The sequence below is a fragment of the Clarias gariepinus genome, chromosome 1, assembly GCF_024256425.1.
Source record: "Clarias gariepinus isolate MV-2021 ecotype Netherlands chromosome 1, CGAR_prim_01v2, whole genome shotgun sequence".
Taxonomy (NCBI): domain Eukaryota; kingdom Metazoa; phylum Chordata; class Actinopteri; order Siluriformes; family Clariidae; genus Clarias; species Clarias gariepinus.
The window spans coordinates 29,947,268-30,090,040 of record NC_071100.1 but is presented as its reverse complement, the minus strand read 5'-3'; the positions used below and the strand labels follow the sequence as shown (position 1 = coordinate 30,090,040).

At 39.3% G+C, this 142,773-nt stretch overlaps 9 protein-coding genes across 14 annotated transcripts in view; 5 read left to right on the top strand and 4 right to left on the bottom strand.

Moving 5' to 3' along the window:
* The window catches only part of ttc5 (tetratricopeptide repeat domain 5), an 8,828-nt gene extending 938 nt beyond the window's left edge, over window positions 1-7,890 (bottom strand). Inside the window, exons 1-9 of the mRNA XM_053510627.1 lie at window positions 7,794-7,890; window positions 5,720-5,852; window positions 4,642-4,853; window positions 4,134-4,287; window positions 1,736-1,827; window positions 1,561-1,617; window positions 1,073-1,219; window positions 738-952; window positions 455-599 (exon numbers count right to left, since the gene is read on the bottom strand). Of these exons, the coding sequence (XP_053366602.1) occupies window positions 455-599; window positions 738-952; window positions 1,073-1,219; window positions 1,561-1,617; window positions 1,736-1,827; window positions 4,134-4,287; window positions 4,642-4,853; window positions 5,720-5,852; window positions 7,794-7,859 (1,221 nt within the window). The 5' untranslated portion in view covers window positions 7,860-7,890. The remainder of the gene's footprint in view (window positions 1-454; window positions 600-737; window positions 953-1,072; window positions 1,220-1,560; window positions 1,618-1,735; window positions 1,828-4,133; window positions 4,288-4,641; window positions 4,854-5,719; window positions 5,853-7,793) is intronic.
* Window positions 7,891-8,123: 233 nt separating this feature from the next.
* On the top strand, window positions 8,124-23,638 carry man2b2 (mannosidase, alpha, class 2B, member 2). Its single transcript, XM_053500329.1, has 19 exons — window positions 8,124-8,289; window positions 13,056-13,202; window positions 13,329-13,434; window positions 13,921-14,093; window positions 14,176-14,291; window positions 14,401-14,578; window positions 14,662-14,860; window positions 15,015-15,205; window positions 15,286-15,445; window positions 15,560-15,696; window positions 15,881-16,158; window positions 16,489-16,677; window positions 19,758-20,001; window positions 20,110-20,220; window positions 21,899-22,091; window positions 22,266-22,412; window positions 22,575-22,687; window positions 22,949-23,069; window positions 23,221-23,638. The coding sequence occupies exons 1-19, from the start codon at window positions 8,161-8,163 to the stop codon at window positions 23,310-23,312; spliced, it is 3,024 nt and encodes a 1,007-aa protein (XP_053356304.1). The 5' UTR covers window positions 8,124-8,160; the 3' UTR covers window positions 23,313-23,638.
* Window positions 23,639-28,411: 4,773 nt separating this feature from the next.
* Window positions 28,412-47,027, top strand: acox3 (acyl-CoA oxidase 3, pristanoyl). The gene is made up of 18 exons (XM_053499541.1): window positions 28,412-28,452; window positions 30,262-30,389; window positions 30,517-30,750; window positions 30,882-30,956; window positions 32,451-32,540; window positions 33,386-33,529; window positions 33,708-33,796; window positions 33,994-34,090; window positions 34,597-34,779; window positions 35,717-35,839; window positions 35,973-36,093; window positions 36,543-36,665; window positions 36,803-36,916; window positions 38,444-38,559; window positions 42,931-43,105; window positions 43,182-43,249; window positions 43,341-43,427; window positions 45,682-47,027. Exons 2-18 carry the CDS (start codon window positions 30,267-30,269, stop codon window positions 45,799-45,801), a joined length of 2,082 nt encoding a protein of 693 aa, XP_053355516.1. The 5' UTR covers window positions 28,412-28,452; window positions 30,262-30,266; the 3' UTR covers window positions 45,802-47,027.
* Window positions 47,028-49,967: 2,940 nt separating this feature from the next.
* htra3b (HtrA serine peptidase 3b) lies at window positions 49,968-60,125 on the bottom strand. Its single transcript, XM_053497764.1, has 9 exons — window positions 59,225-60,125; window positions 55,368-55,467; window positions 54,296-54,518; window positions 52,600-52,794; window positions 52,482-52,514; window positions 52,160-52,274; window positions 52,001-52,058; window positions 51,442-51,537; window positions 49,968-50,739 (listed from the first exon to the last, which is right to left on the bottom strand). Exons 1-9 carry the CDS (start codon window positions 59,754-59,756, stop codon window positions 50,571-50,573), a joined length of 1,521 nt encoding a protein of 506 aa, XP_053353739.1. The 5' UTR covers window positions 59,757-60,125; the 3' UTR covers window positions 49,968-50,570.
* A 1,679-nt stretch (window positions 60,126-61,804) lies between these two features.
* On the bottom strand, window positions 61,805-80,742 carry LOC128528017 (SH3 domain and tetratricopeptide repeat-containing protein 1). 2 transcript variants are annotated; one of them, XM_053500734.1, is made up of 18 exons: window positions 80,404-80,742; window positions 80,199-80,267; window positions 78,996-79,126; window positions 77,902-78,007; window positions 77,666-77,809; window positions 77,341-77,539; window positions 77,182-77,258; window positions 76,893-77,088; window positions 75,680-75,810; window positions 67,888-67,914; window positions 66,854-67,767; window positions 66,006-66,765; window positions 64,631-64,811; window positions 64,371-64,521; window positions 63,943-64,065; window positions 63,447-63,597; window positions 63,041-63,237; window positions 61,805-62,468 (listed from the first exon to the last, which is right to left on the bottom strand). In XM_053500734.1, exons 1-18 carry the CDS (start codon window positions 80,543-80,545, stop codon window positions 62,202-62,204), a joined length of 3,966 nt encoding a protein of 1,321 aa, XP_053356709.1. In that variant the 5' UTR covers window positions 80,546-80,742; the 3' UTR covers window positions 61,805-62,201. The 2 variants fall into 2 exon arrangements, with proteins under 2 accessions (XP_053356709.1, XP_053356718.1); XM_053500743.1 differs by lacking the exons at window positions 80,199-80,267; window positions 80,404-80,742 and having other exon boundaries at window positions 78,947-79,053.
* LOC128528028 (gametocyte-specific factor 1) lies at window positions 65,128-74,212 on the top strand. 4 transcript variants are annotated; one of them, XM_053500765.1, is made up of 8 exons: window positions 65,128-65,304; window positions 67,414-67,521; window positions 70,571-70,686; window positions 70,838-70,938; window positions 73,008-73,134; window positions 73,233-73,316; window positions 73,814-73,886; window positions 74,091-74,206. In XM_053500765.1, the coding sequence occupies exons 3-8, from the start codon at window positions 70,605-70,607 to the stop codon at window positions 74,167-74,169; spliced, it is 546 nt and encodes a 181-aa protein (XP_053356740.1). In that variant the 5' UTR covers window positions 65,128-65,304; window positions 67,414-67,521; window positions 70,571-70,604; the 3' UTR covers window positions 74,170-74,206. The 4 variants fall into 4 exon arrangements, with proteins under 4 accessions (XP_053356740.1, XP_053356756.1, XP_053356748.1 ...); XM_053500781.1 differs by lacking the exons at window positions 65,128-65,304; window positions 67,414-67,521 and adding an exon at window positions 69,596-69,828; XM_053500773.1 differs by lacking the exons at window positions 65,128-65,304; window positions 67,414-67,521 and adding an exon at window positions 69,850-69,952.
* Window positions 80,743-85,796: 5,054 nt separating the features above from the next.
* tdrd7b (tudor domain containing 7 b) lies at window positions 85,797-110,417 on the top strand. 2 transcript variants are annotated; one of them, XM_053495616.1, is made up of 17 exons: window positions 85,797-85,833; window positions 93,898-94,101; window positions 95,930-96,074; window positions 97,281-97,446; window positions 99,398-99,480; window positions 99,981-100,201; window positions 100,487-101,061; window positions 101,162-101,351; window positions 102,232-102,343; window positions 102,458-102,660; window positions 102,746-102,880; window positions 104,263-104,346; window positions 106,439-106,573; window positions 106,716-106,826; window positions 107,017-107,564; window positions 107,682-107,842; window positions 109,234-110,417. In XM_053495616.1, the coding sequence occupies exons 2-17, from the start codon at window positions 93,898-93,900 to the stop codon at window positions 109,452-109,454; spliced, it is 3,294 nt and encodes a 1,097-aa protein (XP_053351591.1). In that variant the 5' UTR covers window positions 85,797-85,833; the 3' UTR covers window positions 109,455-110,417. The 2 variants fall into 2 exon arrangements, with proteins under 2 accessions (XP_053351591.1, XP_053351592.1); XM_053495617.1 differs by lacking the exons at window positions 85,797-85,833; window positions 93,898-94,101; window positions 95,930-96,074 and adding an exon at window positions 96,704-96,973.
* Window positions 110,418-110,762: 345 nt separating this feature from the next.
* Window positions 110,763-120,228, bottom strand: plaa (phospholipase A2-activating protein). The gene is made up of 14 exons (XM_053495618.1): window positions 120,001-120,228; window positions 118,796-118,989; window positions 118,413-118,513; window positions 118,149-118,269; window positions 115,710-115,877; window positions 115,429-115,564; window positions 115,149-115,318; window positions 114,868-115,019; window positions 113,966-114,185; window positions 113,784-113,849; window positions 113,227-113,298; window positions 113,040-113,147; window positions 112,753-112,920; window positions 110,763-111,895 (listed from the first exon to the last, which is right to left on the bottom strand). Exons 1-14 carry the CDS (start codon window positions 120,147-120,149, stop codon window positions 111,324-111,326), a joined length of 2,397 nt encoding a protein of 798 aa, XP_053351593.1. The 5' UTR covers window positions 120,150-120,228; the 3' UTR covers window positions 110,763-111,323.
* A 943-nt stretch (window positions 120,229-121,171) lies between these two features.
* smim20 (small integral membrane protein 20) lies at window positions 121,172-122,069 on the top strand. Its single transcript, XM_053498777.1, has 3 exons — window positions 121,172-121,320; window positions 121,534-121,590; window positions 121,763-122,069. Exons 1-3 carry the CDS (start codon window positions 121,212-121,214, stop codon window positions 121,801-121,803), a joined length of 207 nt encoding a protein of 68 aa, XP_053354752.1. The 5' UTR covers window positions 121,172-121,211; the 3' UTR covers window positions 121,804-122,069.
* The last annotated feature ends 20,704 nt before the right edge of the window (window positions 122,070-142,773 follow it).

Here is a 142,773-nt window from a genome sequence, read left to right as displayed (position 1 = left end):
CCCTGCAATAGCTGAGCTGTGTTACTGAGAGATTTTGTGCATACCAAAGTTATGAGGGTTCTTTCAGGTTCAGCATCATCTGTTTGTTCTTTTAAGCTTGGTGAGTTTTGCCTTTTGTATTGTTTGTCCTGGGCCTCACTAAACAGACAATGTCTGCCATGTACATGTTTGTTGTGGATTCTGGTGAAGTCAGTGGCTTGGGTCAATTAAAGCCGGTTTTGCCAAAGGCTTTACTCTGCGCTTTAAGTTGCCTTTTCTTGTTGGTATTTACGTTAAGACAACAGCTTACAAATTCTTTCCAGTAGCTGCATGTTACTATGCCTAATTTAGTCAGTAGTTCTGTCAAACTTTGTGTATAATGGTGTTAGAAGATGATTTTTTTTTTATAATTACATATAGTGGCTGAACACTTGGTGCATCTGTTTCACACTCTGTACTAAACGAGTGTATGTACCTTATCATTGTGTGTTATGCTGTGTCGTTTCACTTGTGGTTCAGGAATAACGACCGTGTCTCCGATTAACACTCCCCAGCCGTCAGCTATGTTATAAACCATGACCACATAACACGATTCCTCGCTGTCCACCATCCCAAATGTACTAAAAGGAAAAAAAATACTATTAATACAGAATAACACAACACTCAATGCTGTATAAATAAATAAAATGCAAGGAGTGCAAAAGAATCTATATTTTTTCTGGAATACACCTTGAAAAGGTGTTTACTAATTCACTTACAAGGCCATGCGGCCCTCTGTAGCCAGACTGAAGACGACCTTTCCCATGGCAGCGACACCGGTATTATGGCCGTGTGTAAGAGCAGTAAAAGTGCGGAGCTCCAGGCTTCCAGTGCGGCCTGTCGGAGAGCGATACTGAGGCGAGGCACACGGACCCAAAGAAGACACGTTCAGGGAGGACAGCATGTTACGCAGGCGCCGTGCTTTTACTTTACCCTGAGGGACAGGGACAGAGGAAGAGATGATCACCTTACAGTAGTAACAAACTGGTCACTGCATCACCAATCAGTGCTTTTTAAAATCAGTATGATTTAAAAAAAAATCCACAAAACTCACCTTATTCTCCATTAGACTAGTTATTTGGTCTAGGTATTTCAGCAAAAGTTTTTCTCTTTCGATAGCTTCCTCCCAACTGGGGTCAAGAGCTGCAGCTCGGCTGTACCCAGCCAAAGCAGAACTAAACATTTCCTCATACTGGAACAGCTAAAGTAGCAAAATTCGTAAATAAAAGCTGAAGTTAGTAAGTCTGGAAGTTTTTCAAGATAACATTCAAGACAGAAATTACAATGAGTGAATTTCACACTGGCATGGGTGCATGTCTATATGCTGGAAAATTATAAAAGCTAAAATAAGAGCTTCTAAAAGATTTACAGTAACTCAAGAACATTCTTATTGAATAGTTTAAGGCAAATCAACCTAAATAGTGTCACTAAACCTCCGCCTTGTTGTGCAGGACAAAGGTACACTTAGTCAGTTGGAGTGCATCTAAATAAATGAACCATCAGTTTGAAAGAGCACAAAAACAAAAGGAACAAGAGAATTACCGTGGAACGATTGAAGTGCAGATCAGCATTTAAGGCAGACGCTTTGTCAATTTTCTCCTGAAGCAAATAGACAATACATTACAATTACAATACAATTAGCAAGATAATCAGTGAAAATATACAGAATACAATGGGCTCAGAATAATCTAGCCTCTGTGTCTGTGTGTGTACTCACAGCTTGCGAATAGGCACTAAGAGCTTGCTGAGACATCTGTGGATTTTGTCCACTGCTGAAGAACAAGGAGATGTATGCATTCCCCAAGATGTCTGCTCGGGAAATTATTTGTTTAATTCATTTCAATTTCACAGAAACAATTTGTCATTTTTAATCTTTTATAATACATTTAAACAATCCACACAGCATTATCTGACAATCACTGCATAAAAATCTAAAGGGTAAAACACACATACACAATACTGTGCAAAGGTCTTGGGCATGTGTAGAAAAATTATGTAACCAAAGACACAAAGAATGAGGTTTTTCTACATTTGATTTTTTAAAATATTTTTTAAAATAAAAAGCAGTAAAGTTAATAAAGTCGACTCTTGGTGTGACAAGACTATGCATCTTAAAAATGTCTCAATAGGCAAAAAATAAAGTTTGTGTCATTCTGATTGGTACATTTTTTCCTAACTGTCTTGGGGAATCAGTTCTTCTGGAGAACTAGAGCACTTGTGGCTCTTGTTGTAGGTAAATCCTGTCTATTTCATAACGTGTAATTTTCTTAACTGACATACAAACAACTTTTGGAAATTCCCTCCCTTTTTCTGACTCAACAATGCAGAGTTGCAAGTCCTAAACTGAAAATTAAGAAATTAAATACAATAGAATAAAATACTACAATAGTGTAGACACATAAATACAGACACAGACATATACATGGAAACAAAACGATAGACATACACAGAGAGAGTTAATATACAGTGGTGTGAAAAACTATTTGCCCCTTCCTGATTTCTTATTCTTTTGCATGTTTGTCACACTTAAATGTTTCTGCTCATCAAAAACTGTTAACTATTAGTCAAAGATAACATAATTGAACACAAAATGCAGTTTTTAAATAATGGTTTTTATTATTTAGGGAGAAAAAGAAATCCAAACCTACATGGCCCTGTGTGAAAAAGTGATTGCCCCCCTTGTTAAAAAATAACTTAACTGTGGTTTATCACACCTGAGTTCAATTTCTGTAGTCACCCCCAGGCCTGATTACTGCCACACCTGTTTCAATCAAGAAATCACTTAAAAAAGAGCTACCTGACACAGAGAAGTAGACTAAAAGCACCTCAAAAGCTAGACATCATGCCAAGATCCAAAGAAATTCAGGAACAAATGAGAACAAAAGTAATTGAGATCTATCAGTCTGGTAAAGGTTATAAAGCCATTTCTAAAGCTTTGGGACTCCAGCGAACCACAGTGAGAGCCATTATCCACAAATGGCAAAAACATGGAACAGTGGTAAACTTTCCCAGGAGTGGCCGGCTGACCAAAATTACCCCAAGAGCGCAGAGACAACTCATCCGAGAGGCCACAAAAGACCCCAGGACAACATCTAAAGAACTGCAGGTCTCACTTGCCTCAATTAAGGTCAGTGTTCACGACTCCACCGTAAGAAAGAGACTGGGCAAAATAGCCTGCATGGCAGATTTCCAAGGTGCAAACCACTTTTAAGCAAAAAGAACATTAAGGCTCGTCCCAATTTTGCTAAAAAACATCTCAATGATTGCCAAGACTTTGGGGAAAATACCTTGTGGACCGACGAGACAAAAGTTGAACTTTTTGGAAGGTGCGTGTCCCGTTACATCTGGCGTAAAAGTAACACAGCATTTCAGAAAAAGAACATCATACCAACAGTAAAATATGGTGGTGGTAGTGTGATGGTCTGGGGTTGTTTTGCTGCTTCAGGACCTGGAAGGCTTGCTGTGATAGATGGAACCATGAATTCTACTTTCTACCAAAAAATCCTGAAGGAGAATGTCTGGCCATCTGTTCGTCAACTCAAGCTGAAGCGATCTTGGGTGCTGCAGCAGGACAATGACCCAAAATACACCAGCAAATCCACCTCTGAATGGCTGAAGAAAAACAAAATGAAGACTTTGGAGTGGCCTAGTCAAAGTCCTGACCTGAATCCTCTTGAGTTGTTGTGGCATGACCTTAAAAAGGCGGTTCATGCTAGAAAACCCTCAAATAAAGCTGAATTACAACAATTCTGCAAAGATGAGTGGGCCAAAATTCCTCCAGAGCGCTGTAAAAGACTCGTTGCAAATTATCGCAAACGCTTGATTGCAGTTATTGCTGCTAAGGGTGGCCCAACCAGTTATTAGGTTCAGGGGGCAATTACTTTTTCACACAGGGCCATGTAGGTTTGGATTTTTTTTCTCCCTAAATAATAAAAACCATCATTTAAAAACTGCATTTTGTGTTAGATAACTTGTGTTATCTTTAACTAATAGTTAAATGTGTTTGATGATCAGAAACATTTTGTGTGACAAATATGCAAAAGAATAAGAAATCAGGAAGGGGGCAAATAGTTTTTCACACCACTGTATATATTTATAAAAAAAAAAAAACTTACACCAGGAAGTTCCATCTGTAACATCCAGCTGCACAGCTTGCCTGGCCAGATCCACACTCTCCATAATACGCTTGCCTTGCTCTTGAGCGCCCTCATCTGGAGGCAACTGCCTCAGCACCATAGAGAGGTTTCGCAAAGACACTTTATTTTTGCTCTAAAGAATAAACAGAATGCAACTGTTACACTCAATCATCACAGACAGATGCCCAAATTTTTACTTGTGTTATGTGAAATAACACAATTATTAGTTAATATAATTACAAATTTGCTTAATATATTTAATAAGTTAATAAGTATTCAAATGTTTTATCACATGTACCTTACAGCACAGTGAAATGATTTTTTTTTGCATATCCCAGTTAGAAAGCTGGGATCAGAGTGCAGGGTTAGCGCCCCTAGACCAGACAAGGTTAAGTGCCTTTCTCACTTCCGATCAGTAACCCAGTAACCCACAGCTTCACCCGACTGAACCACCACTGCCCTTGCCCTTGTATAACCTCATATGTACCTGTTGTAGCGCTCCAGTGAAACAGGTCTTTGCAGCAATCAGGTCTCCTTTTTTCCAGTACTGCTCCCCTAATGTATTCCATGCCTCCACCAGGCCTGGTTCCAGTTTTACTGCCCTCGAGAGGTTCTCTTCTGCTGTCTGACTGAACTGTGGAGCTATGTTCAGACATCGGCCTCGCAAAAGTAAAAACTGAGCACTGTTTCTGTAAAGATCTGCAAAGAAAAGCATAAAAACATGCATCTGAATTGTGATTTGTATTTTCGATTATTTCGAATTTATGGTTTATCTCGATGTTGAAAAATTGTAATCGATTTTACAGTTTTACTTTGATTTGTGTGCAGTTTGTGGCAACTGAAGGAAGCAGCATGACTAATTTATTCCAGCGCCTCAAACAGAACCACATTGTTAAATGGGAGGCTATGTTATGTTGTATTAATTATTGTTTTACTAAAATACCAAAGAAAACCTGTTAATCCAAATAAGCAGCTCATATGTTTAGTTATATTGTTTTTGCTCAAAAAATATTAAATACACAAACAATAATGAAAAAAAAAAGAACCCTATAGTCTTTTTTTTTTTTGTAGGACATATCACCCAGCTCTAATTACATAAAATATGAAAATATAAATGTGCATATTTTAAGATAAGATAATTCTTTATTAGTCCCAGAAGTGGGAAATTTGTTGAAATTTAATACAGTATATAATGCCATATTCTTATGTAAATCTTAAATCATACCCCCTCTATTTAAACTGACCCTATTTATGTATTTGGCCTATAAGACTAAATGAGGTGTGATGTATAAACAATATGATAACCTTGCTTATTAACTGTGTGATTTGTAAGCACGCTTTAAGGGTGTCTTGTCTTGTATTTATATAATCAAAAACTAAGCAGATAAAAATAACACAAAAAAATTATAAAGCATGACAAAAGGAAACTTGCCATGTGACAACAATTTAAAGGGAATAAATATTAAGGCAACATGTACTGTATAACATTATTTTACACAATAAGTCACTAATGGAATCTCATACCTCCAAAGCTAGGTTTATCTGTAGGTTTAAATTTAACTCACCTTCCTTCTCCTCCAGCTTCTTTAGTGTCTTGTTCATCTCCTGGGCAACATCATTTGGTTTTCTACTGGCTTCTTCTACACCATGAGTCTCAAAATAGTGATCCCTAAAGTGATAGAGTCCATCTACGAGTTCCTGGGAAACAACACAATAATATATTTGACAAAATGTAGCGTTTGTACATCCAGTATTTATATTCCAGATAAAACATAATATGACCTAATGGTGCAATTCCAGACAGATAGTGTACATGATCAAAAGTTTGTAGACACCTGAGCATTGCACTTATATGTGGTTCTTCATTTAAAATGTTTCCAAAGAATATTGTATAATAGGTTTTTGTATGCTGCAACATTAAGATTTTTGTTTACTGGAAATAAGGGGTGCAAACCTGTTCCAGCACCAACTGTGCACCCTGCAAGGTCTATACCGACATGGTGACTATTCTTCTTCTTACAGTAAATGTCCATAACGACATAGTCACTCTTTTTCTTCTTAATGTCCATAACGACATGGTCCCTCATCTTTTTCTAAATGTCCATAATGACATGGTCCCTCTTCTTCTTCATGTCCATAACGACATGGTCCCTCTTCTTCTTCATGTCCATAACAACATGGTCCCTCTTCTTCTTCTTAATGTCCTTAACAACATGGTCCCCCTTCTTCTTCCTAATATATATAAAAGGCATGGTCCCTCTTCTTCTTCTTAATGTCCTTAACAACATGGTCCCCCTTCTTCTTCCTAATATATATATAAAAGGCATGGTCCCTCTTCTTCTTCTTAATGTCCATACCGACATGGTCCCTCTTCTTCTTCTTAATATATATAAAAGGCATGGTTGCTCTTCTTCTTCTTAATATATAAAAGGCATGTTCCCTCTTCTTCTTCTTAATGTCCTTAAACACATGGTCCCTCTTCTTCTTTTTAAATGTCCACAACAACATGGTCCGTCTTCTTTTTAAACTCCACAACAACGTGATACTTGTTCTTCACAACAACATGGTTCTTCTTTTTCTTCTCAATGTCCACAACAACATGCTTCTTCTTCTTAATGTTCACAACAACAACATGGTTCTTCTTAATGTCCACAACAACATGGCTCTTCTTCTTCTTTTTAATGTCCATGACAACATGGTTCTTCTTCTTCTTTTTAATGTCCACAACAACATGGTTCTTTTTCTTCTTTTTAATGTCCGTGACAACATGGTTCTTCTTCATCTTTTTAATGTCCGTGACAACATGGTTCATCTTTTTAATGTCCACAACAACATGGTTCATCTTTTTAATGTCCACAACAACATGGTTCATCTTTTTAATGTCCACAACAACATGGTTCATCTTTTTAATGTCCACAACAACATGGTTCTTCTTCTTCTTTTTATGTCCACTACAACATGGTTCTTCTTCTTCTTTTTATGTCCACTACAACATGGTCCTCATTCTTCTTTTTTTAATGTCCACAACAACATGGTTCTTCTTCTGCTTAATGTCCACAATAATATGTTCTTGTGGCTGAAGAAGCACAAAACCCTTACATCTATGCATTCACATTTAGTACACATTCTTCACAGAGGAGAGGAGTGTATTATAACAGCAAATTGAAAGGGATGTTCAGATGAGGGTGTGATGACCAGAAATAAACACAATCTTCTCCGTTAACTGGGTGTGTTTAAAACACACACACATAAATACACACAAACTAAAGAAGCCATACATCTAAATGCTGCACACATACAGTAGGTGTAGAGCGTTGAGGTGATCTATCTACAGTACTCACTGAACCAGAGCTGACATGTTACCTTACTAGTTAATGCATTGCTGACTTGTTTGCAAACTTCATATAAATGCACAACACGCACATATGAAATAACAGTTTTTACATCCTGTATACAATAAGCAGTAGAGTTATATTCCTGTAGCTTATGTAGCCAGTAAGCCATGTTTTTGTTGTTAGAGACGGAATGCTAAGCAATTACACAACCACCTCAACTAGGAAATTAGCAATTTGTCTAGCACTCTTTTTCTAGATATAAACCAGGGCCACCTACTACAGCGTTAGGATATGAAATTCATACCTTTAATACTTGCAAGTCGTCTTTATCAGATGTTTTATGTTCTCCATCGTTATCAATGTCAGCCATCTTTAGACAGAAGCAAGCCGAACCACCAGACTGCGGTTACTCCCCCTGCTGGTCAGGAAGCCACAACGCACAACGACATTTTGTTCATACGTAAAATAATAATAATTATCGTCCTTTCTCTCTTTTAACAAATTACACGACTTGAAAGTTTTAACAAGTTTACCTCTAAAACAAGCTTTTACATTTATAGCGTATATATGTAAAATATAAAGTATTGTTAAGAATGACTCGGGGCGCGCATGCGCAGTAGCAGTCACATGCTTCCGTCATGAGACTGTTGTAGTGTAGTTTATCCGGAAAGATGAAGTTCTCACTGCTGTGTCTTGGGTTATTGTGTGTTTTTGTTTCTCTAAGTTATTCTAAAGAAACTATTCAGACATTCGTCATCCCTCACAGTCACATGGATGTCGGATGGGTGTACACAGTGCAGGTAAGCTAAACACACACACACACACACACACACTGGGGTAAGTTACTCCCCGCCCTGGACATGTCAGCGTTCGCCCTGAGAGAGTTATTAATTTTGAGTGTAAATAATGTCAAATGGCAACTAATGACAAATTTATCCAAATGTGTTTTTGTGTTCCTGGTGTTTACAGGAGGTTGGCATTCACTATTTTTGCATTAGCGCCACCTACTGGTCATTGTCTCCCTCATCGTCCTTTCACTTTATCCTCCTTTCCTAGTCTCTTTGCCCTTGACTTGTTCCCTCTTGTCTAAAATACTCATCACAGTCCACACACCCGTTCCAAATTCCCATTGCTCCTCTGCTGAAGGTTGGCATGAAGCTCTCTATCTTTCCTCATTTCCCCCAAGGATGATAACATTACCAGTCAAAACTTTGGACACAAAATTGGATTTCTGCACATTTGCACGGCTGTAGTTATGCTGCACATCTCTTGTTTCAAATTTAAAAGGACTAACTTACACTTTAAGACATGGATTTGAAATTTTTCCATTCTACCCTACTTTTCTTTTTATAGGTCGCATACATACACAGCCGTGTATGGTCAAGTATTTGACATATAAAATTAGAATTGTATTTATTTTTTACATTCTACACCATTGGTTCATGTGATCTCTGTTCAAGGCAAAAGAGCCAAAACAGTTGGTGATAAGCAAATAGCTTGCTTATACCTTACAAGCAACTTAAGTTCATGTTTAAGGTACTCTCAGACAAAATACATTTAATCCTAGTGGAAAACATGCCGCTGTTTTACTGCAATCAGATGACTAAACCAAACTAACTCTTTACAGCAGCTTGCATTCCAAGATAATGCCTAATAAACAACACTGTTTTTCTGCAACTTGTTGCTTGTGAACCTAAATAGCTTCAACTTAAAAACTAGATTTTTTTTTTTACAGTAGTAGAGTTTACAACTAATTTCAATGGACATGTTGGGGAAGGGAACAGAGGTGATGAAAATGTGATGGGCAGGTTTGGTCTTCAGGACAGGAATGTAGAAGGACAGATGGTGGTGGACTTTGCAAAGAGGATGGAAATGGCAGTAGTAAATACTTTCTTCCAGAAGAGGCAGGAACATAGGGTGACATATAAGAGTGGAGGCAGAAGCACTCAGGTCGACTACATCTTGTGTCGACGTTGTAACCTGAAAGAGATCAGTGACTGCAAAGTGTTGGTAGGGGAGAGTGTAGCCAGACAACACAGAATGGTTGTGTGTAAAATAACCCTGGTGGTGAGGAAGGCAAAGAGGACAAAGGCAGAGCAGAGGACAAAGTGGTGGAAGCTGAGAAAGGAAGAATGTTGTGAAGTCTTTAGGGAGGAGTTGAGACAGGCTATGGGTGGTCAGGAGGTGCTTTCAGTTGACTGGACAACTACAGCCAATGTGATCAGGGAGACAGGTAGGAGGGTACTTGGTGTATCATCAGGTAAGGGGAAAGTGGACAAGGAGACTTGGTGGTGGAATGAGGAAGTCCAGGAGTGTATACAGGGAAAGAGGCTAGCTAAGAAGAAGTGGGACAATGAGAGGACTGAAGAGAGTAGACAGGAGTACAGGGAGATGCAGAGTAAGGTGAAGGTAGAGGTGGCAAAGGCCAAACAAAGAGCATATGAGGACTTGTATGCTAGGCTAGACAGTAAGGAGGGAGAGGGGGATCTGTACAGGTTGGCAAGGCAGAGAGATAGAGATGGGAAGGATGTGCAGCAGGTTAGAGTGATTAAAGATAGAGATGGAAATGTACTAACAGATGCCAGGAGGGTGATGGGAAGATGGAAGGAGTACTTTAAGGAGTTGATGAATGAGGAAAATGAAAGAGAACAAAGAGTAGAAGAGGTGACTGTTGTGGAACAGGAAGTAGCAAATATTGGTAGAAGTGAGGTGAGAAGGGCGTTGAAGAGGATGAAGAGTGGAAAGGCTGTTGGTCCTGATGACATACCTGTGGAGGTATGGAAGTGCTTAGGAGAGGTGGCAGTAGAGTTTCTGACAAGTTTGTTTAACAAGATCTTGGAGAGTGAGAAGATTCCAGAGGAATGGAGGAGAAGTGTATTGGTGCCAATTTTTAAGAACAAGGGAGATGTGCAAAGCTGTGGCAATTATAGAGGTATAAAGCTAATGAGCCAGACAATGAAGCTGTGGGAAAGAGTAGTGGAAGCTAGGTTAAGGGCAGAGGTGAGCATTTGTGAGCAGCAATATGGTTTTATGCCTAGAAAGAGTACATCAGATGCAGTATTTGCTTTGAGGATGCTGGCGGAGAAGTACAGAGAAGGTAACAGGGAGTTGCATTGTGTCTTTTTAGATTTAGAGAAAGCGTATGACAGGGTGCCAAGAGAGGAGCTGTGGTATTGTATGAGGAAGTCTGGAGTGGCAGAGAAGTATGTTAGAGTGGTGCAGGACATGTATGAGAGCTGTAAGACAGTGGTAAGATGTGCTGTAGGTGTGACAGAAGAGTTTAAGGTGGAGGTGGGTCTGCATCAAGGATCGGCTCTAAGCCCCTTTTTGTTTGCTCTGGTGATGGACAGGATGACAGATAAGGTAAGACAGGAGTCCCCATGGACTATGATGTTTGCAGATGACATTGTGCTCTGTAGCGAGAGCAGGGAACAGGTGGAGGAAAATTTGGAGAGGTGGAGGTATGCTCTGGAAAGCAGAGGAATGAAGGTTAGCCGCAGCAAGACGGAATACATGTGTGTAAATGAGAGGGACCCAGGAGGATTGGTGAGGCTACAGGGAGCAGAGGTAAAGAAGGTGCAGGATTTTAAGTACTTGGGGTCAACGGTCCAGAGCAACGGAGAGTGTGGAAAGGAGGTGAAGAGGCGGGTACAGGCAGGTTGGAATGGGTGGAGAAAAGTGTCAGGTGTGTTGTGCGATAAAAGAGTATCAGCGAGAATGAAAGGAAAGGTGTACAGGACAGTGGTGAGACCAGCGATGCTCTACGGCTTAGAGACAGTGGCGCTGAAGAAAAGACAGGAGGCAGAGTTGGAGGTAGCAGAGCTGAAGATGTTGAGGTTCTCCTTGGGAGTGACAAGGATGGATAGGATTAAGAATGAGTTTATCAGAGGGACAACCCACGTTAGATGTTTTGGAGATAAAGTCAGAGAGGCCAGATTGAGGTGGTTTGGACATGTTCAGAGGAGAGATTGTGAATATATTGGTAGAAGGATGCTAAGGTTGGAACTGCCAGGCAGGAGGTCTAGAGGAAGACCAAAGAGGAGATTTATGGATGCAGTGAGAGAGGACATGAAGTTAGTTGGTGTGAGAGAAGAGGATGCAGAGGATAGGGTTAGATGGAGGCAGATGATTCGCTGTGGCGACCCCTGAAAGGGAACAGCCGAAAGACAAAGAAGAAGAAGAGTTTACAACTAATTCATTGACTGATTTTCATGCCTAAACAAACAAAATAAGCAAAAGGGTTTTTTTTTTTCATTTTGTTTTTTATGCCTAAATAATCTGACTAAACATTACACTGATTTTAAAGAAAAACACAAGACACTGCAATATAAAAATAATTTAGAAGTAAAAGTTAAATGATGTCCAGAGGGGCTGTTTACATGTTGCATCAAACAAATGAGTGGAAAACGCATGCCGTTATTTATAGTCAAGCCAGGGGAAAATAATGCAGTGTTTGGGTGAATCCCAATGTTCAAGCCAGAACACACCAGCAATTTTACCAGCTGATCCAGCAGGACAGAAAAAGGGAAGTTGATTGGTTGGTTCTTGTCAAAACATATTTTTTGTTTCTTTTTTTACGGTGATTGGCATTCAGTAAGCTGCATGACCGCCACCTATAGGGCTCACTTTGCCTCATCTTCTTAATCTATAAAAGCCAGTTTTCCAGTCCAGGCAAAGAAACCATCCCTGATCAGTGACACCCACCCAAGTTCTAGCAGACTTTTTCCATCTCGCTGCAACATATTTAAAATACCAAATCTGAGCAGGTAAAAGTCAAGATTTCTTAACAGCCCCAAGGACAGTCAAAATGCACAGAAGCATAATCTGAGAAATGGCACAGTCTGCATTCAATTAGCTATCTGAACCTTGTTGCAAAAAGGTATGATCACTAGACTGACACTGACCTTATTTTGGCACATTTGCACTTTGGATAGTGACATCCTTACAGCACGCGGGCGTGATGTCACATTGGATGTACAATACAGACCATAATTTGAACGGGCACCTGTTGATTATTCCTTAACCTCTGTGACGAACTCCGACCTTTGAACTCTGTAATTTTAAATACCATACGCTCGCCGACTCTAATCGCATGCCGACTTCAAAAAGGGAAACTATTACATTTAGCCTTAATCTCGGGACAGGATTGCCACAGTGATCTCAAAATCTTAAAAGAACAGTGTGGAATGTTTGGAAACAGTAAAATCTCACTGACTCCAATGAACAGCAGATCTATTATTTTTAGTTATTTACTTAATTATTTAGTTAGGGACCGCACACTAAGCATTGCTGCGCACAGGCAATTGATGCCGCGTACATGGGGCATATAGCACAAGGCTAATGTGCAGCCCCCGTCCCAAGTTAGGCTTTTACATCAAGACAAAACAAACATACTGTATATTGTACTTGCACTTAAAGATATATGTGTAAGTTGGTAAAAATTGTAAGTAATTTTAAAAATAAATCTGACTGGTTTCATTTATCTGTTTACAGTTAAAATAGGTGTCGAGAACCTCTGCTTTAGCATGTGATGATGATGATAACGATGATGTTGATGTTTCCATAGGAGAGTATGCATGCCTACGCATCGAACGTGTACACTACTGTTGTTGAGGAACTAACAAGGGATAAGAGTCGCAAGTTTATTGCAGTTGAGCAAGAATTCTTCCGACTTTGGTGGGATGGCACAGCATCTCAATGGCACAAGAAACAGGTGAGTAATAAACCTTCACTGCGATTACTCAGTAACAATGGCTGCTGCATTTCCTCTGATTTTTTTTCCTGAGCTTGTTAGCAAGGATGCATGCTGTCTGTTAATGGAGGCTTGTTTTCATGTCAGGTGAGACAGCTTTTGCAGGAAGGTCGTCTCGAGTTCATCATTGGAGGTCAGGTGATGCATGACGAGGCAGTGACGGATATTGACGATGCCATCCTTCAGCTCACAGGTTAGGCCATTATGTGCATGTTTTACTTTTTATTTATTCAAGCTAAAAACACGACTCTGATGTGCAACTTTCACATAAATGTGGTCAGTAACTCGAGATTCCTGATTTATATGTATAAGTTGATTCCATTCAACTACCAGCTCACAAATGATGTCAAGTAAATGTGATGATCTTGTACAACTGATAGTAAGGTTTTTCAGCTTAATTACAAATCAATTGATTATTAAGCCTTTGTCCCAACATAGGAAGGCCAGCTTGTATAATAAAGTTTTTATATATAGATAAATATAAATAATATAAATACATTTTTAACTCAATGTAAAATAAGATTATGCAGCTTATGCGTGTGTAACAATAGTATTTTAAGAGATCAGGTACATTTGTGGTAATTAGGCTTTTCATTAAACTCCCCCTGACATTAGGTAAATCCTTCCTTTTCTGATACACTTAAACACATACCTTCCATCGTTCCTCTCTTTGTTATAGAGGGACATGGGTTCTTATATGAAACATTTGGTGTCAGGCCTCGCTTCTCCTGGCATGTCGATCCCTTTGGCGCCTCTGCCAGCACTCCGGTCCTTTTTGCCCTGGCTGGATTTGACGCTCATCTGATCTCTCGTATTGACTACAACCTAAAAGACGACATGCAGAAGAGCAAGGTAGTCCTGCTTTCCTAAATATGTGTTTGAAAGTATGCTAACTGATAAATGATAAATATCATTTCTACACATATGTATACAGAGACTGCAATTTGTGTGGAGAGGGTCATTTTCACTTGGGGAGTCCCAGGAGATTTTCACACACACAATGGACCAGTACAGTTACTGCACACCATCATATCTCCCCTTCTCAAATAAGTAAGCCATTACATTATCTAAACATAATCTAATCTGTATTACCAACTACATATGTATAGTATACGGACACACCTAGTGACATCCTTTTAACATATTGTATTGTTAATAGGTCAGGGTTTTATTGGAATGGAGTTGCTTTATTTCCAGACCCACCTAAAGATGGCATATATCCCAACATGAGCCTACCAGTTACAAAGGACACTTTGGAGCCCTATGCCCAAACCATGGTGAACAACATTAAACAAAGAGCTGAGTGGTTCCAGACCAACCATGTTCTCTGGCCTTGGGTTAGTTTAGTTTTATACTGATACCATGTATACACACACACATTGCTGTTATTCATATCTGTTCATGTGTTAACATTTTTTAGGGATGTGACAAGCAGTTCTACAATGCCTCAGTGCAGTTCACAAATATGGACGTGCTAATGAATTATATCAACCAGCATAGCAAGGAGTTCGGCGTGACTGTTCAGTATGCCACACTTAAAGACTACTTCCAAGCTTTGTACCAATCAAATATGTCCTGGGCGGTGAGGGGAAGCCAAGACTTTCTCCCCTATTCCACTGGTAAGTTCATTATATTCTGAATTTGGCAACTAGTTGTGTTAGTCTTGCACTTCTACAGTCCGGCCATGGTGAAAGAACAGCTTCAACATGCAGGACTACAAACAGATATGTTTTTGTAATGGCCGCACCAATATATATAGTTTATTGCTTTCAGAACAATTTCAGGCATGGACAGGGTTCTATGCCTCAAGAAATGTCCTGAAAGGAGTTGCACGGAGAGCGAGTTCCCTTTCCAATGCTGCGGAGTCTTTGTTTGTGCGGTACCGGATCAAGTACCCAGATGGCCCTGTCCAGAAAGAGTGGGCCATGGACAAACTCAAAGCCATCAGATGGGCTGTCTCTGAGGTGTGTGTGAGAGTGTTCTGTGCAGTACTTTGCAGAAGTCTTAGCCATTATTCTTTCATTTTTTTTTTTTTTTTTAGTAGGTTCAGCATCATGATGGCATTACAGGAACAGAATCACCAAAAGTAGCTGATATGTACATGGATCACCTCCTGCAAGGTATGATGGGAGTGCAGGAACTCTTGGCAGCCTTGTTTCTTCTGCCTCAAAATCCTGGTAGTCCTATCGACTCATTTGGTCCAGGTGAGCACGTACTTCCAGTTCATTTATATATGCTCTATAATCACTGATCAGCACCTACTACTGATATACAGTATGAATTAGTTAATAATGCATAATCATTTGTATGTAATCCAGAGTTGTCAGAGGAGCTTGAGCAGCACATCATTGTGTACAACCCACTTGCATGGAACATTACAACATACATCAACATTTCTGTAAAATATCCAATGGCCCTTGTGTTTGATGATGACGGCAAGGCAGTTCCTGCTCAGGTACTGTAGCTCAATCAGGCTCTCACCTGTCTCATACCTGGGTTCTACATTCATCTTTTATAGAATTTGCCATCTGTTTTTTATTTTTTTAATGTGTCTTTTTTTATATCCATTTCTAATTAACAACTGGCTGTGTGGTGCTGTACGTAAGTGATTAGTAAACCTGTGCAACATACTCTTTCAGATCCAGCAGTCTGCAGAGACACCAGACGCCTATGACCTTTTCATTGTGGTGGAACTGGGTGGACTTCAGTATAGAAAGTACCTCATCCAGTTTCCACAGTCAAAGTGCATCACTGGTTCTACCTGTGGACTCACTCACGCAGCGCGGGTGGTGAAGTTTAAGAGACGCAATGTTAGTGAGTGGAAGAAAACAGGGAGAAAGCTCTTGCCTGTGCTGAACGACTGCTACACACTGCTGTTCGACCAGGAGACTAATCTCTTGCATAGTATAAAACTGAGGTCACCTCAAATTAATTCTTTTTTCTTCTACTTTATGTTATCAGAAGTGTTGAGTAGGACCTTTTTTTTTTTAAACAGAAATTCTACTTACCTGTCTTTTATGAGAAAGATATGTAACATTTCCAGTGGCACCCTTTAAGCATGAGATAATAAGAGTATGATGGTCATGCTCAGATCTAGTGAAGTGAAGTGAATTTACCTGTCTTTTGGGCATTGTTCTCTAGAACATTGTCTTAGTTAAAAGAGTCATATTTGAGCAAATAATAGGCGGAAAGGACATTTTATTTCCATAAAGTATTTAATTTATGGTTTCTGAATATTTTGTTCCAGGCATGAGACAATGACAGTTAAGGTACAGCAAGACTTTTGGGAATACAAGGCAAATGGAGATGTCCATGTCGGACCTATCTCCGATAACTATATCTTTACAGCTAACGATGCTGTTCCAGGATACAAATCTGTCTCGATGCGAATAATTCCAGGGAAAATCATTTCTGAAATCCGTCAGTTTTTCTACAGGTAAACAATTTAATTCAATTCAATTTTATGTATATAGCTCCTTTAACAATGGTCATTGTCTCAAAGCAGCTTCACAAAAATTTAAGAAATGTATTTAAAAAATAATAATACAAAAAAAAAATAATAATAAATTGTGTATGTGTGAGAAAAATGTGTCTAGATAATAATGAGATGAATGAATGAAATGTCTCTGATGAGCAAGCCAAGGGTGACGGCGACAGTGGCAAGGAAAAACTCCCTGAGATGGCAATAGGAAGAAACCTTGAGAGGAACCAGACTCAACAGGGAACCCATCCTCATCTGGGTGATAACAGATAGAGATGATATAACATCATGTGTGTTATGCAGCTGAAAGTACAATATAACAGAAATTCTTTAAATTAACATGAAGTCCAGTTCAGCATAGGGATGAGTCAGTAGGTGCAGAGGGCAGATGGGGTCTGGATCACTGGGAGCACAGGAGCAGGATGTGTAGCTCCAACCATAATAAGGCAGAATCCAGCTGGAGCTGGTCCTTCTCTGGATTCCTCAGGATCCTCGCAGGGTTGGCCTTTGTCTGCTGAAGCTGGTACAATCTCCTGATGCCTCGGGATGGGTAGAAAAGTACAGAACAGATGGAGAGAATTAGCGTAGTAGCCATTCAGGATAGATGTACTGAAGAACGAAGTTATGGGATGAGTTACGAGTATGCCAGATTAAAGAGATGCGTCTTGAGTCTACTTTTAAACTGGGAAACTGTGTCTGCTCCCCGAACACTGTCTGGAAGCCTATTCCAAAGCTTTGGAGCTAAATATGAAAAAGCCCTACCCCCTTTTGTAGATATTAAAATTCTGGGAATTACAAGAATTCCAGAGTTTTTGTGATCTTAAGGAGCGTGGTGGATTGTAGCGTATCAGAAGACTGGTTAGGTATGTGGAAGCTAAACCATTTAAAGCCTTGTATGTAAGTAATACTATTTTGTAATTAATTCTAAACTGAACAGGTAGCCAGTGCAGGGATGATAATATTGGGGTTATATGATAATATTTTCTGGATCTAGTGAGAAACCTGGCGGCTGCATTTTGGACTAACTGAAGCTTGTTTATTGAGGATGCCGGACAACTACCTAGTAATGCATTACAATAGTCCAGTCTGGAGGTCATGAATGCATGAACTAGCTTTTTTGCATTAGATACGGATAAGATGCTCCTAAGTTTGGCAATATTTATAAGATGGAAATGCTGTTTTTGTGATATTGGAAATATGATTTTCAAAGGACAAGTTACTGTCTAATATTACGCCCAGGTCTTTTACTGTTGAGCTAGTAGTAACAGCACATCCTTCTAAACGCAGGCTGAATTGTAAAAGTCGTTTGCAATCTTAACTAGTGCAGTTTCTGTACTATGATGGGGCCTGAAACCTGACTGAAATTCTTCAAGGATGTTGTTTTCCTGCAAGAATGTGCATATTTGAGCTGATACTACTTTTTCTAACATTTTGATATAAAGGGAAGGTTTGAAATCGGTCTATAATTTATTTCATTCGCGTCCAAATTAGATTTTTTAAGAAGCGGCTTAATAACTGCCAACTTGAAAGGTTTAGGGACGTGACCTAGATATAATGAGGAATTAATAATGTTTAAAAGTGGCTCTCCAACCGTATGCATCACTTCTTTTAAAAATCTGGTTGGGATTGGGTCTAACAGGCACGTTGTTGATTTAGCTGAGGTGATAAGTTTATACAGCTCTTCCTGTCCTATACCTGTAAAGCACTGAAAATCTAAATGTGAAGCTCTAGGCTGAACTAGATAGTGAGATGCTATTAGAGGTTGAACCTCCGTTATTTTCTTCCTGATGCTATCGATTTTTTTTCATTAAAGAAGTCCATAAAGTCTTCACTACTAAAATGTTGTGGCGTACTCTCTGCAGGCATCTTAGGTTTTGTTAGGCAAACCACTGTACTAAATAAGAATTTGGGATTGTTTTGGTTTCTTTTGGTCAGTTGGCTAAGATGCTCGGTCCTAGCAGTTTTTAGAGCCTGTCTATAGCTGCACATACTGTCTTTAAACGCAATTCGCAAAACTTCTATTTTAGTTTTTCTCCATTTTCGCTTGAGGTTACAGGTTGCTCTCTTAAGCAGGCGAGTATGACTATTGTACCAAGGTGCAAGTGTTTTATCTCTAACTTTTTTTAATCTGATGGGAGCAACAGTGTCTAATGTACTGGTAACAATAGTGGCCATGCTGCTAGTCACTTTATCTAGATCGTCTGCATTTAGGGGTATAATAAGTAATTGGGACAGATCCGGCAGATTACTTGTGAATCTGTCTTTAGTAGTTGGATTCATATTTCTAACAAATCGATAATGTGGGGAGACACAGCTAATCTGTTCTACGGGTAGAGTATATAGCAGGAGGTGATGATCTGTGATATCATCACTTTGAGGTAAAATCTCTATATTAGAGATATCTATACCATGAGATATAATTAAATCTAGCGTATGATTACAGCGGTGAGTTGCTCCATTTATATTTTGTTTAACCCCAAAGGAATTTAGTAAGTCCATAAATGCGAGGGCTAAAGCGTCGTTAGCATCATCTACATGAATGTTAAAGTCTCCTACTATCAACACTTTATCAGAGTTAACCAATAGGTCTGATAGCAGATGTCCAAATTCTTTAAGAAAATCGCCCTTTGGCCCGGGGGTCTGTACAGATATCAAATATCCTGACAGAGTAGACTCATTCAGACCAATATATTCATTTGGTTTAAGCCAGGTTTCGGTGAGGCAGAGTGCGTCAAGACAATAATCTAATATCATTTCATTAACAATAAGTGCTTTAGGCGCAAGCGATCTAATGTTGAGAAGTCCAAACTTTAGAGGTAGATTTCGATTAATTATTTGGCCTTTTTCTGGTTTAATGGTTACCAGTTTGTTTCGGCTGGATTTAACGAATAACAATAAAAAAAAGATCCTTATACAGTACATTCTTCGATAAACATATAGATGAGCCACACATATATTATTGTTGTACATTAAGGTGGAAGTAACTATTTTAACTATTTTTTTTAGGAAGATTCTAATGTAACATCTCTCTTCAGGGAGGAATCTGATAAGAACCACACTTGGTCAGTGATCACTCGGGTGCCGGTGGGTTTCAAAGACGACTTATTATGCCAGAGACTGGATCAGAGCTATGCAGTAGGCCCCCTACTGGTGAACAGAGAAGCTGTGCTCAGGACTATCACAAGTCTGAGTAACAACAGGACAATATATACTGACAATAATGGCTACCAGATGATGAAGAGGGACTACAAGAAGTATATTGAAAATACATTATCCCGAGTAAGAACAAAAAAAGACTCTTTTATTCCTTTTTTGAATTGATCATGCTAAATATATCTTGTATATTTACTTAGATATGCATGTTGATCCTTGTGTATATGTGTGCAGAACTATTACCCTATGGTTCGTGGAGCATACATCGAAGATAACGACAGCAGATTGGTGCTAATCAGCGAGAGGGCGCATGGGGTGGCTAGTCTCAGCCAAGGCCAGATAGAGGTACTAGTACTCTTTAACCACTGTTACATGAATTATTGTTCTTGGCATGTTAAAAGTTATCAGGATTGAGGCTGTTTTACTGTTTGAACTACAGTATAAATTGTATTGTATGTAAAGCAGAAAATAAATTGCCATGTGATGTAAACATTTTAAAGTAAACACTTTAATGAATTTTAGACACTCTGAACAGTCAGCTATACCATTAAAACATTACAATTGATTATCAATTATATACCAGTAAACCCGTGATAGAATCATGGCCACCCATGGCTCATTTATGCTCATGAGGAACAAAGCCCAGTCTGGACCGATTCCAGAGAAGATTCAATGTAGCACAGGTTGCCAAAAGAAAGGCACCAGAACACTCAGTGCACCACAGTGTGCCGCTCATGGAGTCCAGCATGTACTCACTGGGGCTCCAAACTCCCCAGATCCCAATCTAACTGAGAACATAGAGGACATGCCGGACAAACAAGTCCCATCCACAGTGGCTCCACCCCACAACCCACAACACTAAAAAGATCCGCTGCCTACTTCCCATTGAATTTTCCCAATGCCAGACACTATAGACACTCCAGAGGTCTTGTGGAGTCATTACGCGATGTTTTGTGTTGTAATGTACTGTTGATAAAGCATATCAACTAATGGTAAAATAACAATTTATTGTTGCTAATAACTACGTAATTTATAACCACTTTTTAGACTATCAAATTAGACTATCTTAAACTGTTTCTTAGTAGATTATGTAAATTAGACAGAATATTATAACTTGTCATAATTCAGTCCATGCAGACTCTATTGCTGCATTTTGTCAAGTTATGCAGAGAAAAAAAATCATCAGTTTACATGCTGAAAATAAGTCGATGCAGCTTCATGCATGTTCCTCTACAATGCTGTTACTTTTAAAATATAAAAGCAGGTGTGGGATGACATATTATGTGTGAAAGACACTAGTCATCCAAATGTAATGATCATGACTGGCCTAGTGGTGCCCTTTAATAAAATGAATAAATGTAATAATTATTCACTAGTTTTTCTATTAATGACAAAAAGACTCTTATTCTGTCAAGTAGGGCTGCTAGTTTATGGAAAAAAATCATGATCCCGATCACTTTTGAAACATCTTGCATTATTTAGCTTTAAATAAAACAATGTGGTGTTTTTTAATACCAGCCCCTGGGTGAGAGACGAAAGTGCACTGCTGTAAAGTAAAAGGATGTGATGAATTTCTAACAGATTTCTAAAGGAATTTTGAACTGATTTTAAAAGCAATGCTGCACAATAATAATTTAATGTCAACGATCTTGTTTTCATAAAGGTTGGAAGCCAAAATTGTAGTTGAAATAGACATTTGATGACTTCCCCAGCCATACTGTTAAGTATAAATTACTAGTAATGGGTTGAAGTCCCTTTTGCCTTTAGAACTTTATGGAATGGGTTCAACAGGGTGGAAGATTTTGGTCCATAATGTGTGAATCTCCCGTTCCATCACATTCCAAAGGTGCTCTATTAGATTGAGATCTGGTGACTGTGCCGACCATTTGGGTACAGAAAACTCATTGTTATGAGATGGTTTTTTGCTTTGTGACATGGCGCGCTATCCTGATAGAAGTATTTTTTAAAAGATGAGTACACTGTGGTCAAAATAAAGGGCTTTTTTTCTGTGGTGGTGCTGTAGGTTATGCTTCACAGGCGGCTTTGGAACAACCAGGAGTGGAATCTGGGATATAATCTGACCCTGAATGATTCCTCAGTGGTGCAGCCAGTTCTATGGATGATGGTCGGCTCTCCTGGTACAATGGCTTCTCTCTATCAGCGAGCAGCAGTACAACTACAGCATAGACCTGTGGTTTTGGCTATCGACAAACCAGGCGAGTTATAGCATGGAGTAAATACGATTTGAGCGCTGAAACAGTTGAAGGAATTGTCTTTGATAAAATAGTCTGAAATACCAACAAGAATTAGATCACATGGATTGAGGAAAAATTGAAGATCCCTCATCCACAGAGCACAGGATCATTAAAACCCTCTTTCCCCTTGAACAGAGAAACCATGGCATAAGAAAGAGCACTGGAATGGACCCAAAGTCCAGCCTGTAGTTTTACCTCAGAATCTCCACCTTCAGTATCTCAGTATTCCTGGTTGGAACTACAACCAAAAACACACCCAGCACCTTCAGGATCTCAACTCTGGTACAGTACACCGATACCTCCAGATTATATACACACAAAAAACTGATCATAATCTACAGCCTGTTTTAATAAAAGCCATTATTTTAATCCACTTTTTTGATTTTATGAAGCAGAATGGAAATTTCATGGTTGTCAAATTTTCATTTGTCATATTTATTGTAGGTAAAGAAAAAACTTCCAAATCAGACTTTGACTTGGTTCTTTTGAGGATTACTCATTTGTATGAGAAAGGAGAGGATCCTGTTCTGTCCAAACCTACCACCATCAACCTAAAGGTAAAACCATGACTGATTTATATGTTAGCGCATGACTGCAATGTTAGCGCAGAACGAATTGAACCAGATTATCTTTTAAAACGCACCGATCAATGGTTTAGACACAGTTCAGCTAACAGACATTAACAAACATTTTTTTTCTGTTTGCTTATGGAAAAAGCGAAAAAAAATTTCCAGGAACAACTACTGAAAAATGTAGCAACAAGAGCTACAGAAAAGCATCAGTTTGTCTATGAAATTAACTTTTTCTTTCTCATTTAGGAAGTTCTGCAGGGCATAGGGGAACTGAAGGAAATGCAGGAACGTTCCCTTACAGGAACCTGGGACATTGCAGACCTCCAGAGATGGCGCTGGGGGACGACTGAAAAGCCACATAACACAAGTATTACGGATTTTCCTTAGACCAGACTTTAAGTACACCATACATTAAGTCCTGCAAATTGTTCACATTCTATTGTGGATTTAATAATGAATGGGGAATATTTAATGTATGGAGTTCATAATGAGTTTGTGTATGTGTGTCTGTCTTCCAGAAAGTACCGGCTCTTTTAGGAGTGTGACCAAGGACTTCAGCGTGACCGTATCGCCAAAGGAGATCAGAACTTTCTTTCTTAACTTTAAATAGTTGTTAGACTTGTTTCATGACTCACTGGTAAGATGAGTTACATCAAAAAATGGTGTTTTTCATAAACCAACCTGTTCTTAAATCTTCTAATTTTCTGATTTTTTAACAGAAGTCAGAGTTAAATAAATTGGTCTTGTCCAAGATTTAAGAAGAGATTGTTTTTTTTGTTTTTTTCAAAAACACCTTTTCAATGTCTTCTGTGAAGACCATTATTACACTATTTCTGTATTGCTTTGTGATTTCTTGATGATTATTCTTTCTTATCTCCTCAAGGCAGGTTTCTATTAAAATATTGAAATTTCAATAAAGTGATTATAATTTTTGTATGAGGTAACTGTGTGTCAGTATTTAATTCCATTTCCAAAGATACTCAGGATACCAAGTAAAACAAAAATTCTTCTGCATTCCAGTGTAACCAGTTCCACAATAACGGCAGCACAGAAAATTTTAAGACACATATGACAAGCATACCATAACAAGCATAATTGTCACATGATCAGGTTTATTTGTGAATTCTATCTCGTTTAAAGTACATTCCCATTTTTTTGAAGCATGCAAATAATATTTCTATTTTGTGTATTACTCTGTGTTGTGTCTCACCTTTTTTCTTATAAGATGATAACTGAGCTATTATATTCTTTTTTTTATAAAAGCTTTATAAGGCATAGACAGACCTCACTTTAGATGAGCTCACAAAAATAGTTAACTACGAGTACTAAGTGTCTTTTTAACTACCTGAATTAATCATGATTTATATTAGGAATATGTGTTCATTAAGCATTTATTAACATGGTAGCAGTACATCTAAACAATTGGATTCATACTTTCACTTTCTAAATGATTTTATGAACCACTGAAAACCCTGATTTTTATGTAATTTAATATTTAGCTTAAAATTATTATTTGATCATTAAAAGAGTATCAAACTGCATTTATTAAATATATATTTTGTGATCAATAATAACGCGTTAATAACGACATTTATGAACTGGTTGCTTATGGCTATTAATGTAGAAGCAATGCTTTCAGAATGATGAATTAATTATTTTATTAGATCAAGTTCATTGCACATCACATATATGTATTGTGAAGTCATATCATTTACCACTGTAGCAGGCAAAGGGAAGCATGCTGTAACATGTGAAATCATTCGATTTCATCTTCAACAGTGGCTAGGTCAATGTAATTCTCCCTGCAGTATCTCTGTGCATCAGTCCAATTCATAGGGTTGTTTATAAAGTAATACTGCCGATCGAGGCAGGAGGAGAGCGTGACCAGGCCTGTAAGAGATGAATATATTAAACAAATTACATAAACAACAAACTAATTGAACATGCATCATGACTATAATAAATATTATTTTCCCCAGCAGTTTGTCAATTTAATTGCATAGTTACCTAAAACAATCATGAACGTAAGCATGGCTCTCATCTCAGCTTTAACCCAGTTGCTTCCAAGACTGATTGCGTGAATGTGATAACAATGTGAAAATCAGCGTGTGAGTGTTCCAATGTACTTTATGTACTTGTGCATTTGGTACACATACAATGTTTATCCAGTCTGTTCACATTTTTACTGTAGAGAAAGGTTAGAAGCAGCATATACATCGTTTCCTCATTTCTGTGAGAACACTATACTAATCTTATTTAATAATAACATGACACAGATTTGTTCCTGCTTTACTACATTCTTGACCCGCACTATGACTGGGAGGGGTTTGCATGCTTTATACTATAGCATGGGTGAAAGAGGTCTTTTGTTTCACTCTTCAAGATGTGTATCCTTGTATCCCCACCCCGGTGAAAACAATTCTACACAAGGCTAATTTAGAACGCTTTACAAAGGAACAGTAACGAAGGTAGCCTAGATGTATAAAATGTTTAAATAAGCAAAGTGTGCACATTTTAACAGATGGGTATTAACAACAGCTTTGCTATGGATAAACGAATAGCAGTGTTATAAAGTCAGTTCTGTGACTAACTAAATGCAATGTATGTGTTTTATTGGTCAACCTTCAAGCCAGTCACGCATATTTCCAGTTTCGCACATTCCAGTATACTCAAGCCTTTATTTGTCACATATACATTACATATACATTTGTCACATATACATGAGATTCTTTCTTCGCATATCCCAGCGTAACTGGGGTTGGAGCGCAGGGTCAGCCATGATGCAGTGCTCCTGGAGCAGACAGGGTTAAGGGCCTTGCTCAAGGGCCCAACATTAGCAACTTAGTGGAGCTGGGGCTCGATCTGCCGACCTTCTGAACAATAACCAAACTTATACCAAATATACCAAACCCAAATATGTATTCTACAAAACAGACAGTGCAGTGCACAAAATATGACTACGCTGGAGCGCTGTCCTTACACCTTCCCTTTAAATATGGTCAGGTAAACACTGGGATTCCTCTAGTGATTTGGAGAGAAAGTCTCATTTGAATAAAATCATGTAATCGAAATAACTGATGGAACAATACATCATATGGGAACAGACTCTGACGTATAAAACACCATGTAAAAAAATGATCGGCAGTTTTATAAATAGGTATTATGTGGCTAAGTTATTATGTAGAATGGATTAAATTTGTATGCCTGGGTACCACTGTACTTCTCTTTTGGTGGTTCAGGCTTATGGTGGCTTGGCTCTGGATCTGGCCTCTCGGAGGTGCCACATCTTAGCTGACTTTTTACATCTTATCTGTGGTTAGGGGTCAGTAAGTTAATCAAGGGCATACTGTATTACATTGATCTGCATAGCTTAACAGATGTGTTCTGGTTCAAGGCAGTTATTTCTGCTTTATTAGAACTGCTAATCCATATCTGTATCATTTATGTACAGTATGTAATTCTACTAAGAGTGAAAAATAGATTTAAAGCATAATGGCACCATCCAAAGCCTTGAGACAAGAACAATATTCTCGAATCCCCCAAAATTTTTAAAATCTTTTTACAAAGTTTTTGCCTTTTTGATACCCAGGTGATAGTGACAGCTAGATGGCGCTTGAGATTCAAACTCATGACCTTCTCATTAATAGCTCAGATCATTACCCAATGAGGAACTACTGAAAGATATGCACAGACCAAGGCCGCAGATCAAGGCCCTCCCCACCTCAAATGATTTTCGATCATTTCTTTAGGGGTTTTCAGCTTCAATTTTCAGTTTTTGTTTTCTTGCTGTTATTTATAGAACTACAAAGTGGGTTTCTATATTTAAATGGGAGAGTTTTAGCTTTTGTAATTTTACAGAGAAAACAGAGTGACTAAGATGGGAAGGATTCTACAGTCTTTCTCTGCCAATGCTATCCACAATGTGGAAACCACCTGGCAATCCAAATGGCATGGAATTAATGACAGTGCTCTAAGTGCATAAGGTGCATGGTTAAACACTCACCCTGGGTAATGGACGTCCAGTAGATGATTCTTTGCTGTATAAGTTGTGACGTGTACTGCTGGTCATCAAACAACATCATTACAGATATTTATCCAGAAGTCAGGGATAAGGGGACAGGCGAATCATTTTGTTACTGACACTATTATTGTAATTTCTGTATCTGATAAAGTTTTTTTTATTATCATCTATTCACAGTTAATTTTGAAAGGTGTTATATTAATCTTCTTTTAATGGTTGGTACTGGAGGAATTGTTTTCAGCACTTCATGATTAAATGTATTGACTGATATGATATACAGTTTGTGTATATTTGTTACAATGTACAGTATACTAGGTTTATCAATATAAAAAAATATCTAACTGTATGGGTTTTCAGCAGAATTAATCAGTCAACAACCATGTGCTCCCTTTTATCTTGATCACAGCCTTTAGTCTTTAAGGCAGAGAATGTACACAAATATGTTTACAGTTAAACCTTGGATTATGAGCATAATTCGTTCTGGAAGCATGCTTGTATATCAAAGCACTTGTAGATTGAAGTGAATTTCCCCCATAAGAAATAATGGAAACTCTATTGATTTGTTCCACAATAAAAAAAATTACCAAATGATTTAATAATTAATATTTATAATTGTGTTATTAACAATTAACACAAAATGTAAAGTAAAAATAAAACAAATTAACCTGCAATTTGCCTTTGAAAAGAGTCCCAACAGAGTGTTTTCATAGAGTTTGTTTAAAACAGATATGTAAAATGTCACGTAACTGTCAGTGGGGGTTCGCAGGTATGCAAATGAATGCCTGCTATGTGAAAGCACAGCAATACTACAATAATAAAAAGATACAGTATGATCATATTAACAATACAGGAGAATTTTTACAATGGCACTTGCCTGGAGTTGTATTCGTTATAACTGTAGCTGAAGTTTGTATAACTGGAGCTGTAGTTGGTATAACTGTAATGAGAAAACAGAAAATTATAACCTTAGACCAGTTTTTAAGTCTAACATTCACACACACTCCCCAGAGTTGAGAGTTCATATCAATGAGATGTTTTATTTAAACAAATATACATTATAGGGACAAAAGTATTTGGCAAAACCTGCAATGACATTGTATCCAAATACATACAATTTAATATAGAGAAGGTTAATATAATTTAATATGGAGAAGGTTAATATAATTTAATAAAGAGTTGGTCCCTCTTTTTCAGTTTCCACTCTTCTTGGAAGGCTGTCCACAAGATTTTGGAGTGTTTCTGTGGGAATTCTCAAACTATTTATAGAATTTTTTTCTTAAGAACTGTGATGGTGTTGATGTATTTAACTGTGTGTTCATTAACAGTTATAACTAATCCAAATATACAGGATGATCATAAAATAGTTTTCTGGTTTTAAACATATAACAATAAAAAATAAATAAATTGGTTTACTGCAAACTATATTTAAATTATCTTTTAATTAGACTAGATTATGCCATAACATATATGTTTCTGTTTGGCATAGTGTTTAGGATGTAATTTTATATAATCACAAGGTCTTTATACTCACTCTGTATAGACTGTATGGAATTATAATTGTTTCTAATAAAGTGGCCAGTGATTGCGCGATGTGTAACAGTCGGTCAGTCCTGGAGTGACGTGTTAGTGCGTTTTTCACGTGCTGCCAGCAGGGGGCGCGCTATGGAAGTACTGTGAACACGACTCACTTCTAAAGACGAGGAAGAAGAAGGAGGTTTCAGCGCGTCTGGTAGGAGGTGTACTTATTAAATATCGCTTCAGTAATTCAGACACGCAGATATTAATGTTAGCGTGATGTTTAGGGAAGTTTAAACGCTGTGCTGGTTTAAAGTGCTTCGTGTGTGTTACAGTGTGTGTTGTAAGTGTGTGCAAGTAACCTAGAGGAATGAGACAAGGGCAGTTCTGTAATAAAGCTTAAATTTAGATTAAAATATCAAAATGACTACGCTGACATTGTTGGGTGTTTATTTAGCATGTTGTTAATGAAACCGTGAAGGTGTAAGCTCTGTAAAAAGCTTTAAATAAATCAAACTTAAGTGAGAAGGGAAACTTGGTGAACTTTGCTACTTGACTCTTGTTCCACTTGGCAGTAAAAGTGCAGTGAAGTTAGGGTTATATTCCTGTTTTTCAATAACTCCTGAACACACAGATAATGGGGAAGACCTCTGTCTTTCAAGGGCATATGAAATGTTAACAACACATATTTTTGTTTGTTTTTGTTTTGTATGGAAACCTATCCTTAAAAGTATATTGTGATTATCTCCATAAATAATAAAAATATCTCCAAAAGAATATTGTGATCTGCATGAATAATAAAAATCTTAAAAGGGATATTTTTATTATGTAGATATCACAATATCTTAAAAAGAATTGTGATTATTTACATAAATAATAGAAAATTATCTTAAAAGAGATATTGTAATATCTGCATAAATAATAAAATATCATTTAAAAGGATGTTGTAATATATAAAACAACATAAAAAATCCTAAATATAATATTGTGACATCTGCATAAATAATAAAAAGGGATAATGGGAATGCCCCTAACTTACTGCATGTGGAAAAATCTGATGAATTGTGTCCTTGCTTTGAGGATCATTGCACAATCAATTGGTTTTACAGTAAATAAGAGCACCTTGTTAACTAGTGCTTACCGAATGTCCATTTATGTATTTATTCAATAATACCATGCTCTTTATTAGGTAAATATTTCCACATTAGGCGTCCTTGGTAGCTGCATTGGATGTTTAGATTACATTAATTTAACCCTGCTCAACCTTTGAGGAATTTGCATAGACAATTCCAGATTGAATTTATTACTGATATTTAAATCTGACTGCTTTTCATCACTTTGCTGACAAACACACTTATACACACTAATAGTGGAAAAAAATCTGAACTTGTGGTACTGTACAAAATCTTGAACCACCCCACTTTTCTTCATGCTAAATTAAATTCAGTAAGCTAGAAATTAAAACAAATGTTTTTTTTGCAACTGGCTGCAAAGTGCCTAAAGATCTAAAAATTGATTGTTAATGCAACAACCTCAGCAGCAATCTCATTTCCCCTCTCATCTGTTCCAGCAGCTCAGTAATCAGCATCCCCAGTATACCAATCACTGACCTGATCATCTGTTATTATCTGCATCTGCGCCTGTGTCTCACTGGTTCATGCCTTAAGTTAGATGTTTTTCTGCTTGAATGGTTCATAGGTCACTATGTGGCTTAACTAAAAAGTCCTAGAAAACTATACCTTAAGACTACATTAAAGATGCAAAAAAGTCTGGCTCTTTGGAAGCAAAATTAGGGGTGACTCATGTCTTTTGTCAATAATTGCCCCTAAAAATGATAAAATAAACTGTATTTACAGCAACATTCATACGAAGAACTGCAAATATTTACAGTATGTCAATTTAAAATTCAGTGTAGCGCTAAAACCTTAATTGTTAAATTTAACTTGTACCTCTCAGAAAATATTCTGGGTCATATTAAGTTACTCATGCTTGTATTGATTATTTATTTTATTTCTAAACCCAGAGAAAATGGTTTTGTCTCAAGAATTCCCAGAGCCCAATGGCCCTTTAGATATTTACAGAAAAAGAGCATCCTTCGACTGGAAGGAAATGCTGAGGTTCATGGAGGGTGAGGAAATAACTGCTTTTAAGGTAACAGGATAGATTTGCAAAAGTACACATATATATTACATCTACGTAATTTGTCTAATGTCATATTGTTATAGACTCCAATTCCTGAACTTTCTTTATCCCCACATGTCGCCATCTGCCTGCGCAGCAACACGTTTTCAACACGTTGGAGAATGACCCGCTCTTTGCCAGACAGCCAGGTGAGGATCTTTCCGTGGAACGAAAGAGAGAGCTCACTTTTCTCCGCGCCAAACAGCTGTTTAAGTACAACTTCCTGACACAGGATGAGATTATGCAGAATCCATGGAAGATCACGATCCTAAGCGACTGCCTGGGCAGTTATGACTGGTCTTTAGGTGCCAAATTCTTCCTCAACACGGGGGTGAGGTGTTTAAAAACTATTTCTGCTGATACCCCCCTCACATCTAAAACTGTATTCAATGTGCTTGAACATGATGTAACCCATATGTATGCACTATAATAAAGATTAATCAAATATATTGATTCCTCCAGATGTTTGCACGTACTGTGTCTAGCTCTGGATCCCCGAGGCACTTCAAATTTGTGCAGGATACGGAACATATGATGGTAAAAGTTATTTTCTTTCACTTGCTGTTAGTAGTAGTTTAGTGTATGGGTTTTAAATATTCAGTATCTACTGTCATAAATGTAGTCTTTCATACATAATGATTCTCCTATAAAATGATATAAATATCTTCTTTAAGTCCAGTTTCTATGTCTTATTGGGTCCTGTAGTGTTGGTATAGTTTTGCGATGTTTCTTAGATGGGTAGTGAATTAATCATACAAACAAACAAACCAAAAAAACACATTGTTAGTGTATTTGAAAGGTGAATAGTCTTCTGTTGGGGTATTGATGATGTGTTGTAGGATTTCAATAAGATTGAAATCTGGTTTAAGCCTTTAACGCAAGGCTTTCAGTGAACTCTGTCCTGTGCATGGAAGTAGTGTGCTCTTGGATGAGATCACTCCCATGCTAGAAATGTTTCATTATAGGGTAAAGGTGATCAGTGAGATTAACATTTGTAATGATTTGCAGAGCTTCTTCACTTTAGAGGTACAAGTGTATTCAAACAGTGGCAGTAAATTCCCTCCCTCAGGACACTAGTTTTCCCCTTTAATGTGTCACCATCAGTGTATCAGTTGCTATAATGTATTTAGAAAGAATTTAAGGATATTATATGGACTTCTCATGTTCACAAGCATTTCACTTCGTAACATACTGTGTATGGCTTAGTTTAAAACCCTATTTAAAAAAAGCTATGATCCCAACATTAAATTTGCCTTCAAACTTAAACATGCTTCGCTATTTAAGCTGAAATAGTCAATGTGGCATTACACATTTTTAATGAACTTTATCGGTACCTGTGATGAAACTTTTCCTGAATGAAGGTATAAAAATGTTTAAAGACATTTATTTATTTATGACTTCAAGCAGTAAGATAGTGACACTCTTACACTCTCACAGCAAAACATTTGAATGAACGGTTTAAAGATGGCTGTACATCCGTGAATGATGATCCCCCCCAAGGTGATTCGGAGCCCACGGCACTCGTTTCAGTAAACATTTAACGAAGGAAAGGCCTGATCTTTGAAAATCGACAGATAACGTGTTGCGAACTTGCCCATTGTGGCCAGGTTAGTATTATAGTCCTGACCTGACAAATTTTTTACCTTGATGTTTTCCAAGCACTATTGAAACGCCAGGATAAGTGCGTCGTTTTTCTGTGTTCTGTTATTCTACGCAATCAAAATTCCCGGTTTGACTTGAATGGCCCTCGTATATTTTGAAAGAAGCTGATTTTTAAAAAAGTAAATCAAAAGTTGTCTGCGGCTAAATCCCATCCTGTGTCCCATTTAACATTGACCTACTTTGGGATTATTTTATGCTCTGTTTAGGTGGGTTGTGGTGTTTAACTAAATGTATAAGAAAAGTTTTAATACTAACTGGTTCCTAGTTTATTAGAGCATGGTGAAATACAAAGGATGTTTCAGAATTGTGTGCATTTCTGTTTATAGTGCCATTTCCTTCTGTGTTTTGTTTCTGTTTCTGTTTATTTAGATATATGGCTGTTTTGCACTGACAGAACTGAGTCACGGCAGCAACACAAGGCTTATGAGAACAACAGCTACATACGACCCCAGCAGCCAGGTACACTCTCACAATACCATACTCTGGCATCAAATTAATATGTTTAAAATATATAAATCTTGCAAGTATATGTTAACACTTATAAAAGCATGCACTATAAAAATACATATAAGGTTCCCTATAAATACAAGTAAAAGTACATACTGAAGGTAGGTGCTGTGTACTCTTTTATTCATAACCCATATAAACGTACTGGCACATTGGTGCAGTATCACAGGGAACCACAGATTTTTTACTCCCTCCACATTTGAACCCACACAAATGCAATGAGGATTAAATTTTTACTTTAGAAAAAAAGATTACATATTCGGTGTGTTTTATCTTGTGTACTGTCTATAGTCTCACTGATAAAGAAAGAACAATAAAGGTTTTGGTGAAACAGGCCATTGCTGGCTCTTAGGTTTTTGTCTGCTTTCTTCATGGTTCTTTGAGAAAAATCTTCAAAACTACATGACGTTTTGAGTAATCTCTTCAGAGACTTCAGAGTAGTTATAAAACAGCGGCATTAAAATAATTTTGCTTTTCTTAATTTGGTAAATAACAAGGTTATATATTTAATAGGTTTTAATTGGTGTTTTTTTAAAGAAGTTTTTAGTCACAGAGAATAAAAAGACCAGTCAGTTTCGCCAGTCCTGATGTTCTGGAGCCTGTGGTTTAGACAGTTTACATTAGGCAAAAAAATGGTGGTGCTGTTGGAACTCTCTAACTGTGTAACATGGGTAATCATAATTGACAGAATTAATTTTGTTGCAGTTACAGTATGAATAAAGAATTATTTCTAAACCCCCCCCTTCCTCCTCTTTCTTTTTTTTCCACTTTTTTTTTGTCTGCATTTCCTCAAAAAGGAGTTCATAATAAACTCCCCAGACTTCGAGGCAGCAAAATTCTGGATTGGAAACCTGGGGAAGACTGCCACCCATGCTATTGTGTTTGCTCAGCTGTACACGCCTGATGGAGTCTGTCACGGCCTGCACTCTTTTGTGGTTCAGGTACCCTTTTTTTTCTCGCCCAGACTAATTTAGTCTGCATTACCTAATCCGTTCATTTACTGACATTAACAAGTGAGTGCTTTTGACAGTGTGTGACTAAAACATAGGCTGTCCATTTCAATATTGTGATGTACAGTCATGTCATGTCATGTCATGTCATGTGGTATTAATATTGCAGGTTAGAGATCCCAAAACCTTACTGGCAATGCCAGGGGTAATGGTTGGAGACATGGGGAAGAAAGTGGGCCAAAACGGACTAGACAACGGGTGAGTTTCGTGCTCCATTTGAGTGTCCACACAGAGGTAAAAAGGAACATTTAATTGAGCTGCCACTAGATGGCAGTGTGTGTAAGGTGACCTGATCCCATATATTTTACCCTGTTGAATGTTTGTACTTTCATATTTTTTTATTAAAGTGTCTGTGTTTGTGTCTGCATAATGTTTCGACGGTTTGTGTGGTAAAGTTTTGCAGTTTTCCACAACGTGAGGATCCCTCGGGAAAATCTGCTCAACAAAATGGGGGACGTGACACCTGACGGACAATACGTGACCCCATTTAAGGTCTGCAGAATACTCTGTTCTAAAAAACCTACTGGTATCAGAGCACCTGTTTAAACAAGACCACAATCTTTCAAATGTAAAAGTTGTAAAGTTAAGTGTAAAGTTTAAACAGGTGCTCTGGTACCGGTAGTTTTCTTTAGCATGAAGTTATGCAATAGACTTGCATAATGACTTTCTAATATTATATTTTTGTATGATGTGTGCAACTTTCATACAACATTGCACCAGCAGTGGTGAAAGTTATTGAGAAGAGCCATAAAGAAGGGGGAAAATAGTCTGTTTCTAGTCGTGATGAAAGAATGCACATGTTTTTATTTTAAATACAGAATGCTGGTGCTAACAGCCTTTTACAATAATAAAAATATGTGAAGAAGACAAGCAGAATGTTTTAGCTCAGATCCTGTAATAGGCATGCTGCATGACTAGTCATTAAGTGCTTTTCTTAAAGGAATTGTCACGCAAGGCTCAAATAGTTCCTTTCTTATCTTTTCCTCTCTTTTTTTCAGGACCCTAATAAACGCTTCGGGGCCTCACTAGGTGCCTTGTCTGGAGGAAGAGTGTCCATAACGAGAATGGCATTGGTCAACCTGAAGTCAGCATTGACAATTGCTGTGCGGTTCTCTGCCACACGACGCCAGTTTGGGCCTAAAGACGATGAAGAGATCCCAGTACTGGAGTACCAGCTACAGGTGCGGTTTGTAAAGCTATACAGCTGAGTGATCCACATTTTACAAAATGCAAGTCATAACAGATCACTTATGTGGGGATGTTTGCTTATTCTTTATCATGGCATTATGTTGTTGAAGAATTACTTTTGAAATAAAAAAAGGATCCATATTGAATATTTCAGCAATAACTTTGATCAAGAAATTAATATTATTTAAGCAAATAAATAAGAAATATGTTCTTGATAATAGAATATAATGCAAGACAGAGTATAGAATTAGACATAAAAAAAAATAAGTAAGAATTTGTGCTTATGCTAACAAGCAATAATCATTTTAATTTTCATTTCCCCCTTAGATTGGGGTATTAATACAGTCCTGAAATGTCTAGAAAAGATCTTGAAATTCCAAAGAATATTTTCAGGGAGTTCAACTTCCAAAAAAAGTCCAAGAAGCGGAAGTCCTCCATCTGACATCAGAATTATATTTATTTATTTGTTTATTAAGCAAGAAATCAACTCCATTCTCTCCAAATGTAGGATTGTTTGGTCACCTCCTGGCTATATATCAGTGGGGAAGAGCAAACATATGAAGCCACTATGTCTTTTTGAACTGCACTACCAGCAGAGAACTGCCTTTTCCATTCTGTATATAACAGCCCAGACTAGTTCTGCTCTGATTGTAAGGAGACAGAGTAATGTCATTCCTTCCATCCAGAAAGCAGAGCAAATTACACTTCCTGAGATTCCCAGCCAAGTGTGGCAGTGGCATTGCAAATTCACCAGAACCGTCAGTGCTTTGAATTCTTTACTGTTGGGCAACTTGAGACCTCATCTTTTACTTAATAGACCATGGACTTTAAGTTTTTTTTTTTTTTTTTGGTAGGTGAATGTTGAGGAGCTGGAGTAAACTGTAATGTCTGTTGAGGATACCATTTTTGTCTATGTGTTGTCTGTTGCAGCAATGGCGACTTGTACCATATATAGCAGCGGCCTATGCACTTGACCTGTTCTCCAAATCCTTTTACATGAAGTTTGTGGAGTTTCAAATTGGTCTGTTGATGAAGGACGACAGTGACAGACAGGTACATCAGGTTGCAGTCCGTTTAGTTTAATACCTTCCAGTCAGGTGCAATTACTTGGGAGGTTTTATTTCCTCTTGTGGATTATGTCCTTTGTTTGTTTGTTTATTTGTATGCATGGCACCGTGCTTTATAGGCTGAACTGGGTAGAGAGATTCATGCCATGTCATGCTCCAATAAGCCCCTGGGTTCATGGACGGCTCAGCGGGGCATTCAGGAATGCCGTGAAGCCTGTGGAGGGCATGGATACCTGGCCAGTGAGTTTAAACCATGCTACCCTGACACAAGAAGCCCTTTGTTCACGTTAAGAACTCATTTATTTCAACCCAAACTGATGTGTGCATGTATCAGTATGAAATATTGAACTTTGGGCTGACAAACTACAGGTTTGGAAGTATGCTAGGAAATAGTGATGTCTGGAAAATTACTGTAGATATTGTAGATTATAGTGAATATAGAATAGAATATCATATCACTTACGCTAGAATATTGAACGACTTAATGTTGTGAGCGGGACTGTGTTATTAGAAGATTCTCACTATTTTAAGGGAGAAAAAAAAAATTAAGAATTTGTAAAAGAAAGGGTTGTGCACAAATCAAAGAGTTTACTCAACCCAATTTAATGGGTTTTAAATAATCAATATACCATTAGCCTGTTATGATTTATAATGAGCTAATAAAAGTACTTTTTGTCGTCATTCCCTAGTGAACCGCCTTGGAGACCTGCGTGATGACAATGACCCCAACTGCACATATGAGGGGGACAACAACGTCCTTTTGCAACAAACTAGCAATTACCTTCTTAATCTGCTCCACCACCAGCAGCAAGGTGTTTAGATCAGTGTGTAGCTCCTTTTAATGAGAAGTTTAGAGTCTGCAAACTAATTTGTTGGTAGTTTATGTGACAGATTTTAAATCACAGTGTATGACTCTCTCTCTGTTTTCTTTTAACTCATTAAATTCTAGGTAAAGGAAGGATTGAGTCTCCTCTGGAGACGGTCAACTTCCTGAACGACTGGAAAAGAATTCTTAAAAGCAGGTTCACAGCTGCCTCGGTAGAAGAGTGCATGGACTCAGCAGGTAGTGTGCGCAACAATGACATTGTAGAATTTGCCATAAAAAGTTTTAAGTCTATCCTTCAGGTTGACATTTTTGTACAGGGAGGACAATAATAAGCCAATTTACCTATTTACTCAAGAAAGAAAGAAAAGCATGTGTTTTCCATGCTCATATTGATCTGACCCATTTCTCATTCCAGAGTGGGTGGTGTGACAATTGTCCTTACCACCTAAAAATCTGAGTGAGACAGAAACCTTCATAACACACCCAGTATTATGGTGCATGTGTTTTCTATTAGTAAGAGTGCTTCTCTTCCCTGGAGATTCTCATGCTGCACAGAGGCCTTCATTGCACATCTGCCACACAGCTGCAAACTTTTACTGACTTCATTCCTCTGCTCATGACACGACCGGCTGTTACCTGGCAACTGAGGTCAGAGGAATAGGGTTTTGATTGGCCAGTTGCAGTAGTTACTGTGCAAAACACTCAGCATGACATGCAAACAGTGAGTCGAGGGGACATTTTAAATTCAGTGAACGGTTTAACAAAGCTACGACTTACTGCATCGTAACCAGTATAGCTTTGACTCTGATCTGTTATCCTGCTGGAAACTTGGTCGCAGCAATACAACAGTTTTTTTTTTACGGTCTAGGAGAAGCATGGATATTTGTCCATATTCCACATATTGGTTTATCTTATTCTTGTTTTAGATTTTCAAATGCAGTCTAGGTGTTAAGTGACAAATTTTGCATGGAGGAAAAATTGCAAAATAAATCAATCAAAGTCTATGACCTTTTCTTTTATAGACGAGTGTCAATTTTTGGATGAACCTGGAGGTCTCATTATCTTCCAAATGTCAAAACCAAACATGCCCATTTTTCTAGTGTCACGTGTGCTTATCTCTTTCAAGCCACTCGTGTTGTACCCTGATATTTATAATCAGAACATTTTTCAGACATTTAAAATGCAGATTTGGAGTGGTTTTGGAAACGATTTTATTATGTGTTATTTATTATATTTCTCAAAAAACAATAGTAAGGAGGGAACAGATGAATATTTGGCAGGCAAGTTTGGTCCTTCACTTTCCTTTAGGGCTTTTTCTTTATCTCCGTTTATCAGGGTTCACTCCTTCACACTAATGATAAGAAGTAAGCTCAAAATATTATGTTTCCAAATCCCTAATGGGTGTATGGAAGTTTCTGCATGTAGGGAATTGTATGCCAAATATCTGATCGAATCCAGAGCAGCTGTACAATCACCACCTGTTTCCAACATTAACATTATTACTATTACTACCTCTCTTTTTTTCAAGTTACAGCACGTAAGATTTTCTTTATTGCTGTTTTACATTTTTATTACCATTATAAAAGGTATACCATAAAAACCGATGTCTGTATAAGAAACATACATACTGCATAGGCTTTTTGTTATAACATCAGACCACATAAATTTTCCCCCCAAAATGTGCAGTGTATTTTTGGCAATGACATATTATGCATAATTTTTTTTGTTTGTTTTTTTAATATACATTTTATTTTTGTGTTCCAGTGCCTCTGGCAGCATATAAGTGGCTGGTATGTTTCTTGCTGGGGGAGAGTCAGAGGAAGCTGAGCGAGCAGAGGGCTCTGGGGATGGGAGACTTTGAGGCACGCAACAACAGCCAGGTACACTTTTAATCTCCTCTCGTACACCCCCTGAGACACATGTCAGTGTCTTTATGTTGCTTACCTAGGTGCAGAAAATCCAACAGGTTGTTATCCCTGAATAAATAGTCCCTAGTAGGTAAACATTCAAAATAACCTGGTTTCTGGCATAAGTCAGTGGAAAAGTACTAAGATCTAAACTCTCGACTGTGTAAACCATATAGAGAGATTTAAAATGGAGTTTGTATAAAACTGATTGGAGTGGACAAATCAACCTCCAGTTTCATGCCACACAGCTAGAGAAAGAAAATAAACCTTATCTCTTACTGACTTTGTTTGGTATACACTTACGAATCACACTACATCACACACACATTGGCTAAGCCAATTAAAAACACACGCACACCAAAATAGCCTTGGAAATATGACATCATTCTTTAAACTAAGAGGAAACTTAAGAAGAAGTGAACCTGTCAGATGTGTCTGCTTTTTGTTTCCTGACTTGGTCCTGTCGAGAAATCATTAAGTTATGCAATAAAATAATAACAGCTCCATCTATACTGTAGCAAATAGTGCAAACAGTAAATATTTTTTATCAGAAAGAAACATTGTTTGCACTGTTGTTGTACACAGTATAGGGTGCTGTTACTATATTTTTTTTATTCATTTTCCGTTATAAAAAAAGTAATTTTTTAATTAAAACACTCATCACTCACTCATCCTCTATACTTTTAGCTTTATCCTGTATTCAGAGACACAGCGGCCTGGAGCCTATCCCAGGAGACCTAGGGCATGAGGCGGGGTACACCCTGGACAGGGTGCCAATCCTTTGCAAGGCACACACACATACACACACTATGGTGAATTTTGGAACGCCAATTAGCCTAATCCGCATGGTTTTGGACTGTGGGAGAAAACAGGAGTACCTGGAGGAAACCCACCAAGCACAGGGAGAACATGCAAACTCCATGCACACAGAGAGACGGGAATCGAACCCGGACTCTGGAGGTGCAAGGCGACAGTGCTAACCACTACACCAATGTGCCGTCTCTAATTTAAACAAAAGAATTGTAAATATTTTTTTTACATTATGTAAGACTGAAAAATTTATCTTATTTAAGAATCATTTAGACTCGAGATTTTTTTTCTGTAACATTGCCTAGCTCTGTGACAGAGCACCACATCTCACAGCCAAAACATTTTCCAAGGCCTAGGTGACGTTACTTAGAAAATTAGCTTTCCAGACAACTGAAACATAGGACTGGACAAGCTTACTTGAGCTTTTGGCAAATCAATGCATTAGCTAATAAATTTATATTTCTTCATCCCTGCTGAATGTGGCTGAGGTTTTAAGCAGTTTTTTTTTGTTTAGCTGCCAGTTCCAGAATCTCTCTTTTCAAGGGTTTTTACATTGTCCCTAAAACCTGCAGGCTGTAACCAGGATTGATTCTGTACTTGTTTGAGCGATGACAGACAGGTTTGTATTCACATGCATGAATTCCTTTTCAGTTGCACAATGTGTATATTGCTCTAAAATTTACTCATGGTTTCCTCATTTTACTTATTTAGTTTTCTCTAAATTTTACTTAATGGTTTGTTTAAAGGGTAGCAAGTTGGCTGAGTGGTCAGCATTGTGGCCTTTCACCTCCACATCCTTGTGTTCTCTTTGTTCTTCATGTGCTTGATGGGTTTCCTCCGGGTACTCCGGGTTTCCTTCCACAGCCCAATGACATGCTGGTTAGGCTTAATGCCATTTTACTTTTTTAAAAAAAAGAAAATTTCGACAGATAAGTGTTTCCTTTTGTGCGCGCAGGCGCTGTGTGTGTGTGTGTGTGTGTGTGTGTGTGAATCTAAAGTAAGCTCTCCTCTCCCACTTCTGATCTTACACAGTTCCCCTTCCTCAACTCTATACACACGTGCGCACATAACGGAAACTCTGTTTTATCAGAAAAATTAACAAGAAATCTCTCTAATGACACTCTAACGGAATCACTGCTGTAAAGTAAAAATAAAAATAATTAAGCTGCACTTTACCTTTGAAAAAAATCGCGACAGAGCAGTGTTTCTGTGTAGAGCAGAGAGAAAGAGTGTGTGTGTGTGTCTGTGATGGTGAAAGTAGGAGGGGTCTGTGTGTGGGTGTGTGGGGGGGGGAGTGTGTCCAATGACGCGCGCGCTAGGGCTGGGCGATAAAACGATAATGATATGTATCGCGATAGACACGTGATCGATATCAATTAAAAATGTGTTCGATAAAACGTTCGATAATTTTTATTCTTTGGTTGCTGTCATGCGCACTCGCTCCGCGACCGGCACTAGGACTCTGAAGTAGTACGGTCGTGATTCAGGAAGTATAAAAGGAGACAAGATGGCGCTTCACATCGCTCAGTCATTGAGTCTGCCTATGCGGTTTCCGACGCTTCGCCGGATCTCATGTGATATTTGGGTCCAATTGCTGATTGAGTGTGTGTTGCTAGAACGCGGTGTTAGCATCCCCGCTTTATTTATTTATATTTTGTCGTTTCTCGCGGCAGCGCAACAGCCTGTTAATTCATGCCCATGCAGTGATGATCAAGACAAACGAGTCGATGCATGTCTATTCTTTTACTTTCTGCGTTGTCAGGCTCTATATTCCAGCTCATCTCACATTTCCGCGTTCACGCACATTGGACTGCATTACCCACAAAGCATTGTCCGCACTGGACTGCACTCCCGTAAACAGCTGTCGTAAAATCAACCTCTCTCCCGCAACAGCGGGTATAATTGTGTAAACTCTTTCTCTCGGCGTGAGAGAGTTCTTACAATGACTCGCGTGGTTATCCTGCCTGTTCGCGCTATTATGGGTTTGGATTTACCGTCCATGCTACAAGGGCTAACTGCTAGTCTTCTGGTCAGCTTCCGGTTGCCCGTGACAGTTGCATTGACAAAGGCACTCGCTCTCTGGTAACCTAGCAACGGAGGGAGTGATACACATTTCTGTCTTAATAACTCAGGGGACTATGATCAGAGGAAGGTTAAGTTTAAAATAAAAATGTTTAAATGTAATATATTTTTCTCCTGGTCCTTATTTCAAATGGGTCATAAAAATATCAATAATTATCGATATCGACCGATATGAAAAACTAATATCGTGATACAGTTTTCAGCCATATCGCCCAGCCATATCGCCCAGCCCTAGCGCGCACACACAAGCACAAAGAGAAGGCTGAACCTTGAGCAGAGAGAGAAAATGGATCTTTAACTTCTTTAATGAGACTGGCTTTTGCTTTACATGCGCGCTGTACACACACGCATACACAAAATAAAATATGTTTTACACACACACACATGGTCACAGTGTTATAGTAAACAGTACACGCGTGCACGGATGTTGATTATACCACTAAGACCCAGCAGGGGAGATGATTACTCATAATTCCGCAGCACAAGAGAGAGAAAAAAACGTTCGCTCAGTTGTGATCACATGACGCTCTGCATCAAAACAAGAAGCGCATGCGTGATACATGATACTCGGTACTCGTAAACCAAGACTTGTTCTTTTTCAAGTCAAAATTTATGAAAAACTTTGCTCGTCTTGCAGAACACTCACAAACCGCATTACTCGCAATCCGAGGTTTCACTATATAAGGTCCAGTCTTTTTAAGGACCAGAGGTTCATTTTGTACTGAAGACCTACAGAGCTTTTCTTTACAGTTTGCTCTGTCACAAATCATTGCCAGAAACACTGAGGAATTTAATAAGTGAAAATTCCAGAAAGTCTTAATGTGTTGCGCAATGTGTTTGCATGTTTCTAAAGATAACCGGTGCATATCTGCATTTGTCACATTTAGGGTGAATTAAATCCTCATGCCACTCTAGCAAAAACATGTTTAGATATAGGGTGTGCCTTGGGTTTGTGTTTTTAGAGGTTTGGCTGTACAGTATGACATGCAAGGGGCTGCATGAATGTATGACTTAATAGCCCGAGTTTTACAAAAATGGATGCTGTCCAGCTCCACCCAGTGTGTGTCTAATTCCACATGTTACTCCACACCTTCCTGCTCTTGACTTGACTTCAGTGTGCCTGCCTTCATGATTCATACTCCCTGTCTACAAAACAAAACATTTCCTGCCAAATGACCTCAATTTGTTTTTTTTAAATCCCCACTCATCTTTTCTTACAATGTAGAAAACTAATAACCTTTTAAAAATATTTTCCCCACCCAGATCCAGTGTGTGACATTAGAAGCTGATTTCTTTTAAGCCTGACTGAATCCGTGCTTTTTTCTCTTTTCCTCATTCAGAGGGTTGCTTCTTATTTGTTTTTACAGATGGATCTGTAAAGGTGATCTTATAGCTGTTGTTTAAAGATTTCTCTTTCTTTTTATTATTGCTTCTACTGTGTATATACTGTAGGTGTATTACTGTTGCTCATTGGCTATAGCCTACATTGAGCACACAGTTCTGCAGCACTTTCATGACATGACTAGGGATGACCAAACTCCACCAAATGTCCGATCAGTTCTGAGGAAGCTGTGTGCCCTTTACGGGCTTTGGACCCTCACAAACCACATGGCTATTCTCTACCAAGGTACGCGTTTTTTCACATCTATTCAATCACAAATCACATGGAAATCATGTGGAATAATTTTACTGTTTTTGTTCAGGAGGCTATTTGTCTGGAAAGGAGCCAGCTGACTTCATGCAGAATGCTATCCTCACTCTGTGTAGACAGGTCAGCCTAAAAACACATACATGTAAGTGTAAACAACACGCGTAATAATAGCGGTCATATTCTAAAGGGACTGTGATTTTATTCCTGCTAGCTGAAAGATGATGCTGTGGCTTTGGTTGATGTAATCGCTCCTCCTGACTTTATTCTGAACTCACCCATTGGCAAAGCAGATGGTGAGGTAAGAGACTTGGTATTGCTCAACACCCAGCTAGGAAAACATAGAGAGACACACACACTTCTCCCGACTTCCTGTCATTGGATTTTTGGATAAACCTGTGCAGCAGAGGAATTTGTAAAATCTTACAGTGATGGTTTTGGTTTTGTCCTATACATGATTTTTTGCATGTTAAAAAAGAAAAATTTTTTTTATCAGATCATTTATTTTCTCCAGTTTTCTTTTTAAAAACTCTGGTCTTTTCTTGTCATTTGTTTTCAAGGACAGAAACCTCTCATTGCAAAGTGGAAGTCAAAATCGTGCATAAGATTTCATGCTAATCTTTTGATATCACAACAGTCAACACAACATTTCTTTTTTTCTTTTACCATATAAAATCTAACTATAAATCTGTTACAGTGCACAATTACACACAAATTTAACATATTTCCTATTATAATTAGTGGAGTGATGATCAACTTTATATATATATTTTTATATATATGCACTTTGTAAATATTAGTACTAAATTGAACTGACTTATGTTATGTAATATGCTTGTGCCTTTAATGAAACCAAATGTTTCTCTGCAGACATGCAATTAAATTTGTGTTATGTTAGCTACTGATTTTTTTTTTATTGGTTAAATAGCACTGAGCTGTTGTCTGTTTAACTAGCAAGTGAAAACAGGCCACAGACTTTTAATAAAAGTCTAAAGAGTGAGACCCAGACATTCAACAAAACAGTGAAACAAGCACTACATTAACTCTATTCAGTAATTCCACTGGCCGCTCTCACACTCTTTTGCCCTGTTTATAGCCGAGTTAGTTTTTACAGGAAAAGTACTCTTCATTCTGGCACTGGGCCAATTGTCTGACTCGTCTCCTTTAGTTCCTGTAAAAGGGATTTCTAAATTTAAAAAAAGAAAGGAAAAAAACAAACTGCATTATTTAATTTGTTTGATTGAAGCCTGCTAAAACTGTGCTTGTGTAAATATTGTTGCGGAAGAACTAAACAGATGTTTCATTAATCATGCAGTGAATATAAAAAGGCTTGTGTTAAAATTGTAGGATTTTATGGTGTAAAAATGAATCATGTCAGATCTGATCTTCCTTTAAGGTGATCCAGCAATCAACAAAATTGAAATAGGGGGAGAATCTGTTTTGCTTTAGGGAAAAAAGGAAAAAATGTACAATAATCTGGGTGTGTTAGTGTGTACTGTACACACCCTTTTATAATGGAGAACATACAGCAGCTGTGCTCAGAATTAACCAAGAAATTAAGATCAGTTGTTTTTGTAAGATGTTCTTGGCTTCAAAAGCTTTACAAAGCATGCACAGGATTCGTAAAGAATTGCTTGGGAGAGGGGTACAAAATAATTTCCAAAACAGTAGATATACACCATGAAGGTCATCATCACATGCATCCAAAATGGATGAAACGACTCGGGTACTGGTCACTCCCTGCATGTGGCAGCAATCTAACACACTCTCATATTCTTTACATGACGGGGCTGTGGGGTAGGGCCACTGGATGGGAGCCACTTCTCAGGGAAGAAAAAACATCTGGCCCAAGTTTTTTCAAATCTTTTGGCTAAATGTGGTCTAATGAGATTAAGGTATAACATTTTTGGTATATTTCTAAGAGATAATTTTGGAGCAAAAGCAAGACAGTTTATCACCCAAAGAACGGCATCTCCAGGATAAACTGCGGGGGTGGCAGCATCATGCTCTGAGCTTGCTTATCTTTAGCTGGAACCGGGACTTTAGAGACATAGAGAATAATGGATACCTCTAAATGTCTATGTATTCTGGAACAAAACCTGCAGGCCTCTAATAAATAAATAAATACATACATACATACATACATAAATTAAAAAAATATTATAACAGCACAAAACACAAATCCAAGTCAAGGAATGGCTTAAAAAAAGATAAATGGTTGAAACAGCCCAGTCAAAGCCCAGATCTAAATCCTATCACAGACCAGTGGAATGAGTTCAAGAGAGCTGTGCATGGGAGATCGATCGCCTTATAATTAGATAGATCTGAGTGCTAAGTACTGTAGGTTGATTGTAAATCGAAAAGCCTTTTATTGTCCGAAAATTTTGATAATCTGAAAATGGCCTAAAATGAATTTAGCATAATAGGTCCCCTTTATGGTGATAAAGGCCGTGCCTTAATTTTTTTTTTGCTTTTTATATGAGCGTATCATGCATATGCTTTTGAGTAGATAATCCATGAATAATCCATATTATGCTTTGTATTTTGTACTTCAGCTCTATAAGAACTTGTGGGCCGCTGTCATGCAGGGAAAGGGCGTTCTGGAACGTCCATCTTGGTGGGCAGAGTTTTGCTCCAATAAGCCGGTAGTGGGATCCCTCCGAGCCAAGCTCTGATGTACAGAGGCGGTCTGATGTGGTCTCCTAAAAGTTCTGCCTTGGCATAATGTCTAAACACCTGAGCAAATGTGAAGAGGGGAAAGATCTTGATTAAAGCAAACCTCTTGTTTGTTATAATTAGGAACAAGTTTGTAATTACATAATTTTAAGAGACCACCAAAGAACTGGCATTATATCTGATTTTTAAAGGGGATTTTTCTTTTTATAATTAAATGAGATTTATTATAATAATAGTAATCCAGTATTTTGTTTATAATGACTTAGGGAGCATTTTAATTTTATCATGTTTATAATTGTATTAAATTCAAGTGCATTAAGATCTACTATGATCAACTGTGATATTAGTGTTAATAGCAGTAGAAGTGACACTTTGTAAAGCATAATTGCTCTTAATACACTGACTGGCCAAAGAAAAGAACTTTAATATTTCATCCATCCGCTTTTATCTTTTAATGTTTATTAATTATTTTCTATTACAATATTAATGTTTAATTCATGTGTGAAAATTGTTTCTCGTGCTCCCAAAACTAGTCTTTCACAATTTGAATCCTGGAATGTCCCTGTGCCATTAGAGAAGAAAAGCTCCATTGATGAGAGAACCTGGTCATTCAGTACATTCAGGTCATCAGCTGACTTTAATTTATTGCCACATAACGTTGCTCAGTCTAGACCTGACCAACTAAAACCACCACATATAACAACCCCGCTTCCAGAGCTATGTATATATAATAATACATGATGGGAGCATAGCTTGATGTACTTTTCTTTTTACCCTGACACGTCCATCGCTCTGGAATAGGTTCACTCTGGACTTATTAGACCAGTGAGAACTGTGACTTCTTTTTGCATTGTCTGTATAAAAGCAATTTACCTTCACCTTAACATAGCCGTGATTTTCTAATGTTGATTTCTTTTTTACATTGCAGCTTCAGCAGATGTTTAAGTGATTCTACATTATTGTTTATTTTTCAGAGAACATTTTCATTCCAGGTTTTAAAGTTTTTTTTTGTTTGATGCTTGTCAATAAAATGGACCCTTTTGAGATGGCAACTTTTCAGGCAGTGTATTACAGCAGTTGTGCTAATTAAGTAGTACTGTAAAATAAAGGTTGAATCATGAAAATAATTACTAAAGCTTATAATACTTTATCATTTGCATGGTTTCTGTAATTTGCTGTAACTACAATAACATTTTAATATAAACAAATATTTTTGGAAAAAGCAGTTTGCTGTTTTTCAGTTTTGATTTTCTTGACACCTTTAGCTAAATATTCAAAATCATTTATACGATTTTCCAATTTCTAAATTGCAACAATGTTTAACATTATTCTAAATAATAATGTTAAACATTGTTGTAATTTTACCCATAAAATGTACTTTATGGCAACGGGAAAAAACTTAAACACTTAACAACACTCAGTTCACATCTGCCTTCCTATTCTGTATCAAATTCAGATCATGGAAGGCCACAGCTCTACAGAGATTTATAAAGATTTATGTTCTTTCTTCTTCAATTTTATTAAGTTGTTGAGCTGTGGATCTACATCAGGTGTGCACAATGAGGTAGAATGCTAAACTTTGTGGTGCTCCATCACTCCTGGACACCACACCCAGGAAGAGACTTCAAACTTTTTTTAGGATGAGTGCAAATGACTAAACAGCATTTTTTTTTCTTTTCCATAGTCTAGGGTTTTTTAAATGTAGCACAGATTATAAATTTTTCAGCCAAGACCTGGGTTACAGTTTACAAATATATGATTATACACCACCTCCATACCGAAGGATATTAATAATGCATGTCAGAAGAAAGCTAACCACAAACATAGGTGCCTGGAGCACTTTGCCCCCGATATTGTTCCATGTCTGTCCATATTGCATATGGTTCCTTAATCTGGTTCCATTTCTCCTTCCATTGTCTCCCATGGTGTGTGTGTGTTTATGTACGTGTCTACATTCCACACATTCATATGTGGCTCAAGAGATGATCCTGGAAAACCAAGTTCACTTCATAGCCAAGTGTGTGTTTTTGTTTCAGGAGGAGATCAGCTTACCGAGTTAACACTCCTCCCTACATGGACACGCACACAAAACCGTCCATGGTGATTTTACAGCAAGTCTGTTTGGAAAGCCCCTTAGGCTTCATGATTGAGTTCAGCTCAGGGTTTTAAATAGCGGTAAACTTTTGTGTATTTACTTGTAAGATTTGTTACTGTATGAAAGTTGGTTTTGTGGATAGGAAAAATGTTATCTGTTATGTTAAATGTTGAATATCAGATGAACGCATTTGTGTTTAACAGTTGAAAAACATTATAAATAATTTTAAAAAACAATATGCTGCGCGAGATATATCATGTAAATATGTATTGTGTGTATAGCCCCTGTTTTTCATGATGATCATGGAAAGAGTTTTTGCAGATTTCCTCTTTGCCCAGATGTGGTCTCCACCTTAAAAAAGAGCAAAGCATGTATACTGTATTGTTTTTTTTTGGCTTGTTCACTGTTCACGGTATTGTGCTTGTATAAAACATTGAAGTAATCACTACATACCACAACTAGTCCTCAGCCTAACCATGACCATGTCTCCTGTTTCAAAAAAATCTCTCCAACCACATCAATGCAAACGCATGCACAAATTGTAGGTTGGTTTTCAAATTGCCGTTTATATGACTCAGGCTTCTAAACTTGGAGCCAAGTTCAACAGCATCATAGAAGCAGGAGGTTAATCCTCTGAGTCCCTGAATAAGTCTTCAGTATCTGTTAGACGTGTAAAGACACTGTGTAGTTGGTCACATTTTAGTAAATATTCTTCGTCTATATTTAATGATGATCAAAGTTTAGCACTTGGTTTTGTAAGGCGTCCATGAATACTGTACATATTTGGTTTAAAATGATTGAAGCTGAAGTATGCAAAAGGTGCGGTGAAGTCAAATTAGTATGGTCAACTTGAACTCAATGATCTTCAGCATTCTAGGGATTTTCACTTGTGCAGCAAAACCTGGTAATTTATTCTCTGTCATTTTTCTTGGAAAAACACCTGGAAATTGAGTAAATGGATCAAATGCCCTGGAAATATTATAGAGCTCCTGGAAAAATGCATGGCCATCAAGACTATTTCACCTTATTTTCTCCTTATCTGTTATCACACACATTCAGTCTATCGCCAAGAGTATTTATTTAGTTATTACATCATCATGATAATCCTATCGGTCATCCTAGCAATTTTGAGTCGTTTAGGGTTTAAAAGATTTGTTTCCATACAATCTTTGGATTTCTCTTAATTAAAACCATTTACCAGTTGTGTAACAAATTTCATTTCCATACCTAGTGTAGTAATGTTGGAATTTAAAAATGATCTTACTTCAACTAAATATCAAGTTCCAAAAGGAAAGAGACTCCAACACTAAAGCTCGAGCTAACATAATTAACCAATGCTCTTCATTCGAAACCCATTCATTTCGAAGGGAAAATTAGCAATCTCTAGTTTCCCAAAGGATAAACTGGCAATGGCCATGGAACCTGGAGGACACTCATGGGGAAATAGGGTGGGGTAACAGGGGAGTGAGGGGAACAAAATATCTGCCCTTTTGAAACTTTTTTTACTTTTTTTTTTTTTTATTATATTCATTCATTCATTTATTCATCTTTTATAGCACATACCCTGAACAGGGTCCCAGGAGACTTGGGCCACAAGGTGGGGTACTTCCTGGACAGGGTGCAAATCCATTGCAGACACACATATTGCACACACACACACACACATACTGCAGGCAATTTGGGAACGCCAATAAGCCCAATGTGCATGTCTTTGGACTGTGGGAGGAAACCCGGAGGAAATCCATCAAGCACAGGGAGAACATGGAGGAGGGAATCAGACCCTTGACCCTGCAGGCTTACCACTGTGCCTTATTTTATATTTAAAGTATTTTATATGTCTGGGACCTTTTTTTTCCCTTTGTTGTTTGTGGCATTATTTTGAAAAAAAAAAAGGATCAGGATAATACAGAATATATACAGTAAATTAAACCTACACTTTGGCTTATGGTGGTATAAGGTGAAGCCTGTGTTCTGGTATCTCTGCTGTAATATTATGGTGTATTTGCTCTAACAGAGAGTCTAATTCTTCCATTATGACTATTAAATACAACTGTTCATGGCCAGACTGGGTGACGTAACAAATATTGACTTTATTGGTACAAACCAGCAGACACAATTGTAAACATTTTGACTCAACAAGGTGTAAGTTGCTTACAGTTGTAGATTTAAAAAAGTAAAAGTAGATTTTAAACATCAAAAGACAATGATAAAGGGATCAGCAATAGGATGTGTTGGTCACATTTTATACAAGCGTGCTAATGCACATAACATTTTTCCCATTTTTTTTTTTTTACTGATTTCTTGACACACTTTAAAATTCAAAGATGGCATACTGACCATCTACATGTGCTTATTCTGCTTCACCTTGGCCCAGGAAATGGTCTCAGGCACAAAAAGTAGCTGCTTTGCAATATCACCAGCATTGTCTTCAAAAAGCAGTACAGTACTATATATTTCCTTATTCACCATAAACTAAATGGTACAAGACTTTTCATCTCCATCCATATATATGTACAGTATTCTGGCGACAAAACACAGCCATTTAAAATCCTACTCGGCTGTGGTTTTGGGCTTCATGGTGTTTAAGACGCTGGCTGTTATTGTCTGTGGCTGCCAGCATGCCATCCAAGTTTGTCCCTGCGTACAGAGCAAATAATAAGGTGCATATATTTCTCACTGCATGATAACATCAGGCTCGATGTTGAACAGCAGATCATCGTTTCCTCTGCGGACTTCCAGCAGCAGAGCCGTGTCCTCCATCAACGCCTCCTTCAGCTCACTGGTGCTGGTTAACGGCCGGCTGTTTAGCTTCACAATGATGTCGCCATCCTTTATACCTCCTCTGGAGTTAAAGACAGGAGATGATGCAAGACTTTGTTTAGTGCACATTCATGATACATTAACAAATCACCTATTAACATGCTTGTACCTGATTGGCTATAGCATACATCAGTCTAAACGTGTAAAATAGAGAGCTGGAGAATGTTTACAGTATTGATTAAAAGACTGATCACCCATAACATTAAAAAGACCTAGGTTTTGGGTTCCTCTTGTGCCATGGGCAGATGCATTTGGAGGCCATATCAGTGTCCTTGGGCTCTTTGTCTGCTGGGACCCATGCACAGTGGGCTGTGATGCACTGGATGTTCTGATCCTTTTCTATCGCAGCAACCATTAACTTTTTTCTGTGGTTTGTTCTGGATTGGTTTTTCTGTAGGATCGGAGTGTAAGAGCTGGCCTTTGATACCTGCGGGCATGGTTGATTCTTGGTCACCGCCCATGATCGTGCCACCAGTTTACTGGTGTATAGTTGGTGATCAATGTTGATAGGACACCTGGCAGTGGTGTTAATGTCATGGCTGATCGGTATATGTAACATATGCTTAGTAATCATGAGTACAAGTATGCAATTGCAGAAAACCCAATAAAGAATGCAAGGTCACTTATCACTATATACTCATCACTATAATTAAGTGTAAAAGTAAATCTGAAAGTTCATATCAAATACCCTTGGCTTGGCAGCACATACCCTGTCGAGACTTACTTTTGAGCTGGAGAATGAGGGACGACCTCATGGACATATATTCCACTGATGACATCAGGGAAGTCTGGGTTCTGCTGCTTCAGCTCCTCTACAAGACTACAGAAAACACAAGGACACCCCATGCTGAACACATCATCAAAATGCTGTGAATGTTTAAAGGGGGTACTGAGCAGATTACCGTGATGTTTGTCACCATTATTGGTGTGGGCCATCCAAAACTTTTAAAAGGGACTATCATATAAATACACTACATGGTCAAATTTAAGCACCTGTGTTGATGATCTCTGTCTTTTCTGGTGAAGAATTAATTGTCTTTTTTTAGATCTACCACATCAAACCATGTGTTTATGAACCTTGTTGAGTGGATTAACGCCATGCTGGAACAGGTTTAGGTTTCTTAGTGCCATATTAATGCTACAGCATACAGAGACATCCCCTACTGTGTGCTTCCAGTTTTGTGTCAACAGTTTGGGAAAAACCCATATGTGGTTGTAATGGTTATGTGTCCGCATACGTTTGAACAGGCAGGGTATAAAGCAAAAATAGTAAATCCACTCACGCTTCGGTGATAGTGAGCATGCGAATTCCAATGAAACGCTTCTTTACCGATCTCACTTCTGAAAGAAGCATAAAAAACAATGCAAAAGAGTGAACCATGAACCAGCATAAATAATGACCAATGAAATTTACACTAAATACACATTAAATACAGATTTACCTTTGTTTTGTTTCCCCATGGAGTCATTGAGAAAAAGTGTTATTCTGTCTGAAGGAATGGCGAAGGAGATCCCTGCTGCTACCTTAAGGGTGTTGATTCCAATCACCTCTCCATCCTAATTAACGCATCAAGATCGGGTTACAATGATAGTAGAACACCGAATAACACTGATGTATCTCATGTGGTTTACAAATTAGTGAGTAAAATACCTCATTTATTACAATTTCCCTTTGGGATTAATACAATACTCTATCCACCCATCCATCCATCCATTCATCTATCTTGTCTTTAATATGCTTGTATGTATGTATTAAATGCTTACCAGATTGACAAGAGGGCCACCTGAATTGCCGTACTAAAGGAAAAATATGAATTTTAAATTAAGTTTAGTTAAAACACCAGTATGGTCAGATACTCAAATCCAGTGTCGGTTTTCTCACATTTATAATTGCATCAGTCTGGATGTAATCCATGTCTGAGTCCCGGATACCCAGTTCTTTGCCATCTCTTTGAGCCGTGCTGACGATCCCTGTGGTTACAGTGTTCTGCAAAGCGAACGGACTCCCGATAGCAACCACAAACTCCCCAGGCCGCAAGTCTGCTGAGTGGCCCAGCAACAAGACTGACAGTTTTTTCTGAGTGGTGGCCATGAAGAGAGAGCACAAAAGAGAGAAAGACAGAGAGAAATTGGGTTAAACTGCTGTCAAGTAGATATCATTGCAGATATCGTTTATTGCAAGAGGGTTTTCTTAAAGAAAAAAATGAAACACACTAAGTTTCACTCTCTCTCTCTCTCTCTCTATATATATATATATATATATATATATATATATATATATATACAGTCATGTGTAAAAGTTCATCTTTTAATCATCTGATTTTTCATCATTTTCATCATAAAAATCATCTGATCATAGTCGGTCTACGTATTAGGCAACCTCAGGCAACATATAACTTTTTTCACCGTGTCATTAATTTTCTAACAAAAATAAAGCAAAAAAGAAATATGTGCGGGCGATACTAAATATCCCCTTACTGCTCCTCTTAAAAAGGATTTAAGAGGGTAAGTTGCAGCCAGGTGCTGTTATTCATCAGCCCTAGATTGATTGATTGATCTTCAGCAGGTGTGCAGATGATCTATAAAAGCAGACAATTTGGCGGTTTGCTGGTCTGAAGCACTCAGGTGTGTGCCAATGCCAAGAGCAAAAGACACAAACAGATCAGTCTGGAAAGGGTTATAATGAAACCATTTGAAAACAATTTGGAGTTCAACATTCCACAGCTCAACATTATTCTCTGAAAAATCTTGGGAGAAACGAGTACAAAGCATTCAAGACAGTTGCCAGTCTTCCCCAGGGTGGACGTCCCAGCGCATTCACCCCATGATCAGTCTGTGCAATGCTCAGAGAAATACAAAAAAATCCAAGAGCTAGGCAAGAAGCAGGCTGATCATGGCTTTGGCATACTAAGAAAACTTGCTACCTTGATGGTGTCCAAGCACTAGTAACACACTTGGATAAGTGTTTTAGTAGTAGCAGAGGATTATATAGAGAAATAAACATAGTTGAGATTCTGCACAATAAAAATTCCTGCTTTGAATTGAATGCTCCTTGTATATACAGTATAGTTCCAATTTGTACATTTATTTTAATTTCGACTTCAGGGCAGACAAAAGACTCATTTAATGGATTATATCTCACATATGGCACCAGGATAGGGACGTCATGACCCTCACCACAAGAAGGAAAGACATACTCATATCCAGTGTCTTACAGTATGTGTACATAGGTGCTTGATTACTGAACTGAATTTGCCAATTTGCCTTTTGCCAATTCCTACTCACTGGGGTGAATGCTAGCTTGTGATTAATCCTAGCCAGATGAACCCAACAATGACATTTGTTTTTCAAACTGTTGCTCATGCTGTGTCACACACTTGGAAGAAATCACTTTATGTGCTATTTTGCATACACGAGCTCTGTGGTTGTGTCACTGTGATGACAGGAGAGAGAAAGCATGGACCACATATTTACATGACTTTGTTGCGATTCTACTATTGTCCATTCATGTGGGACAACTTGATTAGGAGACAGACTAAAACATCATTGTAACAATCCCTGTGTCATGCTGCATTCACCTGTGAGTTGATTTTGATGGTGGCGATGTCGGATTTTTTATCAATGTCTTTAATTGTAGCGTAGTAAGTGTCTCCGCCATGCATCTGCACTTTAAGCTGCTGATGTCCCGACACGGGCGAGTTAGTGGACACGACATGAGCGTTTGTCACGATCAGCCCAGTCTCAGAAATCACAAAGCCTGAGCCGCTAGACAGTGGTACGGTCCGGCCAAAAAGTGGGTGGCTACGGGTTTAAAAAGTGAACATTAATTAGTTTCGTGTCATATAGTTGGCATTGATTACATTATTGCATCCATATTGACAAGATGCTTGTAGCATTTTTATTTATTCAGTGTGTAAAACTCCAAACTATCATTATTTAAATTACAGACTTAAACAGGCACAAACTCGGTGGAAAAAAACTGTGATTCATGATGTTAATGATTTAGGATTTGGATGAGTGGAAACTGTCTGCCTGTGGACTCCTGAGTGTCTACTTAACATCTTTTTGTCACATGTTTATAAATCAGCCGTCTTGTAAGAAACAGCTGTGCACATGTGTCTCAGGAGGTACAATAGCGCAAGTGTTTGCACACCTTTAGCTCTGTCGAATTTCCATTTATTCATGAAAAATGCACAGACATGCAAGTCAGCCAATGTTTGATGATAAAATGTATGCACTATTTATTTATTTTTGCCATTAGATTGGAATAGACCTGTTTTAAAAAGTCTAATCAAAGGGTGGACTGTCCCACTGACAAATAACTAAGAATATTGAGATATGCTTTTATCATTAATAGAATTATAGTTCAAATGAAAGAGAAAAGGAAAAAAAGGTAAAGGTATCAATTTAGTCATGATGAGGTCAACCCGGGCCTTCTGGAAGACGTCTTCTTGCTGTTCGAAGATCTGTGGAGGGCAGGCCCTACATTCTAAGTCCAGGTGAGTTGTTGCTCTTAAAGCCAAACTGTGTGTTTCTATTTACTTATTGCGTGTCTGTGTACTTCCTTTTTCTTAAAGTAAAAAAAAAAAAACTGAATGCATCTATTCAGAGGAGATCTGGCTTATACAGTAAATCAGATGCAGGACTTACTTTAGGAAGAGCTCCACATGAACCACAGCCGGGGCGATCTTTTCCACAACATCAGCAATGAAGTTGAATTTATACCTCGGGCTGTTGGGGTGTGTGGGACCTATACTAACAGGAAGAATTTGTCATGTTAATAAGCACACACCACTGCGGCTTTTATAGAAGGCCGGAAGACGTTCGCTTATTCTGCTGACCGAGGAGCAGCTTTACTGTAAATCGAAATAGCGCGATGCTAGTCTGAAATCATCTGCTAGTGTAAACAGCTTTCCGGGACATTTTATAACCTTTAATAAGTATGGTAATAAAACAGCGGTCGTTAACTAAAGTCTTTTAGTATTTAGAGACAGAGGAAGTTATACTTAATGCACAACCAGAGGGCAAAGCTGCATTAATGTAATTGATGAATGCAGGAAATGTTTGGAATTGTATCAAAACCAGAAGGTGGTTTCAGTCCATTATATTAGGGAGGACATGGTTTTAAATAATAGTTTTGACATTTGGATGGTCTCACAAGGAAAACTTTAAACAATGGCTTTAATTTAAAAAATGAAAAAGAGCCAAAGGTTTGATTTGGCTGTAATTAGCTGCATTGATAATTCTGCAAACAGGAGCTTTTCACATGCATGCTTGTATGTATTCTTCACTATAGACTGCCCCAAGGCTGACTGTTGTTTCCTGTGACCTCCTTGGCTAAGATGTCTAGTGACACACTGGCTAAGATGTCTATAACCACAAAAAACTAAACATGCTCTCCGGGGCAATATGTTAAATTGTATAATGTTTTCAGTACGATTTTACAACCACTTAATACTGTCTAACTGTAACCTCTAACACCACCTCAGAGGTTTACAGTACATGAATTGTGCTTTTACTTTGAGTGCATTATATTTTAGTAACAGTGCCAGGGAAATGGAGCCTCAAACTCGGGCCAGAATATAACTTATGGATTACTCATTAAAAATCAGCATAAGTGTGCAGTAAATCACATGCAATTGTTTATCATTAATCACATCACATCAAGAAGCCTCCTTAAAGGCAACATTCCAGGAAAACTATATCACTTAGAGATGGCCTTAAGGGGAACTGCAGAGTTAAGATCTTTTAGGTCATAGTAGCCAAGTCAGCCAACCCTCGTTTCTGATTCCAATGTGTATCCTCTTCGAGGTTGCTCTATTAGAGACTGTATGAGAGAAAAAAAAAAAACGTTACACAGTCAGACATGCACTAGCTATTTACTGAGGCTTAAAAATTCCATTAACTGTCCAAAATTACCCCCTCTAACACTCCAATCTGATTTTCCAGTCTGGTTTGAGGGCAAGACTATACATTAGTGGTCTAGCTGATGGCACATGCTTGGCTACCATGATAGAAGGGATGCATGGTAATTAGATATTTGATACACTAAAGATAAATTCCGTTAAAGGTTCAGGGTATTAATTGTACAGGGCAGTATGATTAATGATGTTTTTATCTGTTTATAAGGAGAATAAACACAGACACAATGACTGTGCATGCTCTTTCTAACTGTATAGCTTGGCTGATATTCACTTCACTCTTTTGGATGGGGAATATGAATGAAGGTTTTAAAAGGAAAAGTGTTTATCTTTTCCATACCAGACTGGGAAAAAATCCCCATTACTGGAATAAAAAAACAGTAAGTGGTGAGTAAACATGGTTTGTTGTTTGCTATGTCTGCCAGACAGCTCTTGCTGAAAAAGCAGGCGGTTTCTGGATACTAGAAAGCATCAGACAGCAGAAGCATGAAGTCTGTCCCCAAAATAATATTCTCATTTGTATGAAAAAAAGATAGATGGCAGTCAGGAAGGATATGCAACAGCCATCTTGCCATCGTTCTGTACTAATATGCGGTAATGTGTTTGTTTAATGGTAAGATTTGATTCCTGGTGCTGACCCAGCTCTCACACGTAATTACAGAGATTTCCATCTGTCAGTTATCATAGAAGCTAATTCTGGTTAACAGCTCAGGCGATCTTTCTTTGTGGATAAACCAGTGGCACTAATTTCTGCTCTTGCCCACTTCCTGTCAGTCTGCAGTTCTTAAGGGTGGTTCAGAAAATAATCAAGGTTGGGGCTCTGGTTTGGAGCTAGACAGAAATCAGGCCAAAAGTTCAACTTGCACCATTAGAGTCACCTGGTTCACCAAATTCACATCCAGTCTGGAGAGTACAATGACCTTCTGTGTTTTAACTGCCTTCTCATATGATGACTGCACAGCTGCCACCTGTATGTCAGAGTTAGTGTCTGTGCTATACTGCTTTTAAATGTCCTAGGAGGCCATTAATCCAAGCAATATGCTAGATGATTTGTGTGAGACAGTCAGAAAAGTCCTTAAAGTAAGGCGAAATATCTAGCAGCTAGACACAAAAAGTGCATTCATATCTAAAGCTTTATAAGGTTCTATACTATATAAAAAAAAATGTTACTGTGAAGAACCAGACTGACTGGAGACACTGCAAAACCCCAAGTCATTTTTTAAAATCCCACTAAGATAACCACTTGTTGGCAGAGACATGTCCTTACTGAAATCTATAGTGTGACTTATTTAAAACCCACAGACTGCTGCTCTCTGCTACCCTTAAAGTGGGAATGCATACTATTCTGTTAATGGTATTTCCTGCACATAGACTGCCCTTAATACAAAACTGCAGCTTTTAGTGTAAAAATACCACAAATTTGTCGGACGTTATTACAGTTTTGAAAGCTGATGATTTTCTCATAAACCAGTGACTGCTATTAAGTTTGTGAAAAATTTATTACATTTGTGAGATTATTACCTTAAAAGCTGCAGCTTTGTATTACAGGCAGTCTATAAAATAATATTAACAGCATAGTATGCATTCCCACTTTATAAGGAAAAGAGAGCAGCAATTTGAGGGTTTTAAATAAGTCGCACTATATTATTATGTGAGGATTAACCTTACCAGTGAAATGCTGTGGAACCTGCAACAACAAACACAATCCTCCTCACTGAAACAAGCTGAGATGTCTAGAGTCCTGGACGTATGGTTCCACTCTGCTCGAGCAGGAGGAATTGGATCAGGTCCAAATACACACCTGGGCTTTTGTTGCTGCAGCAAGCGGTACTTATATAGGTTTGTTTGGGGGACTGGGTAGCACAGGGTGGCAGCTGGCTTAAAATTCTTGCTCATTATTTCTCAGAGGACTGTCAATGCGGTGACATTCGGAAGAAAAAAATATATATTCCGTGGCCATGACTTACTAAGGCGTGGGAATGAGATACTATGTTGTGTCCACAACTTAATAACACAAGGAAACAAAATAGTACATACTGTAAAGGGTGTGGCCACTAACAGTTTAACACTTTAATTGAAGTAAAGCAGCTTGTATATACAGTACATTTATAAAAAATATAATGTCATGACACTTATCAATAATTATGAATCATTTCATGGACACAGCACCTGGCATATAGATATATAACCATCTGTATAAAGGAATGATTACCTCTATTTACTCACTGGCACACTCTACATCATTTTTAGCCATGACAGAGTACGTCATGGCCACGTGTTATATCATGTGTTATTAAGTCGTGGCCACGACTTACTAACTCGTGAGAACGAGATACTGGTTTCACGATTTTATTTTTATTTTTTTGTATGTGACCAGAGGGGATCTGTAGTGGTGCAGAACTAAGAGAACTTTTGCAGCTCATGTGTCGAATTGTTAGAAACTATAGAGATATACTACAGTGATGTGTAATACAGTAATGTGAGCCTGTAAGAAAAGTACGAGACGTGTCCTATTCTGCAAAACTAACTTAGTTACGAACATTTAGGCCAGCCGACAGACAGCCTGGTGGCAGAGTGCTCTCTTACCTCGGCCACTCTCACACGGGCCCTTGTGTAGAGAGCTGAGTCCCGACAGGCCTTGCTGCAGTGCTTTGCGGCTCGCGGCTTTCAGCTGGCACACGTTGGCGTACGTCCTCCCGTCGCTGGCGCACACCTTGGCTCCGTAGCGGCACTGACACACGCCTTTCGACAGCCGTTTCCCCGCCGGATGCTTGCACTCGAGCCCGTCGCCGCAGGCCAGGTCGTGCGCGCGTCCGCACGACTCGCCCTCGGCACGCGCGCACACGAGACAGCAGCCGCAGCGATCTGGCACGTAGCCGCTCGGGCAGCTCGGGCTCGGGCACGCGCTCACATCACAGCGTGACGGACAGGTCTTGGGCTTGGGCTCGGCGCGGACCAGAGACCGGACGCAGAGCAGGAGAACGGCGGATAGTACGATCACTCGCATTGTCTGATCGGATGAAGGAGGAAGGAAAAGATAAAAGGGGGGAAAAAGATATGTATAGAAGAAAAATAAAAAAAACTTCTGCAAAAGAGGAAAGTTAGACTGAGAGCACATCCATGTGTGCGTCTGGTTTTTTTTTTTCTTTCTCCAAAAGCGCTTCTTCTTGCACAAAAAAAAATGCAATAATAAATTGTTTCACAGAATAAGTGCAAACTTCACTTCATTGTAATTAAAGCTTAAAGAAACACAAAAATGGCTCTTCCAAATCCAAGTCTAAAGCTGTGCGCGCGCGTCTGTGTGTGTGTGTGTGTGAAGAGAAAACAGACGGTCCGGCCGATCTGTCTGAGAGCAGTGTAACTCAGTGTAACTCAGCTCAAGCTGGCTTTTTTTTTCCTTTGGAGGCGGAGAAAGCAGGAGTTCTGAGCTCTCAGCCCACTCTGCAGCCTTACAGGGGTCGGAAAGTGCACTCATAACCATGCGCTGTCTGTGTGTGTGTGTGTGTGTGTGTGTGTTTAATGCTGCAGGGTCTAAAGCATGTCAGATCATACACTTCTAAGAATAACTGCAGTTAAAAAAAAAAATCAGTCCACTTTGTGCATTAGTGAAAGATTGTGCCTTCCTTTGATAGTTTCCACTTGCTTGAGCGCCTCCTTCCCTTCCTGACTTTGGTTGGGACTGATGGTTTTTATGAAAAGCAGACGGAGATCTTGTGCTCATATGGCTGATTCTGTCCTACAATAAAGAGGGGTTTATGGTCCATGTGAAGATCTCAGGCCGGGCATCTATGCAACACATGGTGGTGTCTTTTTCACACATCCTCACTTGAAAGAATCAAGAGTTTTAGCTCCTGGTATTTGTTTTGACAGAGTAGAGCAGTTCAGGTCCAGTAGGATCTTACAGGCCGTGGAAATGTTTCTCTGATGCCGTAACATCAGTCGTTTTCAACACTTAGTGAAAACAGAGCATCTCTTTGTGTTCACCGAGTCTAGGAGGAAAACCAGTGCAACATGACCCAGGTTTAATTCTACAATACTATAGGCACATTACTCACACACACACTCACTCACACACACACTCACTCACACACACACTCACTCACACACTCACCCACTCACTTACTTACTCACTCATTGTCTATACTGCTTTATCTGGTATACAGGGCCACAGGGGGCCTGGAGTATATCTTAGGAGACTTAGGGCACGAGGCGGGGTACACCCTGGATGGGGGGGCAATACAGCACAGGGAACAAACAGATACACACTCACACGCTCATTCACACATACTACAATTTGGGAACACCAACGGCGTTTAATCTGCATGTCTTTGGACTGTGGGAGGAAACCGGAGTACCCTGCGGAAACCCACCAAGCACGGGGAGAACATGCAAACCTAGGGAGATTACATTAATTATTTAATAGTACTTAGCAGCTGTGCCTCATGTTTGATAGTTTTGATTTCTATTGTTTGATCTCCTAACAGAAACTCTTTTTTTTTTTTTTTGCTGTTTTGTGTTTGTAATTGTGCTAAAATGCAACCATTTACACTGGGCACTAAGTCTGCTATGAACAAAGTAGGTGATTGTTTTCATGTCTGTGTTTGTGGTGTGCAAGCAAAATGTTGGCGTAGGATTTGCTCTTGATGCTCTCGCTCTTGGTCTTTCATTCGGGTGCTACATAAGTACCATCTGTAAAATGGTGTTATAATTTGAAAGTCAGATCCAGATGTATGCTAACCAGAGCATATTAATCCATTCATATTTAGGTAACACTTAACTTTAATGCTTGGCCTTTTATTTTCTAGTTTCTATTAATGTTCATCTGTTCTTTCTTTTTTTTTCCTCTGTTTGAGGATGTGGTAGTTTTCAGTAATCACTTTTTCTCACTAAGGCTTGAGGGGAATTTGGAGGCTGTCCCAGGAATACTGGACATGAGGCGGGAATACATTCTGGATCTAATGCAGAACAACACACACACACACATACACACACACACACACACACACACACACACACACACACACACACACACACACACAAGGTACTACTGTATGATTAGTAGTATTTAATTAGAGAGATTTATGCATTTTTTAAAAATCAATCATTTATTATATATATATATATATATATATATATATATATATATAAAAATATATTTTGCACTTATTTGACACTCTCGCTAAAATGATTCCTGAGTCGTGAGCAAGCAGATGTCAGTCTGTTTTTTCTGACCTTAAATATCAGCAATCCAGTTAATACACAGAAATAAAAATAAAAATTAAAAACAGTTCACAATGTAAACATTATAGTGTTGTGCTCCAATTACATTTACGACATTAGGCAGACCACCTTATCCAGAACGACTTACACTTATAATGTTACACAAATAAGCAGTTGAGGATGATCAGTTGAGGATGATCAGTTGAGTTTTGCTCAAGGTCTGTTGTGGTGGTGCTGGGGTTTGAACCTGGGACCATCTGATCAATAGTCCAATACCTTGAACAACACGCTGTGCTCCCCCTGAGATATCTAGCTTCCCGTTTTCTCAGTACAGTTTGATGGTCTAGCTTGTCTCTTGCGTAGGTGTGATTCTGTACTGGGATGTGGTACGGAAACTCTGATCTGGTGCAAGGTTGATGCGGCGGATCTTAAGATCGGCGGCAAAGCCTCGGGCACGTTGGTAGAAGTGCAGGGAGAGCTCACGGTTCATAAGGAAGTTGTGGTAAATAGTGGCCAGGCGTGTGCACAATTCAAGCTGAGACTTCTTATTGCCCAGGTCCATGGCAGCAGCTAGAGCAAGGTGGTAATACCCTGCTGCATCAAATGGGTCCTGAGAGAGAAAAAAGAGAAGCTAGATAATTCAGGGTAGAGTTTTAGTATGAGTGCTAATCTTTTTGTATAACATATGAACAAACAGTAGATGTTATTGTGTAACGTTATAGTCACATGGGATAATAACTTTAACATTATTTAATATTAGGACTTTCATTTTATTAATTCATTCAGTTTTGGTAACTATTTCATCCTGGTTCGCTGAGCCTATAATCAGAAAACTGGATTGGACACCATGTACACACTTTTACATATTTGCGAAGATACCCATTTCAGTGGCAAGTTTTTGAAAAGCTGGAGGCAAATTGAGAACCCAGAAAAAAATGCTTTGTGACACGGTGACACTCCACATAAATAATACAGTAACTTAACCACAGAAACAAACCTTGGTGCTGTGAGGTAGCAATGCTATATATCCCACCATCATACTGCCTGAGCCTTTTAATAGTAAGCATGTTAAATAATGCCAGTCAGACAGCAAGAATTAATTGAGTACTATTTTAGTCTGCATGTATATACTGCCCTCTTCTGGATGGTGTTAAAGACATAAGCTTTGGATATTGGTCTTACTTTTAGATCGTAGAAGATAATGTCTCCTAGTGTCTGATAGACCTTGACATAGTACAGGGCTTCCTCATCAAACTGTAAGGGTGACGGACAGAGAGAGAGGGCCTTTAGGAAGTGGTGCTCAGCCAGCTCAAACTGACCCAGGCAGTGGTATAGCGTAGCCAGCCGATGGAATGCAACACGCTCGTTTAAACAATCAGCTGCAAAGACAAAACAGATATAGAATATCATTTTTGCAGCAGTGACTAAAACGTTCGTTTGTTTTGTAATGATCATGACTATGCACCAATTCAACTCATTTAATCCTAACAACCGTCATAACTAACCCTCCCTACTGTACTAATGTTATTTAGTGATGACTTTCAGATTCTATTTTATTTTTCAATTTGTTTGTGTGTGTGTTACTTACCCAGACTGACACTGATCTCTAATGCGGTCTGAGCATACTGCAGGGCTTCTGCATACTGTGCCAGCTGTGACAGTAACTCTGCCAGCTTATTGCACAATCTGAGCTGACATCGCACACTGCTCGTCTTCGATGCGATCGGGAGGGCTCGGTCCTGACACACACATCAAAACCGCCTAATTATATTACATGTCGATTTAGTGTTCTTAGATGTACACTACCCATCTGTCGAAGTAGCCTCAATAAAAGAAATGTTTTGACATAGCAAGGTTAGCATCAATGCTATAACCCCACAGTATGTCAACAAAAAGATAACGATTCTCCAAAGCTGTCAGTCTGATCATCTAAAACCAATATAAATTGAGTTATATTTCCTGCCCAAACACATACTTCTAATTCCTTCCAGGAGGGTCTTAAGAATTATCTACTGATTTGAAACCTTTTTGACAGCCCTGACATTGCTGCATAATTAACCCCTTTTTTGCGTGTACAGACTCACCCTGTAGAAGCAGACCGCTTTCTCTCTGTCCTGTGTGCTGTTAAAGAACACGTCCCCTGCCGCCTCCAGCAGCTCCAGGATGAAAAGTGTGTCTCCAGTGCTTAAAGCAATGTCTTGTGCTACCTGTCACTCAACGAGAGAAGAGAAACTAGTCTTGTGATCTTGTGACTTACTACTAACATTGAAACAGAAACTCTATCAACATTATTACATTTTGATATTTGTTCGATTGTGGGCACATCATACAACAACAGTACAGTATGTATAACAACAGAATAATCTGATTGGACGAGAGGCATTCCATGAATGGTGATATAGAGCATAACTGCACTTGGACATTTAACTATATGTGTCACAGTTTAAATTCTTGTACATTGTAAGTTTTACACGAATTCATGCGTGATACATTTTTTTAAATTCAACGTTACCTGCACATATAGATCCACCAGTTCTATCTGTTTCAGGATGTGGTAGATTTTCCCTGCCTGGAGCCAGCCGTGAGCCTCTTTCCTTTTCCTCCCCATGTCAATGTAGAGTCCTATGCTTCTTTTGGTGTAGTCCAAAGCACATTTATTCGCTCTGTAATAACATCAAAACTTTCTTTCACATCAAAAAAAACCTTGTTGAAAAGTAATATTTCATATGTAAAAGGGGTATGATCTATGAGTTGTTCATCATATGAACTCACTTCTCTGTGCCCAGACTGAGGTAGAGCTGGCTGATCTTTTCCAATATCTCTGCCTCCAGGTTTCTGTCTCCTCTCCGGTGCAGCAGGTTCAGCTGGTGTTCATTATAGATGATACACTGAGCCTTATCAGGACATGCTTCACTATACAGCTGGCACAGGTGACGGGTGGCTTGCACTTGGCCTTAACAGGGAAAGAACTATGACGTTAAATTATATTTGTACTTTTATTTTACATGTAGTTGTGTTACTTTCAAAAACTGATGACAATATCCGAATTTTTCTTTAATATTTTAACAGAGATGATCAATAATTTCAAACTAATACTGCTGAAGTTAGGACTTGAATGGAGGACTTGAATTAGGACTTCAATGAAGAAATCTTACCATAGAAAAACACTGGCTGGCTAAAAAAGTCACACAAGTCTAATACTTTGTTTGACTGCCATCAAATTTAATTATGGTGTTTTTTGGTGTTTTTTTTTTTTGTTGTTGTTTGTTTGTTTTGCAAAAGCATTTATTTCCTTCCAGAGATTTTGGTCGATAACGAGAGAGTCAAACCGCTCAGTGAAGTCTTCTCCAGCACAAAGCTCCAAAGACTTGAAGCCAATTCATGTGTGAAAATGATTTCAGTGCGAGACATAAATATGATGGAAGTTGGACTCCACACTTTCTCAAGTAAACTGAAGGCATTTTTAACATGCAGGTTCAAATGTAGGTTCAGTGAGCTCCACTTTTCATTCTTCATTTATCTCTAAGCATTTTCTATTTCCTTGTCTTTAGTGTACAGGAAGCATTATAATCCCTAAAAGTTTTTAAATATCAAGCATCCATAATAAACCTGCAGATTCTTATTCTTATTCCTATTAAAGGGAAAATGTTTTATATTCAATGGACTGAAATCAAATAAAGCTTAAACAGATACACATTATTTACACTTAATTAATTACTTAATTTATTTATCTTTTATTAATTTATTTAACTATTTAAGTTTATAGCTGGTATAACTAGTAACTTAAGTGTTCAACTGGAAACTATGTAAACTATATAGCAACTCTTGTAATGCTTTTGGGATTTCAGGATTAAATCGCAAATGCTTTCAGCTCTTCATGTTCTGGCTTTGTTTATTCCTGACGTGTACATTTGTCTTCTTGTGAGGGGCGCATGTTTTTCTCAAACTGTTTTTCATGTACATCAAAGCATACCTAACTAAGCATTTCAGAATTTCTTCTTGATGGTAGATAAATAATATTCTAAGCAGCTCTTTTCTAATTGGGCAGAAATCTTCTAACCGGTACTGTACCACTGTACTACAGTACTTAAACTTTTGGTTCTATTTTTATTTATACTTCTAATAATAATTAATTATAGGTACTTACTCTCTGGGTTTTCATAAAGGATAGAGATCAGCAGGGCCCACTCATAGCAGAACTTTCCTTTCTCATAAAAACCCTGTGTAATGTAAAGCTTGCCAAGTTCTAAAAGCACAACCACGAAGTTCAGCTCATGATCTTCATCCTCTAGCTCAGAGAACAGCTCCACTGCCTGGATGAGCTGCTCCTCTGCCACCCTCTTTGCATTGACTTGCAGACTCAAGAAGCCAAAGTTGGCGAGTGCTATGGCCCAGTTGTGCTTGTTTTCAAACTCCTCGCAGACATCGACTGCAGCACGGAAGTTCTCTGCAGCTTGTTTTACATCGCCAGCATGCCTCAAAGTGATGCCACGCATATTATAGATGACACCCTCTAGCTGGGTTGTGCAATGTTCAGGAAGGGAGGACAGAACCGAATCCAGCACATCTAGAGCACTTTGGTGCTGCAAGTCACAGATATACAACCATGCCAGCCAGGCCAGAGCAGTGCTGGCATCAGACTGGGTGAGTAATGTAGCAGAGGAATGGTTGAGGAAGTCACACAGGTACTGAACTGCTCTTTTAGGCATACCATGCTTGTGGAAGAGCCAGGATAGACAGAGGGCATAGGCATGTGAGAGGCTAGCTTCCATGTTAGCAGATTCTAAAGCAGCAGCTCGAGTTAAACATGGAGCCACTTGTGCTGGGATGTCCACACCATACAGTTCCTGGGCATTCTCTAACAGTAAAGAGACGCTGCAGAAACAATCGTTGACTGAGGAAGACACCTGTGCGTTTGGAAGAATTAAATAAAAAACATTACATTTATGGATGTAAAAACACACACTTACTTTACATTTGTTGTGTAAAACCCACCTGAAAACATGCTTGCTGTGCTGAGCTCTCAGCTAGATAAAGAAGCCCGTAGTCACTATAAAGCCTCGCTAATAGTAAAAAAACATGACTTCGCATCTCATCAAAAGCTCCAGGCATCTCATCAGATAAAATCTGTAGCCGTTCAATGAAAGGTATTGCATTCACCCCTTCTCCAAGCTTCAGATAAAACTTGGCTAGCAGGAAACAGACGCGGGCTTCAGCAGGCTTGTTCTGGAATAGAACTGCCTTTTTTAGTGCAAACTTTAACACCTCTGGGTCTTCTGTCCCAGATAAATAATCACAGACCGTCATCAATAAAGCTGCAAAACGTTCAGATAGAGCGAGATACTTCTCAGAGTTTCTTTGTGTAAGATAGATGAGGGACAGGTTAGAGTAGATGGCTGAGAGAAGGTACATGTCTGTGAAATAGTCTCTGGGAACGTTTAAAGATTCCTCATAATAGACGCGTGCTTGGGAGAATTTTGACCTTCCTGCACACAACTGTCCCAAGAGAAAACAAATTCTGCTCTGTGCCCATGACATCCGCTTTTTTCTTGCAGTTTCCCGAGCATCACCTAAATACGATACCAGCTCCTCCTCATTACTGTGGCCCTGGAAATGCAACTGGAGGAATTCCGGGTAGGCAGCATAGAGGAGCTGAAATTCAGGTCGGTGATCACGGCTGCCTAAGAAGGTCAGGAGGGAATGGTATCCATCTGGACTGGTACTGTCCTGCTCTGAACATACAGTAAAGTGGGGGATGTCATGAAGTGACTCTGTGGATCCTTTGGGCTTGTCTGCTTGAAGCGTCACACTGTCTTGTGTCTGGTCATTTTGAAGATGTTCCCTTATTTCACCTAAAATATTGGCGATGTTGCTTTTCACGGCCAAATATTCACTGTTTTTGGACCCATCTGGAATGATAAATAGAGCAAAAACATGGCTTTTAAATTATTTTGCCTGTTATTAAAGATATTTTTAATCCGCTATAATTGAGTAAACAAAATGTTACCTAGGTTACAAATATTACCTACTTTGAATAGATCTTGGATGTGCCGAATCTGTCATAACAAATGCATAAAAAAAATAATCATTTGTTGCAGAGTCTTTCTGCCTCATTACTATAGCAAATCAGTGTGCAGTAGGATCCAATCTTACAATAAATAAATACAATAAAGAAAAAAATTCATTAATTAGCCTATTTTTATTGGGTGACTCCAGCATCATGGATGTGTCATGTGAAGTCAAAATTGCTAAACAAAAAGTCTCAAAGCATGATCAAGGTTTAGTATCAGTAATTGCGTATTGTTTACTGTAATCTCCAGCTAAAAACAAACAAATTAACTGTATTCACTCCAGCTAACAACAACCAATTAAAAAAAATTCATATGATCATTTACCACCTGAAAATATCCAGCATTTTATCAGGGTTATGGATGTGACATTTACAGACTAACTTTATGAGAGAGTATGGGTTTCTAAGAGAACTGCAGGAACCAAACTCTTTTACCACGAAAGAGACCTAGATGAAAACAAAAAGTATATATATATATATATATATATATATATATATATATATATATATATATATATACACTCAGCAAAAAAAGTTTTATTTTATACAATAATGTTTATACAGAACTTTACAGATCTTCATTGTAAAGGGTTTAAACAATGTTTTCCATGCATGTTCAATTAAGCATAATCAATTAATTAACAAGCACCTGTGGAATGGTCGTTAAGACCTTAACAGCTTACAGAAAGTAGGCATTTAAGGTCACAGTTCTAAAAACGCAGGACACTAAAGAGACTTGTCTACCGACTGTGAAAAACACCCAAAGAAAGATGCCCAGGGTCCCTGCTCATCTGCGTGAACGTGCATTAGGCATGCTGCAGGGAGGCATAAGTACTGCTGATGTGGCTAGGGCAATAAATTGCCATGTCCGCACTGTGTGAATATTTACACATTAAGTTTACTGAAAGTTAAAACAGTTGAAAGTCAAAGGACGTTTCTTTTTTTGCTGAGTATATATATATATATACAGTATATGTATATGTGGCGACACAGTTTCTTGTACCTCCAGGGAACTGGCGTGTCTAAATCGCTCGTAGTGTGTAAATAAACGTGAGTATGCCTGGCGAGGGATTGGCACCCCATCCAGGGTGTACCCCGCCTCGTGCCCTAGGTCTCCTGAGACAGACTCCAGGCCCCCTGTGACCCTATTATATTAGGGTGACCATATTTTGATTTAAAAAAAAGAGGACGATCGGCATGGCCTCCAGACGAATTCAGACAAGCTCCTTGGTGGTTGAGGAACATTATTTATTATACTTCAGTGGTGCAGAATTAACCTCTGTAATAAAATAAAATGAAATCTGTAAAAACTTATAACAAAATAATAGCTCTCTTTGACTTTTCAAATAAATAATTAAATATTGTTCTAAATATGCAATGCAATTTTTTTGTTGCAATGTCAGAGTCAGGAAATGCCTTTTTAAGCAAAGTACTGGTTCAATCCATGGTCCTGTAACTGTTGTGACGTTTCACTGTATAAAAAGCCATTGCACCTTCTGCTGCATTTACATCATCCTCTGATTTTTCATGGTCTGACAAAAAAACTCTGTCAACTTTGCAGATGAACTTTCACCTCGCACACCTTTTTTTATTTTTTTTTAAGTGGGAAAAAACGGTACGTGGGAAATGTTCTGTGCAGTTCATCGGTGAAGCTGCACTTACGCTTCGGCACATCCCTGCTGTACTGCTCCGCTCTCTGCTCTGATCCCTGTCTGAGTGTTTGCGCAAAATAGTAGTACCCTAGTATTGTGTGCAAAACGCCAGTCAATTTACGTACACGCGTAATGGCCCAATGAAAAACCGGACATGTTCGTGAATTTATAAAAACCCGCCAGGACGCCCCGGACAGGACGTAAAAAGTGGACATGTCCGGGCAAAAGAGCACGCTTGGTCACCCTATGTTATATACAGGACAATATCTATGTCTGTCTATAAGGAGAGAGAGAGAGTGTGTGTTGAGGGCTGACCATATGAAATGATTATATAAAATTATTAACTCATCATTAATTACTGCATCAATAATGGTCTGTTTATCTACTTGTTTATCTCGTTTTTGAGCTTCTCTGTGGTTTTAATGTTTACCAGTTGGCTTTACTGTTTAAATTATTTGTAAAAGTTTAATTAATATAAGCATTTGTAGTATGGTTTGGTAGGAACCATCACTTAGCTGAACTTATGCAGGTTTATTTCTTCAACGTTTTGTTAGAATTAAGTAATCTACTTATCAGTCAACTGCTTAATCTTTCGAATTAAATGTTTGTGTGGTTTTCTATTGTTAGCTAAAAGTCAAGTGCAAACTTCAGCTTAGCTAACTGAGCAGACAGGCAGACTGAGACACAGAGCGCATGCGCAGTAGATGAGTTAACGAGATTCGTTAAGCGTTTGAGACGGAGTCGGACGGTTTATAAAATTTAACACACCGGTGTAAGCGCTGTTTTTACATTTAAATTCATTTTAGTTTAAAAATTAGCAAACCACAAACCTAGATTTCGCTAAAGCAGTGGAAAATAAGTTGCTATTTTTTCGTCATTTCAATGGGCATATGTTGCTAATTCACAGGCTAAATTAGTTTGCGGAAAGAATTTTGAAAAGTTGTTTGAGGTTTTTATTTTATTATTATTATTATTATTATTATTCCACAGGTTTTAGGTGCATTTAAACAGGAGAAATTAAAAAATGGCATCGAAATGGTCAAAGAGAGGCAAATATTCATCGCCTGAACCCAAAGAGCAACTGCCTCGTTGGGAAGAGGAGCAAGGTAAAGTTTAAAATGAAGTTACATGACGAGGTGGTGAGTCATTAACACTTAGCATTTTATAGGACTAAAAATACCTACAAACCTTTTTTTCCTGTCAGCCGTAATAACCTGCCATTTATATATAATAATATATCTTTTATTTATTTGTCAGATGATTGCTGTAACCCTGACAAGTTGCTCCTCTGCCCTTATGACGCTAATCATAAAATCCGCGCATGTCGCCTTCCCTACCATCTCATCAAGTGCAGGAAGGTGGGTGCCAGTCTGTGTTCTTGGACGAAAAGTATGATTTTAAATGCATTCTGAGACATGGACATGGGCATTTTTCCACCCACACACATGCAAGAAGTAAATACACCCATAGGTTTTTTTTTCCTGGTAATTTTATTGAGTTAGGTTTAGCTGTTAATACTTTATTGACAATTTAATTGTACAGCCTTTAGTGTCTGTAGCCCTTAAATCCCAGAGCATTTTAGTATTTTCTTTGTTTTGCTGCTTTTGAAAATAAAAATACACTGATCAGCTTAATACATACACCTGCTTAATTTGGAGTAGGTCCCCATTTTTGTCACCATACTGTAAGTGATGCATCAGCATAAAATCAGCATTAAGTTTTGCAGCAATTTGGCCCCTGTCACAAGAGCTACAGATAACTCGTGCAATGGCACCTGGTAGTGGATGGGTATTTTACGCAGCAAGTAAAACCAAAACTGGTGCGAGGAATTAAAACCAATGAACCAGCAAAAGGGTCATGGGTAGCAAAGGTTTACTAATGCATGTGGAAAGTGAAGGCTGGTACATGTACTCTCATCCGTATAAGAGCTACTGTAGCTATAATCGCTGAAAAGGTTTATGCTGGTCTTCATCGGAAGGTGTCAGAACACACAGGTCTGGACCTACTCAATATTAAGCAGGTGATGATAATGTTATGACTGATTGGTGTATAGTGCTCTTAGGATTGTGCAATACAGAGTGACATCCTTTTTTCAGCAGAACCTAGGCAATATGATAGGATGATTTGAATGTTCTTTCATTAAAAACAACAATACTGAGCAAAAAAGAAAACAAAATGGGTTACATAGTCAAATAAATAGCCTGTTTTTATGGTTGTTTTCAGTTGTTTCTATAATAAAAAGTTGTTGAGAGTTCTACATTTTTGCAAAGTCATTTCCAGTACCAGTAGTGATAAAATGTACAGTATATGTTGTAAAAGTAATCCTAACTTTCATTTTACCTGACATACCCTGTATCGGAAAACCCAAATGCACAGTTTGATGTCTAAGGCCTCCACATTAACACACACACTGGCAAGTCTTCCATATAAGCACAGGTTTTCTTTTTTCTTTTTAGCGTCATTGACTTATGCTGTGTTGCCAGCACAGATCTGTGCCGCTTGAGTTTTATGGGTCAAGAGACTTGTTCTCATCAGATCTTTAAACAGCATTAAGACATCTTTCAGAAGGTCCAGCCTGTGACCCTGATGATGTTTTACTATTTTTTTTTAAATGTAACTATAATTTTGTTAACAGTAGAAGGGCCATTTCAAGATCTGTCTCTGCGACAGTCCACCCTCAGTCTGACCAACAATCTATCTCTGATGATAAAACTTTCCATGGAATTTTTACTTATAAGCAAAGCTTAAAGATTTGTATATTTTCATATACCCATATTTTAAAAAGATGTAAATAAGTAATAGTCATAATAATCATAACAAATGTTGGTGGAGACAAAACTATGGCTGTCTGTTTACTTCTTGCATGTTCCTGTAGCTGGCTTGCACATTTAATCATTTATTAATTTATTCATCTTCAGTAAGCAGTTTATCCTAGGGACACTGGGCATGAGCCCTGAATACACCTTGTATGTATTGAATGCTAATCAATTGCAGGACACACACACACACACACTCATTCAAAGGTATTGTCAAGTTAAAGTTACTTAAAATTTTTTGGAGGTAAGAGGAAACTAACTTGGAAGCTGAGCGGGGGAAATGGTATATGGTAACCTGAAGTTAGGATTGAATTCCTGTAAGATAGCAAGGCACAACTCACTCTGCTGGGCCACTATCTTATGCTTTTTAAAAAATGACTACTGTAGGTAAAGATTAATGTTTAAAATGCTTTATCCAAAGTCATCATAGAAGGAAAAGTTTTAATATTATAGCCTTAACGAATTCCAGTAGTATTCCATCATACTATGATTATAAAACCTCACAGATACAGTACTGTTAAGCTTAACTTAATTATCATCAACAGTTGATCTGTTGCGAATAATCTGTTGGTGCATAAAGTATGAAAGATTAAATTATCTCTATCATTTAGAACAATCCTCAGCTGGCCAGTCAACTGTGGACATGCCCTTTTAATGCTCGTCACCTTATGCCTAAACACGAGCTGTCTGATCACATGTCTACCTGCATCAATAGGAGCTCCATAAACACAGAGTATGGTAAGACTTTATATGATTTTGTGACTAGGAAAGTGGTAGAACGTTTCTTTTTTACACCAGAAAAGCTCATTTTGGTGTCATATTTTGATTCATTTCAGTGGTAGCTGATGAGACCCAGCACAAATTACAGGTTCCTGTCAGCACCTGGACTAATCCTGTGTGTAATGAAGACTGGGACCAAGGTCAGCTTTTATTCTCTCTATATTACACCGTCTTTCCTTACTTTCTAGGCTTGAATATTTACTCTTAATTAAGATTTAGGATGATAAATAGTAGAGATTTTGAAAAAGTATATTCAGCAATCGCATTTTTTTTTTTTTTTTTTTTTTTTTAAATGAGAAAGTAGATTTTTTTAAAAGAACAATTCACACATTGGCAAGTAGCACAGAGTTCTGTGTGGTCAGAGAAAATTATTTGAGTTTATAGAATTATAAAAAAAATCAGAGAAATAATTTAATATCAAATTAGCATATTTAAAAAAAAAAAAGAAAAAACATTGTGCTTATAGAACTGCAATACAAATCGAATTAGCACCTACGTATTGTGAAAATATTGTATTACGGGGTTTACCCCGGTTAATTACCATCCCTAGTAAATAGCATTAATTAATGGATTGAACAGACCGTTCCAGTAGGCTTGACTAGACTGTTTCTCACCAACAAAAACTTTTTTAACACAGAGGAGGAAGAGTCAGGATCACCAGCAACACCATTTGTCTGGGGCATTTCAACTTCTCAACTCAGCCAAGACAGGTGAGTATAATAAAACATCAATGTTGTTAGATGTGAAGAAATGTAGGTCCCATAGTGAGACGCTAAAGCCAGTGGTCCTCATCAAATCAGAGTTATTGATGAAATTATGGCTCCACCAGAGATTCTTTAGTATAGTGCTTTTCTCTCTCTCTCTCTCTCTCTCTCTCTCTCTCTCTCTCTCTCTCTCTCTCTCTTTCCCCTCAGGCCTGAGCCAGCTACGACCCATAGTTTGACCCCTGGTGTCAGAGCCCCAAGAGTTCTTCCCTGGAAACTGGACATGTAAAGGCAAAGTTCTCTCTTGCAATATGCTACACTGATTTGCAGATTTGTCCCTAATTAATAATTCGATAATTTCTTATCGGTTGATGTTAAACTGACGATAAAGCTAATTGATTTGGATAATGTTGCTCTTCAGAATGGAAATAACTTTCAGTGTTCAAAGTAGCTTAATACATTTCAGCCCTATAGGTCAGATAGGTAGGTTTAGTTCTTTGCTTAGTTAAGCTTGAGAGGATTTTGCACTTTATAAGAAAAGCTGAGTGTGCTATATAGGTTACCTTTATGGTCTTCTTTCTTATTTGATGTTTATGATTGTTTAATCAATAATCTCTATAAATAAATAAATGCTTTGTCTATACAGTACATTGGTCAGGACTCTCTTTGAAGAATATCTTTACATTTCATACATTGGAGTACTCAAAACCAGTCTTAGAAAATTATCTTTCTGGATGTCTGTCTGTATATCTGTCCTGCCAGATTTTGTCACAGCATCACGCAAAACTGGTTAGACAGAATTTAATGAAACTTTGGCAGTTGTTGGGTATTTGCCTGATGTGAAACATGCTCCATGAATAAAATCAAAATGATGAGGAGAAGTTAAGTTATAAGCAGTTATGTGCCAGAATATGTAAATATTTAGTGGGGTTTTTTTTTCTTTTCGTTTTTGTATTTTTTTTAAATACTAATTAAGTGCTTTTCCCCTCAACCTTTGTGGGCGTAGCTCACTCGCGTCACTCAACAGAGCCAATAAATGGGATAGTTTACCGTGCATACATATAGTATGCGGAAGACACAGAAACGATAGTGCACCTACAGTACAAGCCACCAAAATCCTCAAGAAACAGAAACAAAGGTGTGATGTACACTATGAAAACTGAACCTTCCAAAAGATAAATGGACAGATGAGAAAGCTATGTTATGTGCAGTTATGTGGCAAATTTAATGATTTACTTCAAAATAAGCTACGAATAAGCTACTTGCTCATTGTATAAAAAAACAACACCTGCACCAATAGATATTAATTAGAAAAGCTGAACTAAATATTTTATCCATTTTTAATTTGGATTACTTAGCAGCTGAAATAACAGCGCTGAAGTAGTGAGTGCATTTTTAATGCGCTGAAGTTGAAAATAAAACTTAATTTACTACTTTTTGGATTTCTCCTCTGTTATTCACTCTCCAATTACCCAACAGGGAGTGTATTTGGCTGACGACGAAAGAAGTATAACTTGGAGTAAATATAACTTGGCGTAAAGCTGATCCGCTCATTTTTTAGCTTTAACTTTTAACTATTTCTACATACTCTCTTCCTATCAATGCCGGGTACTTCAACTAGTTTTCAAATAAAACCTTCAAGATAATTGTTTCTGACTGCTTTAACCCTGGTCTCAGACACAACGATGCTTACATTAGTACATACTGTACATGACTAAGTGATTATTGATATAAGCATTGGTATCCTACAATAAATGACTTTAATGCAATAAGATCATAAAACAGAATAATAAACTTACCAAGTTTGTAGACTGTAGCGATGTTGCTTTGGCAGGTTTTCTTTAAATATGCAATAGCTTCATTTTTAATCTTCTCTTGTTCCAAGTTGAAGATTTTTTGGTCTTCTTGTTTCATAATGATTTCATGAGATCTTTTGTTAAAATAAAGAATACTTCAGTGATTACACTTATTGGCTACTTTATTAGATACCCCTACATATCTGCTTCTTTAATGCAATTATTTATTAATACTTTTTAGTATATTAATAGATGACCTGCCAATCATGTAGTAGCAGAGTAATATTATTGGGGGCAAAGGCATATACACGTTAGCTATAACATGTGCTGAAGTGTCTGGCACCAGAACATTAGCAGCGGATTCTTTGGATGCTCTGGATTGTGGGTGGGACCTCCATGAATCGGACTACGATATGGGGAGTTGGGTTGGTGGCCTTGTGCTCTTTGCCTGCAGGGCTCAGTGCACGGCAGGCTGTGATGCACTGGATGCCTTTCTGTAATGGCCAGCAATGATAAAAAAAAATTCCCCCAGTGATTTGTGCAAAGTTTTCAGTTTTCCGTGAGCTAATTTCTGTCTCAGATTTCTGTCAGTGGTTATTTCAGTTTCTTCCTGTCAGTCTGGCCACTCTCTTCTGACCGGTCACATCAGTAAGTATTTACAGTATCCCTGTAGAAATATCACTTCCTGGATGTTTTTTGGTTGTTGGTTTTTCATGACACTGTATAAACTACAGTATGGAGACTGTTGTGCATAAAGATCTGTTGTTTTCAAACTCTCAATCCAGTCCATCTTGACTCATTAAAACCATACCACAAATTGACTTGGAATATAATTTTTCTTTATTCAGATATTTGATGTAAACATTAACTGAAGTAATTTACCTGTTTTTTTTTTTTAATGAATTTATGCACTCTGCTGCTGCCTCATGATGAATAATTACATAAAGGAGCAGGTGTACAGGTGTTTCTAAGAAAGTGGCTGTTTATGATTTAACATCATAAACATTGTTGGCGGATTTTGTGAACATTTTGATAAATAAACACACCGAACATATAATGTGTGGTCTATGAATAAATAAAAAATTAACTTTGGCAAACCGCGGTGGTTAAAGAGAAAGAATATAGGATGTGATGTTATCAGTACATACTGTATATTGTTTGAATGTGATGATTAAGTTAAACTTTAAGTGCACAGAGCAAGTACAAAAACACTTACTCACAAAGAGAATCAGTTGCTTTAACAAGGCTTGTTTTGACAAGTCCTGTATCACCAGTCCTCTCCAGCTTGCCCATGAACCACTCAAGACAGGTCACCAGTAGCCCCTTGATGATGATGAGATCACCAGCTTCAAAACTGAGCTCATCAGGTCCATTGCCATCGTACACCTCTGTAGCCTCACAAATACCTACAGCTAATATGATAGTTTGTTACTCCTTTCCATAACTATTGTTTATAATCTTGCAACATGCTAGATATAAAGTTTCTAATGTCAGCATTTCCTTACCAATTTGAAATGGGAGATCACAGCATTTTTTCCCACTGCCTACTAAAACCCAATCAGGACAGGACTTCAGAAACCACCTGGAGCCAAAGAGACAAGAAGGTTAAATGAATCAACGATCATTGTGTTAATACTGACTGAGCACCACTTTACTCCACCTACTCATGAAATGGAATGACGGGCTCCAGTGCTGGTCGTGCTTTAGTCCCTCTTGATCCATCTGCCAAGGACAGCACGGTCCATCCTGAGCCCAGAAATGGAGGTTCAAACAGAGCGATATCGCCCTTTTCGAGATACAGATCACTGCCTGATGTAGAGCTGTCAAACATCTGGTTCAATGTGCAGCTCCCAAAAAATGATCCTGAAACAAAATCCAGGATATATTGGGCTGTTATCAGTATAATTTGGTATGAGTATTAGACTCTGTTTCTGAAATATCAATAATTTTTTCCCTCCGACAAGAAATCTACAATAAGGAGTATTAAACCTTCTTGCAGCAGAAAGCCTTTGTACATCTGATTCAGGACCTCCTCTTTAACTGAAATCTCAATTCCTGACTCTTCCTGGTCTAAAGCATTCAGCCAGAATTCTTGGTCCAGAAGAAGGTTCCCCAAACACTGACGCAGAAAACCTGGAGATCATTCAGATAAAGCAGACATCAATGCTGAGGTATCTAAATGCTTACTGTAAGCTATATAACTCAAGTGTTGAGAAAGTACAAACCCATTCTGTGGTATGTGGTGAACTTCCATATTTCTTCAAATGATTTGAAAGTGATAAATATGGTCCTTTCCGCACTGTTGATGGACACCAGATGAGCAGATAATTCCTTAAAGATGGGGGGAAAAAAGCTTTAAACATTGTGAGCCTAATTTCTTAAAGTCTTTGTAATAAATGCTGTGTCCCCCCAAAAAATGCATCCGCAAATATTTTGTTAGAGTATTTTTAGCTTTGATTATAGTTTACATTTATGGTACTTAAGCACAATCACAACATTTATTTTTGTCTAGAGTTGTTTTAATTTTTGACGAGGTCTTGAATAGATGATGGAAGTGTTGAAACACACATTCCAAAATGGTTGACTGGGGTTAAAGTCAGGGCTCTATGGTGGCAAGTTCATGTGTGAAACTGATTCCTTCTGCTTCCAGAACCACTTTTTCACAATTTGAGTCCTGGATATGCTTGAGCTATCATGGATATCAAAATGCATAATCTGATAATCTGATTATTCAATAAGTTCAGGTCTTCAGCTGACTTCATTTTATCGGCACATAACAGTGTTGAGCCTAGACCTGACCAACTGAAGCAACCCCAGATCATAACACTGCCTCCACAGGCTTGTACAGTGGGCACTATGTTTTTGTTGCATTGTGCAAGTAGAAATGCTCTTACGGTTACTATTAAACATAACTGTGATTTCCACTGTTATTGTTTACGATGCATTTTCATTATGCATCACTGTCATTCATGATTTCATTTTCCCGACCACATTCCTTCCATTAAGTTGCAGGTTCACCACTATAATTCCAGCTCAACTCTTTATAAACACAGCAACGTGTTAATCATCTTTTCCAACAAAACATAAAGCTACTAACTTTTTTAATCAGGGTTAAAAGAATGGACGCCAGTTAAAAAATTAATCCCTGCAGTAATTACACAATCACAAGCCTTTTGCTTATTTAAATGCCAACTGCCTTTTTTTGGCAAAGCGTTTGACTAAGAAAGCTATAAATAAATTTCATCTCCTCCTTTAGGTCTTAAAATTCACCCAATTTGTAATTGATGCACTTTGTGGAATCTCAGTAAGGAAAGCGTACAGAGATCAAGGATGAAATATTACTGAGGTCACCCTCCAGCACGCGCAGCTTCCCGCACAGAACTTCCTGTGTGTTCTTGTCAGCAGGAAGCCAGTCTGGACCTTCTGCTATAGCCAGCTGAAGAGCCAACACTGCAACAGGAAACGTCAAATAGTTAACAAGTCTGTCTCGCCATGCAGCACCAGCAACGTCACCATCAAACGGACATGCATTATTTTAAATGTATTCAGAGGAAAAAGTGACATGTTTTACAACATATAATGTATATTTACAACTTTGTATAAAACCTTAAATCTTGCCCTGGCATTTATTAGAACACAGTGAAGCCAGGTAATATGGGCCAAACTCTTTAATTCATGACTTATTGCACTCATAACATCATTCCAATCATGTGATGCTGCAGTATTGTACTGACAGCAGGGGTTAATCAGTGACAGCAGATGAGTTGTGCAGGGTTCAATGTGTTATTTTATATAATCTATGTTTGAGACTCCCCCTACCCCCATTTTTCCTCAAAGTAGTGCATGGTACTTATTCTTGACCCTTATTTTTGATATGAAGACACCACGGTGTACACGGGCTGTTTTGGGATCAACATGTTAAAGAGGCAGTTGGTGACTTTGGAAACAATACTTATGCTGAGGTCTGTGTGTTGATTGGGTAGATGACTAAATGGTAATTAGGAAAACTTCACTAGTGCCCATGTTGAACACAACTGCTTCAGACAATATGAAAAAAAAAAGCAAATCATTGTGTTTGAATGGCCTGAACAGTTCTTGACATTGCATAGATTTGGTAAGATAATTGTCTAACTTAATATTGATCAGCTGAATGAGTAATTTAGGTTGGAATTAACTGTTTAATATATGGCAGGTGGGGAAATTGCTGGCGCTTCAGTAGCATGACATCAATGGTAAGATAAGCCCATAACTCTGACTCTGAGTTTAGACTGAGGGCGATAAGCTGAAAATGAAGATCTTAACCCAATCGTTGGAATTGGGAAAACTTCAAACCACTCTTTTTACTCTTAACAATAAGTTAATTCTAATTAACAATTAGACAATACGTTGCTTTTAAATATAGTTTTAATAGATAAAGAAATCTCTTGATTTGAATGTGATTTAAGATCACTATCGTAGGAGGTTCAGGAAACATCTGTAGATCTGTCAGTGTGGCATGCAGTTTTATGAGGTTGATCGTTACCTGTGGGTACTTTATCTTCAGAAAATCCTGAGGTTCCTTTTATACTCCCTGTCACTCTTGAGGTCTTTTCTAAAAAACATATTAAATAATAACTAAGTATTTCCATAATTCTACAGTCTGATTAGTGTGATGTCTTCCTCATACAAATACACATGCACAACTATATCTAATTCATTCTACAAATAATCCATATGTAAACACTTACCCGTGTTCATGCTTTTAAATGTGTCTTTATTATCCAGATCATTGCTGGAGAGCTCCATAGACAACTGCTGTCCAAATCTTCGTGAGCCCGAGCTCACCCTGAAACTCGCCATGTTTAGCTGATCCATAGTGAACATCAACATAGCCTAAGATCCATGCGAGTGACTAGAGCACACTTTCACGCAGGGAGCCGTGTGACTGTGACTACCATCATCTCTGACCTACCTTGCTAAATAGTGCTGTGGTAGCAACCGTGTGACACTGTGGCTCTGCCCCAATAGCATGTGGAAACAGTGGGCTGTGACAGAGCCCAGGTCACGCGCCCTGCTCCAGGAGGAAAAAAAAACTGTTTACTGACCTGTTAAATTTGTGAAGAGTCGTATATACATAAAACAAACCATGATGTGAGATCCCAGTTTATATAAAGCTGGCTCGGTGAACAGCAAGACAAGGAAACCAATCCGTCCATTAGGAAGGAAGGTTTTACACAAGTGACCTTGGCGCGTGCTTTGTTACTAAGTTAATAATCACTAAGTGAACAAACAGAGCTTTAAAGACACAAAGCACAACTGCAAATAACCACTGATGACTGAGTTGTTTTAAAACCCCCTCTGACATTTAAACCACAGGAACAATGTCAGCATTTCCCTTTCCTTTCCCCTTTTCACACCCACCTTAATCAACAAATCTTTGTTTCTTGCCAAAAAAAAAGATAACATAGATGCTTATTCTGTATGACAGGTTACTTTCTTGTCATGGTTGAATATTCTGTTACAGATGTGTACCTGAAAGCAATGTCTAGGCATTAAATAACTGCAGAATAATATCAATATACACTATATGGACACGATCTGTGCGTACACCTGACCATCATACACTCATGTACGAGGGTGCAACTGTTGACTGTTGAGGTGTAAAGGTCTTACTGTACAGCAGTTCATTTGTAACTACAGTGCGAGCAAAAAATTATGCCCCGCTTGTGATTTGCACAAAAGAAGAGCAGAGTGCAATGATTAATTGCTTTTTAAAGTAAGATGCTTATTGAAGAGCGAAAGGCTCAAACCTGGGATTAAACACAGAGGGGGTATCCAGGGGGGTTGGAAAATTCTTAGGATTATGACATTTTCTTAGAATTTCACCTTAAATTTAGGACTAAATCTTAGTAAAGATAACATTGATTCATGAAACATCTTAGCTCCAAAAACAACTAAGGTAAAAATTGTTAAGAGTAGAGAGGAGGATTTTTAAGAGGCTTAAGAGTTTCTACAGCAGAGGAAAAAATAGCGGAAAGAAGAACTATGCTTTAAACACTGAACGTTAAGCTAAAAGTAAACACTGCTCTTCTGTCCAATTTGGTTTTCTTATTCTTTTACTTCATTCCATCCTTCTTGGATTGTTGACTACAAACCATCTAAAAGTGCAACTTAAATCGACTATCATTTTGGTTGTACTTTGCATTCGATTTAAACATTATGATTTTACTGTCTATTCTATTATTATATATTCTATTTTCACAAAGAGTGCTTTTTAAGACCTTTGCAGAGGTCAGAGGTTATTTTTTATCAACCAATAACAGTCCTTGTATTGCTGCATCATCCCTAGCAACGCGGTCAAACACACCTCCTCACTAAGATAAAGGTTTTTGTACTTTCCTTACCCAGAGTTGCTCTGTGAAGTTTCATAAATAGCTTTTAGTCTAGGACTCCCAGCTAGGCCTTTTTAGGCTAAGATAGAAGCTCTCTAAAAGAATTCTAAGAAACTTTGTGAATACGGACCCTGATCTTGCTTCATCAGACTTTCACGTGTTTGGTTCCCTTAAAGGTAGCCCTATGAGGATATTGATTGACTTCTGATGAAGAAGTGAGGTTTATTCATGGCTTGCAGCTCAGCCTAAAACAGTTTTTAGTTGAGGGAATACAAAAGCTTGTTGACACATAGACAGAGTGCCATGAAAATCAAAGAGATGATTATGTCAAAAAATTACATATATTAATTGCAATAAATTCTACAGCCGGTGTGTAAATAATTTTTTGACTCATCCTTGTACTTCTCCAATTCCAGATTTAGTCCACCCCATTTACTAAAATAATATCCTCCACTCTTGCGGGATGACTTTTCACTAGATTTTAGAGCATGATTGTGAGGATTTGTGCCTGTACACTCACAATAATATTAGTAATATCTATACCATGTACCTCCAGATTCTGTACCTCCAGGTCCTGTGTTTGATTCCTGCATTGGGTCTGTGTGCATGGAGTTTGCATGTTTTCCCCATGCTTGGTGGGTTTCCTCCAGGTTCTTCAGTTTTCTTCCACAGTTCAAACGTGACTTTGAATACAGGATAAAGCAGTATAGACGATGAGTGAGTGAGAGGTCCTACTGCGGTCGTACAAAATGGGAATAAATACAATGGTCACCATTGGCCTCCACATTCCCTAGTTGGACTACAAAGGTTCTTAGATGGATGGATGGCATACAAAGACATTGGATATAATCATGTGCTTCGAACTTAACAGTTTTGGAAAAACATGCAAAGTGTACAATAAACACACTCACTCACTCACTTATTCTCTATACAGATTATCCCGTATTGAGTCACAGGAGGCCTGGAGCCTATCCCAGGGAACACGGACCACTAGACAAGGTACTCCTTGGACAGGATGCCAATCCATCACTGGTAACATAAGCACACACACTCACCCAATGCAGGAAATGCTAAATAGCCTGCTCTTCATGTTTTTGGACCATAGGAGAAAACCCACCAAGCACGGCGGGAACCTCCACACATACAGTACACACAGACCTGAGGTGGGACAATTGTGCCTAGTGCACTTAAACTAGACAGGCAACAGTAAGTTACTGGTGTTTGTTCTCATGCCATACTCTGTCAGCACTTTCAGCAACTGATGTTGGAAGCAGAGATTATAAATGTAGATACAAATGGTTTATGAAAATAATTCAATATAACTACGTTAAATTCATATCTGACAAAACTAAAAATGTAAGTTACAAAATGTATATTCTGCCCTGCTACCACCCAATGAGGCTTACTTTGCTTTTGAGTGTACATGTGTCCTTGTCATTTACAATAGAGGTTTAATGAATACAGTCATTCAGTATACTGTCTGAAAGCTTGTTTAAAGTGGTTTTAGATGTCCCTTTGTTCGAGTGTGTTTAATAAAGCAGGTGTGTTTCCTGAAAAGGTAATATCATTAACCAGGGTATCTGCATTCCAACTAAATGCCAAAATCTTCACAAAAGCCCTGGCACAAAACGCTCAGGCATTGTGTAGGTCCCAGGGTCACTATGGTGCACAATCATTTTGGTTGTATCAAACTGGTATCCACTCTATAATCCTTCTTTCCTCTCCCAATCTCAAGATAATTATTACATTTTGTTTTGATTTTATGATGTAAAATGACATATTGGTGTCATGGAGTGTATTAAAAGGATGCAAAGTTGACATAAAAATCATCTTTTTAAGTAATCAGACAGTGGTGTTTCTGCTAACACAATTAACAGGATTCATGCAGTTTTCAGATTTTTAAGATGACGCAAAGCATCAACATCTCAAGGAGAAGATAATTTGGTAAACCTTTAGGGTTAAACAAGATGCAATGGCAGATTTTCACCAGAAGGAGGCAGTAAAGCTTAGTTTAATCATGCAGATGATCCTTTAACAAGAAAAAAAAATTGAGAATAGATATTGCACATCTTTATTACCCCTGGCAAGTAATTTACTGTGTTGCTTTAATCTTAGGGATGAACTTTTAACTAGACATATAGTAAAGGGAAGAGAATGTGGATGGTTACAAGGCACCTAAATAAACAGGGGACATAAGGGCAAATCTTGTCCATGACAATTATATAATAATAATAATAATAATAATAATAATAATTATTATTATTATTATTATTATTATTATTATTATTATTATTATTATTAGTTATAGAAGTAGTAATATTTAAATAATATAAATATATATTATAGCCTTAAATTATATTGTGAAATGTGGAAGGCTAGTATGTTATACATCATATATCTTATTATTGTTGTTGTAATTGTATAAATGTTATGAATTACTATGCATTTCCATTTATTACATATACTAATGTTGTTATTACTATTATTTACTAATTACAGTTCATCCATATGTAATCACAAATTGCCTTCTTCTTGTATTTGTTTGCTATTTTATCCTGTACTTTAATATAAATTGCCAATTCATGCTTAAGGTGTGTTGCCTCAGTGTGTTGTCTATGATGATGTATTAAATGGTCATGTTGTGACTAAAAACAAATCAAATTTGTCTGAGGGTGTATCAAAAACTTGAGACTGGTATTGTAACATGCCAACAGATGGCAGCACAAGGCTGCACTCACAGCTCTGGAAGCATCGACCTTCATAAGTCAGTGTGCCAAAAGACATCATCCTGTGTACATTGGGCAAATTTGACCACGTGCATCACCATGTCTCCTATTTTATCATGGACAGCAAGCCAGAAAAAACTGCGAACATGAAATTCTTCATGAACCCGGGCTAATCTGCTGCGTGACATGGCAAGTTTACTGCAATGCTGCAGGGAATTGTTTAAGGTGTTTTTTGTGGCACGCAAAAGAAAGATCATGACTGGAAGACGATGAGAGATCAGGAAGACCTTTTACTAGCTGAACCCTTGAAAATGTCAAAACAACTTGATGATTGTCAGAGAACAATCCACAACATTGCTGCTGTTGTCGGTGTGTCATACGGAACTGTCCGGGCAATCCGCACATGCCATTTGAAATGAATATTGCGTCGAAAATTCCACCAGCACACCGTGGATGACCCGTCCTTCAGGTCGAGGACCATTACCATGACAAAACTTATGTATGGTGTATGGGTACTACGACCTTGAGACGAAGCAACAGTCTTCTGCGATCGAAATGGTCAGAGAAGTTTGCAGCTTAACCAAGTGCATGCTCATTGTCTTTTTCAACATTCAGGACATCCAAGGTCTTCCAAGACCGTCTATAGTGAAGGAAAACCTGAGGCAGGATTAAAAAAAAAAAAAAAAAGAGCTTGTAAACAGAGCTAATCTCCAAACTTTTCAATACCCCTTTGTAGCACATAGCCAGGAATTTAGCTTCATACATATTTCCTCACACATTTCAAACTAATTTGCCTAATTTTCTTTTTGTAAAGCTGCTTTGTGACAATGACTATTGTTAAAAGCGCTATATGAATGAATTTATAAAAAATGAATTGAATGGAATGGTTTCTGACTAACAATCACTCGAGTTTTTAGTGGTGGAGACAGGTTCATCTGGTTTGTATTCCCACGCATGCGCGTTGACATCCCTAATTAACTCGGTGCGCTCTGACAGCAGAAGCGGGTTATTACACACACACACACACACACACACACACTGTACATACGCTCAAAGCAAGGTAAGCGCTTTAAAACAACTTTTAGCCTTAGACCGTTGACGAATTAAACATGTTACCGTTTTGAATAGGTTGTGTGTGTGTGTGTGTGTGTGTGTCAGAGTAAGTGACAAGTGAACGGATAACGAAAGCGCAGAGCTGCACTGCTTAACTAAGAAACTTTTTTCCATCTCATTTAATTCACATAACACCTGCTCTAGTCTTTAACCTAGTGTGTGTGTGTGTGTGTGTGTGAGAGAGAGAGAGAGAGAGAAAGAGAGAGAGAGAGAGAGAGAGAGAGAGTGACGTCACCACTTTTGGTGCCACATTACTATTCCAAGTTCATAATTACAACTTTTATCAGGCGGGAAAAAAAGGAACAAAATGTAACCAGTTTCTCAAAGTAATGGAGTTGAATCTGGTCTAAATGTTGGAGTAGTGCTGTGTGCACGCGCCGTGATCAGTAAGCTGACCTGGTGTCCAGGGTGTGTCTGTCATTTCAATGCCCAACAGCTCAAACCGCGTCTGTTTCTCTCGAGGAACTTTCAGTTTCATTGTTGAATAAATTCCAGCCATCTTTATTATCTTGAGTCCACCAGGTAACACACACAGTCCACCAGTGACTATCCTGTACACTGAGCATGTCTTAGCTTACTATATTAAATATGTGAAGTGAAAAAAAAAAAGCTAGTCTAGCTGTAACATTTCAGGTTTGTAACGTCTGATTATGGCATTGAATTTTCTTTTCAACAATATTTGTATGGATTTTAAACAGGGATATAACAGAGTAAACATGTAGTGTTTCAATGCACATTTTATAAACCCCTTATAAACCCCTATACCACCCACCTCACCCCTCCCTGACTCCAAGCCAGCTTTAAACGTGTGAGAAAGGCTAGATGCCAGGCATATTTAAAGAAGGCAGGAGAGAAACGAAAACTGTGAAGCTGGACGTTTTTGGGTCTGCATGCAAAAAAAAAAAGTAAAAAGTAAAAGAGAGCTAGGAGGGGAATGAAACTATAAACGTATATGAAAAAAAAACAAAACAAGGAAGGGCCCTCACACCTGTTAAAATTTCAAGTCTGAATGACGGATTGAGTAGTGAATCTTCTCCAGGGACAAACAAAGGACATAATATCTCTGAGCCACTGGGCGTGAGTGTGTGAGGTGGCATCCGTCCACCTGAGTAAAAGAGAACGCCTGGCCAGGAGTGTCGCAAAAGACAATTAAAGCCATTTAGCTGGAGTTAGACATCTTCCTCTCTAGTGATACCAAAAAGAGCAATCAGAAGGTCTGGTTAATGCATTGGATTTTATATGGGTTTAAAAATTTTTTCTAAATGTAAAGGGAGCCCTTAAGAACAAAGCAAATAACTAATCCCCCAAGTATATATATATACATTTACATTTAGGCATTTAGCAGACGCTCTTATCTAGAGCGACTTACATTTTTTTTTATCTCATTATAAATCTGAGCAGTTGAGGGTTAAGGGCCTTGCTCAAGGGCCCACCAGTGGCAACTTGGTGGTTGTGGGGTTTGAACCTGGGATCTTCCGAACCGTAGTCCAATGCCTTAACCACTGAGCTACCCCTGTCCCCATATATATGTACATATATATATACAGTGGTGTGAAAAACTATTTGCCCCTTCCTGATTTCTTATTCTTTTGCATGTTTGTCACACAAAATGTTTCTGATCATCAAACACATTTAACTATTAGTCAAAGATAACATAATTGAACACAAAATGCAGTTTTTAAATGATGGTTTTTATTATTTAGGGAGAAAAAAAATCCATACCTACATGGCCCTGTGTGAAAAAGTGATTGCCCCCCTTGTTAAAAAATAACTTAACTGTGGTTTATCACACCTGAGTTCAATTTCTGTAGTCACCCCCAGGCCTGATTACTGCCACACCTGTTTCAATCAAGAAATCACTTAAATAGGAGCTACCTGACAAAGAGAGGTAGACCAAAAGCACCTCAAAAGCTAGACATCATGCCAAGATCCAAAGAAATTCAGGAACAAATGAGAACAAAAGTAATTGAGATCTATCAGTCTGGCAAAGGTTATAAAGCCATTTCTAAAGCTTTGGGACTCCAGCGAACCACAGTGAGAGCCATTATCCAGAAATGGCAAAAACATGGAACAGTGGTAAACTTTCCCAGGAGTGGCCGGCTGACCCAAATTACCCCAAGAGCGCAGAGACAACTCATCCGAGAGGCCACAAAAGACCCCAGGACAACATCTAAAGAACTGCAGGCCTCACTTGCCTCAATTAAGGTCAGTGTTCACGACTCCACCATAAGAAAGAGACTGGGCAAAAACGGCCTGCATGGCAGATTTCCAAGGTGCAAACCACTTTTAAGCAAAAAGAACATTAAGGCTCGTCTCAATTTTGCTAAAAAACATCTCAATGATTGCCAAGACTTTTGGGAAAATACCTTGTGGACCGACGAGACAAAAACTTTTTGAAAGGTGCGTGTCCCGTTACATCTGGCGTAAAAGTAACACAGCACTTTAGAAAAAGAACATCATACCAACAGTAAAATATGGTGGTGGTAGTGTGATGGTCTGGGGTTGTTTTGCTGCTTCAGGACCTGGAAGGCTTGCTGTGATAGATGGAACCATGAATTCTACTGTCTACCAAAAAATCCTGAAGGAGAATATCCGGCCATCTGTTCGTCAACTCAGGCTGAAACGATCTTGGGACTGCAGTAGGACAATGACCCAAATACACCAGCAAATCCACCTCTGAATGGCTGAAGAAAAACAAAATGAAGACTTTGGAGTGGCCTAGTCAAAGTCCTGACCTGAATCCTATTGAGATGTTGTGGCATGACCTTAAAAAGGCAGTTCATGCTAGAAAACCCTTAAATAAAGCTGAATTACAACAATTCTGCAAAGATGAGTGGGCCAAAATTCCTCCAGAGCGCTGTAAAAGCAAGTTATCGCAAACGCTTGATTGCAGTTATTGCTGCTAAGGGTGGCCCAACCAGTTATTAGGTTCAGGGGGCAATTACTTTTTCACACAGGGCCATGTAGATTTGGATTTTTTTCTCCCTAAATAATAAAACCCATCATTTAAAAACTGCATTTTGTGTTCAATTATGTTATCTTTGACTAATAGTTAAATGTGTTTGATGATCAGAAACATTTTGTGTGACAAACATGCAAAAGAATAAGAAATCAGGAAGGGGGCAAATAGTTTTTCACACCACTGTATATATTGTATATATATAAACTCACCTAAAAGATTATTAGGAACACCATACTAATACGGTGTTTCACCTCCTTTCGTCTTCAGAACTGCCTTAATTCTACATGGCAGTGATACAACAAGGTGCTGAAAGCATTCTTTAGAAATGTTGGCCCATATTGATAGGATAGCATCTTGCAGTTGATGGAGATTTGTGGGATGCACATCCAGGGCACGAAGCTCCCGTTCCACCACATCCCAAAGATGCACTATTGGGTTGAGATCTGGTGACTGTGGGGGCCATTTTAGTACAGTGAACTCATTGTCATGTTCAAGAAACCAATTTGAAATGATTCGAGCTTTGTGACATGGTGCATTATCCTGCTGGAAGTAGCCATCAGAGGATGGGTACATGGCGGTCATAAAGGGATGGACATGTCTCAACAGAAATCGAGACTCATCAGACCAGGCAACATTTTCCCAGTCTTTAACTGTCCAATTTTGGTGAGCTCGTGCAAATTGTAGCCTTTTTTTCCTATTTGTAGTGGAGATAAGTGGTACCCGGTGGGGTCTGCTGTTGTAGCCCATCCGCCTCAAGGTTGTGCGTGTTGTGGCTTCACAAATGCTTTGCTGCATACCTCGGTTGTAACAAGTGGGTATTTCAGTCAGAGTTGCTCTTCTATCAGCTTGAATCAGTCGGCCCATTCTCCTCTGACCTCTAGCATCCACAAGGCATTTTCTCCCACAGGACTGCCGCATACTGGATGTTTTTCCCTTTGCGTGAAAATGCCCCGCTCAAAATTGCTTAAATCACCTTTCGTTTCCATTCTGACATTCAGTTTGGAGTTCAGGAGATTGTCTTGACCAGGACCACACCGCTAAATGCATTGAAGCAACTGCCATGTGATTGGTTGATTAGATAATTGCATTAATGAGAAATTGAACAGGTGTTCCTAATAATCCTTTAGGTGAGTGTATATATATATATATATATATATATATATATATATATAAAACACGATTTGGATTGAACATGTTCAGTTTAAGTGAACACTCAGGCTAATAAAAATAAGAACTTAACATTAACTATTATAACTTTAACCAGGGTGTAAGTTGTGATTTTCAGTACTGTAAGACAAAAATTACTAATTGATTTTACATAGAAAAAAAAGGTAAATATTGATGTTCTCAAAGGTCTTTAAAAATTTGCATAATTAAATCTGAGACATCACAGATATACCATTCTCAGATGCACTATAACTTAACTGTAACTTTCCCGAAAGGTTACACAGAGAAACACATTGCATGTAACTTTAATAGTAAGTAAAAGGACATTAAATAATTTTTTTTTTTTTTAAACATTAAGTAAATCGTTTGTTTGTGCATCCTGTTTCTCTGCAGCACACATGAAGCACAAGATTTTGCATTTCATGTGGTGCTCAGTATTGGATATTATATTGTGGCGTGGGCGGGGCGGCGGCTGACGACCAGCATGCCTTGCGGGGATGTCGGTGTGTGTTCACCATGTTGGGGAAAGGTGTTTGGGTTGGTGGCTTCGGCCCTGTTTGTGTGAGGGGTGTGTGACGTGTGAAATGTGCTCCAGTTCAAGCTAGTGGTGAATTGGATGTAGGCTCCTGAGTGAAGGTGCTGCTCATGCCTTACATGCTGTGTGCTTAATAAAGTACTCCCAGCCATTGCATTGGGTAGCAAATAAGCTCACTCGTCTCTCCAGCATTCTTCTCGGCGTAAAAACGCTACATTGGTGTCAGAAGTGGGATGGAGAGTAACGGGTTCGAGCGCACAACGGAAGACCTACTGAAAATCCAAGCGGGCCGCCGAGTAGCGGAGCGACTACTCGCGAAGAAGCGCTTTCCCGACGGCGCTAAAGCGAGCACACCACGGCAACCAACGCGGAGCGGCGAGGTGAAAATCCCGGCGCTGGATCTCGGGGCGGAGGCTGGCGCAGCGCAAGCGCCGGAGCAAGAGACAGCTCCGCGCGCCGTTAGCCGGCAAAGCGACCTGCCGCTGCGCGAGGCCGAGCGCGCTGATCCCATATCGGCGGTGCATCGCGGCGGAAGAGCCGAGCGGCCGCCCGCAGCTCAGTGGCGCTCGGTTCATGAACCTAGCCGGGGACAGGGCTACCCGTCGCGGCTAGGCAACGAGCAACTCTCCGACGTTTCGCGGCGAGGCCGAGGCACGGGACAGCGTACCCCAGCAGCCGCTAGACTAGCGCCGGGAGGACGCGTGGTAAGCCGCGCTGGGCTTTACATCGACTGTGTGCCGGACGGCGTCTTACTGCGGGCGCTCGTGGACACCGGCTCCACTGTTTCCCACGGGTTGTGGAACTGTGAACCGCCCATCGCCAGGCAGAAGAGGCGAATGGGCGTGGACACTCACAGCCAGCTCGGCTCTCCGATGTCATCTACCGGGTGCGGTTGGCAGGGCGGGCACGAGTTTTGCCCCACCGGGACCGTCTTGCGCCTCCACAGCCGCACGCCGGGGAACCATCGAACTCTGGAGGCCGGACCGCCTCAGGACTACATTTGCGTTCACTCCTCACCTGCCAAAGGACGCCGGCGTTCCCACCGCCAGCGCCGACCGCCTCCACGCCTCCGAAACGGAGTTCATCATGGTGACCAGGGACGGTCACAGCTCGGGTGGGGGCAGTGTGGCGTGGGCGGGGCGGCGGCTGACGACCAGCATGCCTTGCGGGGATGTCGGTGTGTGTTCACCATGTTGGGGAAAGGTGTTTGGGTTGGTGGCTTCGGCCCTGTTTGTGTGAGGGGTGTGTGACGTGTGAAATGTGCTCCAGTTCAAGCTAGTGGTGAATTGGATGTAGGCTCCTGAGTGAAGGTGCTGCTCATGCCTTACATGCTGTGTGCTTAATAAAGTACTCCCAGCCATTGCATTGGGTAGCAAAAAAGCTCACTCGTCTCTCCAGCATTCTTCTCGGCGTAAAAACGCTACAATATGTTGTTTGAGTAGCAGTGTTCCATTGATTCCTTTTGTAAACTTCAGATTGATTGGTCTGGATACAGTCTTTTTCTGACAGCTTTATTTTTACTGAGAGCTCTGTCTCGTAACTGTTGGTTGTAAAACAGACTTGGCAAACCAGCCATCCAATCACACAAACTATTGTGTATTTATAAGCATTTCACGAGCAAAGTTTATGTGTGTAACATGGATGGGCAAGGCTACTCATATACATGTGTGTGTGTGCGTGTGTGAGAGAGAAAGAGAGAGGCTGAGCAAATCAGTTTCAACAGTTGAATATGATTTAGCACATTTTAAATATATGTTCATATAGTGACAAGCTCCCAGAGATAAACCAGTGTGTGAGAAAGCACTGGAGTGTGTCACTAGATATGTTTAAATAAACTGCCCGTACTGTGCATGGAATTAGCATGTTCTCCCGGCATGTTTTCCACCGTGCTTGGTGTGTTTCCTCCGGGTACTTCGGTTTTTTTCTACAGTACAGTCCAAAGACATGCAGATTAGGCTATTTGGCGTTTCCATAGATTGGCACCCTGTCCAGAGTGTTTCCTGCCTTGTGCTCTGAATTCCCTGGGACCGTGTACAGGATAAGCAGTATAGAGAATGCATGAATGAGAGTTAGTAATCCTTCTGACCATTTTCCTCTGACTTCTGACTATATTAGCAAGGTGTTCCCACCCACAGAACTGTCACTCACTCAATGTTTTTTGTTTTTCTCACCATCTCACTAAATTCTAGATTCATGTCTGTAGAATTCCCCGTCCTTGATCAGTTCAAGTTCTATGAGTAATTGAACTGTTTCTGTCTATATTATGCTTTATTGATTACATTTGTTAACTTTACCTGGACAAATGCTATATGAACAATTGCCTTAAATAATTATCCGCCATTGATCAGCAGCAGTATGGAAAAGTTTATTGACTTGTTGGTTTTTGTCTGTCTTGAAAGGTCTACAGTATATTTAAACCCTCCTGCAGGAATAGCACTGATTTAATGTGCAATCAAAATATATTAAGCATTTATGGAATAATAATTTAACAAATACATTTTAGGGCATAAATGAATTTTTTTTGTGAGGTTGTCTTCATCACCACAGTGGATTTGAAATCAGGCCATCAAGATGTGATTGTGTAGATTTTCACCTTTAATTAGAAGGATTTCATAAAAGTATCACTTTAACCATTTAGAAATTATTAGTGCTACACAATTTATCATATAAAATGTGAAATCACAATAGGTACATGTACAAATATTGAATTTCAAAAAGCTTCAATTCTGGAAAGCTTAGTCTGGAATGTTTGCAAAATTAGTCAAAAGTATTTCTTGAGGTGATAAATATTTGGAAAGAAAATGGTGCAGTTAATAGTCACAGTTTAAATCACAATCGCAATGTAAATTACTATAAATTACAGCTGTTGTCATAATGTCCCTTCATTTTCTTGCCTAAAAAGTAATTGGACAGGTGGCAGTGGTTTTATGGACAAATGTGGCCCGTTTCCTCATTGTTTCATTAATTAAGAAAATTAAAGGTCTGCAGTTGATTTTGCTTTTTGATGGCTGTTCATGGGAACTCTCACTAAGAGGTGTCTGTGCAAGTAAATGAGGTTGACAATGTCAACATCGACAATGACACATCAGGAGTGGCCAAATCAACATCTTAAAAATAGGGCATGCAACACGAAAAGGCCTGGATAACCACAGACGACAAATAAAGTAAATAATCACATTATGCTTTCCTTGGTTAAGTGAAACCTCTTTGCAACATCTAGCCAAGTCAAGAAAAACTCTGGAGGAGGTGAAGGCATCCGAATTTTTACAAAAGTAGTGACTAAGGTACTAACAAACTGAAATCAAATGCAGTATATTTAAGAATAATTTTTTGTGTGTTTTTCTAAGATGGTGGATGAAGAGGCAGTGAAAAAAAGGCTGCTGACTGTTCTGCAATCCAGACCTGCAATCTCCCTGTCTCGTCTGCAGGCTGAATATAAAGAACTTACAGGTGAAACCATACCACACAAACAGCTGGGCCATACCACAGTAGATGCCCTACTGCGCAGCATGCCCTCCGTGATGCAACTGGACAGGACTCGCTCTGGGGAGGTAAGATGCAACAGTTGTGAGAATTTCTTTTGCCTATAGTATAAACAAAATCAACCATATGGAGGTGTTGGAACAGTTCTTTTTTTAGGTTATTTGTCATAAATGATAGCCGTAAACAGATGAAAATGCAAATTAGTGTTTTTTTTCCTTAATCAATACAGGCGTATATATCAAAGATGCAAATCAGGGCTGCAAACAAGGACAGGCAAAAGTTCAGTTGATGAGCAAATAAAGTATCTCAGGTACATTCCAATACGTCACAAGGGACATGCGTTCAGAGTCTGTTTATGTCGAGTATGACTGAGAAACAAGTGTGCATGACTAGTTGAGTCTGACTCAGGTGAGTCTGACTTGAGTGAGTAGTGATGTGTTGGAAAAAGTAGTCCATGGTGGCCATTTTTGTAGGCTGTGATGTGTTTTGGGTAATGGAGTTTGAGGTGATTGATTGATTAATTGGTTGATTCATTCATTCATTCATTCATTCATGCTCTATGTAATACTGACTCTATACTAATACTAGTGCTCCTCACTTAAGTCAGTATCATGCAAAAAGAATCAACGTATGTGCATGATAAGAATGTTTCATAGCTGGGACGCAAACACTACCATCCGTGTACCTGACGTGCACGGCACATTAATTTTCTCATTAGTTTTGATCTGAATAGGACTCTGTATTTGAACCATAGAGGATGTTTAAAAGTCTGTGAGTACATGTCTATTTTCAGTTAAGAGATAATACTCAGAGTACAGTGCTGTGCCAAAGTCGTGAGCCATCACTCATTTCGGCACATTTTGCTTCCAAAGAGCCAGACATTCTTGTATTTGCATTCCTGAGGAATAGTTCTCCAGGCATCCTGAATGACTTTTTGTCTCTCATTTTTCACAGTGACCTGTGAATCGTTCAAGCATAAAAAAAATAAATCTAATTTAAAGCATGAACCAGTGAGAAACGGGTGCAGATGATAACCAGTTGATTAGGACAGTAATTAGTATACTGCTGATGCTTAATGCTGAGTGGTTGGAACAGACAAGAGGGGAAATGAGATTGCTGCTAAGTTTGTATCTTTAGGCACTTTGCAGGCTATCACAGTAAAACATTTGTTCCCATTCCTTTAATGTAATCTACATAATTAAATGTACTTAAATATAATTTAATATGAAAAAATGAGGGTGGCTCAAGACTTTTGGACAGTACTGTACATACACAAAATATTGATATGTAGAAGTATGTATATTCACAATATTGGATTAATGACAGAAAATTAAAAGTAGAATTTGCAAAGATATATTCCAGCTTAGGCGGTGTAGTGGTTGGCACTGTCTTCTTGCACCTCCAGGGTCCTGGTTCGATTCCCGGCCAGGCTCGATTCCCGTCTCTGTGTGCATGGAGTTTGCATGTTCCCCCCGTGCTTGGTGGGTTTCCTCCGGGTACTTTGGTTTTCTCCCACATTTCAAAGATATGCAGAAAATATAACTGGCCATAACTGGGTTTCCCAAATTGCCCAAAGTGTGTGAATGAGTGTGTGAGTGTGTGTGTGCCCTGTGATGGATTGGCACCCTGTCCAGGGCGTACCCTGCCTTGTGCTCTAAGCCTCCTGGGTTTGGCTCCAGGTCCCTGCAACCCTGCTTTATCAGTAACCTTCTATTACTGATAAAGCAGTATAGAAGATGAGTAAATGACTTATGATTATCTGGAAGCACTGTATTTATACTGTTTTAGATATGTATAATCTTATAGACTTCATCATTTCTCAAGATGGGGTTTTGAATTTAAAAACACACAGGAAACCGCTGACCTTTCTGTATCTGTTTATGTTCTATCTTAAAGGTGATGTGTTATGCTACTGTGGAGAATAAAAAAGCGAACATCACAAAGCTAGTGGCTCGGCAGCATGTAGCTAAGAAGACCGGCCGGCCTCAGGTGGTCAATTGCCAGATGCGAGCCAAACCCACTTCTCCTCTGGTGTTAAATGGTAGGAGTACAAAAAAATATAAAAATACTTTTTAAACTATTACATAACGTTATAATAATGTTTGCACCTGGCTGGAGGTTTTTGCTGGAGGTATGCTGTGCTTGTGAACCGGTCATTTAATTTCATAGTCAGGGGTAATTAATGCGTTTTTTTCTATCTTGCACACATAGTCAGAATGATACACAGTGCTAATTCCTGCTTAGTGTATTAACAGTCATTAAATTATAGAACTTTGAATATATTTCTGATATTACTTATATTGTGGAGCCTAGACAAAGTGTATTCCATCTCAGATTAGGAGTTGTCTTGATCACCCTTATTATTTTAGGGGTGAGACTTTAAGATGACTGTGTCCTAGTTAAACTCCTCTGAGGATGTAAAGATGCTAAGAATAAAGCTCACTATAAGGCCAGTCAGCAGACTATATTCTCTACTGCTGACTTCCTGGTCGAGCAGTGCTGAGACTGTTCCTGGATCAGGAGCTCAATGTAGCAGTATAGCTGTAGGATGATACAGCAGAAACACAGCAGCCCTGTTCTTGCTCAAATCAGAGATGCAGTGAGAGAGAGTGCAACAGAGAGGGAGAGAGAGAGAGAGAGAGAGAAGGAGAAGGAGCTGAATGAAGATGCACATCATCGGCAGTGCTTTTCTATTCATCTGTCGTTTTTTTCCTCCTTGTATCTCTCAGCAAATGCTGTTTCCTCTCGTCTCCTTTTTTGCCGGAGCTTCAAACCTGCTGAGCGTTTAGCATAAGAGCAGTCTAGGCATCAGTACATTTTATACATACCTGAAGCAAGATCGGAAAAAAGGACTCTTTCACAATATTGCTGCACTCTTCATCAGTATGCTCTAATCTGTGCCAGACAAACAATGAGATCGTCTTTGAGTCAAGTACAGAGGTATGAATGTTACAGTGAATGAAGGCAGGAGGTTATGATTAAGGTGTCTGAGATTTGTTGAAGTACTGTGTGTGATGCAACCATGAATTGATAGAAAGATATGGTGATATTTCATCATTCTGTTTGCCTGTGTACGCTTTGGAGAGCATAATGGCTTGTTTTTCCCTAAACAATTATATATGGATGCTAGCAATAAAGAAAAAACACTTTTTATTTACTTCTAATTGCATTGACATTTACCCTTTTTTTTTCCGCCATAACTTTTTGTTTTGTGTAAAAGATTTTCTCTTTTTTTTTTTTTCCATAGCCAAACCCAGAACATCTCTCAGGCAGCCTGAATACCGGGGTCATCAGGGTCGTGGTAGTGGTCACACAGGGAGCATGAGGGAGACTCAGTTTGATGGGAGAGGCAGTAAATTCCACAGTACTCCACCAAACACACCCAGCAGAAGGGGCAATCTTACTTTTGACAGGTATGAATGAGTAGAACATGTAGCACAAAAGCAGACTGCTTCTGAAAGAGCAATGATGAGCTGAGTGCTATTAGCATTTTTAAAAAATTATGTTTCGTATAAAGCAATGCAAAAGACACACGATCTGTAGGACAGATTATAAAGTGCGACAGAGCTATTCAGAGACAGACATAGGAGTGGATGGAAAAAACATTTCCTCTTTTCCTTTCTTCCCCGAGTTCTGGTCTGCTGTCTTCTCTTGCTGTGACTTGAATAAGAAATGCAGAGTGGAGCTCAGCTGAATGTTCATTTAGTCTGGTGTATTTAGCAGCGGAATGTGTGTGTGTGTGTGTGTGTGTGTGTGTTTATGCAGAATCATTCTAGCCAACAGTCAGTCCTTTTCACAGTAAACAACTGACTTTACCCATTCAGCTGTTTTTTGTCTCTCTGTGACATACACACAATGCAGAGCAGAAAGCGGGGATGGCATAGCTAAACGACTGAGCTGTGGGTCGCTAATCCTTCTGCCATCCCAGATTAGCATTTCTAAATGAGTCTGCAATGAATCAGCACTTTTTCTTTTGGTATAGATTTTGGTGGCAGCTCAGTCCATATGTCACCTAGAATTAAATGAAATAAGAGCCTCCGGGCTTTACCTAATACCTGCACAATAGTCTTTAATATCTGGTGGAAATATGTTTTGAGTAATAATATTAAAACGACTGTATTGAAGGAAAAGCTGTTTAAGGCCTTTGTTAGGCTATACAGTATGAACACCTTTTGGGATCATGAATTGATTATAGCCTAAATTTAGAATATTCTTAAAGTGCCCCTATTATGCTTTTTCAAATATGATCTTTCATGCAGTGTGTCATGTAGCTGTATGTGAACATAAACTATCTGCACTATCTGTGACGCCGACAGTGCACGATAAATTAAGTTTATGTCTATAAAAAAAAATAGTAGGCTCACATTCGCCTAAACGAGTCGTTAGCAAATCTAATATTTCTTTGTTACGGATCCACGTCACTCCGGAACATATTTACATAATGTCCGCCCACGTTCTACGCCCCGAAGAACTTGCCCGCCATCTCACAATTAACGCTACACTCTTGTTAAGGTGACGGAGCATTCATGCCGGGTTCGCTTAAACACGTTGTAATATAAAAAAACAATAAAAATGAGAGCACACAAAATCCTTTTTAACTGTTTATTCTCCACCATTCACCATTCATCCAATAATGATGCATTTTTCCCCTCGGGGCTTGCCATAGAAGGGCAAGCGTCATGCGCACTTCGCGAGTGTTTAACCGTTTCATCGTCAGACTCCGGCTCGAATTAATAGGGTAAAATCGACGCCATCTTTTCTATGTATTGACGGGTCTCCAGAGCTGTCATTCAGTTATGGTAATGGGCGTTTGGTTTTCCGACACACGCTGTAGACCAATCATAACGGGCCGCGCCATCTGACCAATCACAGCAGTGAGGGCTCACAGAAAGGAGGGGTTTAGACAGACTGAATCTTCGAACTGCTTCACACGAGTCGTTTACGAATAATTTAGAAATGGGGTAAAATTAAATCTATTTTTGGAGAAAACTAAAGTGTTTTTTGACCTTGCATACATGTTAACCTGTTTTAGGAGACTCATTAAGCAATATTAGCAACCTTTAAAATGGCACAATACGGGCACTTTAATGAACAACGCACATCTATAGTGTTTATTCATGCTACAAGTAAACCTATTGCAAAACACTGTTTTGTGAGTCACTGTTTAAATTTAATTGGGGTTGAGGGACGAGTATTACACAAGTCAATTTAAAGCATGGTGCTTATAGTTTTCAAAAACATAAAAAATAGTCAGTCAGGAATACTAACGTGTGAATAAAATACACCATGCCACTGCTTTGGTTGCTTTGCATAGCGCATTGTGCAAAGCACGCACTTCAAATTCAGATCTCTACCCTTTCCCAGATCGGATAAAAGGATGTCCCTGCCATCTCGATTCCAAAAGGAAGTTCACGCCCACCTGTCAAGAAACCCTCAACAGAGCCATGGTGAGTCTTCTTTCTTCTTCTTAAGTTCAGTGCACAAGGCAGGAAACTGCGACCAGTGCCAAAGAAACCAATCATTCTAATGATGCAGAACATCTAAGACATGTCCCAGTCTCCATTGAGTGTCCTTAAAGGCTGCTGTAGGGGTTGAGCTTTCATCATTAAGGGTCCTGTCACTAGGAAATGCTGTGAACAGTGTCCTCATTACTGCTTGAATAAAGCCATCTTCAGCCCCAGGCAGTCTCATGGCTAGTTATTACACAGCAGGCACCCATCCAAGCTGATGTTAATAGTTGGTTATGCGCCAGTACTGGTGCAAGATAAGGAGTAAGTTTATATCTGTCTGCATTAACGACCTGCCTTTGGGTTCAAATCCGTTGCTTAAAATTTTACTTGCAAACTTTATTAATATCCGCATTCACCTTGTACTTTATTTTCAGTTGTTTCTTACTAGGTAGTTGCAGGTAAAAAGTTTCTGTTCTGACCTCTGTGAACATTTCCAGCTTCTTCAAACCTTAATGAAAGCACTCCTCCACCAAAAACCCAAACACAAGTAAGTCTCTACAGTCCTAAACTGGTGCAGTCCCGCCTCAAAGAGGTCCTAAGCAAGCACAGCAATGGCTTCTGGGTGTCTAAACTTCCACAATTATACCGAGAGCTTTACAAGCAAGAGCTGCCCAGTGAAGCCTTGAGAGATCTGCAAGAGTGGACGCATATTTGCACAGTGAGTTTCGCCATAGCATAACCAAATCTTTACAAATTTCTTTACAAATTTACAGATCTGGATGACTCATCTGAACCCCAGTTCTGTGAACTTTTGCATTAATTTTGCATTAATACATAAATGTAGTTATTGTTACAATAATGTTTTTTTTATAATTGATTTGGATTACTTAGCTGTTTAAATTATATGGTGAATGTATATGGTTAACATTTGTCTTTTAAATACACAGCTGAATAAATCATGACTAAAAATAAAAAAAAATTTAGATTTTTCTTCAATGTGCAGGTTGAGAAACCATATGGTAGCAAATCTCAGGAGCTACTGTTGTACCCAGCCAAGGATGTTAGCAAAAACAGTGACACAAGTAGTCTTGAAATGACTCACACCTCAGACAAAGTGATTCTATCACCTCCAAAGCCCCAGAAAGTGTCCAGAAAACCTAAGAATAATACATTGAGCCCACTGGCATCCCCCAAGGCTCTACCTGAGGACCTTAAACAAAACCTAGCTGAGCTTCTTCTTAAGTACAGCAGTGGATTATGGGCTCATGCCCTCCCCAAACTCTACCAGGATACGTATAAGACCAACCTACCGGAGTATGTACTCGACAACCTGTCCTTGCTCTCAGATATATGCACCATTGACTACCCTGTGCCAGACAACCCCAAAAGAGCAATTCTTTACGTGAAGGTCTTAGAAGATGAAAACTGCAATAAGACAGACTCTGCAGACCTGAAGGTAAGAAAGGAGGCAGGCAGACGTCTCAGTTCTCAATCTGTGCCTCCACTGATTATTCCTATGGAAGAGTACCCCTCAGTCCTCGTGGTTGAGGCCAGCAGCACTAACAGTGTCGTTCTCAGGTAAAGAAAGATCGTGACCTCTCATCTATTTTTTTAAAAAGGATATTTATTTATTCATCAACAGGAACACTATTTGAGCATGTCTGTCTGTATTGAACAGGTACATAGGGGAGGGATATTCCAAGGCACAGGAAAGGCTAGAAGATGATATGAAGGAATTCTACAGACAGGATAACACCCGGAAACCACTGAACTCATTATTACCAGGCCAATTAACTGCAGTCATTGCTGAAGAAGAGGAAGAAATCCTCCGGGCACAAGTGTGTGAGGTCAGGTCTGACAAAGTCAAGGTGTGTATGTCATAATTAAATCATAGTGGGTTTAAGTACAAAATTTAAACAAAAGATTGTGGTCACCTGACCCTAACACTCATTTGCTTTTAAATAATGTAGTTACACCTTTTGCTGTTATAATAACCTTCACACTTCTGGGAAGGCTTTCCACGAGATTTTGCACTGTGGCTGTGCAGTCAGATTTCCAGTTCATCCCATAGGTGTTCAGTGGGGTTGAGGTCAGGGCTCTGAACTGGACACATGAATTCATCTGCTCCAACATTGGTAATTCATGTCTTTAGGAACTAGGCTTTGTGCACAGGGGCATTGTGATGTGGAACAAGTTTCTGTGCTTAGTTGTAGAGAAAGAAACTTATAATGCAAGCCAAGGCATTCTATACTATGGTGTGTTTCCGACAGTTTGTAAAAGAACCACAAAAGTCTTACTTTTGGCGATTTCGCATGGTTAGCGACTAACATTTATCAGATTTACTGTGATCATAATGTTCTTATTCCTAGTTCTATGTGAAATGAAAAAAACATGTATAATGGCAGGTTATGTGAAAGATTTTCTGGGATTGATGAAAATTACTACATTCTGCGGGCATGTGCAGAATATTGGGTAACAAACAAAAACAAGCCTCGGTTTAACAGTTGCAACCTGGAAAAAAAAATTTCAATGGCACTAAATAAAGATGTGTGTTTTCTAACTATTAATTTCAAGTATCTGGCAAATAATCTTATCTTTGGGAAGTTTTTGTTTGCAACAGCATAGCTGGGCCTCAGTTTGGTCAGTGTAAACCCAGGTTAACTGATGTATATGACATTTAAGACCATGTATAATTTATAAAGTGACTGATTAAGTTAACAATTAACCACTGCTGAATTGTTCTTTCAGGTTATTTATGTGGATCATGGCTTTCCTGATATTATTAGTAAAAGCAAGCTGCTTGAGTTGCATGAGAAATTTTTCAAACTGCCTTTTCAAGCTACCAGATGTAAATTGGCAGGTGAGTTTCAGAAATAATCTTGATAATTCATTTGAATACTTTAGAAGACGTACACTGTTAATATTTGCATTGGAAGGGTTGTAGTTGTAATGTATGTCACTGGATGTGTGTTAGGCCTTGAAGCCTTTGCTATGGAGCCAGCAGTATTGAAAAAATTTGACTCCATGGCAAGCGGTAAAATCCTACTGGCTGAGATCCTGGAAAGAGAAGACATTCCTTTGATGGTTTTATATGACACGTCGCAGGAAGATGACATTAATATCAACGCTTCCTGTCTGAAAGCCCTGCAAGAGAAGTCTTTAGAGTGCCCTCTGCAGGTACCCAGTATAACCAAACCTAGATTGTTGTGAATTGTCTGTCAGTGCCATGAGTTCTGACATTGCACTGCTTTTTATCCCATAGTTAAACAGCACCTTCATGAATGTGAGTGTGACCAGTGTGTGTTCAGATGGGACATTCTACTGCCAACTGCCCTCTTGTGGTTTGACCAAACTCACTGATATCCTGGAGAAGACAGAGAGCTATTTCCACAACCAGGTACAAAGGCCATAGTGGGTGTGTAATCACTGGACACATAAAACTATGTATTTGAATTGAACTATGTATTTAAGTCCTGGGCCTTCGGTTAATTCTGTGTTGTGTAATAATAAATAAAAAATTTATTTCTTTATTTACACATGTTGAGTTCTCAACAATATGAAGGCTCCACATGTTCTCCATTTGTTCCCAGACTTTTTTCTTTTAGGAGGTGTGGGAGCTAAAACAGATAGAGAGCCCTTATTAATACCAAAATTAAATTGTAAGTTCTGCTGCTAATCATCAGCCCTTGATTAATTGATCGTCAGCAGGTTCTCTGTTAAAGTAAGAGTTTGGGTGATTTGCTGGTCTGGAGCATTCGGGTACGTGTTAGCACAATGCCAAGAGGAGAAGATAAAAGCAGTGATTTTAGGGAAGTAATTGTTGTTGCACATAAGGGTTATAAAACAATAATTTGTGGGGAAAGGTTGCCAGGAGAAACCTCTTCTTTTAAAAAAAAGATCATGGATGCATGACCCAGGTGCATGTGTAGTTTTCGAGGTTTAAAAAGTGCATTTAAACAAACCACAAGACTTCTGGAACAATGTCCTATGGATAGATGTGGAGTTGTTTAGCTTTAATGCCTAGTGCAATGTTTGGTAAAACACAAACGTACCATTTCAGCAGAAACAATTCATACCCACTGTCAACCACGGGGGTGGTGTGTATGATTTGTATTAGTTTTGCACAGTACCTGTGCATCCTGCAGTCATTGAGTTATTGACCATGAACTCCTCTGTATACCAGAGTATTTTAGCGGCACGTGTGAGGCCATCTGTCCGACAGCCAAAGTTTGGTCGAAATTGGGCCAGGAAACAGGACAATGATCTGGAGCACACCAGTATACATACATCAGAATGGCTGGACAATAAAAGAATAACGGTTCTGGAATGAGCTAGTTAAAGTACAGACCTCAGTTCAGTTGAAATGTTGTGGCGGGCTATTAAGAGAGCTGTGCCCAAAAACCTCAGTGAACCGACATAACGTTATAAAGAAGAATGGGCCAAAATTTCTCTTGAACAATGTGAGTAACAGATAGTCATACAGGAAATGATTACTTCATGTTATTGCTGCTGAAAGTGGATCAACAAACTATCGGACAATATTATTAACTATTATTAAAAAACTATTAAATAAACAATGGAGTGATGGAAAAAGTTATTGTTCACCTGAGGTTGCATTTGCCAAGCATTAAGACCTGCAATGATCAGATGATTATAGATGATTGTTTTTACACAGAGATGCATAGAATTGAAGAGGACTAACATTTATTCAGGCCTGTATAAGGATAGTAAGTGTTATAGTAACTCATTAATGACACTACTTTGTTTCTTGTTCACCAGGTCACATCAGAATTGCTGGTTTCACGACCATTCTGTGGAAAAATCTGTCTGGCTCGATACAAAGGCAAATGTTCTCGAGTTGAGGTAAGAGAGAGCAGGATGTTTGAACAGGTTTTAAAAACTGAATAAAAAAAAGGACAAGACAAGAGGAAGCTAAAGCTAAACCAGATGCATTTGGTTAAATCCAATATATATTTCATTCATAAAGTGTGTTGATAAATCAGTTTACAGGTCCTTCTCAAAAAATTAGCATATTGTGATAAAGTTCATTATTTTCTGTAATGTACTGATAAACATTAGACTTTCATATATTTTAGATTCATTACACACAACTGAAGTAGTTCAAGCTTTTTAATTGTTTTAATATTGATGATTTTGGCATACAGCTCATGAAAACCCAAAATTCTTATCTCAAAAAATTAGCATATTTCATCCGACCAATAAAAGAAAAGTGTTTTTAATACAAAAAAAGACAACCTTCAAATAATTATGTTCAGTTATGCACTCAATACTTGGTCGGGAATCCTTTTGCAGAAATGACTGCTTCAATGCGGCGTGGCATGGAGGCAATCAGCCTGTGCCACTGCTGAGGTGTTATGGAGACCCAGGATGCTTCGATAGCGGCCTTAAGCTCATCCAAAGTGTTGGGTCTTGCGTCTCTCAACTTTCTCTTCACAATATCCCACAGATTCTCTATGGGGTTCAGGTCAGGAAAGTTGGCAGGCCAATTGAGCACAGTAATACCATGGTCAGTAAACCATTTACCAGTGGTTTTGGCACTGTGAGCAGGTGCCAGGTCGTGCTGAAAAATGAAATCTTCATCTCCATAAAGCTTTTCAGCAGATGGAAGCATGAAGTGCTCCAAAATCTCCTGATAGCTAGCTGCATTGACCCTGCCCTTGATAAAACACAGTGGACCAACACCAGCAGCTGACATGGCACCCCAGACCATCACTGACTGTGGGTATCACTTGACACTGGACTTCAGGCATTTTGGCATTTCCCTCTCCCCAGTCTTCCTCCAGACTCTGGCACCTTGATTTCCGAATGACATGCAAAATTTGCCTTCATCCAAAAAAAGTACTTTGGACCACTGAGCAACAGTCCAGTGCTGCTTCTCTGTAGCCCAGGTCAGGCGCTTCTGCCACTGTTTCTGGTTTAAAAGTGTCTTGACCTGGGGAATGCGGCACCTGTAGCCCATTTCCTATACACGCCTGTACACGGTGGCTCTGGATGTTTCTACTCCAGACTCAGTCCACTGCTTCCGCAGGTCCCCCAAGGTCTGGAATCGGTCCTTCTCCATAATGTTCCTCAGGGTCCGGTCACCTCTTCTTGTTGTGCAGCGTTTTCTGCCACACTTTTTCTTTCCCACAGACTTCCCACTGAGGTGCCTTGATACAGCACTTTGGGAACAGCCTATTCATTCAGAAATTTCTTTCTGTGTCTTACCCTCTTGCTTGAGGGCGTCAATGATGGCCTTCTGGACAGCAGTCAGGTCGGCAGTCTTACCCATGATCGCGGTTTTGAGTAATGAACCAGGCTGGGAGTTTTTAAAAGCCTCAGGAATCTTTTACAGGTGTTTAAAGTTAATTAGTTGATTCAGATGATTAGGTTAATAGCTCGTGTAGAGAACCTTTTCATGATATGCTAATTTTTTGAGATAGGAATTTGGGGTTTTCATGAGCTGTATGCCAAAATCATCAATATTAAAACAATAAAAGGCTTAAACTACTTCAGTTGTGTGTAATGAATCTAAAATATATGAAAGTCTAATGTTTATCAGGACATTACAGAAAATATGAACTTTATCACAATATGCAAATTTTTTGAGAAGGACCTGTATATAATACATATAAAATCAATTAATGAAAATGCTTATAGTAATTTTGGGTTTGGTTTAGTAGGGGTTATTCATATTCATGTAATTTGTATGTATGTGAAAGAGGGCAGATAGTGTCATTCTATGTGTGTGTTCAGCCACCTGGTGACATGGCAAGAGTGGAAAGAAAGGTGATGTTAAAGGCGAGAAATAGCTAATGGATGGAAATTGTATGGATGGGAAATGATCGAACTCTGATGTAGTTAAAATACTCCTGGAAAATGACTGCCTAATGGGGAAGCACTGTTATTAAATTTCATTACATCAACATGAAATTAAGCTCTTTATTATGTGCAGATAACTAACCTGCATGGTAGACGGGTATTGGACATTCTGTTTGTGGATGTGGGAATGCAGGCATCTGTCGAAGTCACTGAACTGAGGGAGATCCCGCCCCCTTTCTTCCGTGACCTTATCACAATCCCACCTCAGGTGAGTGGTTAAATTCGAAGCACTGTGCATGTTACCGGCATATATGTATATATCTTAAAACTCAGAGAACCTACTTGCATAGTTAGCATGTAATATGTGTAAATGCTGTAAAATAACATATACAGGTGTAATCTGTACATAGGCAGTGAAGTGCTGTTTAGCAGACTTGCCCATCAGTGTGGGCTGTTGGACTCCAGATGCAGTGCAGTGGCTGAGAGATGCAGCTCTACACTGCAGTGACTGCAGCTTGAAGGCCAGTTCTTTATTAAAGCTACATTCTGTTATAAGCTTTAACCGTGGGAAATGATTTTAAAGCTAATTTATAATGTTACTTCTGTTTGTAATATTGGTTTCCAGCTAATTAGCACTACAAGATATTCGGTTCCAATTGAAATTAGCCTTCATTAAAACCATATTTTTTGATTTATTCATTTTCTTTTCAGATTGTTAAAGTGGAAGAGAACAAGCGTCTGGCCCATGTCTACCTTTTTACTAACAAGAACTTCCACGACCCTGGTTACAGCCTCAACCGCCAGCTAGCCAGTTTAGATCTCTGGAAGCACCAGGACGATGTCTTCCTGAGCAGCCAGGGGTCTCTGAAGAGCGCTACTCGAACATCATTATCAGATTCACCCCCCATGACCCCCACCACTACCCCTACACCCACTAGTGGCACTTACAGTCCAAGCACCAACATTGCAGGCAAGCCTCCACACCCACCTAAGAGGTTGGAACCCAATTTAGGTCCCAGTAGCACCGTGTCTGGGAGTCTGCCTTTGCCACCTGTACTTGAGCTCCCTCAAATGGGACAGAACATAGACATTTACGTATCAGTCGCGTGCCATCCGGGCCATTTTGTGCTCCAGCCATGGCAGGACATGTACAAGCTGGTTGTCTTAATGGAAGAGATGATTCTGTACTACAACAAGACAGACGAGAAGCCACTCACAGTGGAAAAGAACCAGGTGTATGCAGCCAAAGTGGAGAAAAAGTAGGTAAAAGTGCCATACATATACAAAGTCCCATAAGTAGATTACTGAGCTTTGTTCTGATAGCTTAATGATCTTAATAGAGCTGTAAAAAAAACATGACTTTTTTTTATTTCCAGTTGGCATCGAGTGCTTGTGAAAGGAGTCCTGAGCAACGGCCTGGTATCTGTTTATGAGCTAGACTATGGAAAGCACGAGCTGGTTAGCTGTGCTGTATTGAGGCCCCTCATCCAGGAGTTCAGGCAGCTTCCCTTCCAGGGCATCACTGCTCAGCTGGCAGGTAGAACGACTTGCTTATAGAGATGTTTCTCTGCTTTTCTCCTTAAGATTGTTTAGCCTGAAATTCTAAAGGTGTTCCATTTGGTCCAAAAAAAAAACCCTCAATATATTTAAATATAATGATTCTTGTATGAGGATTGATTTTGTAAAACTTAAGAACTTGTTTGCTAGTAGGTTAAATTAGGGATAGAAATTACCAGGGACCATATGATGCATATCATAGTACCTTTGTGCTGATACGAGTTAATTTAAATCTAAGCAAACTTAGTAAACAGTTTGCTGCTACGTACCATGTGCGTAGCTGTGCAACATGCAGATGCAAGATGTCTGATCCGCGGGTGATGCTGTAGCCTCTTTCAGCCGAGGGTCTAGAGGGTGCAGGGTGGGATGGGAGGCACTAAGTGCTCTCAGATTAATTATGGCTCTACGGCCAATCAAGGGCTGATTGCGTGAGCTCACGCAAGCGAAAGGAACAGATAGCACTGTCCTTTGAGTGTTGCGCCACCCCAATGGTGCATAAGCGAGCAGTTCGAAGTGTGAGTGGTCGCAGTAGCCTTAATGTGGGAGCACATTACGGGGAGTGACGGGGAGGAACTGGACACAACTGAAATCGGGAGAAAATCTAAAAAATACAAATATACCTTATATGCAGTACACATTTGAAGTTTATTCTAACAACATGATTTTGCAGTCAGTGTAGTAATACATACTGTAGATTAGTTATTGTCAATGTAAAGAAAATCTGTCACATCTGATGTGACAAATCTGATGTCACAATGGGGCATTGTCAGCAGCGACACAATGCCATTTAAAAGGGGGAAACATGGTGGATAGTATGGGAAATCAATGATCGATGGCAAGTTAATGAAAAGTTTAAACTAGAAAAAGTGCATTCAAAACTAAATTATAAAAAATAAACCTTCGATGTCATTGGAGAGCATGTTATTTATTATAGTATACAGTAAATCCTTTTATAAGAGGTTTGTGCCATATATGACTTTTGGGCAGTACCTTTTATTTTGTTAACAAGACCTGTATTTATTTTAAAACCGAATTAAAAAAATTGCACTCGCTGTAAATGTTAAGAATAAATATTCAGAAAAAAGAAAGGAACAAAAGAATGTGATGAAAATGGCGACATCTGGAGGATGCTATGAATTTTTTGAAAATTATTTCCACCTTAAAAATGCAAAGTGAGTTGGGTGGGACATGTGATGTTATGCAAATTCTGTTTTATATTGTACAATTATATTGTTTCTTCTATTCACTTTGTAATGTTTGTAAATGTTTTGAGAGGAAATATAATTCATGCCTTTTTCAACCTTTGAATTCCTTTATGGTCTTCACCATACATACATACTGCATGTACAGTAATCTCTACAATCTTTATAGGAGTGAAGTCCAGGCAGTGGTCTGAAGAAGCTTCCATTGTATTTAGGAACCATGTGGAGAAGAAGCCAATGGTGGCGCAGGTAGAATCGGTGCAGGAGGCAGAACAGCCATGGGACCGAAAGCTCACCGTCTACCTGGTGGACACGTCTCAGGAGGATAGTGACATCTGGGTCCATGACCTTATGGCTGAATTTACTGATGAGCTCACCAGGGCTGCATAAAAGTTTGCCTTCTCTGTATATGTCCTTGAAAAATTTTGTGAGTGTGAATTCATTGGTTCTATCAGGAAAAGCTTCCTGTGTTTGACTTAAACCGGACAGTGAAGATTACCTTTAGATGAAGTATTAAAATTTATTACACTAAAAGATTATTTAATTATGTCAAACACAGATGAAAGGTCTATGATACACATTGCATAGGAGTATCTACTTTTAACCCTAAAGCTTTAACTGTTGTGATCATGGATAATGCACATGCATCAGAGTTACAGTAATGTGTGTGATATCACGTAGTTACATGAAAAGGTGTTCATCTTTAGTAACCAGTTAAGTTATCCTGGTCTGGGTCACTATGGATTCTGGGAACAATGGATTTGATGACAAAATTTAATTTATGACGGGATACCATGTAAGATAAGATTATATAATTTGATATATAATGTCTAGTTTGCCACAGGTTGGAAACCAATTTTAAAAAAAAATATATTTCAAGTTGCCATTCAGAAAGGAAAAGATTCTGCATGGTTAACTAGAGTCACATACTATAACACTTAAACTGAACAAGAACATAGTAGTGAACAAATGTTTACCAAGTAGTGAAAGTTCACAATGTTAACCAAGCTCAAAATTGTTTACAAAGCTACATTGGTAAATCATTCCATTTCTTCCTAAAATGTGACAGAAGCTCCACAGGTTTGGCAAAGGCTTTGAAGAGTTCCTCTATTTATTTAGCGCTTCTTTTTCCTGTTTAAAATGATTGCATGGGATCTTTAGGTTTCTGCAGAAGTGTGACAGTTGTGGTATATTTGAAAACCTAAGGCTAACTCCATAGCATTAGTGTGGCTTAATGGCTGAGTTTTATTTAGCTGAAACATTCCGTGTAGATTCTTTATGGACATGTAAAACTTAACATTTCTTGACAAACATGGACTGCACATGGAAAGAGTTTGATAAATAAAGTTAAAGGAGAGGAATCATAGATGTGGTGTTTTTGTTTCTTTAAATCCAAAAGTATAACAAGATCATATGTACAGTATATGCGGTGGTCTGAGAAAAGCCATGGAAGGTCGCTGTGGTAAACACTCTGACTTTCTTGGGAAAATGTGTAAGATGTCCTTACTAACTTTGCTTTTCTAACATGTTGAAGAATGAGCTTTGATCATGCTGTCGGATAGAAACACATTACAGTGCCGAACTCGATATAGTAAAGAATGTCACCATGTGAAGTGCTTTCCCAGGCCATCACACATATAAGGGGTGTAATTAATATATATATATATATATATATATATATATATATATATAAATATATAAATATATATATATATATATATATATATATATATTAGGGCTGCACAGTTTGATCAGGGACTCACATTGTGTTTATTTTGACATGCGATTTAAACTGCGATATGTAACTATTGGATGTACAATTTAGTATTCAATTTTGTATTTATCCAACAGCATATAATGGCACAAATGATCTTGTTAAGATGTGTGCCGACATTATCACCTCAAAAGTAAGTAAAAAATAAACAAATACTTGAATTATTGACAATTCAACAAATTCCCGACCATGTGCATATTACCTGTCAGGCTTTTAAGATTAAATAATAGCACAGGTCCTTATTGCGATTTTTTTTATGCAATTAACTGTGCAGCTCTAGTATATAAATATATCCAACTAACATTTTGCACTTTGCAGTGCACGTGACATTGCATTGGGAGGGATTATTATACATCACGGTTTTATTCATATCATGCATTCGTTCATCACCAGGAAGCAGAAACAGTTTAAACTGAGTGCCGAGTGGCTGCAATGTGAGAGGATCATGTAAAACAGTTGCAGGCAGATTTGCACTTCGCGTCACGTCACTGCAGTTCATCCAGCAGCAGTCGACAACACTCGCCCACTTTAGCCGGGTCGGACACGCCGGCGTACTTCGTGATCTGCGACGCGACTCCTAGCGAGCGAGCTAGATCTCTGGCCGTGCTGTCTCCGGACACTGTGGTTCCGAGTGCTACTAGAAGCCGAAACACGGCCTCTTTGTCCTGCACTACCTCCAGAGCACTGCTGGCCACCGATAAGCACTGGGCTTTGGCCTCGATCTCAACCTCTTGGCCATGAAGCACACCTGCGTAGTTCAGCACCAGAGTGGCCAGAGCCACATGGATGTTTTTGTTACAGACAGTGCGGAGCTCGGCGGCACGGGAAAGAACGGCTTCCCTCTGGCCCAGGAGCAGAGAGCGGCCACGGGATCCGGAGAAACAGTTACAGAATGTACGCAAAGCCAGCATTTGATTGGCTGCCCGGCCTTCTGGAGACATGAGGCCCAGCAGGTGGTTACACAGACTGGCACCTTCTGTTCCTCCACACATCTGAGCATTGATCTCAGGGTGGCGCACAGCCATGCGCAGAATGTCCAGGACGGGGAAGACGATATCTGTGGAGAGTCACATTCAGTATTACCATGACGATCATTCATTCGGTCATGAACGATATGAAATATCCAGTACAGAGAGAATGTGTGCACAAAGTACAGGTAGACATCAACACTTAGTACCGCTTGACATTAGCATAAAGGCAGACCACATATTTTGAATTAGTATTTTAAATGATTCTTTATGCTATTTGGTACAGAGTATAATTGATTAGCACGTTAACAAGACCTGCAACATTTATTTCATTCATACTGCTGCTCTTTTTCATAAAACACTTACATATTCTTACACTTTTATACCTGGAGTTTATCAAGTCCTGCTTAATTTATATTCCCTTCTATTTTATTTTTCCTAACTTTTTAAAATATTGTACGTTTATAGACTAAATTTTAAACATGTTTTACATATTTTAATTATTATTTTTATATTAATTTCATATAAAGATTATACTTTAAATTTAATTGCACTCGATAGTGCAGTTTATTTAATCACAAAGAAATTAGTTTTCAGGTCACGGGCAGTCGCATAAGCATTTCACGGCATTTCGTATGTGTGTGTATATGACAAATAAAATTAGAATTTTATTTTCTAACCAAGTTACTAGTAGTCAGGTATGATAATGGGTCAACAGGAAAAAATTTGATACCCGTGAAAGCCACCTCCTAATGATATGCTATACTTTATGCCAGGAACTCACTAAAGAGACTTGCAAGTGCTAAAATTACAGGCGACACGATTAAAAGAATGCATCTTACAGGACAAAGGTGAAATCTGCCCTTTGTGTACTTTTCCCATAATACCATGCATTCCTATGCTATAGAATTGGCAAAGTTTAAAAAAACCTGTGCATGTGTATTACCTTCAGGCCAGTGGCTGGTCCTCCAGAGGATGCTGATTTGTTCTGCTGTAGGCTGATCTTGGTTTTTAGGGTTTGAGACTGTGTGCAACAGTTTCTCCAGATTGCCCAACACCTCGTCGCTCAGCCTGTGGTCCTCTGGAGCGTTGCCGTTCAGCTCCCGCAGCTTAGCTAACACACACACACACACACACACACACACACACACACACACATATTTGGAAACATTCATTTATTCATCATCATCACTTTATCTGTGGATGATTTAGCTTTGAGCAGAAGGATCTTACCGAGAATCTGTGTAGCGTTGGCCTGCTCAAACATAACTCCATCTGTTTTGGGGAAATAAATATTTGTGGCAGCCTTCTGGAGCGCAGCAGATGAGTAGGCACTGCCACCTGCGTAAGGCAACAAGAGACGACGTTTGTATATGTATTAAAAAGGTGCCTTTATATACAGAGTGGGATGTTGCACTACCTGTGAAGGGATCAGCCACGCCTGTAGACGCTGTAGACGCAGGTCCTGATCCGGGAATGTATCGGCCAGCACCTGGAAAAACATGCATGTGAACGCCTGGTGTTCATACCGAGAGGCAGTTACTGCTATACATTACATGATTACCTACTAATATACAGATGAAATGAGATGATTTGAGAAAAAGAACAGCAGATTTTAAGAACAGAATGTGTGAAACATTATTTTATAGAAAAAGAATAAAGAATTCACAAATCAGTAAAACCCATATTAACTCTCCAGATATTCATGATCTATGTCTATGTATGGTTATGAGGAGCCTGGAGCCCAGGGCACAATACAGGGAACACCATGGATGGAGTGGCAGGACACTGCAGGAAACAGTCACGAGGGACCTCCTGATACAACATTATCACGATATCACGACAATGTTTTACACGTATATCCCTAGTCTCTCTCTCTCTGTCTTTTTCTATACATGTTGTATTTTCATTTATCAGAATTTTTTATGTTCTATTAAAAGTGAATGGGCAACAGAGCCACAGTTTTAACAAAGCTACCTGTGAAGGGATCTCCTCCGAAGCCTTGTCTTGGGTCTCCTGATCCTGGAATATACCGTCCTGCACCTAAAAAGAATGAATTTAAATAATGTAAAAAAAAATTAGAATAATTCATAACTTCCTAAAAAGATTCTTTGTGGAAGCAGTAACAGTGTAATAGAAAGCAAATGGCAGTTGCTCGCCTGTAAAAGGATCGACGGCGCTGGCCGGTCCTGGGCCGAGTGTTTGTCCCTTGGTGTTCTCGATGATGAAGTTAGCCACCTGATCCAAGAACATGGGGTTTAGGTCATTCTTCTGCAGAAAGTTATGAGCTGCCAGCCAGGGGTCATCGGTCACGTTGTAGGGCAGCTTCATGGAGGGCCCGCCTTCATTTACGTCAATGGTGAAAACAAAATCATACTCCTGATGAAGGAAGGAGAATAACGGTGAGAAACATTACGATGACCTCATTACCTTCTGTTATTTCACCTCGAGTTAAAGGATACTGCATTCCATATAACCGGATGTAGAATGTATTGTCAGCTGCAAGTTAAACTGACTTGCATTTGGAAATTTTAAAGCTGAGATATAGTAAGGATGTAGTATTTATTTTCATTAACCTTTAGAAAAGACAAAATACATGTATACATAATCTCATTGCTTTTTCAATACATTTTGTCCATCGGTCAACAAGCTTTTATATTCCCTCATTAAAAATGTTTTAGGCTGAGCCACGAATGCACCGTTGTCTTCACTTTTTTATCAGAGCTGAATCTTCATCCTAAAAGGGCTGCCTACAGGGGACCAAACAGGTGAAAGTCCGATGGAACAAGATCAGGACTATAGGAAGGATGCTTTAACAGCTCAAAACAAGTGTCGACAGTATGGGTAGAAGTGTGTGGAAGTTCCATCTTCGTGCAGGATCACAACGCTCTTGGATAGAAGTCCTCTGTGTTTTATCTGAAGTTTAGGCTTAATATAACCAGAATGCAGATCCTCATAACATTTGTATTATAGATTTTCCCTAGGAACAAATTACACTTTTCTTTCAAATGAGCTCATGAGGTTTACACAGTATTACCGACAGTACTGTACGATGTCCTACCTTCCCCTCGTACATCACGCTCTTGGAGTTCTGCTTGGAGGAGCCGCCCACCACGTCCCCGATCTTCACCCAGCGGCTGTCGCTCGTGCTCCACTGGTACGCCTCGACCTTACCGCCCTCCTTTATGAGCCGTGTCTGTCCGTCTCGATTCCCTACCATGCACACTTGTTGTTAGCCGTGTTTCTGGCAAATGTGTCCATGGTACATTCCTGGCACATCTTCACTAAGATTAAATTCTAAATGTGTCTAAAATGTGTAAAAATAGTTCATGCTCTGCTCACCTGGCTCAATTAAATGCTCTTTGCCCGGTAAATCCTCTATCTTGATGTCTCCCAGTTCTCCAGCCTTGGGGTCTATAGTGGCTTTGGAGACCTCTTCCTCGAACGCTTGCAGATCCTGAGCACTCGCTACACGCTCCTCGCTATCGGTAAACACCCGGATCATGCCGTCGCTGTGGATAATAAACCGGTGGTATTTACGTTGTCACAAAGTCCAGCCTTGTTGACGTTAGTGTTGCAAATACAAGCAAAAGGTAGCAAAACATGATTTTAACCAATATACCTTGCTCCAATAACAATGTCCCTGTTGGGCAGCACGCAACCGCACCAGACCGACTGGGCAGGCAGACGGATGGTCTGAGCACATTCGCCATCCTTCCAGATACGGACTGTCCTGTCCTCTCCAGTGCTCACAAACCCTACCAGAGAGAAAATAAACAACATGCAGATTTTATCTCTATTCATTATAGATTCTTTATTCACGTATGTATTTTTGTACTGTGGTGTGATGACGTCATGGGAGAGCTCCATCTGTGTTAGAAATGCCCTTCACTGCTTCTTCACCTTGTCCATCGGGGAACACAGCCAAACTGTAGATGAAGTTAGTGTGACTGTAGTAGACTTGAACGCATTCTCCCGCCACCATCCATCGTCTGATGCTGGCGTCATTGCTGCAGGATAAAAACTCCAGGTTGTTCAGCACAGCTAGTCCCCTCACACAGTCCTCGTGTCCTGGAACACAAAACCCAGATCTGGCATTATAGACCCCTAGTATTGAACTGTCGAAGTTTTTTGACATTTGTAAATGCAATCTTTTCCGTATGATTGAGACATTGATAGACTACTTTTAACAGATCCGATGTTTTTAACTCGATACATGTTAAACATATATCCAAGATACTGACTATACACTCATCAAGCACTTTTTTGGGAACACTATACTAACACTAGCTTTCTTTCGCTCTGAAAAAAGCCACCATTCTTCCCGACATGAAGTCCCATGTATGTAAACAAAAAAAACAAAACACATTACTTTGAGATCTCGCTTCACGTTGATGTGAAGGCATGACACGACTCTTGTTGATCTTTTAGCTGCGCCACATCCCAAAGATGTTCTACTGGTTCAGGTGACTGAAAATAACACTTTCATATTTATTTAACCAGCTTGAGAAAACGTTTGCTTTGTGATAAGCTGCATTATCATGCTGGAAATAGTCGTTAGAAGAGCATGATGAGACACGGTCAGCAACAATACCTAAATATTCTGTGGCATTCATGCAATAATATTCTGGTATTAACAGTTCCAAAGTGTGACAAGAAACCATTCCCACACCGTAACACCACCTCCACCAGCCCAAAAAAAAAAAAAACCACGTCCACTAATAGTCTTATACTGTTCCGTTTGGTGATGCTGTGCCTATTGCAGCCTCAGCTCCTTGTTCTTAGTTGACAGGAGTGAACCTGACAGGGTCATCGGCTGTTGGAGCACATCTGTCTCAAGGTAGAACAGGTTGAGGTGCTCACCGTAATTGTACAGAGTTGTTATCCGAGTTACTGTAGCCTTTCTGTCAGTTTAAACCAGTCTGGCTGTTCTCTCTAACTGGATGTTTTTCCCCTTTATTGTACTATTTAGAGTAAACCGCCATGTCATTTGTGAAACTCCCAGGAGATCACCAGTTATGAAAACACTTCAACCACACCCCCCTGGCACCGACCACCATGCTGCATTCAAAATCACTGGAATCACATTTTTCTTAATTCCGATAGCTGATATGAACATTACCTGGAACTCTTGACTAAATCTGTAACCATTAAGCAGATTAGATAATTGCACAAATGATTAGTGGTTTATAACCCATACTTATATTAGTATAGGTATTTCTAACAAAGTGCTCGGTAATGTATAATAATAAGTATATGTCGAAAAAATTTTGAAGCTGATTTCTTTTTACTTGATTTTTCTAGTAAATTTCTCTAAACAGCTCAATCTCTACCAGCCACTTCAAAATCAACCCAAGTAGTGGAGTACACAGACAAGCTCTAATTTACCTTTAGTTTCACACCCACCATGTTATTTGTATTGATAGGCTTTAGTGTGTCAGTACAGATCTACCTAAGGCAGTTCGGATGAATTCGAAAGATGCAAATCCGTCAGAATTCATGATTACTGGTGTGTGAGAAAATTATTATTTATAGCTGTTATACTGCAAGTTACAACAAGAACTCTCTTACAGACACTCCATAACATCAACCATACGGTACCAGTCAAACGTTTGGACATACCTTCTAATTCAATGTTTTGTTGTGTGTGTGTGTCTGTGTGTGTGTAGTGATCTATTTTTCTACACTATAGGACAAAACTATAAAATACCACATATGACATTAAGTGTTAATGTAACAAAGTTGTTATTCTAAGACATGAAGATCAGAATGGTTCTTGCGAGTACAGTATTAATGGGGTTTGCAAATGCACATGAAAATCACCAGGATGAAACTGGCTCTCATAAAGACCATCCCAGGAAAGCAAGACCAAAATTTACCTCTGCTGCAGAGGAGAAGTTCATTTAAAGTTACCAGCCTCAAAAATCACCAATTAACAAACAGCACCTCAGATTAGAGCAGTTATAAAGGATTTACAGAGCATGAGTAGCAGAGACATCTCAATATCAACTGTTCCATGGGGGATTATCAGGTATTTTGAACACCTTCAGTATTGTTATACAGTGTAAAAAGACATATAAAAACAGGAAAGACCTCGGAACTAGAAAGTGTGTCCAAACTATTGACTGGTCATGTACACATAAATGGTTAAAAATGGGCATGATGTGTTTATGAATGGAAAAAAAAAAACACTACAATCAATAAAAAATGGGAACGGCAGAGTCTTCAGGGTGGTACAATAAGTGTGACTCTGCTTTACATTAAACTTCATCCTTCCACCTTATTATTAAATGTTTTATCCATTAAATATCATCCTCATTATACAAAAAAAACATGACTTACCTTTGTATGTTTTCTCACACCGGCCTGCTTTCCAGAGTTTAATAGTTTTGTCAGCGGATCCTGTGAGCATAAGACCTTGCTCTGGCAAAATGACAACCGCCCACACGGCTGCCGTGTGACCCTGCCATCATGCGGGATTAAAAGGACAAACATACGCTTTTTTCTACATATATAATATCAACAACATTTAGGAGTTAATAACACTTCCTAGATATTAAACTTCTGTACAATAGAAGACATTAGAAGCTGTCAGTGTGAGCGCACCTGTAAGGTCATCATACACTTGTCACTAAGCCAGACTTTGGCTGTTGTGTCCCATGATCCACTCAGCAACGTCCCGAACTTCCCGGCAGACAGCGTACACACTGCAGACGACAAATCATCACAATCGCAGTCATCAACACTAATTAATATTCCTACCTCTACACTGCACTCTCAGTAAACCAGTAGGTGATGCTCTTTCCACTCTCATGCAGATCATAGAGAGATTATGTAAACGGCTTGCTTATCAGTTCAAGCAGATTTTCCCACTCTGACACACCTCTACATGATCTGCTCCTGATCTGGGAAGTCAGTTGAGGTGTATTCGAGCTGGGAAATTCATGGCTGAACTGAAATCGATTAGACACAGGAGCGCATGTGAGTACCTGTGTTTTTATGTCCCTTTAGAGTGAAGAGCGGATCCGGACGATCCAGAGAGAAGATGCAGATGTTGTGGTCGTTGCCGCCGGTGGCGATGAGCCCGCGTGGGTACGTCTCATTGGGGGCGATGATGCACACGCAGGACACGTAGTTGGTGTGGCCGTTCATGCTGTGCATCTCCGTGTAGCCCCTGTTCTCACTACAGAACCAGAAATCACAGAGAAGGAGACAACATAGTTTATTTAGCTTTTTCCTGTTTTATACTACTCCAAAACTTTTAGTTTATTATTATTAAATTAATTAAAAAAATCAAACTCATTTTAATATTATATGATTTAAATTGTTTCTGCAAAAAAATCTGTACTGAGGGGTCAGGGATTAAAATATTTAAAGGGATCTCGGCAAGGAGGTGACTTAGTGAGTAGCACTGTAGCCTTGAATCTGCAGCATCAAGGGTTCTTTTAGTTTTTCCTTGGTGGGTTTCCTCCGGGTGCTCCGGTTTCCTCCCACAGTCCAAAGATATGTAGATTCGCATTCCAGAATTGCCTTAAATGTGTAAATGAGCGTGTGAGTTTGTGTGCGTGTGTGTGTGTGCCCTGCGATGGATCATCCAGGGTATATCCCACCTCCTGGGATAGGCTCCAGGCCCCCAAAACAGGGTATACAGGATAAAGAGGTATAGATGATGAGTGAGTAAGTGAGTGAGGGAGTAAAGGGATGAATCCCTGAGTGTAAAATGTTTCCTCGCCTATGAGAAGATCAGGAGATCCTATCATTCTGTATCTGATAAGATATCAGAGCAGTGATTGAAGTGAGATCAGTTCATTTCTGATTTTTAGAAGGTAAAAATGGGAATGCAGGAAGTAAGCAAACTTCTAAACAATCTACATTCCTCTCTGTTTTGAGAGTTACTCTGAAAACAGAACACTCCTGTCCTGGATCAGTGTCTACACCTTTACCAAACAGTCTACATTTTTGTATTTCTTCTAGATCTGATCCTGAGTCAGTTAGCTTTCCTGAAAAAGCCCTGCTTCAGTCTCGGTTAGCTCTGACAGTTAGCTAGCTCCTTCTCTAGCAGATAACTATTATCACGTTATATCAGATGACATGATCATTTGCTTAAATAGCGGAACAGTACGTTATTTACAGTCTCTCACACACACTGAACACTACACCGAGCTGAATGAAGCGTATCGAGTTCACCGGCTACCTTGAATCGGGCACCCAGACTTTGGCTGTTCTGTCTCTGGAAACGGAAACAAAAGCTCCGTGAGGAAAAAGCGCCGCGGCGACCCCCCTGACATCCATCTCATGACCCGGAATGGAGCAACTCAGCCGATAGGAGCTACAGGACGCCATAGTCGCGCTTCACCTTAGAAACGATCGCTTGACAGGCGCGCTAAATGAATGTGCTAAAAGTAAGCGATCCCAACCCGGAAGTGACACAGCAGTGTTCGCTAAAGCCGGGTCCTGCTCCAGGATTGGAGGGTTGGGCTTGGTCTTCTGCGCTATGATTGGCTACTCGCTCGGGCTTCCAATAAATTCGCAAATCAGCAGAGCGGTTTTTGGAACGTAGGCGGGAACAAATAGTATTTTTTTTTTCTCTCCAAGCAACGCTCTACAACATAAAGGACCTAATACACAAAATTGTGTTTTAAATCTCTTAATTTTTGTTAAATGTCAACAAATATAAATTTACAAACAGAAACAAAAAACTATAAACTTCTACATTTTTTAGTACATATGGTAAATTTCTGCTTTTTTCTGTAATAACAAAGGCTAAAAAAGTAACCATTAAATATTGTTAATAATTTAACATTTTGTATATTTTGGCTCTTCATATTTTGTTGTAGCAATTGGCAGATTTTATTGACAGATTATTTAGTTAATATACAGCACTTAATTAGGGCCTAAGCACTATGACAGCCACCCAATTACATCATAGATTGTGCAGAGCCCTGTTGTTTTTCTACAGATTATTAGATTCCAAGTACTAGGACATCAGCCCTATTACATCATAGAGTGTGATGTATATATATATTTTTTTAGCATAGCTTGAAATGTCGAGTTTGAGAATTAATTTTCTAACAACAATTATTATTATTATTATTATTATTATTATTATTTTACAACCGGAGTTGTTATAATAATAATAATAATTATTATTATTATTATCATCGTCGTCGTTGAAGAACTTTACCCCAGAAAAGAAATCCCTTCACTGTTTATTTTTGCTAATATAGCTAAAAGATCCATATTTTTTTTTACTGAATTTATTAAAATACGTATGTTTATTTAACAACTTTTAAATCGTTTAATTATAATATTTTTGTCTAATATTTTACACTAATAATGTTTGACTTGGACCCGGAAGAAAATAACCTCTCTCGCGCTGTCCTTCTCTGAGAAGTGAAAACAAACATGGCGAACAGGAGACTGACGGTGTTCATATTCGGGGGTTTTGTGACTGCGGTAGCAGCAGCTATATATCCTATATTTTTCCACCCACTCATGCACATAGACGAGTACAGTAAGTCTGCTAAAATATATATTTAACTGTATTTTTTTTACAGCTCTATATCGCCTCTTCTTGCGCCATTTGTCTACAAACTGTAGCTGAATTACTGCTTATAATGATCATTAATTAGTGCAGAATAACTTCATTCTTGTCTTCAACTGCCATAATTATCTTATCACCATTATCCATGTGTCTAATATTATTCTAAATCTCTAATCTCTACAGAGCAAATCCAGAAAGTTAACCGAGAAGGAATTAACCAAGCAGATGTTCAGCCTGTAGGTGAGTTTAGCATCTAAAACCACATGGGAGACCTTAAAAAAACAACAAAAAAACACACACACACACAAAACAGTCATCACAGGTTATTTAATTGCTGTTGTATTTATTATAAGTTTTCTAACGCTCTCTCTCTCTCTCTCTCTCTCCCTCTTTGTTTTCCCCCCTTATTAAGGTGTGAAGATCTGGTCAGATCCATTCAAGCCGAAATCATGATGTGACTGATGCTGAAAGCGGACAGGAGAGGAGATTCATGAGATTAAAGACTTTCAGACCAAGCAAAGACTCCTCTTCTGAATTAGAAGTGTGCGAACAAGAGGAAAAACCTTCCTTCACTTTTTAGTTTGATTTCCCGCTGTAATGTTTTGTGTTGGTTTGCCACTAAGCTTAAACAGAAGTGTTAGATCAGGCTGTGCAGACTGTCACATCTTTGATACTTTATCCTATGAATAAAGTTTTATAAGAAAGTTGTTTCAGATGGACACCATATTAGAGTATATGCATTGTTAAAAAAAAGAACACTATATTACAAAAAAAAATTAAATAATAGGATATAAGGTTTTTAAAAATCATCTGCAGCATAACCTGCTGATCTGTGAGATTAACATCTGTCAGGTTACATAATATGTACATAAATGCACATAGATGCAGGAAAGTATTGTAATAATAAATAGAAAAGTAATATCTAGAAAAATAAATTAAACCCTAAATTCTATCTGCCAAAGCTATAATGTTGTTTTAATAAATTATGTGGCAAAAACATATCTTCATCTGTGAAGACTTTAACTACTTAGCACGGTTTCTGATTATTTTCTAAAGAGAAAGAAAACGTACAAAAAGTCAAGATTTAGTCCAAAGGGCCTTCAGCTTGTGAATCAGAGATTATATGTAGGTGTTTGGATTGTGCCTGCAGGAGAACAGCAGGTCATGTGATGTAAACTGACAGTTGTAAAAAATTATGTAAAAATTCTATCTTTATACTCCATAGCAATTTGAAGGCTAACAAGAGGTTTTCTTATAGCGATGCAGCTGTTTAGTCCCAATCCTGTGATTTCTCATCACATTGTGTGTATGGAAATGCTCTTACTTTAACTATTAAACCTAGCTGTGGTTTTTACTCTTGATTTATTTTTTATCCTGCAACTTCAAGTGGTTAAGTGATCAATATTTTTTTTATTGGTAGTGTAGTTAAACTATCGTGCATTGAAATATCATCCCTTGATAAGGGAATTCTCAGCGAAGCCTTTCCAAAATGAAAACAATGAAAAGTGCCAATGAGGCCCTCACACAACCTCCTTCATGTTCCAGTTTATTCCAAATCTGTTCATTGTTGTTGAGGTCAGGGAACAGTTCTTCCACTCTGACCTTAGTAGGCCATGTCTTCATGAAACTTGCATTATCATACTGGAACATGCATGTGCCTCTTACCTTCAGTAAAGGAACCTGGGAAGCAAAGACATTCTTAAAATTCTCTGCTTTGGAGTTTGTGGTAACAATTTAGGAAAGAACCACATATGGGTGTGATGATCTGGGCCTGTATTCACAAAGCTTCTTAAGCCTAAAAGTTGCTCCTAGTGAGGAAATTCTAAGACAATTCTTAGAATTGTGACATTTGCTTAGAATTTCCCCTTAAATTTAGAATTGAATCTTAGTAAAGATAAAAACGACTCACGAAACATCTTAAAAACAGCTCCTAAGGTAAAAATTGTTAAGAGTAGAGAGCAGGACGTTTACGAGGCTTAAGAGTTTCTATAGCAGAGGACAAAGTGGCGGAAAGAAAAAATATTCTCTTAACCCTGAACGTAAAGCTAAAGGTAAACACTGCTCTTCTGTCCAATTTGGTTTCTTGTTGTTTTCTTTCCTTCCAGAAGAACTTCATGTAATCATGTAAATTGGTAAAAGCTAAGCCATTTTGCTCCCATGGATCTGAAATGGATTAAAATTAATTAAATTTAATAAAATCAACTACTGTGTGGAAATTGGTTGCTTTTTCAACATTTTTCAACATTTGGCTGTTTTAATTAACTTTCAGATATCTAGCCTATAACAGAAACTTTGCAAGTAGTCTGTAGTCATGATTATACAATTTCTTTATATACAAACATTATGATTTTACTGTCTATTCTATTATGACAATCTATTTTCACAAAGAGTGCATTTCAAGACCTTTACAAAGTTCATATGTTAATTTTATCAATCAATCACAGTATTTGAATTGTTGCATCCTCACTAGCAACATGGGTCAACCACGCCTTCTCACTAAGATAAAGGTTTTTGTACTTTCCTTACTCAGAATTTCTCTAAAAGGTTTTCTAAATCACTTGTAGTCTAGGACTCCCAGCTATGAATATTGAGGCTGAGATAGGAGCTCTCTGAGAGAATTCTAAGAAGCTTTGTGAATATAGACACAAAGGAGAATGGACTGTGTAAACTGTCATGAAGCAATGCAGACTCTAGGGGGAGCCCTCGTACAGCACAGTCAGAGATTTGCAAGACTGTTTGTATTTGATTCATAATATATAAGTACATGATGTTGATTCTTTATGTGCATTTTTTTAATTCAATCCTGAATTTTCTTTTAAAAAAATTTTGTTTCTTATTTCTGTAACTCTGAGCTCAGGCACTATGTTTTCTCATTGAGACATGCCATTAACTTTTGGAAATGTAAATGCTGAAACAGTAAACACAATCTATCCCTGAGCTTGTTAATTGTGCCTTTGACTGGAAGGATGAAGTCAGAATTGCTACTGTGTTAGTCTGGAGTTGGGTGTAACTCGTTGTGTAAGTTGATCTTCATACGCTCATTGGAAACAGGTTTTGATTGAGATTTGTTGATCCTCTGAGCTCATTGTGTTACGGCGAAAAAATGAGAATTGTCCCAACAGACTGAATTAAACCAGGGCTTATAAACCATTTCAGGTGTTTGCAGCAGTGCAGAAATTCCTTGCTTTGTTTTTTTCCTCTTTCACATCACGTCGATCAGATTTTTAGTATCGCCTTAACGCGGAACTGTCGTTTACCATGAGCAAACATTTGCGAAATGAAACCTGTAACCTGAGAGAAGCACACGAGGGCCTAAGCAGTGCTCTAGGCAAGTCCTGTTGTCGTGGCAACAAGCCTGCGCCCACACCTGTGTGATGGTACAAGCCCAAGGCCCCGGCGGTGCACGCATGTGTAAACATAATAAGTCGTTCTTGTGTTTAGCCAGTGACTAGAAAGATCTCAAAATGATTGAACTGAACTTTTGAAATATGTTTTTTTCTGCAGGAGCACCGATACGTCTTAAAGCTTGTAGAGTTTTGGAAAAACCTAATTGTGAGCTACTTCCTGAAGAGGTGTTTTGCAACATGGGTGGTGCTTTCTCCACTACATGGATTCCTTTCCCAGCTGCGAGTGCATGGATTTGGAATATAAAGCTGCATCAAAAACGACACAAAAATTCATTAAGTGTTATGAATAGCAATGACCCCCTACGAAGACGTAATGACAGACTGTAGTGTGCAGCTAGAGAATTAATGACTTGGTTATTCAGAAGTGTTTTAAGCGTTTATCTTCTATCTGTTAGATGTTCATATACTGTACAAGTACCGGGTCCTTGTGTGTCTGCTGGTTCTGTGTAGGGTCCTTCGCTCTGTTTCTGTGAATGTGTGGTGCTGTTAAATGCAGCTAGTCCACTAACTCTAGCTACGGATCCAATCTGTGTATTTTGTTTTCCATGCTGTTAGAAATGATGGGGCATAAACTGGATAGACTCAGCACACCTAAACCTTCACCAGAGGAAAAAAAATAAATAAATTCCAGAACCGCTAAAAACATTTTGCACTACTCGCTTATGATCAGCTCTTTTTTGTTTTTCATGAGTGCACACTTTGACCTGGAGAGATCCCCCTGCTTATCCCGCAATCCACCTTAAACATGAAAGGTGTAGTGAGTAGTATGTGAGATTATGGAGGAAATATTGGTCATGGATGAATAAAAAAATACTTTATTAGGTGTTACGTATTAAACCTATCTTTTTTAATATCTAATCAGCTAATTACATGGAACCACCTAATGCTTTAAGGCGTGTAGACTTTGTCAAGCTGATCATAATGACTTTGAATGCTGAATGCCATGTGTCGCCATACTGGCTTGTCTAAAAGAGTAGATATTCAATGAGCTGGATGATAAGGCCTTGTTGATGCCAGAGGTCATAAGAAAACAACCAGTTGGTTTAAACTGATAGAAAGGCAGCATGACCCCAAAAATAACATCTAATTACAACTGAGGTATACTGAAGAGCATCTCTGAATGCACAACATGTGGAACCTTTAAGAAGATGGGCTACAGCAGGGGAAGACCTCACCTGGTGTCAGATAAGAATTTGGATGGATTTATGAATTCATCAACAGTTCAGGCTGGTGATGGTGATGTAATGATGTGCGAGATATTTTCTTGGCACACTTTGGGCCACTTATTACCAATTGAGCATCGTATAAATGTGAGCTGCGTATTGAAAGTACTGAAAATGTCCAATCCTTTAATAAGCACAGGATAATACACCAAGTGGCAAAGCTGAAATCATCTCAACATGCTGTCATGAACATGTTAATGAGTTCCCTGTACTTGAATGGCCTCCACAGTCACCAGACCTCAATCCAGTAGCACACCTTTGGGATGTGGTGGAAAGGTGTTCATGATGATGATGCAGCGGACAAATCTGAGGCAACTGTGTAATGTTGGACTAGTTAATATGGACCAAAATCTCAATCAAGGAATGCTTCCAGCACTTTGTTGACTCTATGCTAGGGCAGTTCTGAGTGCACTACTCAGGTAGTGCGTGTTTCTTTTTTCTTTTCTTAGCCAGTATTCGGATATGGAATGCCAAATAAGTTCTTAAAAAAACCCAATATTCGAAACCGTTCTTCCAATGTGCCTACACAAATAGATGGAGGATGAGCTGGAGATTCAGGGATCGGCTGCACACGATGGATCGCTTCTTGGGTGGTCACTGGGTCTTTTCTCCAGTCCTGAATACGCAAACAGAATCACTTTTTGAAAATTCAACGTCTGGAAGTTTGAGGGCCTCGGCGGAGAAAATCGAGTGGCTGGAGGGTTTGGCCTACGTACCTGGTTGGTGCAGGACCGTGTGTTATGTGGTCGCCGGGTGTTGGACGGGTCAGAGGGACATGAAAATAAGTCTGAGGGCAAAAATCTCGTAAAGTTCACTAGACTGTTATTTCTCTGTTACTTCCTGGCTGAGTAACGAAACAAGCTCTAAAGTGAAGATGAATCAGCTGGATCCCATTCACTTGTTTCCCACAAAATTAGAGAACAAATGAAAGTCAAATCTGTTAAACAAAAACAGGCTAAATCTCAAACAGATCTGATTCTTTTTTTTTTCCCCTCATACGGTATAATATTACACGTTCCCTTCCCCACTCCTATTCTCTGACTGTATGTTTTCTCGCTTCAGACTGTAGCTACAGTGCAACTACTGTAAATGCAGACTAGCTTGAAAGACGTGATGTTCCTGGTGTAGTTTAAGGACAGCCGTTATATAAAAGCAGGTTCCATTTTTATAGCGCCGGCGTCTTTCTCCGTGTCTGTTCTATGTCCTTTGAAAGCGCCGTATCCTGAAATAATCCGTGCCTTAAAGTCAGCATCAGTATTTTGGGATATTTTTCCTGTGTTCCATTTGAAGCGTTTCAGGGCGGATGAATAGTATTGTGTCTGCTAAAAGGATCTGAATGACAGAGAGAGGAAAAGTGAGAGGGCTTATGAGGGGAAGCAGGGTCCCGTCTCCCGCGAGAGCCGCCGCATAGCCAAGAACTGACATAATATCTCCTCACCGCCACAAAGAGCACATCGCTAACCCTCAGCGGAGAAGCTGCCAGCGCAGCAGCTGCCAAACGCAATAACACTCCCCCCTCCTCCTCCTCCTCCTCCTCCTTCCCTCGTCTTCTCCTCCTCCTCATCACACACTCTCTCTCCTCGCTCCCTCGCTCATCAACAAACCCCATTGTTTATGGGATGCTGTTATCGTTGGTCGGTGTTCAAAAAACAAAAGGGGGAAAAAAAGAAAAAGAAAGAAAGAAAGAAAAAAAAAAAAACACTCCCGGGCCCCAGCCGTGCGAAGGACTATCAAAGCAACGAGCGGAAAAAAGGGCAACCGAGAAGAGAGCAGAATTCCTTTCATTCCGAGCGTGGTGTTTTCCAGATTCCTGAAGCGGCGACGGCTGTAGTTCTACACGGAACGATTCATGAAAGGAAAAGCAAGGGAGAGAGAGAGAGAAAGTTTGGATAATAAGAACCGTACAGGATGTCAAATATAGCAATCTGAATGCTTTGTCATTACACAAATTTAATAACTCTAAATCAAAGCCATCCGCCGAAGTCGTTTTGGGCCATTTCTCAAGTGACATCAATCTTACATTAACATGTTTTTACATCTGCCATACACGCAGATGTTTATTTTCTTTCTTGAAAATTGCAGAGGTTGTGTAAGCTCAGAGAGAGAGAGAGAGAGAGAGAGAGAGAGAGAGAGAGAGAGAGAGAGCATGGAATGATGACTGAGAAACACAGGGAAAGATTTCCATTGGGGAAAGAAGAAATAAACGCACAAGCAGCCTCCAGGCACGACCGGCGTTGTCAGATTAGAGGAGAACAGGAAGAGCGAAAGCAGTTGATATGTGCTTTGGGACGTTCGAGGGAGAACAATAACAAGAGCACTGAGAAAACCGGGCTTTCGGAGAGATAACCTCTTTAATTAACAACAGTGAGAGCGGCTCGACGTGTTCAAGTGCGCTCGTTCTCGGACAAAAGGAGACGTTCGAGTCAGAGGTTGTTTATGTATTTAAAGCGTTTATGTATTTAAACACACACGTGGCCACTCGCACTTACAGTATCCATGATCAGGTTTGGAGTTTCTTGTTGGCAGCAGAGAACATTTCTTACCCTCAGAACAATGTAAGTGCAGTAAGGCTGCATTCTTGGGTTACCAGTCTGGAAGAGCAGATAGCAGGAGTATTCAGCAATGTCTGGAAAAATGATCTTCAGGAGGTAGGCCTCATTGTCCCAGTGACATGGCCATGGGCCAGAGAGAAAGAGAGAGAGCATCTTTAGAGTCATTGAGACTCACGAACACACACACACAGAGTCCATTACTGCATTTTCAGTGTGTGTGCATGAATGCAAAAATTCTTATGAACCACAAACCGAAGCTGTGGTTAGCAATGGGTTGCATCTGGGCTTCTGACCATATCCCATTGTTTATGCGTCTTAAATTGTGTGTATGGTTTTTTTTAGATACCTAATCAATGCAGAATGTTAAGGCAGTAGATCTAATGTGCGTGTCTTAGACGCTCAGCGGGCAGAGGCGGCTGGATGCGTCCACCGAGTTTTTTTTTTTTTATGGCCTTTTCTGTAATCATAGTGCAGCAAAGGTCAACCCGAGCGAGAGAGCAATCCCGAGAGAGTCCATGATTACACAACGGCAACTGATGAGATGACAAATCAGGATACTACAGTACAAAGCACAGGCCGAGATTCAGTTCTGAGCCGCGAGTATAGCGTTACTCCGAAGTTTGGTACAGTGGGATGACGCGGACTATTTATACACGCTGACTTAACAAAACGACACAGGTGCAACTGAGGAGTGTGAAGAGATTCAGAGCGGGAGAGAGTCAGGCATGAGTACAATAAACGGGTGTGACAGTAGCACATGTGCACAACTTCTGTAATGAGCCATGTGAGGAAATGGATTTCAAAAAAACGAAAAAGTGTGAGCGTTTATTTTGGGGTTTCTAAAAGTGAAGCAAGGTGAAAATTATACATGCAAAGTCTAAAATTTTGGTTAGTACCTTTAGCAGATGCTTTTGGAAGCCATCAGGTAGCTTTTTGTAGGATTCTTCTTAGGACTCTTCTTGGCAGAATTGGTAGAACGATTAGTTAAATGAGTTGTTTTCCAGGCATGGACCTGATTTGTTTGATTGGCTTGAAAAGGTTAAAGTTAGCCTCCCTTATCCATTCAACAACCTGCTTTGATGTGTGTTCAGGTTTGCTGTCATGTTGGAACACTCTATACTGTAGTTTGTACTCTAGAAGTTAGATTCAAAACCTCTAATGTAGTCCTCCTTCTTCATTATTCGCACTGCACCAACAAGACAGCCCCAAAACATGATGCTACCACCACCATGCTCAACAGGTGGTATGGCGTTCTTGAGTTTGAATGCCTCACCTTTGTGTCTTCAAACATACCGCAGGTCAAACTTTCCTCCAGAAGGCTTTTTTTCTCTTATCCATGTGGTTTTAAACTATCGTTGAACTTGAAGGTGTCAGTTCTTGAGTAGGAACGTCTTTCTCAAACAACAGCTTCCATGGTGATGTAAAGTCCACTTGAGTGTAGACAGTGAGACAGGTGTTCCAGCAGGTTGCAGTTCATCGCAGGTCTGTGACTTTGTGGTTCCTGGTTTGTGCCTTACCATCCAAACTAATTTCCACTCAGCTGCAGATGACAGTTTGTGTCTTCTTAAAAACATTGACACAGAGTCTGCACCTCCCAATAACTTGTACTTAGGTACAGTTGTTTGGATCTGTAGTTGTGTAAAGGGTTTCAAGAGACTTTTTCATGACTTGTGTAAATCCACCATCCTCTTTCTCAGGTCTGCGCTGAGCTCCTTGGACTTTCCAATTTTACTGTGTGTTGGTCAATTTATTGAATGAGATTTCAGAGACAATATACACTTATCGTCTATACCGCTTAATTCTGTATACAGGGTCTCAGGGGGCCTGGAGCCTACCCCACTAGACTTGGGGCAAAAGTTTGGGCCAATCCATCGCAGGGCTCACACACACATTCACACACATTCACACTCTACGAGCAATTTGGGAATGACAATTAACCTAATCTAAATGCCTTTGGACTGTGGGAAGAAACCGGCGTACCCGGAGGAAACCTTCAAGCACGGGGAGAACATACAAACTCCTGGCTGGGACTCGAACCTAGACCCTTGAAGTGCAAGGCGACAGTGCTAACCCACCATACCGCCCATCACTGAATTCATAATCTTAATGTATGTTTGATCATGTATATTTTTGACCATGTGGTCATTTCAGAAAGCCCAAAATAAATTAAAGCTTGTCCCCCAAATTCTTGATGTTTGAGCAACATTGGCCCTTGTATTGGATCACATACATGCATCAGTGAGCCTTAGCAGCCCACAACCCTGTTGAGGTTAGGTAAGGGCGAGGGTAAGGATTTTAATGACTTTGACAACGACCAAATTGTGCTGGTTAGACGACTGGGTTAAAGCAACTCCAAAACAGCAGGTGTTATGGGATATTCCCAGTCTGCCGTGGTCCAAGCAAGGGAAAACGATGAACTGGCAACAAGGTCATGGAATATGGCAACAGTGGTCATAATGTGCGTATGTGCGTATTGTGTTGTACAATTATTCTGTCTTACGGAAATGACAACTTGACAGAAATAATTGAAAGCCTAATTTTACACTGAAATTCATGTTCATTATGGAACAAATGGCCAAGGATCACGACAGAACCTGTGCAATATTGAATAGTTAATATAGCATTATTTTTTTAAAGGTTAGGACAATAATAATAATACAGAGGTGTGAAAATGTCTCTGTGCTCTGAGAAAGAAGGTTCAATCTAAGGTTATTCAGTTGTTCCTATGGGGATTGTTAATAACCCTTAACAGTTCAAAGAACTCTCGACAGGTTTTAATCCATTAAGAGTTTGCAGTAAAATATTAAACACAGTAAGTAATAAAGGGAATGATTAGCTTTCTGCTGTAAGGAATATGTCTCTCTTATACGGACCCTTGTAGTCTTTTGTCTTGGCGTACAATTTTGGTCAAATATCTCGCAGTAACCTCAGCGTGGTCATCCATCCTGACTGAGAACAGACCGAGGAAGATGTCTCCCATTAAAAGCTGACAATTTCAGCCATGAAAATAGTTCCACTTCATATCACAGCAATCATCCACAGTAAATTCCATTGAAACCTCTTTAACCTTGTTATTTTATGAGTTCCATTGACTTTTATTCATATTTCCTGGCAAAGGCGTGTAACTTTGACCTCAAGAAGAAAATAACAATAAACGGGGAAGCCTCCAGGCGGCCGAGTGAGAAGATTGTGGATGAGGAGGTGGTGTACAATGGCAGCGAACGCCACTTAAATTCCTAGAGCCAAATATTTCTGTGAGAGAAAAAAAAAAGCTTGCAGTTAATCAAGGACTTATGAAACAAAGAATAAACGGTAGACAAGGGGAAAAAAAATCTATTCTCTGAAACGCTGTTGGGGGTTTCAGAGGTTGCGTCCAATGGAAATGGAGTACTTTGGACATCGATTTGTTTTCATGAACCATTCTTTACAGCAAAATATTTGTTTTTTATTAGAGGTCTGATCTTCCTACCAATAATGGTCGAAAGTCAACAATCCAGAATCACGCACAATAATCACAAGGATTCAATGCTCAGTGGGTCACATGATCCAGTCTCCTCACTATCTTCTCACTTCTTACTTGTGCGCAGACCTACAGTATAAACAAATGCATAACAGCGCTTTAGCCACTGACACATTAAAGCACAGTGGAGAACAGAACATTATACGAACTGGCAGAAGCTGAGGAAAGAACTGGACTATTGGATCTATGCATGGAATATGGTGCCGTCCATCGCTGGCTTGTTTCAGCTCGTCCTGCAACGTGACTGGCTCGGCTGGACCGAGGAGAGTTAATAAGTTCATGCTTGAACACACACATGTTGCCTTGGATACACAGTAAACCAGACTGTAGTTGTAAATTTAGTTCATTTTAGGTTTTATTGTGAATAAATTCTCGACAAGAATAATGTTTTGATATCAGTCGGTATTATAAAGAAACAATTAACTTTTATGATATCTAACTTGCTATTTAAAGCTCAGATTTTTGGACCAGTTTGTGGCCTTCTTGCACACATTTAAATAAAATGCCCCAAACCGCACAATGTACGCTAAAGAGTATGGAAAATAATTTAACTGTGTGAATCAGTATGATTGTCACTGTCAGATGATAAATAGGAAAATCTGTCAACAACACTTCAACTTGCATCCATACATCCATCAATCAATCCATTTATTCATTTTTCTTAATTACTTTTGGTGAAAGGTTTCTAGACAACTAACTGAAAAGGTTAGCCCAGACCTCAAGCACAGACGCCAGCTCCACTTGGGGGATCCCCAGATGTTCCCAAGCCAACTGTGAGATATAATTTCCGTAGCATGGCTTGGGTCTTCCCCATGATCGCAATCCAATAGGGCTTAACCGATACAGCTCCAATGGCAGATAATCACGGGACATCCTCACAAGTTGCCCGAACCACCTCAACCGACTCCTCTTGATAATCTGGAGCGACAGCTCTTCTCCGAGAGTCGCTAAGATTGCCAAGCCCTTTTCCTTACCATGCATAGCAAGCCAGAAACTTTGTGAACCACATTTCTATTTGATGCATACACAAAGAACAGTCAGAATTTTCCTCCATGAGCATCAAAACCTCTTGAAAGTCAGAAAAAAAAAGACTCCAACTGTGAGGCCCTCAGCCGTGTACTGCTGTGTATTCTCGGGGTAAGAAAGAGATCGTTGAGTGTATACTATGTTCAAGGTTTGAAATGACACATTCAGGGTGCTTTAAGGAAACTTGTAGGCTTTGTTATGACTTGTAGTCAAGATGTCTCAGAGCGTTGTTCTTTATTGTTTAATGAATTACCAGTAAAACGCCAAGCTCGCATAGATGACTGGTGAAAATGTTGCTACTTTTTCATTTTATATACCACTTAAACTCTACAGGGTTACGGGGGGGACAGGAGCCAATCACAGGTGACTTCAGGCACAATGTAGAGTACACCCTGGATAAGGTACCAGTCCATTGCAGGGTACACGAACACACTACGGGTAATTTGGGAATGCCAGTTAGCCTAATCTGCATGCCTTTGGACAGTAGGAACAAACCCACCAAGAGCACATGAAGAACATGTAAATCTGATGCACACGGACCCAAGGCGGGCATCGAACCCTCAACCCCGGATTTGCGAGACCACAGTGTTACTGTGTGGGAACTCATCAACCACGATAATCTTCCCTTATCTTCAGGTTACAAATGGCACCCGATGTAACAAATGTTACCCAAAATGCAACATTATTTAGTTCAGAATACTAGAGGAACTTCAAAGTCAGAAGCAACTCCTAAACATTTTAATGTGGTCATGTATCTTTCAATCGTGTACCGGCAAAAAAACAATCATCAGTACTGATCCACCCATGACTCGTGACAAAAAGCATGTAAATGCATAACAATCCTTTTGATGTCAAAATGCAGGGATCATAAAATTATACTATGCAGAAGTGGATGAATAGAGTGTTTGCCTTTTGTGAGAAGAGAAAAGTTACGGCTTTATGATTTCAGGATTTGAAAAGTCCATGTCTTATCCTATGTCTGACAGAAATCGGGCAGGTTGCCCAACGCGACTGAAGAAACAGGATCAGCTGTGAATGATGTATCGCTTCAGGATGAATGAGGCCGTCCCACCCACTCGCTGTCTTTCACAGAGACTGACCGTTCCACTGCTAGCTCTACGTCTGTGGCCTAAACTCGGAGCACATGTTTTGCGAGGCTGGCGAAAGCCCAGACCAGAGCTTTATTCTGCCCCTGGCAGCACACAGATTAAGCCTGTAATTACAGGCCTGGGTTTGGACCGATCTTTGTTTGAGAAGATGGGGAGAGGTGGTGGTGGAAGGGGTGGGGGGGGGGGGTTGAAGGAGTGATGTCATCTCTGGTTTGGAACGCCACTGCTCATGATCATAGCACCGGTGTTGGCTGAGTCTGCTGACTGCAGCACAGAGGAGCAGCAATGAATAATATGCTTCAGATACACCACTTCTCGGAGGTTAATAAGGTAACGGTCTATTTGAAGGAAGAGATCCGGGAGGGAATGGTTTCAGCATGTAAACTTTGTACGCATTTAAACCCATTTTGTTTTTTCCCAAAGGCAGCCGACTGAAGTGTCAGAAACTCATCCACACCCCATCTGCGGCACAGCCAGATTGAAAGTCCAGAAAAAGGCTCGATTTTTTTTTTTTTTTTTTTAACAGCCTGTTGCTTTCAGTGTTTTATGAGGCATTGTTAAAAAATGTGGGCACCCAGAGAATTTATACAGCAATCCCGCTTTATTTGTTATCCTTTCTTTCAACAATATTTGGATGAATCAGGCCCCAATTCGAAGCACTGTTAAAACAACAGAGATTAAGTGTGCTTGGGTAATCTTTTCACATCTTGTGTGAGTGCGTGTTGGGGGAGGGACATGGAGCTGGGAGTTAAAGGGGGACAGTTGGCTGAAAAAGAGAGAGAGAGAGAGAGAGAGAGAGAGAGAGAGAGAAAAGGCCGGGAATGTAACGTGAGCCGGGGTTGGGGAATTAGTGCGGGGGGAGCTTTCACAGCCCTGTTTTCTAATCTCTTCATCGGCTGTAATGCACAGACCTGATCTGCAGAAGAACAGCAATGGATAGTGACAGAGTGAGGAAATGAACAATAGGCCGGTAAAGAGAGGCACGTCAGTGAACGTGCCACAGGACACGATAAATTATATCTGATAGACCTTCTTTTTCCCCCCTACTTTCTCATGCTGTTTTTAATATATTTCCATCGCCTTCTTTTTTTTTTCCCCCATTACGTCTTTCTTCATCTCACATTTTCGCTTCATATCATCCGTATTATTATTATTGCGTCTCTGGTCTACTCGATTTTATCAGCTTGTTTGGTGTCTCCGTAGTAAAAAAGAAGGAAAGAACGAGTGGGTGGAAGAGCTGAAGAATGGAACTCTAGAACTTTGCAATGTGAGCAGTTCAGGAAATAGGGGGTGACCTTAAAAGGGTTCACAGACCTTATGGGCCAAGATTCCTCAACTTCTTCTTAACTGTCCACCCACCAACTTCTTATTTCCTTATTTCCCTCTTTTGGTTTCTGGGTCCCGAGTCTGTTGTTTTAGGACCGTTTGTCCTTCCCTGATTGTTCATATCAGTGGTTAAGGCATTGGACTACTGATGGGAAGGGCCCAGGTTCAAACCCCATCACCACCAAGTTTCTACTGTAGGGCGCATCAGCAAGGTCCTTAACCCTCAACTGCTCAGGTATACAATGAAATAAAAATGTAAGTATAAGGCTGTATACATGGCTGTATATGGGAATCTGCCCAATGCTGGAATGTAATGTAATGTGTGTAGTGTGTTCGAGGCATCAGAAGTACACAAACTCAACACTCTAGGAGAAGTACTTGTCCAAAAATGTACTTCACTACAAATTAAAGTACCACTTCAATTCTTCTACTCAAATTGAGGTACTAAGTATGTGCTCTAAAATTTAATTTAAGTACTCTACAGAGATAAAAAAAAAAAAATTCTGGATTACTGATAAATTTTACAGTATTTTAAACACAACAAAAGTTGTTGCTGTTTCTAACATTAATGCTGTACATCTAGAAGAGATTAATAGCAACAAGATATGACATTAACTTAAAAATACAAAACTGCGTGTATGGCATTGTTTTGACAATGTTTTTACTTTACTTGACTTTACTTTACAAATAATTCCATACATAACAATAGATGATAACAGTAATAAGGATCCAACTAAACTATAAAGAATATCGTCCAATTTCTGCAAATATTAGGAAATGGAATTACTTTCCTAAATATACTGTACATATGGACTTACATACAACCAAACACATACACACATAAAAGAATCATTAACAAATGATTAAGTAAAAAAAAAAAATATATAGCACTTTTACCGTCTTTACTTCTCGTTACTATGTTAGCTTATATACATGTAATGTATGATGTATATGTATAATGCAATTAAATATGGAAGCATACTGCAAGCATACTGAACCATTATATTTATAGGCTTGTTTTGGGCATAAATGTATAAAACTTTACAAAACCTTATGCTCACTACTAAACTACTATACTTAGCTAGCACACTTCTAATCATACTTTGACAAATACGAACTGTTCAAGATTCTTAAAAAAGGAGTCTAAGAGACCGAGTAGGCGGGACCTGTTGGCCAGGTAACCATCAATCACGTTGGTGCGCTAACCAATCTGTGCTTTCATAATGACCTGCCAGTCATTCTGTACACTTGGTCTGCTCAGGCCGGGGGAATTGTTTTGTTCTTGTCCTTGCCACATGGGGTGTAACTCGGTGACAGCGTAAACGCTTATTTTTAGATTGGAAAATCACTGCACTTTTGTGTGATTGCTGTTTAAAATGTAGGGAGTAAAAGTACAGGTATTTCACCAAAACCATGTGCTGAGTAGAAGTAAAAAAGTGTCACACATGGAAAAAACTTAAGTAAAGTTTCGAGGCTCCCTGTTTGTTTTTTCGGCTCTCTGACCTTGGTTCGGTTATTACTCGTTTGTGTAAGTGTGAGCAATTACAAGGAACAATTCCCTGTTGGTGAATTCTGGCTACAGTTCTTGGATTTGCACCTAAAAAAGTAGAAACAGATTTGACACACTTTTCATCCAGTCTCTCGCTTCTGCACGTTGCAAACTACACACATTAAAACCAAGTGAAGGGGTCAACAAGACAGAGTGTACCATTATATACAAATAAATCACTGAAAAAGTCACTGCTGGTTATAATAGAACCAGAAGACCCGCTGCAACACAGCAGGCAAAGAGCCCAAGGCTGCCGACTCAGCCTCCAAACTCCCCAGATCTCAATGTGACTGAGCACCCATGGGATGCACCAGACAAACAATGCCGCTCCACAGAGACCCCACCCTGCAATCCACAGCACCCAAAGGATCCCCTGCCAACATCCTGCTGACAGACACCACAGCACACCCCCAGAGGCCCTGTGGAGCCAGACCCCGAGCGGTCAATGTTGTGCTTTTGGCCCAAGGGAAACCCAAAACCTAGGTGGTTTTAATGTTAACGGTTTCAATGTTCTGCCTGATCTGTGTCTGTGTCTGCTTACACCGTGCATCCCTGTATCTCTATAAACTCTATAAACCACCAAAACATTGCTCGGTCGGGTTGTTTATCCAGAAATGTGATGCAATCTCGGATGTTTTCATCTCTCCAAACTGATTGCATCAAAAGCTTCCTTCTCAGAATGTATCCCAGTCAGATGAAGTGGGAGCCAAGGCAGGAATCCGGCGTTAAAATTCATTAAGTGGAAACAGAGAAAAAGAAAGAAAGAAAAAACAGGCAAATGAAAACAATGGAAAAACGCAGAGGGTCTATCAGAGCTTTGGCAGAGGCGACTGGGTCAATCTCACTCTTTCCATGTTATGCTTTCAAAGCCAAGGAACCACGTCCGGTCCTCAATCTCTATCTCTTTTCCTAGCTCTCACTCTCTCACTCTCTCTCTCTTTCTCTCTCTGTGCAATCTTGCTTCTCTTGTATTCCAGAAGAAAAAAAATAACCCACAGGGAGGTGATGAGATTAAAAAAAAAAGGCAAATACTGGAGAATGTAGTGAATGATTTCCTGTCTTTTTAAGACCACAAAACCAAAATGTTCGGAATGTTCTGGGGTGACTGGATGCCATCTGCCTTTGGTTTTTGATGCATGAGCTCACCGTTCAGGAAAGGGAGATCATTACCACAACACAGCCACCGTGAGTCAAATGTCAGCCAACCTCTCCGATGCCAAAGCGAGAGAGCCGAGAGGAGAGACGCAAGACGGGAAAATCCTCCGAAATGGAAAATTAGGTTATCTGGTGAACTGGATTTACAAAGGAATAGTGGTGTTTTATTACAAGAGCATGAAGAGCAAAGATTCTGTGTTCTTCTGACGCACTGGGGGTTTTGCTACAGGGAGAGCTATTGTTTTAAGCCCAACAGCCCACCTGCTCGCTACAATGCAGACACTGTATTTATGTAGTACAACAATTTCTTTCTCTCTCTCGCTCTTCCTCTCTCTCGCTCTCCTTCGCTCTCTCTCTCTCTCTCTCCTTGTTGCTTAGCTGACTCACCCGGCTGTTGTTTTGTGACACCAGCTGTCTTTGAGCTCTCGACCTTTCACCCTTCACCTCGCTATCTGCTCGCTGACACACAAGCACGCCCGAGATGATGCCTTAAAACTGTTTTTTTTTTTTTTTTCCCCTAGCAAAAGTGGTAGGAAGTAATAAATAACATCTAAGGTCTTAATGGAATCCTAGGGGCAGTTCCTGCATCTATATATTAGTAACATATGTTATTATGAGACATGACTATTAACTGTTAACAGCGATGGACTTAAAGTATCTGACTTGAAAGGACAAATTGTACCGATCCAGACTTTCATTTATAAATACATAGAATTAAAGCATTATTTAAGCAGCTCTTATTGTCAAACCAGAGCATTAAAAAAAAAATAAGGTTAGAAAACCATGTAGACTTCCATGAAAGAATAAAATGCACAAAAATCCGACAGGATGGGATCAATGCACATGAACAATGTTGGATCGAACAAATACATCATAAATGACCTGACTTTGCCTTGAAATCTCTCATCTTTCATGTCTGGTGTAACTTTAAAGGCTCATGTTCTTAACCTTAAGAGGTGTGTGTGTGTGTGTGTGTGACTCCAGATAGAAGTCTTCTTATTAACCATCAGTTTGGGAAGATAGACACCCAAACACTATCATCAATCAATAGGGATTTTAAAAGGAATAGGGATAACAGATGATGCCCTTTTTGCTCTCTCCCTCTCCCCCTTTCTCCCTCTCTCTCTCTCTCTCTCTCTCTCTGTCTTACACACACATGTAAATCCTCTCTTCGCCCCTCAGTTCCCCCTACCCACCCTCACACACGCCTTGCCACGCGAAAAGCTTTTTGTGTGCGTCGAGGGGTGGGGTAGTGCAAGTCCATAACGCCAAGCTCAAACGCAAAGGCAGTTAAGTGTGTGTGTGTGTGTGTGTGTGAGTGTGTGTGCGTGTGTGTGAGTGTGTGTGCGTGCATGTGCTACACAAAGAGGCTGGAGAGTCTTTTGTAATGTATATCAACTTGTGCCACGCAATCACCTGACATTGTTCTCGCAGCCCCGCCAGCCACCCTTCCCTCTTTTTTTTTTGTCCCCTCCTGTCCCTGCTTCCTCAGAGCAGGTTGGCTGCATTGTCTGAGAGCAGGCAGGCAGCGCAGGCTGGGTGTCTGTTGGAGCAGTGGAGAGAGAGGAGAGAGAGAGAGAGAGAGAGAGAGGGTGGCGGGGGGTGGAGGAGGGGGGGACGCCGACCTCAGTGAACAGCAGTGACCTAAGCAGATGGTGGGGCAGGCTCTCCACTCAGCCAGAATTAATAACGTGTGCCATGTCACATTGTCTGAGAAGGGCCTGACGAATATAAAAGCAAGGAGGGGGACGAAAAAAAAAAAAGAGAAAATGCTGAAAACTCCCCCATGCTGATTATTCTTTCCCTTGGTCTGTCTGCACAGCCTTGGTCTTGGTCTTGGCTAAGGCGGGCGTTATAGGTGGCGTGTCGTCTGGCGCGTAAAAACCCGCTAGGGACTCCTCTTCAAGTCGAACGACATTCAGAAGGGAACACGAATGCGGAGATACAATACAGATTTATGCACATTTTTCAGACATTTCGCATTCTTGCCCTTTCCCCACCTCTCACCCGCTGTGGGGGCTGCGATATGTGTCGAGCGGTTAGGAGACATTTCCGGGGCCTCCTTAGTCGGATCAGCCAAAAAGCTGCAAGAGCAGGTCAGAGCCCGAGGTCTCCTCATAATCACCAGCGCTCTTCCTGTCCAAAAGTGAGGTCATGAGGATATTCAGTGTGAGACTATGACTGTGTACCAGGGAATGGCGAGGCAGACGTGTCTCTCCGCAGCGGAGCCAACAGATCTCTCTCCCAGACGTCTCCACAGAGAGAGGAAATTAACATAATTAACAATTACACGCATAACACAAAACATTACAACGCGGAGAGACGACTTCACGGTGGTTTCCTAAAAAGCATCCATGAGTTCCTCCAGTGTTTAGAGACTTTTGAGACAGCATGTGCGAACGGTGCGTTAGTGCGTGTGAGCGATCAGGGTTAATGTTTTGAAGAATTCGATCACACTTTCTTGGATTTGCGACCAGAAATTAGCACCAGCTTGTCAGCGCATAAAACCTATTCCTGTGTATAATAAGACGCTTTCGAGACACCCAGCAATAAAACTCTATTAAGGTGTGAAATCCAGCTGTTGATGACAAATTGCAGTTTGGTGTTTATTATCGTTTTTTGTTTTTTTTTAACTCATGATTAAATTATAGTGCTTTGTGAATGCCTTTACAAAGTGGCCCTTTCCATTGATGGAAAAGTCAGTCGACTTTATGACAGAGAATAAAAAAAAAAACAACAACAAAAAAACGGATGGTGCACATTTTTAATGACTGCTCATAAAACTTCAGTCCCATCCCTTTTTGCAGACTCTGTGATTATGCTGTCAGGGTTGCTGTTAAAGCCAGCCATGTGCTGCACAGCATGGTGCGACACTTAAAAGGGCCTCACATCAAATTCCCCGCACACTCCAAAGCAAACTAAATGGCAGGGAGTGGAGTGTGGCGCAATGCTCAAATACATCCTGCTGGAAAATTTCGCAGAAAGGTTGAAGCGATAGGAGTAAAGACTGACACGAATGGCAGAACGAGATAGTTCAGGACTGTGAACTCCTCTTTCACCGATCCTCCCCCGTCTCCACCCCCATGGCGCTAAAAAACATTTCGGCGAGCAGAGATGACTAGTATAACAACATGCTGTCAGCTTCCTATGTCTGAAACACTGGGTTAGGTTACTCAGCATGATAAACATAACAGTTTGGTAAGGAATGAAGCATGACGAGGGAAAAATAATCCACGATGGGGTGGCGTGAACTGATCTGGGAACAGTCTTTTATTCCTATTATTATACCACAGTGATTTGACAATGATTACATTCATCCATTATCGTAGGGGCGCTGGAGACTATTGCAAGGAGCTGGAGGAACAATACGGGGTGCATCCTCATTGCATAGCATCAGCATATACTGTACACACACTCACACATCCAAGCAATTTGGAAACACCAATCAGCCTACACCGCATGTCTTTGGAGTGTACAGAAATACGGAATACCTGGAAGAAATCCACCAATCACATAGGAAACATGCAAACTTTACACTCAATGGAGGTGAGATTTGAACCCAACCCCAACCCTTAAGCCATTTTGTTGCGTCCAATGATTACATGCTTTGTGGGTTTCCTCCAGGTATTCCGGTTTCCTCTCATAGTCCAAAGACCTAGTAGCTCAGTGGTTAAGGCATTGGACTACGGTTTGGTAGATTGCAGGTTCAAACCCCACTGCCAGTGTTGGGCCCTTGAGCAAGGCCCTTAACCCTCAACTGCTCAGATGTGTAATGAGATAAAGATGTAAGTCGCTCTGGATATGAGCCAAATCGTGGTAGAGTGTTTGTTCTCCGCAATAAATTGGCGCGCTATCAATATTTATATATCAATGCTTGTTTTTTATTCCATTATAGCATATTTCGTACCCATTTATTCCAAGAATTTATTTCCATTATTACTTCTTATGCGAAACGTCAACATGAACAATGAACAATACCACATTGGACTGAGCACATTAATATTCGGCTGCACTCCGAATTCGTCTGCACTGTCGTCAGAGCCATGCTGTTACAGCAGGTTAATCAACACCTTCTGACCGATTGTGAGTCGAGGATTCAACGGTGCTGTGATATTCCTGTAATAAATATCTCATTGCTCTATGAAGAGTTGCATTTTTTTCCCGGGAAAAAAGTTTGGCGCGCACGCTGCTTCGCTGTTCCCTTTGTATTCTTCAAGTAGCAGCTTTCCTCGAACATGTCCATACAAAGACATGAATGTGAGCTGCGCTAACCACAATGCTGCTTGAGGTCTTGAAACCCAAACGCCGATGTTCCAACCGCATCCCAATGACAAACAAAATTAGGTTTCGTTTCAAAAAATAAGCCTCTGTGATTGCAAGCATTGGGGGGGAGGGGGGTGTGGGGGGGTAATGCATCAGGAAGATGATGTTACAAAAGATGAGACTACATGCTGCCACATGTCATTTGGTTCAATTCCCCTACACTGAAACTTGTCTTAGGCTAAGAGTCTACATATTTGCTAGAAATATTAGAACTAAAAAGAAAAATGCACTGA

Bases quoted from the DNA above. Each gene is read 5' to 3' on its own strand.
- man2b2 (XM_053500329.1), top strand. From the start codon at position 8,161: ATGAAGTTCTCACTGCTGTGTCTTGGGTTATTGTGTGTTTTTGTTTCT. The intron at 14,094-14,175 runs GTAGTCCTGCTT...ATATGTATACAG, and splicing joins ACGACATGCAGAAGAGCAAG to AGACTGCAATTTGTGTGGAG. The intron at 15,446-15,559 runs GTGAGCACGTAC...TATGTAATCCAG, and splicing joins TATCGACTCATTTGGTCCAG to AGTTGTCAGAGGAGCTTGAG.
- acox3 (XM_053499541.1), top strand. From the start codon at position 30,267: ATGGTTTTGTCTCAAGAATTCCCAGAGCCCAATGGCCCTTTAGATATT. The intron at 30,390-30,516 runs GTAACAGGATAG...CTGCCTGCGCAG, and splicing joins AGGAAATAACTGCTTTTAAG to CAACACGTTTTCAACACGTT. The intron at 38,560-42,930 runs GTACACTTTTAA...TATATACTGTAG, and splicing joins AGGCACGCAACAACAGCCAG to GTGTATTACTGTTGCTCATT.
- htra3b (XM_053497764.1), bottom strand. From the start codon at position 59,756: ATGTGCTCTCAGTCTAACTTTCCTCTTTTGCAGAAGTTTTTTTTATTT. The intron at 55,468-59,224 runs GTAAGAGAGCAC...CTGTTAGTATAG, and splicing joins CCCGTGTGAGAGTGGCCGAG to GTCCCACACACCCCAACAGC. The intron at 52,795-54,295 runs GTGAATGCAGCA...GCCACCACTCAG, and splicing joins CCATCAAAATCAACTCACAG to AAAAAACTGTCAGTCTTGTT.
- LOC128528028 (XM_053500756.1), top strand. From the start codon at position 70,605: ATGGCATCGAAATGGTCAAAGAGAGGCAAATATTCATCGCCTGAACCC. The intron at 70,939-73,007 runs GTGGGTGCCAGT...TCTATCATTTAG, and splicing joins ATCTCATCAAGTGCAGGAAG to AACAATCCTCAGCTGGCCAG. The intron at 73,317-73,813 runs GTCAGCTTTTAT...TTTTTAACACAG, and splicing joins TAATGAAGACTGGGACCAAG to AGGAGGAAGAGTCAGGATCA.
- LOC128528017 (XM_053500734.1), bottom strand. From the start codon at position 80,545: ATGTTGATGTTCACTATGGATCAGCTAAACATGGCGAGTTTCAGGGTG. The intron at 80,268-80,403 runs GTAAGTGTTTAC...TATGTTTTTTAG, and splicing joins ATTTAAAAGCATGAACACGG to AAAAGACCTCAAGAGTGACA. The intron at 64,522-64,630 runs GTGAGTTCATAT...ATGTTATTACAG, and splicing joins CTCAGTCTGGGCACAGAGAA to AGCGAATAAATGTGCTTTGG.
- tdrd7b (XM_053495616.1), top strand. From the start codon at position 93,898: ATGGTGGATGAAGAGGCAGTGAAAAAAAGGCTGCTGACTGTTCTGCAA. The intron at 101,062-101,161 runs GTAAAGAAAGAT...TGTATTGAACAG, and splicing joins ACTAACAGTGTCGTTCTCAG to GTACATAGGGGAGGGATATT. The intron at 106,827-107,016 runs GCCAGTTCTTTA...TTTTCTTTTCAG, and splicing joins GCAGTGACTGCAGCTTGAAG to ATTGTTAAAGTGGAAGAGAA.
- plaa (XM_053495618.1), bottom strand. From the start codon at position 120,149: ATGGCGTCCTGTAGCTCCTATCGGCTGAGTTGCTCCATTCCGGGTCAT. The intron at 118,270-118,412 runs GTGCGCTCACAC...GCATGATGGCAG, and splicing joins AGTGTATGATGACCTTACAG to GGTCACACGGCAGCCGTGTG. The intron at 115,565-115,709 runs GTGAAGAAGCAG...TCTCTCTGGTAG, and splicing joins TGTGTTCCCCGATGGACAAG to GGTTTGTGAGCACTGGAGAG.
- smim20 (XM_053498777.1), top strand. From the start codon at position 121,212: ATGGCGAACAGGAGACTGACGGTGTTCATATTCGGGGGTTTTGTGACT. The intron at 121,321-121,533 runs GTAAGTCTGCTA...TAATCTCTACAG, and splicing joins CATGCACATAGACGAGTACA to AGCAAATCCAGAAAGTTAAC. The intron at 121,591-121,762 runs GTGAGTTTAGCA...CCCCTTATTAAG, and splicing joins AGCAGATGTTCAGCCTGTAG to GTGTGAAGATCTGGTCAGAT.